Source organism: Chiroxiphia lanceolata, chromosome 13 (assembly GCF_009829145.1).
Source record: "Chiroxiphia lanceolata isolate bChiLan1 chromosome 13, bChiLan1.pri, whole genome shotgun sequence".
Classification (NCBI taxonomy): Eukaryota; Metazoa; Chordata; class Aves; order Passeriformes; family Pipridae; genus Chiroxiphia; species Chiroxiphia lanceolata.
The window spans coordinates 14,087,677-14,220,835 of record NC_045649.1 but is presented as its reverse complement, the minus strand read 5'-3'; the positions used below and the strand labels follow the sequence as shown (position 1 = coordinate 14,220,835).

General features: G+C 42.3%; 6 protein-coding genes across 8 annotated transcripts; 2 read left to right on the top strand and 4 right to left on the bottom strand.

Moving 5' to 3' along the window:
• Positions 1-2,041: 2,041 nt before the first annotated feature.
• LOC116793622 (SHC SH2 domain-binding protein 1-like) lies at positions 2,042-20,312 on the bottom strand. The gene is made up of 15 exons (XM_032701571.1): positions 20,307-20,312; positions 18,710-18,714; positions 13,103-13,215; positions 12,324-12,494; positions 11,633-11,748; positions 10,458-10,666; positions 9,542-9,634; positions 8,740-8,973; positions 8,467-8,635; positions 8,067-8,187; positions 4,961-5,092; positions 3,930-4,048; positions 3,111-3,197; positions 2,631-2,769; positions 2,042-2,389 (listed from the first exon to the last, which is right to left on the bottom strand). The coding sequence occupies exons 2-15, from the start codon at positions 18,712-18,714 to the stop codon at positions 2,067-2,069; spliced, it is 2,031 nt and encodes a 676-aa protein (XP_032557462.1). The 5' UTR covers positions 20,307-20,312; the 3' UTR covers positions 2,042-2,066.
• An 11,320-nt stretch (positions 20,313-31,632) lies between these two features.
• Positions 31,633-36,283, top strand: LOC116793620 (histamine H3 receptor-like). The gene is made up of 3 exons (XM_032701570.1): positions 31,633-31,858; positions 31,927-32,093; positions 34,250-36,283. Exons 1-3 carry the CDS (start codon positions 31,633-31,635, stop codon positions 35,132-35,134), a joined length of 1,278 nt encoding a protein of 425 aa, XP_032557461.1. The 3' UTR covers positions 35,135-36,283.
• A 1,015-nt stretch (positions 36,284-37,298) lies between these two features.
• Positions 37,299-60,843, bottom strand: VPS35 (VPS35 retromer complex component). 2 transcript variants are annotated; one of them, XM_032701569.1, is made up of 17 exons: positions 60,784-60,843; positions 53,749-53,847; positions 52,206-52,302; positions 51,294-51,417; positions 49,652-49,834; positions 49,138-49,351; positions 48,294-48,377; positions 47,759-47,868; positions 44,668-44,764; positions 44,430-44,578; positions 43,715-43,922; positions 43,032-43,187; positions 42,272-42,394; positions 41,162-41,341; positions 39,738-39,977; positions 38,903-39,046; positions 37,299-38,207 (listed from the first exon to the last, which is right to left on the bottom strand). In XM_032701569.1, exons 1-17 carry the CDS (start codon positions 60,784-60,786, stop codon positions 38,028-38,030), a joined length of 2,391 nt encoding a protein of 796 aa, XP_032557460.1. In that variant the 5' UTR covers positions 60,787-60,843; the 3' UTR covers positions 37,299-38,027. The 2 variants fall into 2 exon arrangements, with proteins under 2 accessions (XP_032557460.1, XP_032557459.1); XM_032701568.1 differs by having other exon boundaries at positions 60,778-60,826.
• A 127-nt stretch (positions 60,844-60,970) lies between these two features.
• On the top strand, positions 60,971-67,117 carry ORC6 (origin recognition complex subunit 6). Of its 2 annotated transcripts, XM_032701550.1 has the most exons (8): positions 60,971-61,061; positions 61,524-61,653; positions 62,417-62,580; positions 63,660-63,749; positions 64,570-64,682; positions 65,318-65,437; positions 65,943-66,019; positions 66,413-67,117. In XM_032701550.1, exons 1-8 carry the CDS (start codon positions 60,997-60,999, stop codon positions 66,542-66,544), a joined length of 891 nt encoding a protein of 296 aa, XP_032557441.1. In that variant the 5' UTR covers positions 60,971-60,996; the 3' UTR covers positions 66,545-67,117. The 2 variants fall into 2 exon arrangements, with proteins under 2 accessions (XP_032557441.1, XP_032557442.1); XM_032701551.1 differs by lacking the exon at positions 65,318-65,437 and having other exon boundaries at positions 65,945-66,019; positions 66,413-66,830.
• Positions 67,118-68,326: 1,209 nt separating this feature from the next.
• Positions 68,327-102,715, bottom strand: MYLK3 (myosin light chain kinase 3). Its single transcript, XM_032701033.1, has 13 exons — positions 102,578-102,715; positions 86,341-86,431; positions 85,034-85,469; positions 81,650-82,221; positions 79,869-79,974; positions 78,670-78,763; positions 78,245-78,354; positions 76,843-76,984; positions 75,752-75,822; positions 74,098-74,226; positions 72,924-73,076; positions 71,065-71,197; positions 68,327-70,021 (listed from the first exon to the last, which is right to left on the bottom strand). The coding sequence occupies exons 1-13, from the start codon at positions 102,668-102,670 to the stop codon at positions 69,950-69,952; spliced, it is 2,202 nt and encodes a 733-aa protein (XP_032556924.1). The 5' UTR covers positions 102,671-102,715; the 3' UTR covers positions 68,327-69,949.
• Positions 102,716-115,691: 12,976 nt separating this feature from the next.
• Positions 115,692-127,886, bottom strand: C13H16orf87 (chromosome 13 C16orf87 homolog). The gene is made up of 4 exons (XM_032701034.1): positions 127,745-127,886; positions 124,091-124,187; positions 121,731-121,913; positions 115,692-116,239 (listed from the first exon to the last, which is right to left on the bottom strand). The coding sequence occupies exons 1-4, from the start codon at positions 127,808-127,810 to the stop codon at positions 116,121-116,123; spliced, it is 465 nt and encodes a 154-aa protein (XP_032556925.1). The 5' UTR covers positions 127,811-127,886; the 3' UTR covers positions 115,692-116,120.
• Positions 127,887-133,159: the final 5,273 nt, after the last annotated feature.

The window sequence follows — 133,159 nt, the reverse complement described above, 5'->3', positions numbered from 1 at the left end:
AATCATAAAATATCTATGAAATGTGTGGAATAAGCAGCTGACACAAGCCAGCAGAGCTGTGATAGTGATGGGAAAGAAACAACAAATATGCACAAAAGAAAAAAGAAATTTAGAAAGAGACTGCTACAGAAGACATTTCTGTGTACTTTGCTTGTTCTTTGCACACATTTTCTTTGTTGCCATGGCAATCACTTTAGTCTTTCTAGGTCTCCATTTGAGCACTATAAAATGCAGTTAATATTTTTTACTGCATATGTTTCAGTAATTCATTTGCAAACCACGTTTATGGCAGGGGATGAATGGTGTCACATGACTGTAGATTGCTCTTAATTAGTTGGCTTATAATGTATTGGGTAACATAACTGATGTTCTTTGACAGGTATTTCATCTGTCATTAGATTTCCTTTTGTAGCAGTAGAAGCTCAAACCATTGGAAACCTAAATAAACTGAATCTAATTAGAAAGGCAATTAAATTTTGAAAACCTGTTCAGTTTCATTCCTTCAAAAAGTCACATCCAGTTATTTTCTTATGAACTATTTTGGAGCTTCCCATACGAGTTTGCATCCAAATATTTACATCTATCAAAGATGGAGCCATACCACTGAGATCAAGATATGTCTTCCAGACATCATCTGCTTCTACCACTGCTTCTCTCTGTTACCAGAGGATGCTTTCTCATGTGTGCTTTCTAGTGTGTTTTGAGTAGTTTTCAGCATCCTCTCAATATTGGCATCGTCAGGAAGCTACTGGCTGGGTTTAGAATTGTTCTAGCAGCCACCTTATATTTAAAAAACAACAATAACAGCATTGCTTATTTGGACTTTCATGTCTCTAGACCCCTCTTTTCTTGCAATTCCCATTAACTGCTTCCAAGATTCCTACTGCTGAGCACTGAGTTTTTCTTAACCACAAACATGCCTGGTATTGCTAACTCCTTAATCTGCAGAAATGCGAAATTTCAGCCAACTGACCTTGCACACTGAACCTTGTTCCTTAATAAGGAGGTGGTAAAACAGATGTTAGCCTTTCTGCTCACTGCAGAGGACACTGCAGGTTGTGTTTTCAAGATCCACTGAAGAGCAGACAAAGTAATGTGCTCCAGGACACCCTGCTTTGAGCAGGATCAATGACATCCAGTGGTCCCTTCCAACCTCTCTGTGATTCTGTGAAGTGCTTCACTAGAACTGACAACTGATCTAATTTGGGTGGACTTTTTTTCCTCTCCTTTTTTTTCTTTCTAATTATTTCATATATATTGAGACATATCTGCCTCTCAGCTATGCTTGAGGGGGAACATTCAACCTATATGTTGGTTTATAGAAAGAATCTACATAATGCTGGAGAATTCAAGTTCATGCAGAGAGCTTGACTAAGATTCATCTCCAACAGAAGAGCTATTGATCATGCTCCCTTAGGTTTGAGTAGGTCCCTTTTCCAGATACTCATCTCTGGAGGAAGATCTCAAAAGAGCCAAGAAGTAGCTGCTTTTAGAGGCTCCAAAGTTGTCAAGACCCCCAGAAGAATAAAAGAAGTGTTATGCAAGGTGTCATCAACTGGCTGCAGAGATACAAAAGGAACACAGCCCACAGCAAAATGTTTCCTTTCTCTGGAGACAAACAATAGGCAGGCAGATTGTTGCAATGGACCAACAGTGTGTCCTTGTGGGCAAGAAGGCCAGTGAGATCCTGGGATGCATTAGGAAGAGCACTGCCAGCAGGTTGAGGGAGGGGATCCTGCCCCTCTATTCAGCCCTGGAGAGTGATCACCTGGACTGCTGTGTCCAGTTCTGGGCTCCTCAGGACAGGAGAGACATGGAGCTCCTGGAGCAGGTCCAACAGAGGGCTACAAAGGGCTGCACTGGAGCACCTGTCCTGTGAGAGAGGCTGAGGGAGCTGGGCCTGTTGATGGACCCACTGTGGTCTCTTCCAACTTCACCCATTCTGTGAGTTTGTAGCCCCAGTTCTTTAATAAGGGTTACACTTGGGAAATAAATGCACAACATCAAAACACAACACAGGCATGTGATCTAATCAGTAACTAAAAATTGTCTGCTGCAATGGACACTCAGAAAACAAAGGTACCAAAACTTCCTTTCCCATTCCACTTGAACTGATTGCCCTCAACAGAGACAAACATATCCTGGGACAGGAAGTTTTCATCAGCTTCTGTAATTCCCAGGTCACTCAGTCTTTTCTTGTGCATCTTGCTCTTCTTTGCAGCAGTAGCCCCAAGTTCATTTGCAATTTCACAGTTGCCTTCAGTTTGCCCAGAAGTCCCAGCTTGCTCATAACACTCCAACTCATCAGTCACACACTCAGGTGGTTGTTCTTGCCCGACCTCCTCCACAGAGGCTGTCTCATCACCTGACTGGGTAGGTTGTGTATTCCCTAAGGCAGGAAACAGCAGGAATGTCACCACAGTCATGCAAAACAGCCCCATCACTAAAACCTCAGGGAATTCATTTTCTTCAGTCTTAACATCCTCACCTCATCCCACTCACTCTTTGGTTTGCTACTTTGTGACAGCCACAAATTTCAAATACAAACTATGAATTATTCAATCCAAAAGCCTGGGTGTACTAGATTTACTAGTTTTAGGAGTTTCTTCTAAGAAGAGAAAAATAAATACCTTTTGTTGTCGGTGCTGAAGCACCCTTTACCTCCAAGGGTCCTGGTCTAACCAGGACCACACCATATCCTTCATTATTATGGATCACATTCTTAACCATGGTTATCTTGGGAACATCATAAGGCTCATCTAAGAAGCTCTGCAGAAATAAAAGAAAAATCCCACAAGTCACGTCCAGCTAAAGGGCTGCTAAAGTCTTCCAGTTGTAGGTGGCATCAGTTCCATGTATTGGCTAGGGTTGGATCATTTGCCTATACAAGTGGCATTGCAAAAGGCATTTTCTCTTTCTGGCAGATAAGAAATCAAACCAGTTGACTGCTGTGGTGGCCAACCCAAGGCAAACAAGTACCATTATCATCATAGGTGACATGTAAGAGTTTCAGCATAATGCAGCAAGGCTTTAAGCCAACCTAAACATGAGTTACTAATTCTAGCAGCTGTAAGCTTCTGGAAAACAAGTGCATTGTGCCTGGGACTGACCTTGATGAGTATTCCCTCCTTGCAGTGGTGTATGCCATTGTGGACCAGGGTGCATGTACTCCCTGGATAAATTTCCACACCAGCTCCCTGCAAGACACAATTGGCAGCAGTTCACAAATAGTTCAGGCACATTTACAATAAAACTTGATGACTCCGTTGCAGATCTGTGTGTTCATCTCCCAGTTATCACAATGCAAAATTGTGTTACCACCAATTAAAAAGCAAGACTCAAGGTTGAGGCCACAGGGATTGTATTATTGCCCCCAGGCCAGAAAAGCCAGGTGAAGAGTAGCTGCACAGCCTTGCATTACTTTCTTGTTCTTTAGTCATCCCTCTCAACACCCCAAGCCCCATCATTCTTCACAATGCCCAATCAGAGTTCGTTTCTGTGTTTCTCATCCTTCTGTAAGAATCCATGCCCAAGGTGTCCAAAACAGCATTTCACTGGCAGAACAAACACAGGGTTTCATAAGAAAACTATTTATGGGCAGAGAAAACAGAAAACCACTTTAAAAATATTGCAGGATGTGAATCACTCCAGCAATGCATCAATTATTATTTCATAGATGTCTGCTGCTGCACCATCATTTCCCATCATCCCACTCAAATCAGCATGAGACATTTCAGTGGACACTGTCAGAGGATACAAGACCCCTGGGACCAATCTCTTAAACTCAATAACGTGTAGCTCTCTAAAATTAATTTGTAAAGGTTCTCTCCAGAGCGACACAAGTCACGCTGTGACTGACTGTACCATTTCCAAACAGAAACCTTTGGTTTAAATTAGGAAATAAGGCAGAGTTAAGGATTAGGCTCTACCTTGGCCCCGTAGAGATCAGAGTTCTTCATCACCAGCTCAGCTGACATCCGCACTGTAATGCCTGTGGTTTCACACTGTAACACACAGTTCTCCAGGGTGGTTTTCCCACGATGGATATCTGCATGCACAGAAACCAGTTATTGCTGGATGAAACAGTCATGCAAAGACAAAGCCCTCCCCCAGACAGCCAGCCTTGTAGCATTTTTGCACTGTGATAAAACTCCCATTTTAATTTTATCCACTTTGAGTTAATTTCAGTGATTTGCCCATGCACGGTTTGAACTCGTGCTGTTTTTCTAGAACAAGCAGGAACACTGCTGCAAGGGAGCACCAGCCAAAGGTTTGTCGGCTTTTCTTTTTTAAACAAACAGCAACAATCTTTTCATTACAATCCTAAGAGACTTTTGAATTCAAAAGATACTAAACACATGCATGCAAGTGTTAACAAACATTTTAACATGTGAAAATCAAATGTCTGGTGAGGCAAAGTACTAATCAGTGTTAATCAGCCCCTTCTGCAAAGACAGGAGGCCATGGTCAATAAACTCATTGGATACAATTTAGGATTGGTTGAGTCTCAGTTTGAACCTGCTGTCAGAACCACAGTTTACACCACAGCATATGCCATTCCTCACTGGAGCACTGGCTGGGTCAGCTACAGCTGAGTATTGCCATGGGGGCTTTCTGTGCCAAGAGCAATTCTTTCCTTGTCCAGGTAGCCTGACACAGGCTGTGCAGCAGTCACAGTCAGGTTGCCTTAACAGCAGAACAATGATCAAGTCAAATGATCTTATCCCAGTATAATAAAATATAAGAGCCACAACAGCTTGGAAGTACAGAGTCTAAGTTATTTTGATGTCCACATTATAAGCAAGTTGAGAAGAGGAGGAAGCTTTGATATTTCTACCTGTAAGGCTCCTCTCTACAGTATTTTGTTGAAACTAGTCAACTCCAACACTGGGTCCCAGCTTTAATTCTAACACTAAATTAGGAAAGAGTCACAAAAAGGTCAGGATGCTTTTACACTTACTTATAATCCCCTCCACAGCATCATGTTGCACCAGCTTCAAACCAGAGATCCTCACATCGGCTCCTGTACAGTCAAAAAAGTTGTCCCCTTTGCCCTGCTTTTCTATCACGATATCATCTGGCATCCCATAGCCTGAAAGCAGAGGGGAAGGTGCAGGTGTGAAGCATAACTGGTGACAAAGAGGTGCTCAGTACATAACAGACCTTTAAATTCAAGGTGGAGGCTTAAAACTTGAGGCACTAATACACTGAATAGGATTTTCTACCAAGTGCCCAGGCTACACCCTTACCTGGGCCCCTCTGTGCCAAGGTACAGGCACTCAGAACCAACTTCAAATTTACCTTCCTGGAATGGCACACAACAAAATGCAAAATTAGCTGAGACAGTTGAACAAATGGGTAACTGAGCTCACATTTGCTAAGGCCAAATTCTCACTCCCAAAGTTACAACAGAGCAGGGGGATGCAATGAGGACACACAGGCACCTCCAGTCTGCTTTCAAAGGACACAAATTCACTAGAGCAGGCAGAGGTTTCAAAGAGCACAGAAGGAAAAAGCAGTCATCACCACAACACAAGGAAAAAAGTGCAAAGGACTTGATATTGTTAGTGAGCCTTAGTCAACATGAAACTTGGGTGAAAATTCAGTGTTTGTGTGTTACACAGGCTTGCAGATGAACTCAGATTAAAAAGAAGCTTTCACAAGCATATGCCAACATTGATTTACTGAGCCATCCACAGTTGTCAGCATTCAAACACTCACAGGGAAATTTATGAGCAAGTAAAGCTTTTATTGCTTGTCACTGACAAGAATCATAATAAGGAAAGCAATAATGCAACATGTATTAAAGCAGCACGAGTCCTATCATCTTCTGAAAGCACACACAAACTCAGACAAGAAGTGCCTGAGTGCCAGCTTGTAGCCAAGTACATAAATGAATGCTGCCATGTGCAATTAGAAAGGTTAAAAAAAAAGAAAGAACAAACCGTGAACAATAGGTGGCAGAAAGTTTTAAAGACAGCAAGTAGAATGCAAAGTTAAGTAATTGGTACTTCAATACATGATACTAAGAAATCTTTCCCCACTGCCCCTGGTTTGTGGTCACCCCTGGAGAGGAGGTGCATGGGGCAGTTTACTTCCAGCACATCAAGTGAGAGCAGCACAGCACAGCAAGTGGCAGAGCTGGTTTAACTTCACACCACTACAGAAAGAGGTTAATAGCCAAGGCAAGAGTTTGGGGACTAACTGTCCTACAGACTACCTTGCAGTTTCTCTAGCTATGCTTTCAGCTTGCTTCACACTTCACCTCTGAACTGGCAGCTCTAGTAGAGAGAAGGAAGGCAATGGAAGGCAAGGAACAGAGAAGGAAAGATTCCCCTGGTGCCCAGTGCTGTTCAACACAACACAGTCCTGGCTGTACCCCTGCCTGCATGAGGGGCTCCACAGGAGCTCAAGCCAATTGTCATCCAGTAACACTGATCACAGAGGGGTTGATGCTAAAGGTCCCCAATCCAGCTGGAACAACTACTGCACAAGCAGAAGGGAAGCTCTCAAGTGCCTTTGCATCACATATTTGTCAAGCATGGAAGTTCTCCTTGCCATGACTTCATGCAGCAGCTACTGCTTTAACCTTACTTAGTTCCTGGAAGTTTTTATTTATCCCTGACTTACTACTCTTCGTATTTTCAACCTTGGTACTGACTTGAAAGAGTGGCTGGATTAAAAATAAAAGGTCTACTAAGCAAAGTGACATTTTATCTCTCATGAGTCAGCCCTTCATCCCAAGAAAGCCACCAAAGCAGCAGCTGCTCAGATGAGTGCCAGCAAAGTTTGTCTTGATGCTCCTACTTCAAAGGTTTTTGGCTGCTACTATTGCTCTAATGCCTTATCCAACAAGAGTCCATGTAAGAAGATTAAAAACCCTGACATCTACTCATTCTGAGTGTAGTTGGTACTAGAGATAGGTACTTATATGCCTTGCTCCTTAAAATAGAGCACCTCACCCTTTAATGTGTGCTACTGCAGTGTTGGTATTACTGCTTCCTCAAAACTTGAAAAGCAATAAATACCACCACACACAATTTTAGATCAATGTCAGTCTTGAGATAAATAAAGCATTTTATCTGGGCCCCTTATCCTGCAAGTACACTGGCTATCAGCATGTTTATCTGTATAAATCAAACACACACAAGAGATGGCCAAGAAAGAAAACAACACTCATAAAACAAAAAGGGCAAGAAAAATTCAAGTCCAGAACAGCAGAAAATTAAACTCTCACCCTTCTTCCCATTAAGAAGCTTTGACAAGATAAAAATGCCACTGTATAAGAATCTGAGCTGCACAAGCCCCAGCAATAAACAATTACACTGCAACAGAATGTGCCTGCCTAAAGCAGAGGAATTGCACTGAGTTATCAAGAAGGGTGAGGAGAGAGAGAAACATATCCTAGACAAGGCAAAAGGATTTAAAACACAAATATTTTGCAAGAAAAATCATAGAATGACATATGCTGTGTCTGCTTCTACAGAAAAAAATGTGCTACACCAAAAGGTCCCTCCTTTACCCACATGCTTCACATAATACAGTCATTGCTGATGTGCTCCAAGTGCCATAAACCAAGTTCTAACAGCCCCTGGCTCGTTCCCTCTGCATTCCCCAGGGCTGTACTGACCATGGGGCTCAGTGTACCCCTGAAGCAGTTTAAGACATGCAAACAAGGACATCTCTCAAGTACTCAAGTCAGTGGCTCTACAAACTGAAGCCTCTCAGAATTACTTCTGTGCTTCCTAGATCACAACAATCCAGTCCCTTATGCTTCTGTTGAATCCTCTCTATTACCTATGTAATCCCAATTTATGCAGATAACCAGGAGGAAATAATGAATTCACCATGAATCTGCAATATCTGCAGTTTCTTTGCACCATGGCTAATGAGAGAACTTACTCCAGCCTGCCTTAGACATGGCACTAGAGCAGAAACAGGAATACTTGGAAGAAAAAAGCCAATGTTCCCAGCAAACTCTGCAAAGAGTAAATCCTTATGCAGAGCTAGTTTAATTTCATTCCATTTCCTTGTTTCATGGCCCTTTGTGCTATCAAACCTTCTACCTTCTAGTTCAACTGAGTCAGCAATGCAGAACACGCCATCTACAATGTAATGCCCGGGAAAGATGACAACTGTGTCTCCTTCATAGCAGGCACTTACAGCTGTCAGTAGGTCATTGTGAACCTGCAAAAGACCAAATAAATGACAATCAGCTCCTGAAGAATGCTATAAAAATGGATGCATTTATGCCCTTAGAGCTTGCTTTTCAATTAAATGTTGCTGCTTTTGTAAAGAAACCCTTTGAAATGGCACCAGTAATACACAGTTTCTGCTTTGAATTCAGGAATCGTAGCGCACTCTGGACAAAAACAACTTTAACATATGCCTTTGATGTTTGTGTCATGCCCATTTCCCCATTTCATGAGGGGAAAAACTATCAGCAGACAACTCCTATTACTGCACCTGCACTTGGATATCTTCACCACCAGATTTTGGGTAAAGTTTGTCCATCACCATCCACTGGAACTCATCTGCTTTAATGGTTGAGGGTACAACATGTAAGACCTTGGTACCCATTGTCCTCAGTCCTTTAGCCTGGAGACTTCCATACTTTTGGTAACCAAACACATACCTACAACAGAACAACACAGCCATCAGCTCCTTCTTCAGAAAACACATCCTATACGTTGTGTTATTTTGCTCAGGGCCTCCTCCTTGCACAAACCCACCAAGTACCTCAGCTGAGGATTCTCAATCACTTTTAGCTTTTGTTTTAAGTGCTCTACTTCCTCATACAATTTGAGTCCTTCCACCATGGAGACGTTTTCTACTTCCGAGTCCGAGTCACTGGTTGAGATGCTGTTCCTCACGTTTAGAAACTTCCCATAAAGCTCTTCACACTGAGACAACAACTTCTGGTAATCAGCCACCAGCCCAGAAGGCACACGGTGTTCAAGGATGTCATAATGCCTGCAATTCAGAGCAAGGGGTCAGCATATTTCACATCTACAATTCTCAAAGATCAAACACAAGATTGGAGAGAACCTCAGGAGTTCTGCAGCACTACTTTAGTCAAGATTCTCTGCAGCCTATATTATTACATTACACAATTCATTTGAAAGCAGCAAAACCGGAAAATCTGAACAGACACAAACATTTGACTTTCTAAATAGTTGCCCATCCACCTTGAAAGATGGTACACAATTATCAGAAATTCACCCCAGAAAAAAACAGAGGCATAAGCACAGCTTTTATTAGGATTACAACTTGTACCAGTGTGATGACAGTTATCACTGGGGTGCTTTCTGATGGAAGGTCAAAGATTACAGGGAAAAGCAGGGCTCAGAAATCAAGTGGCAACCTCAGCTGTGCCTTCTCCCCATACAAAGTTTGACCATCGGACAGTGAACGCTGTTAGAACAAACTTGCTTTGGTTTATTGGTGCACAGGGGGTTTTTCCATCTAGTTGTGAGTCACTATTCCCACATGACACTCTCCTGTGGTTCTGCCACAAGAGCATCAAAGGTGTTACACTCACAGTCTCAGTCGAGGCTCAACACAGCGCACAAAGTAATCAAACTCATCCTCCTCCTCCTCGTCCCAGGTCCTCCAGATCCACCGGTAGAAAAACCTTTTGAAGCAAAGGAAGTGTTTAATCATAGAAAGGAGGAGAGCAGAGGCAACAACATTGGAAACACGAATGTAACCAATCTGAGAATTCATCCCAAAGCGTCACCACTTGCCAAATCAATGCTACTGTCAAGTAAGCTGCTTACTATACAGAGAAAGCATCTTTCCTGCCTGCTTTTTAACTGCATCAAGAGTTTTATTTTGTGTGTCTAAGTTCAAAATTCATAATGGCCTGAGTCCCACTTTCATCAAAAGAGAGTAAACAGCTAAAAGCTGGATTTGAAAAACGAGACCGACTCTCTTTGGATCCTCTTTTTTCTTGTGTGGTTTTGGCCAAGCATCCTCCAGCTAAGCTTTCCTTTTGACAATGTAGGTCATTCCTCCGATTTTAGCTTTTTTATCCAGTCCTACAGCCTATTTGTAGAGAGCTTTCCAACAGCATGTAGTGCATGAAAGCAAGGGAGATGGAAAAGAGACAGAGAGATGATAAAGAAAGGAAAGGAAAAAAAACCAGAAGATGTGCACAGACCTCTAAAGAACAAAGAGTAAATTTAGGAGAGGAGGCAAAATGCAGAAAAAAAGAAGAATGTGACAAAAAAGGAAAAATTCACCAAAATTATACAGAAGACAAAGGAACACTATAGCAGAGTCTGCAAGGTGATACAGTCCAAGGAAATCTGGGGTGGAAGAGAGAGGGAAAGCAGTCTCCTCAGAGTCCCAGTCATCAGATTTCCTTTGGAAAGCTTGGCTCAAGGAGCTCCCAGAACGGCCACAAGAATTCAGGACATGACCCCCGGGGTATTAGCAGAGTGTAACTGTCCTACCTGACATGCTCTACAGCCAGTGCTGTCTGGTCAAACTCTCCTGACTCATCATACACAACCCAGAGCTCCTGCAGCAGGATCTGATATTGCTTCAGCTCCAGGAGTTCCTGCATGCACTCCAAGGTAAAGCTGCTGTCCCGTGACTCGCACAGGAAAGGGTCACCGAGCTGCACAACTGCTTTCAGAGACGAGTAATCCACATCAACAACCTGTTGGAACAAAGAGCTGGGAAGAGCTCTCAGAACCTTCGATCCAGCTGAGAAAGGTGGACATGACATGCCTAAGTCAGGAGGGCACACTGGGGTCCAGCTGACCCACACAAACCAACACAAATGGCACAGGACAGCCAAGGCCACCTCTGCAGCTGAAGGGGGAGCCCAGGATTAAGCTGCTCAGAACCACACACCTGGAGAGCCTTTTCCACATTCACAACTTCATTCAAATCCCTCATAATGCTCCTAACAAGGCCACTAAGTTTCTCCCTAGTTAGGTTTCTTGGTTTGCTGCTTTTAAAAAATGGCAAGAGCAATATCCTCAGACTCAAACAAATCAACACTTTACAGTTCTTCAGGACTCCTTGGGGGCTCATTTTTCAAAGTGCCCACAGGATACAAACAATCCAAGGGTTGGTCTGGGCCAGTGAAAGCCATTTTGTCACTAACTGGGCAGAAGACCTGACGGGGTACAAACTTTTTCCCTCTTCAACCATACAATGGAACTGCAAGTTTGAATATCCAAGGCTTGCAACAAAGATGTATGACCTGGACATTGAGAGAACTACAAAAGGAGTATCCCAGCTGAGTCTAAGACAGGCGTATTCAAAGCACAAGAGCTACTGTCAGTACCAAGGTGGGTTAAAAAGAAGAATTTTACTGATAAAAAACCCAACTACATTACAACCAACAGCTCTGGACCGAGTATCCCCTCTGTGCCCTTGCAGTTCTACCTCACAGCTCATTCACACCAACTCGGTGTTCCCTCTTCCCATTTCATGCAATGAACCCTCAGAAAAAAAATTCCTGTTGTCTGGCCATCACTGGCACTTAGATATGACAACATTATTATTATTATTCTTTTCTACCAGCTGGTAAATTTCATAGGTATATGACCAGTCTGTTACAGAGGCAAACGATGCTAATTGGAGAAAAATGCCTGAGCAACAACGTTCCACTTACCCCAACAACAACGTGAAACACATCAGTGCGCCAGACTGCCTGCCAGCCAGATGGCTCAAGGACCTTCTCCAGGTACTCAGCTATGAATCCCTTCACCTCAGAAGCTTTGCAGTCACCTAAAACAAAATTGAAGACAGTACATTGATGCAAGGAATGAAAGAAAAGTCCTTCAGGTAACTGGAAAATGAAAGGCAACACGGTTCAAATGTTCCTCTGCCACCTCCAAAGTTTTCTTTCTTCTTTCTTTCTTCATTCTGTTTTGCTCATGGTCAGAGTCAGCATTTTTGCTGTTTCTCTTAGTATTGAGAGAGTTGGAGAGGCATCTGTTCTGTGCTTCTCTGGAAGAAGAGATCCAGTACTCAACCCTCCAGGTATGGAAGATTTCAGTGCCAACAGTACTAAACACAGAACCTGTGCCTTATCTTAATCAGGCACACAAAAAAATTCAAGTAAGACAAGCTAAAACAGGCACAGAATCCACTGTTAACATCTCTGCCTTCCCATCATTCAGATTTTATTAACTTATATCCAAACCATTGCCTCCTGGTCCACCAGTTAGAGCAGCTGAGGTTACAGCATAAAAAGCATCTCCCAGCTTAACATACAATTGACTCCACTTCAACTGGATCTTTTAAACAGTCACTACAAGAAAACTGACACCACCTTCTTTTTCTCCTTTGAAATTACTTACCCAAGATGTAATCCTGGTAAGCACTAAATCGCTCGTAAAAGAAAAGATGATCGGTGTGAAAAATATCTGGAAGAAGCACATTCCCATCTGGCACAGCCCTTCCCAAAGCAGTCCCCACGTTGCCACGACTGCCAGAATCACTCCAGGAGTCAGCATCTTCCTGATATGCATCTGGGAAGAGGACAGGGAGCAAAGCAAACCCCACAAATTGTCAGTTCAATGCAGTTATCACTCACTCCTCTATTCCCACAGAATTCCTGTTCAGCTTAAGACCTATCATGAACCTGCTGTGTACAACACATCTGAATTATTCTTAGCAAAGAGAGTATCCTACTTGGTTAGTTGCTCTCTTCTCCAGAACATCAGCCCTGTCCCAAAAGAGGGTCTCATTTGTCTCCATCTGCCCTGAGTCACAGTTACTGTATTAATTTACTCTGTTCTCCAGGTTAGATCTAAAACCCTTTAGGTATTACATTGCCATTCACATACATATTAGGCCTTGTTAACCCCTGCCTACATCACCCAGACATGGTATCAGGCAATAACCCAAATTATTTTGGAACATGCACAAAGACAGCTGATCCCGGTTCCCCGGGGCAGACCCGAGCCGAGCCGGCCGGAGCAGCTCGGGCAGCCCGGCCCGCACTGCAGCTGCGGAGCCGCCCCGGGCCCATCGCGCGTCCCTCGGCACCGCCCGAGCGCTGGGCGCGGAGTGCCCGCGTCCCTCCCGGGGAGCCCACGCCCCCCCTCCCTCCCCGCCCGGCACTCGCAGCCCGTACCTCCGTCCGCCTCCTCGGCGCCGTCCTGTGGGCCGGCGGCTCTCCCGGGCGGCAGTGCCCAGCCGTCCCCCTGTGGCCCCGGCAATCCCGGCTCGGCCATGACCGACCGACCGCTCGCCGCCTTCAAACCGCCCGGGCACAACGGCCGCGCCCGCCCTCACGGCCGGCCGCTCCAGCGCCCCGCTCTCATTGGCTGGCGGCAGCCAGCGCGCCGCCGTGATTGGCTGCGGGCAGCAGCGGCCGTTGGGGCGCGGTTCCCTCGGCAGCGCCCGCCGCTCGCCGGTGCCCGCGAGCCCGGCGGGGCTCGCTCCGGAGCGGGGAAGAGCGTTGGAAACCTGCCCCTGTCACCCCAACCCATCAACCGGGGCCGCTCCTGTCAGCGGGGACAGCGCGCCCGAGGAGCGCCCTTCCGCACACAGCGTGGCCGCCGGGGCTGCTCCGTCCCCGCGCAGAGGGATCCGCGGCGCACGGAGGGACGCGCGGCCGCCGAAATGTTCAAACACTCAACCATCTCCCCCCTCAAAAAAAAAAAAAACAACACTCCATACAAAACCAAAAAACCCCACCACACAGCCCTCCAAAACCAGCACCAAACAAACATTAAGGAAAAAAAAAAAAAGAAAAAAGTCTCACCCCCGCAACAGAACGGAATTCTCTGAAGGCCAGGCAGGCCCGCTCCGCTCTGAGCTCTGACCGGTCCGTACACAAACACAAAACACACCTTAAATATGAAGCCCCGGGATCTCCCCTCCGCTCTCTTCCACAACCCCAGCTCTTCTCCTCAGGCAGCTCCGCGCCTTCTGAGCTGTGACCACAGGCGCCGACAGCGATTAAAGCCCAAACAATCGCTCCGGCACAGCAGTGGCCACGAGGGGGCCGCCTCAGATTTCTGACAGCGCGGCCAAACGCCCCCCTCGGCTCCCCGAACATCGCTCGCTTTGGCAGCAGCAGCACAGTGCCCACACATCACCCGCTCAGAGCAAACCAAGAGCCCGAGGCATCCCGACATCGCACGAGTCGGAGCTGCCAAAGGTCCACTGAAATCAACCTTTGTCCATCGCAACCCCAGAAGAAAAGAGAATGTCTTAGTCCCCTGGACTTTTCCTCTGTCAGGATTTAACAATTATACCGGGCACGCATGTTTAACCATACTGATGTAGTTTTCACCTATCATAATTAGTTACAAAATTACAGGCAAACATCTAAATCTCCCCCAAAAGTGCCTTTTTTTTTTTTTTTGGTAAGGTCAGGCTTCAAAATAGGGCTGGGAGGAGAATGGATCAAGAGATTAGATTGGATATTGGGAAGAAATTGTTCCCTGGGAGGGTGGTGAGGCCCTGGCACAGGTTGCCCAGAGAAGCTGTGGCTGCCCCATCCCTGGAAGTGTCCAAGGCCAGGTTGGATGGGGCTTGGAGCAACCTGGGCTAGTGGAAGGTGTCTCTGTCCATGGCAGGGGGTTGGGAGTGGATGATCTTTCAAGTCCTTTCTAACCCAAACCGTTGTATGATTCTGTAAGTAAGTAAGAATTGGGAGATTGTCCCTACGAAACCTGCAGTACCACTGAACATGGTATTATATTAGAAATGAGATCCCCCATATTTAAAGAGTGAAGTGACACAGTTATTCACACAAATTCTTTGCTGTAAATCCACAGCATTGAGATTCTACAGTAAGCAATACACATTTGTTATATGCACATAGAAGAATGTCTCTGATATGAAGGAAACTTCACTGAATGAAGAAAGATTTTTAATCTAACCTCAGCAACACATACTAATAAAATTTTATTCAAGCTGTACACTGAGTTAGGAGGAGTAGAGTAATGGTAAAAAAGAGAAAATAAAAAAGAGTAAGAAATAGTCAAATAGAGAGGAAAGATAACAGAGGAACAGCAACAATAACTTTCACAATAGGAATGGGAAGAAAGAGAATATTTGGAAAGAAAAGGGCTGGAAGGGGGATATTCCACCAAGACAAAGAAGGTCCTCTTTTGGCACTTAGTCCCCTGGTGGGATGTTCCTTGTCTTCTACTTTTTCAACACCTAGAGTGAAAAGAGACTATCAGCATGAAAGGACAGAAATAGCAAACACAACAGGAAGGGAAAAACCAAACAAATAAACAAGAAAGCCCAAATAAAAGGGAGGAAAAGCAGAATGCCAAAGATAGCCTGGAAGATACATGAGAAGCCAGGCTGGTTTTGTGACTACAGGAGCCAAGCTTTGAACAAGCTCTTTTCCTGAGCACAGGAGCTAAATAAAGGATTGAATAAAAGGCATGAGGTGGATACAAAAGGAAAGAAAGGGGTAGCAAGTGAAGAGCAACAAAAAAAACCTCATTCTGTTATACATTTTAGATATCTGCTGTTAAATCTCCACTACCAGAGATTTATGTCCGTAACCTTAGGCCCACTGTCTTACCTGTTCATATAACCTTATGCACAGAGTAACTGTATGCCCGTAGTGCTGTATAACTGTAAAACTATGGGCATGAAGGTCCATATATTATTTAAATGTTTGGATTATTTTTTCTCCAAAGAGATACAATGAATTCAGGCTCAAAATGGGCAGATCAGTTCTTTCCCGCCTGGGTGAAAGACTGGTGATCAGCACAATCCATTTATCCCTGTTTGTTCCGTTTGCAAAATAGCTGGGGGCAGACTGTGTTCCATTATATAAGACTTCCACAGCATTCAGTTAATTATCCACAATCCTTGTAAAAGAGGTGTTTTACTTCAAAGAAACACTGTCATGGCAGCAATTACTGCTGCAAGTGTCCTGGACTGATCAAGCTCCATTTTGCTCAGAAGACTCCACCACGGTTGGTTTCCTTCCCATCACACTGGAAACAGAAACACAGTACTCTTATTGCTGGAAACTTCCCACTTTCCAGCTTGAATGTGCATGCACAGTGCAGACCATCAGTTATTTTCTTGAGTTTAAACAGTTACTTTTCTCCCTACAACGTTTATCCACCCAATTTATCATTGAACATGAATTCATGTTTTCCTGTATCTCTTTTGGTAAGTCACAGTCTGTCTTTCTGTGCACAGCAGGTTTTCCATTCACCTCAGCTTACTAGTTGCCCTTTTTGGCACTTGCCTCCAAGTTTGTTTTTTTTTCTTGAGTAGGAGTGACCATGTCTGTGTGAAGAGCTGAGGACTGGCAATACCTTACATGGAACCTTATCACCCCTGAGCTTGAGAGGAGGAAGAGAAAGTGTTTGTCCTCACACTCTGGGCTCAGCTCTCACACTTTTGAATGGAATCTCATTGCTGCTCCTCCTGGGAATGAGATGTGTGCGCTTAAGTCACCTGGATGCTTGTAAAACACCCAGCCTTATATCTTAAGCCCCAAATATATTTGTTCAGCTGTCCTCCCCTTGAAATATTAAAACAGTGAGGAGTGCTACTATGCAGAACTCTGTCTTTTGAAATCTGAGATAGACTTTCACTCCAAAACATCATATGGCAAATACACTTTGAAAATCACAGAAGATGATTAATATCTTTACAGATATTAGTGCAAGTGCAGCTACAATTGTAAAAGACAATATTCTTTTAGTATTGTACTGGTTTTAACTGAAGAAATGCAAAGGACATATATCCATCTCAGTTGAGAGCACAGGCTATTTATGCCTTAAAACAGTGTCTGCTTAATCATGTTCCAACCTTAAATTACAAATAAAATTAAAAGATCACATAATTTTATGGCATGCAATCAAAAAAAATTATTAGTCAATATAAGGCTTGGAAATCATAAAATATCTATGAAATGTGTGGAATAAGCAGCTGACACAAGCCAGCAGAGCTGTGGTAGTGATGGGAAAGAAACAACAAATATGCACAAAAGAAAAAAGAAATTTAGAAAGAGACTGCTACAGAAGACATTTCTGTGTACTTTGCTTGTTCTTTGCACACATTTTCTTTGTTGCCATGGCAATCACTTTAGTCTTTCTAGGTCTCCATTTGAGCACTATAAAATGCAGTTAATATTTTTTACTGCATATGTTTCAGTAATTCATTTGCAAACCACGTTTATGGCAGGGGATGAATGGTGTCACATGACTGTAGATTGCTCTTAATTAGGTGGCTTATTATATATTGGGTAATGTAACTGATGTTCTTTGACAGGTATTTCATCTGTCATTAGATTTCCTTTTGTAGCAGTAGAAGCTTAAACCATTGGAAACCTAAATAAACTGAATCTAATTAGAAAGGCAATTAAATTTTGAAAACCTGTTCAGTTTCATTCCCTCAAAAAGTCACATCCAGTTATTTTCTTATGAACTATTTTGGAGCTTCCCATATGAGTTTGCATCCAAATATTTACGTTTATCAAAGATGGAGCCATACCACTGAGATCAAGATATCTGTCTTCCAGAAGTTGTAAACGTTAGAGCTGGAAATCATTTGCTTCTACCACTGCTTCTCTCTGTTACCAGAGGATGCTTTCTCATGTGTGCTTTCTAGTGTGTTTTGAGTAGTTTTCAACATCTTCTCAATATTGGCTTCTTCAGGAAGGTACAGCATTGCTTATTTGGACTTTCATGTCTCTAGACCCCTCTTTTCTTGCAATTCCCATTAACTGCTTCCAAGATTCCTACTGCTGAGCACTGAGTTTTTCTTAACCACAAACATGCCTGGTATTGCTAACTCCTTAATCCTCAGAAATGCAAAATTTTGGCCAACTGACCTTGCACACTGAGCCTTGTTCCTTAATAAGGAGGTGGTAAAACAGATGTTAGCCTTTCTGCTCACTGCAGAGGACACTGCAGGTGGTGTTTTCAAGATCCACTGAAGAGCAGACAAAGTAATGTGCTCCAGGACACCCTGCTTTGAGCAGGATCAATGACATCCAGTGGTCCCTTCCCACCTCTCTGTGATTCTGTGAAGTGCTTCACTAGAACGGGGTCCAACTGACAACTGATCTAATTTAGGTGGGCTTTTTTTCCTCTCCTTTTTTTTCTTTTTAATTATTTCATATATATTGAGAGATATCTGCCTCTCAGCTATGCCTGAGGGGGAACATTCAACCTATATGTTGGTTTACAGAAAGAATCTACATAATGCTGGAGAATTCAAGTTCATGCAGAGAGCTTGACTAAGATTCATCTCCAACAGAAGAGCTATTGATCATGCTCCCTTAGGTTTGGGTAGGTCCCTTCTCCAGATACTCATCTCTGGAGGAAGATCTCAAAAGAGCCAAGAAGCAGCCGCTTTTAGAGGCTTCAAAGTTGTCAAGAGCCCCAGAAGAATAAAAGAAGTGTTATGCAAGGTGTCATCAACTGGCTGCAGAGATACAAAAGGAACACAGCCCACAGCAAAATGTTTCCTTTCTCTGGAGACAAACAATAGGCAGGCAGATTGTTCCAACAGATGTTCAAATTGAAATTGAGGGTTGATGGGAATAAATAGGGACCTCGGACTAAAACAGAAATTGTAAACAGGCTTTGGCTTTATGACTAATACTGTGTGATTTATATATTGTATAACAGAGGGAATGATGTATTTTGCCCTATTTCTGTCAAAATTTTCACTGGCATTGGTAAGAAAAGGCGTCATTGCCATCACTGGCCCCTTAACTGCCTGTCCCTCTAGAGCTGCTGACCACATCTTTGAAATGATAGCAAAGATGCTGTGATTAAATAAAAGAATGAAATCATGATAACTGCAGATGCAGAACGCAACAAATAGTTAGGCATAATTATATCAGGAAGAAGGCATGTTTGAAAAGAATGAAAATCACTTGCACTAGTGATTTTGCATGATCATTGCACCTCTCCATTCACTGTAAACAAAACAAAATCAAATTTACCAATGATGCAAAAGAATGCAGCTGTTGGTGATGGGATATGTTGTTTTGATCAGTGCTTCCTTTAGTTTCAGTTGAAATTTGAACATGGGTATTTAAAAACGATTCTTCTATAATTTTGTGATAGTTCAAGTCCTCGAGGTTATTTTTCCAAAGGACAGCTGTGTGGTTATCTTTGAGGACTAATGTGTAGTAGTGATGGATTTGGGGTCTTAAAAATTAGCTACTGAAGCGTGTCAGAAAAGAGACCAATTAGCCTGAAGTGATTTCTGACAAGCACTTGTCAGTGGGCTTATGATTGTCTTAGCAGGTGGTGGTTTGGAAGGTTGGAGCTCTCTGAAATGTGCTACTTCCACTGCTAGTCAGAGCAGTGAGAGACAACCAGTTCATCTGGGGCATTAGAAGCCAGAATAAAGCCTGCAGAGTACACTGGACTTGTCTATTTGCTTTTCTGTGCTCTGCAATCTGTGCATAATCACAGTAATTTTACTACACACTCCATAAATGTGTGTGTATAATAATACTACACCATATAACTACTTACACATTTAAATTGTAAAGCCAATTCCTTTTTCCAATGGAATTCTTAAGGTATTTTGGAGTTTTAAAAATATGTTGAAGGTTTTTCAGGAAAAAATATTTCAGACAAAATACAGGTTTTGTGCTTGGTGCAGTGGGTACTGGGGTACATTCTAAGGTCTGTGGTTTTTAAAACAATAGAATGTGTGACCCAGTGACCCCTAACAACTGCAATCTATTCAATTAACAGAACAGTTTGCATCAAAAAAGGAGCCTTTTTTTTTCTTCCAAAATATCACAACATATTTTGGTTATTTAGGGAAGTGTTTTAATTCAACTATGAAAATAAAGAGATGCATTTCAACCCCAATATGCTATCTTTAAATTGGGCTAGCTAACTAAATAAATATTAAGTAGTGTAAAATAAATTACTATTTTTCTTTTGAATTATCCCTTTAGTTTTATTCAAACCAATTTCCCCTCTGGTGGCCCTTTAAGTAGCTGCAAGTCTCACCTTCAAAAATAAAAATTATAAATTTAGAAGTATTTGAAGCTACTGCATTTCTTTCCTTTGTATACATCTCCACTCTGTAATAGTGTCTATGATGTAGCAGAGATTTCCACTGAGATGGGAAATTTATCTTGTCCAGCTAAAAATAAAATAAAACCCAAGTTACTGATGTTGGTTTTATGCTCTTTTTTTAGATATATCTTTTCTGTTGGGAGCAAAGCAGAACACTGTGTCCTGATGACAATCCAGTGCTATGTCTGTACAGTCAGGCTTCTTCACAAACTAACTAGAGATTTTCCTTAAAACAGGACTGCTGCTAATGAACTATCTCCCTTGCTAACTTCCCTCCTCACTTTCCAGCACAGGAAGAGCACAAAGCAAATATCCAGCACTGCAAGCAGACACGTATACGTAAAAATCCCCAGTGTGAAAAATAGTCTTAATTATATAAAAAATATGCAAAATCAGTAATTTTGCAAGTCCCCCTCAAGCATAAAATTCTGTGGGTAACCCTACTGGATAACTGGATCTCCACAGGCTCAATCCAGCTCACAGCTTTCCCTGCCATGTACAGGCACCATCACTGTGCAACAATGCTCACAGGGAATGAGGAGGCAGCTCAGAACCAGGGTGGATCCATCCTTACCCCTACTTGTGGGTTCTAGAAAATCTTATTTGCACAGAGGACCTGATTTCCCAGATCATCAAACACTCATTCTCCACTGTCCCAACCCTCAGCAGCATTACAAGGAAACCAAATATTTTGAAATAGAGCCTTCAAAGTTTGCTCTTCAAGTGCCGTGTACTATATGTGGCCATTTGAAACTAAAAAGACAGAGACAGCTTCCAAGGCTCTGCATCCCTCACAGCCAGGGGGATGTGTGAATTGAGTACTTTGGATTATACCCAAAGAGAATGGACACCAAAAGGGCAGATTAAATGCCCTGGTGGCAAACAGAGCACCCTGTTGATGGAAAGAAAACTGAAGCACTGAGGTGCACCCGCCCTGTTTGAATGGAGTGTAGCCACTCAGCGCATCAGCCTCAGAATGCAGCATGACACCAAAAAGAATATGCAGGAAAGGAACAGGACAGAAGGCAACAGGCAAGTTTGCATGTTCTTACAGATCCAAAGGAGAGGACACTGAAATATTTGTGGCTTGCTCACCACTTTTTAAAAAAATGAAGGGAGAAACAAGAAGAGGTTTTTTCAGTGTGTGACCAAAGGGAACTAAAATCTGGAAAGACTTTGTACCAAGAGAGACTGAAATTAAGCCTATAATTCAAGCATGAAATTGTTTTTTTACTGTTAAAATGAACAGGGTTTTTTACATTCACATATAATAGGCATGATGTTCTGTGAGAAGCTGGTCCTCTCCTCCTAGAGAAAATAGATAAATGATGAAAACTGTATTATGAAAGAATTTACAGCCAGTTCCTGAGCTACAGATTGTGACACTAATATTCCAATAGGAAGAGTTATCATTGAGATAGTTTGTCTTTGTATTTCTTTTTCTATTGTTATTGCAATTCCATTTAGAAACAGAGAATGCTCACTAAAGAGAACTTGTTCTTCCACCTCTTTCATTAACATAAACTGTACAACATCAGCTGCTTTTGCATATTCCAGCAGAAAATACTGTATTTGGTATTTCTGCGTAGAGGAAAAAGAAATAAAAGACACACAGGGTCACACCAACCTACTTCACATGCTGTGCAGTGTCCTCAGTGTACCAGACAGGATGTGCCAGCTGTGCTGCAGCACCTGTGTCACGGCACAGCAGCTTATCTGTACAAAAGGAACATTAATAAATAACGGCAGCCCAGCAGGTTTGATGGAAGGACAGCACTTAAACAATCCACCTGGTTCAAATGCTTGTTATTCCTTAAAGCAGTGTCCTCTCAGGCAGTGTGACACATGCTCTGTGTCAGTGTACAGCTCAGAGCTCCTGTTTGCACAGACTTCTGTCTGTGGGAACCCACAGCCTGGAGGCTGTTAATAGAGTGAATCAGGCCCACTGATTAAGTGCTTTGGAGGCAGCACATCCTGACTCTTCTGGAAGTAACAGAGCCTGCAGCAGAAGCAGACAAGCCCACACTCACAGCAAGAGTGGTCTAAAGGACACTCCAATGTCTTCTCATCTTTCAGAAAGTGAAAAGCAAAGCAAGAGAGAGTGGGTTTTCTCCAATTCAGTCCCATTTTTGTAGCCAAATCAATATTCTCATATCTGAATAAGGGACCCATTATTCAGCTGTTGTAAACTACCATATCCCTCCCCACACTCCTGAGACAACACTGACATGAATGAGCTGAGCCCCTCTGTATCTGTCTCATCTCTTAGGTCAGGATAAGGCCTTCCCTGCAGGTAAGAAACAAACATTTTATGGTCTTTATTATTTTTGTGCTAAAAGTCCTGAGCCTTTATACAGCTGACACAATGCAAGGACACGTAAGTATTGCTTAGCACTGTTCAGTACCGTGACTTCCCCGAGCTGGGTGATGACTGTGACACTGCTGTGGCCTCTGAGTTATGACTTCTGGAGGTACAGCAGAAAACTAACACCCAACATGAGTGACAGCATCCCTGCTGCTACCTCTCTAACCTGCAGGAGATCTGACAGTACAACTGGACTTTTGCTTTCTAGACAAAGTTTGTCCAAAAGGAATGAAGTGGCAGGACAGAGCTTGAGCTGTCTTTGGCCTGGAAGCATCTACAGAGTTCAGCAGCAAAGAGCAGTTAATAGCACAAAAGTAATTACCACAGAGTAATGGCAAATGCTGTCACTGGTTTTGCATAGTCCTTTGAAATGCACAAAGAACATTTTCCATAGCAGGATTGCTTCTGCTTCTTTTTTCTCCTTATTTCCCTTATGTTATAATCCAGAGGATCAAAATAATGGTTTCAGCCAGCTGTGAAAAAGTGAATAGACAGAGATTTTTATGTTAGACATTAGGAAAAAGGGACTGAGATTATTATGCCAGACATCAGGAAAAAGGATACTTTTGGAAATTGTCTGAGCAGTGGTGAGAAGCTTCCAGCATTAGATGTTTTTAAGAAAGGATAGCCAAACATCTGTCCTTAATGAAGGGGTTATAATGAGTTCATCTTTGGCTGATGAGGCTCAGCCCCACGACCCAGAGTGCTCTTTTGTAAACTGAGTTTTGAAAGGCACTTCCAACATTCCAGTGCTTTTTCATCCTTTAAAAGGAGATGAAGGTACACTTCACCTGGGATCTGCTTTTCTGAAAGGAAAAAAAAAGTCATATCTGCTTGATGTATTGTGTAAGTATCCCTTTGCAAAGATTAATTCCCCCCTATTTTCCCATCTGCTACTATGCAAATAGAGCTGTTTCTCCATCAATGCTGAACTAAAGCAGTTGGAAAGAAAAGCCTCAGCCCTCAACGTGAGCACTCAGCTGGGTGCTGTGGTGATTTATGGCTGTATGGACCTCCAGACAGCACAGCAGCATTGTGGGAGGCCACGACTTCACCTTCAGAAATTCCAGGCCCTTGAAGCCAGTGGGAAAGCCTGGAACAAGGAAGACATACCATCAGTAGGGGAGGAACAAATCAGGGAGCATTTAAATGCAGTGGACATGCACGTGTCCAGGGGAGCTGATGGAAAGTGCTGAGAGAGCTGCTCAGTGTCACTGTGAGGCCACTCCTGATTATCTTTGAAGGGTAGTGATGGTCAAGGAGGGTTTCAAGGAAGGAAGCAAATGTCATTCCTATCTTCAAGAGGATGCAGGACACTGCAAGCCAGTCAGCTTCCCTCAATATCTGGGAAGGTGACAGAGATAATCCTTCTGGAAGCCATTCAAGCACTGTCTTTTATTGCATTCTAGTAGACAAAGTGATGAAGTATGAAGTAGATAAGACTGTGGATCAAAACCTGCTGGAGCTGCCTGGGTAAAGGGTTGCTGACAGCAGTGTAAGTCCAGCTGAGGCAGTCACTAGTGCTGTACCCCAGGGATCAGTAGTGGGCTGGCACTGTTTAACCTCTTCATTAATGAGCTGGATGACAGGACTGTACCCTCACATCGCAGATGTGAACCAGGAAAACCAGGAAAAGTAGCTCATAGATGGAAAGACCCATCCAATTATGTACTTCAAACAAAAATTCTTCTCTTGCTGACACAAAGGCAACTGAGCTCTGAGATGGAGGGTATGTCTGTGCAGCACATGACACTGCACTCAGACACTGCACTGCTGACACCCAGTGCAGGTTGGTAGTTGGCTGCTGGAAGCTGCACAGAAAGGAAAGGATGGAGCTCTACAGCTAAAGAATTCCATCACCACAGCTACACTGCTCCTCACCCAGTGTGCTCGCAGGACAGACGTGCACAGTCACCTTCTTTTTATTCTTCTTTTCCCCAGGTCAGAACCTTTAACATTGGGTGTTCCATGCAGATTAGGAACAAACAGCACAAGAAGAAATACTTATTTTTCAAGTGAGATCCTGAACTCATTAGGTTATCTGGGGATAGAAGTGGATCCTTCAAAACATGACTGGTTTGTTGAACCAAAGCAGATGGAGACACGCAGACTGCTGAAGCAGCAGCTGGAAAAGACAGCTGGTTCATTTAAAGCAGCACTGCTGGTTTTAGGTAGTCTTGTTAGGAAGCTGGAACTGGAATGGAGACTGCTCAGGGTTTGGTGATGAATGTGCTGTTCTGCTGCCTCTGCAGCTGAGAAAAAAGGCTGTTCAGGGAGGATCTCTCCTGACACTACCTTAGGAGCAAAATTTGTATAAGATTTTGCATAAGAAAATGAAGGTGCTATCACCATATAAAATTATGGCCATAGGGAATAAAACAATGCTAATTTTTCTTAGTTCCCTATCACAGATGACTAAGTAGAAGAATATTTTAAGATGACACTTTCTGGTTGGTTTATTACCACTGATCTGCTGATTGCCAAGAATCCCATCCCTTGTGCACTTCTGTTTCTAGGGAAAGTTTCTGTGAAAATGCAGAGCAATGTCACAAGCTGTTTTTTATGAGTAAGACACTGAAAGGTCATTCCTTGAATCTCTTAGTTGAAAGCTCAAAACTTTTGAGAAAGACTTAGGAAAATAAATGTTTTTTTATAAAAAGGATGAGGTCACTTGGAACATGGAAGGCAGTATAAATGAAATCAAGAGTTAAAAAAATGTTAATATTAACAGCTGAAGGAAGATAAAAGGTGATAGGATTCCCATTTCTGAATTGGCACTGAGGACTGGTTCAATAACTATAAAATACAGTGCAAATCTCAGAACAAGCTAATCCCCCCTGTCAATAATTACCAGGTCCTGAGATCAACAAGAAAAGGGCATTTTTGTTATTATAGATGTAAGTAGCGGATACCCATTAAAGTCCCCTATTATTCTGCTGTCAGTAACCATCTGTTAACAAAGCCTTCATGGTCTGACAGCTTGTTCTTTAATTGTCACCCTGTGCTGGTCTTTAGTTCAGAGCCACATTGGGAGCTGAGCCTTTTTATGTGATACATATCATGTAGTGAGTTTTCCAAGCTTTGGAAAAGGTTGGATCACCTTTGACATGATCTGTATCTCTCTAAATGACATTCTCCTACACAGCCAGCACATGGCTTCAGAGAATGCTTTGTGGGCTGATAAATTATGTAGAGTCTGTGCTCTTTTGACAATGGAAGAGTGTCCTTCTGATCAAGAATTTCTTTCATATATAAACCTGAAGTTTGCAAGTCTCCTGTGAGAGACATGTCAACTCCAACACTTGTCATTAAGGTCTTTAATGCTTATCATCCTGCCATTCCTCAACTCTCTCTCAAGAGTAGTTTTTAAGTTTCCATAGATACCAGCTCTGTAGCTCTGTTATTTTTTTTCCCCTTTCAGAAAATTATATTTATTCCCTCAAGAAGAAACTGCTTATACCAAGAAACCTGTACAGCTACATTAATGTGTTGTAATGCCTCTCAGATGCCAGGCTCCCTGTGTGACATTCCCACCCCTTCAGCTGTTGTACTGTGTGTGTGGCAATTTCAGGAAAGGTCTGCAAACCTTCAGCACACTGAGAGGGAAGCCACAAAAACAAGCCAAAAGGAAACCCTCAAAAAACCATATTTTAATTACTTCTTTTCTCAGTTTTAGATGGTAAAATCTTCTTTACAAGAAGTTGTGCATATGCTGGAATTCTACAACTACAGCGTTCTCTTGGAGGGGAAAAAAGAGCCACAGCTTATACATCGAAAACCAAAGCACATGTCCAAATAATCAGGTTGCAGTGCACGTTCCCCTCTTCCCCCACCCCCCTCCCTGCAATAGCTGTCACTGCAGCACTTCTCTAGAGATGTGGGGAACTCAAGTTCAGTTTTCTCTTGTCTTTTAGCTTCCATCCTGAACACATATGCATGAAGAGAGAGCTAAACAGTTCTACCTCTATCACATCACAGACAAGTAAAATGTAAGAAACACAAGCCTAAAATGCTTTGTGATATAATCAAATTTCACCTATGTAAAGATCTTAAGGTAAAAAAGTAATAGGGCCAATAGAATTAATTATCACACTATGGGTTTGGCTGTGGAAGAGATTGAAGTTAGGAGCAAGTTTTAGGATGAGGAAAGAAGAGCTCAAAAAAATCTATTCCTCAATCACAAAAAATAATAGCAGGCTTTTTTTTTTTTTTTTTTTTTTTGGTATCTTAACCCACTATAATTCAAAGTTAGAGACAGGAAAAAAATCATCAAGAGACAAGGATCAAGATTTATCATCTACAGCAGGAACCAAATTCAGGAGAAATCCAAAATCAAAACAAAAGACAGTTCACAGTAGACTTTGATGAAAACCTCAGTGACGGAAGGCTTTAGGCATTTATGTAGAACCAGTTCTGCAAAAGTGCTTTTTCCCAGAGTTCACGATACCAAAACTCACCTCAGCAAGCACCACACCATTCAAAGGGGCTTGTGCTGCACAGGTGTTGGCTTGCAAGGCTCAGCTCTTCCATGGAGTTGAAATCATCTCCAGGAGATCTTCTGAAGCTTATTCCTTGGGCTGCAATGCCAATCAGCCAAACAGCCTCTTCCCCCTGCTGCCGACTCAGGCGGGGTCAAAGCCTCCTCTGAGAACAGCTGGTACCTCTGGGGCAGGGGGCAGCTTTGCTTTGGTCACCCAGCTGTGCTGAGTGAGAGCAGGAAACACCCCCAGGCTGTACCTCCGTGTGCCCCTGGCACCTTCTACAGGGGTAACCCCGGGTGTTCTGCTGGGTGTGCTGGCAGCAGCCACACACACCTGCTCACTGCTCACTCCTACAGAGCTCTCAGCCGCTCTGATAAGCAAAGCTGCTTTTCCTTTTGGCAATAAAGAGTGCCATTGTATTCCAAAGCCAAAAGTATGAACCGAGTGCCTCATTCCATTAACATTGCCCTGCAGTTTGTAGGCGTGGGTTTTGACAGCTCATACACCACACTGATTCTCCCCTTTGAAAGTGCACAGGGAACAACAGGGTGCTTGAATGTCAGGCAACTGCTGCTCTTTTGCAGAAAACCACTTTTATTGGACTTGATAAAAAAACTACAAACAGAGGTAGAAAAATAGTCTCAATCTGTGCTTTGTTTTTCATCAGACAAATGAATTCCCTAGAACTTTCATTTCAAATACTAGATTATCTCCTTTAATAAGTAAAAATCCAATGAGTTCACACTGACAAGATGACATTTATTTTACTGTAGGGAAGCGCATTAGTACCTGCAAATCAGTTTCTTGCAAGGTGCAGGCCCTGAACAAAGAGTTCCTTAGATATTCACAGCAATCGATGACTGTTTTGTAAGCACCAGCCCACAGATCTGAAGCCCAGTTTGTAGCTTCTCCTCTCTTCTTATTAAAACACAGACACACTCAAATGTAAAAGAAGGTGTTGTGCAATTGCACCCAAATGCCAAAAACGCTGCTTTCCTGGGAGTTCAGTATCACTCTGGCTAGAAATATGGTTGCAGATTAGCAAGATTATATATCTGGAAATTATCAGTGCAAAGGAAAGAGGTGACAGGCCAGGAGTAAAAGGAACTTTTCTAAGGATTAAGGAAGAAGGAACTAAGTATGTGAAATAAACCACAGTCTGGGCACCTCTGATTTTTACAATGCTCTGGTCACCAATACATTGTTAAGAGATATTTTTGGAAGCTCTCACTGAGTGCAACCAAAGAACATTTAGTCCTCTGTTATGGACGTGCAGCCAAGAGACAAAATAGTGATGACATCCTTTGATACTGGCAAGAGAAATGAAACTGCCTAAGTGAAATACTGATGCACAAAGTATCCAGGATTGGAAGGATACAAATGCCAAACTGCTGAACTGGTAATACAGGGTACCAGTCCTAACTAAATAACCTTATAAGGAATAATAAGAAGAGGAAGAGACATTATGTACACTATAGTATTTGGCAAAAGACACAACAGTTTAGCTTTGAGTTCAAATTTAGGCAAAGATCCGATGTAAATCTATTTACTACCTTAGTTATCATACTGCAAAGACAACACCAGCTGAGAAGATCTTCTGCATCCTCTGGCCCAACAGGCTCCATAACCAGCTGGGTTGCACCCCCCTCTTTGTGGCTACCCAAGTCTTTTTGGAAGCTGAATTTGGCCTATTCTGGGAAAAGTGTTATCCATCTGCACTGTGGAAAAAAACATTCTGTTTCTCTATCATTTCTCTAGATATACTCACCCCCATATGCTGGAGTCATGGGAAACAGCATGATTCAGACAGGTCTCAAAAATCACTGAAGAAAGTCTTATGGAAATGAAAACAATTATCAGGAAATCACAGGAAACAAAAATCAAAATTTCAGACCACGTCAGTATTGATATATCTTGGAAAACACTATTTTCTTAGGATATTATTATTCCTCTTTACCAACTCTAATAATTCATGTCTCTTGCTCCAAGGATTAGATAAAGATCAAGAAGAAAATATGTTTTCAGAAGACTACGATTCAGCCTTTTACTTCATCCTGCCAGGATCCATTAATCAGTGTTCTCCCTCTGGGACAGGCTGCTTGGACAATGGAGCCCATGAGGTACAGCTCTTTTCACTTTCCTGGGCTCATTTTAAGATTGTTTTTCCCAGTGTGTGCATACATCTACATCACCATAACATATAATTTGAAGTAAAGTGAAGGTCTTCTCCTAAGAATTAATGTTCTTTAAAGAAAATGGACATAGCACAGTAAAAAAGACTAACTCACAGGACATGAAAAAATCCTTTTTTTTCAGGGAAAAAGGAAATGCCTGAAGTCTGGATTTTAAAACCTGCTGTTCTGAGAGTGCTGCCCACGTAGTGCACACATGGCTCTGCTGCCTGCAGGGTCTCTGGACAGCATTAGTACAGTCTTCAACAATAAGTCCCCAAAATGCAGAGTTAGAGACTGCATTGGTTCAGGCTTTTAGGAAGTTTTGTTAAGAGCTGCAGACATCTTGTCAAAGCAGGAATAATAAAGGAGCACCACAAGGCAGTAAAGGTAGTTATTATGGGACTCAGAGAGATCTCGAAATCAGCCAGGAGGTAAAACAACTACTGCAAAAACTACTTCAAATAAAGTACAAAAGTGTACATGCTGCCAACTCACTGAGCTGCTGTAAAATTACTTTAGAGGAGTTAAAGAATATAGCAATCATTCCTGAAGGAATAGATTCTCCCATGTTTTCCTGGTGATGAGATATTTATTTTTTCTCCTTTGTGTCAATTGGCTGCCTCTTTTATCTTTCATATTGCACAGCACAATTAGGTAGCAGTAATTCTCAACAAGCCTGATCCTGCCCAAACTGAAGTGAATGGAAAACTGCCAACTGGGCTCAAAGGGAAGTGAAAATGAGTCCCCAAATTAGGGAATAATAATAATAATCAATGTGGCAACAAGCTAAGGCTTCAGTGTTCCTTTTACTTTTGTGTGGCTTTACTTCTTTGCTTTAGGGAGATAATGATGTAGGGGCATGTAAAAAGAGTCTTTTGCTCATACACATTAGACATGCAGATGCCATTTCTGTCTCTGGACTGACATAAACAGAGAGGCTGTATCATAAGCAGTGTAAATTGCAAAATATCCTCAGTGGAGCTCCTGATTTATAGGGATTAACTGGCCTGGAATTTGTACTTCCATCATTGACAAAGGCTTGATATTTCCCTGTGAGGAAAAGGCCAGTCCACTGTTGCCCTGAGAATACATGCTCAGACAAATAATAGAGAAGTTATTCAGCTGCTCCTGTTGTCCCACCTGATGTCTATTTGAATAGTTCTCTTCAGAAAGCTGCTGTGATTGCTTCTAAACCTGTAATTTCAAACTGCCGATTTATGCAAATCTTTTATAAAAGAGTTCACCCTCTGTGAAACACTGGCTGAATTAAGGGGAGATTATGCATTGGTTTTGAGCAAGTTCTGTTGTCTTTTGATGACAAAGGGCCCATACTGAAGGCAGCAAGTCCCAGAGGCTTACAGTCTCTACAGAACTCTCTTGGAAGGGGAGGCAAAGCGCATCCATCAATGGCCTCATATCTTAAGGCAGAGGAAGATCCAGTGGGCCAAAGCAGGAGAGTAGAGGGAAAGCTGCATTTCCTCTTCTGAATTATCCTTCAGATTCGACAGACTTCAGCAGCCTGTGCAGCTCACTCAGGGGTCACTGTGTCCCCCTCCTCCCCAGGCTGCCTCAGCCTTCTTGCCAGAGGCTGAAGGAGGTCTCACCCCTTCCTGCTGCTCCTCTGTTTGGTTTCTGGAACAGATCTGCCTTCTGAGATAGAACTGGCTCTCTGACATCACTGTTACCATGCACTTTAAAACACTGCCCAAGTCCATTGCCATTTTTGAAAAGAGAGGTCTCAGAAATAGTGTTGCTGCAACTTTTGTGAAAACGAGTAGCCAGGCACAGCAGTGAGCCCTTGTTAGATCTCCTGCAGAGGGAAAGGCTGCAGTGGCCGCTGGCAGAGCTCAGCGGAGACGGATCGTCTAAGGAGGGGCAAACACAAGGGCGAGAAGGAGGAGAGACCCCCGACACGGAGAGAGCAGAGATCATCTGAGGGGCCTCAGGGCCACGGGAAAGAGCTGCAGATACGATGTAGGGCACGAACCACAGGAACAGGGCAGGCAATCGAGACTGCCCCGCCAGGGGCTGCGAACGAGGATGAGACTGGGAGAGGCGCCGGGAGAGCTGGCGGGCGCTGGGACAGTCACTGCATGGGCTGGGCAGGGACCGGCCCGCGGGCAGCGGGATGGGGGCTCTCCCGCTGCACCCCGTGTAGAATCCCAGAGAAGCTGATTTTAGTCGTGGGCTGGATCGTGCTGGTGCATCCCCCGCTCCCAGCGCCGCGGCCGCGGTCCGGGAAGTTCGGGCTCACCGGGACCGTCCCAGCACCGGGCACGGCTGGGCTGGGCTGGCTGGGGAGGGAGGGCAGGGCAGGGGAAGGAGGGCAGGGCAGAACTGGGCAGAGGAGAGAGGGCAGGGCAGAGCTGGGCTGGGCTGTGCTATGCAGGGCAGAGCAGAGTAGGGCAGAGCAGGGCAGAGCAGAGCTGGGCAGAGGAGGGAGGGCAGAGCAGAGTAGGGCAGGGCTGCCCCGCCCTCCCGCCGCCTCCCAGCCCGGCCGGCCCCTCGCTCCGCCCGGCGAGGCTGTGGCTGGGCTGTGGCGGTGCCGACACAGCCGGAGCCGGACCGGGCAGCGCCGCGGGCTCTCCGCGGGCACCATGGACCAGGACGGGCCGTGGCTCAACCTGTCCGGCAGCGCCTGTGCGGCGGGCGGGCCCTTCGCCGCGGGCACGGCCGCGCTGCTGGCCGCGCTCATGGGGCTGCTGGTGCTGGCCACGGTGCTGGGCAATGCCCTGGTCATCCTGGCCTTCGTGGTGGACCGGAGCCTCCGCACGCACGGAAACTTCTTCTTCCTCAACCTGGCCGTGGCCGACCTGCTGGTGGGTGAGTGCCGGGGCGCCGCGGGGCCGGGCTGCGGGTCCGCCCGTGTCACCGCCCTGCTCTGTCCGCAGGCGGCTTCTGCATCCCCCTCTACATCCCCTACGTGCTGACGGGCGAGTGGAGGCTCGGCCGGGGCTTGTGCAAGCTGTGGCTGGTGGTGGACTACCTGGTGTGCACCGCCTCCGTCTTCAACATCGTCCTGATCAGCTTCGACAGGTTCATCTGTGTCACCAGAGCGGTAAGGGCCGGCCAAGGGCTGCGGAGGGGGGGCAGGTTTTGCTTAGGGTGCCTGGCTCTCGACCCCCCGAACCTCTCTCAAACACCACACGCAGCAGGCAGTTCCCCTCGGTCCTGGAAATAGTTCTGGGAGCGATCGGCTTTGGCAGAAAATGCCCTTTCTTCTCACTTTTACAGTGGAAGAGGTGCTCTGCTTTAGAAACGGGCACAGGCTGTGTGTGCAGAGGGAACAGGGTGTACTTACTTCCTCCCCAGCTACACTTTGGATAAGCTTAGAAAGTGTTACTCAGCTGAACTAGTCCGGCTCCCTCAGAACACGGCAGTGCACTTGTTGCCCACTGACAGCCCAAGCCAGCCCAGCTGCAGCACGAGGCAGAGCGAGCTCCCTGCAGTGGGTACCAAACTGTACCCGGGGCAATTAGGTGTGGACAGCTGGGTGAAAAGTGGCAGAATATAAATCAAGGTTAAGGATGCAAATGCTATTTCCATGTACTGGCCACAGGAACAGCTTGAGCAGTGCCTGCAGCCTGTCAGCCAGCAAAAAAAGGAAGACTAGACTTTGCAAAATCAGAAGCCAGCTTCATTATCACCTAGACCATACTGCCTCAAAGTATCCTGGATGGTGCCAAAATAACACATTTTACCTAACAGGTTTCACACTTCCACACACACTTCTCAGTTATGTTTCACCCATTCCACCCCCATTTCCTTAAAATGTTCATTTTGCTTCCTTGCTCATTTTAAATCACAAACAGTAAAAAGACAGGCTGCAGCATCAATTTAACAGTTTATATGCACCTTGGTGTTTTACCAACTTCTTTTTGACGAGGGATAAATGAACAGATTAATTCTCAACAGTCAACACTCAGAATTCCTTTATTTTCTAGGTTCTGAATTAGCCATGAATTTTCTTTCATTAACCAACCTCTCATGACTGTGCACATAGTATAAATATATAAACTAGATGGTTTCAGAAACAGAAAGGGAAACTGGTCAGAATAAATGAAAAAAATCATCCACTTGGAAATACTTCAAATTAACCCCTCATATAAAAATCTCTCCCCAAGCAAGAGTACAGAAAATGCCTGTTGGATTAGGGTAGTGTAAGAACATATGAACATCTGAAGTTTCAAATTATTCTCCCTCTCAGTGCAAATGCTAACTCCTATAAGACTGTTCCTGAAATCATGAGTAGCTTTGTCAAGGATTGCAAAATCAGACCCGATTCAGACAAACTCAGGATTCCTCAGCTGTGTGGCTCTTCTGCCAGAACAGCACTGGCTGTGGAGATGAAGATCCACAGATTGGGGCAGTAAATGTAAATCCTGGACAATCCAAGCTTGAGGACTTCATATTCCAAACACTGTGCAGTCACACTGGAGATGTGAAGATTGTATCAGTATTTGTCCAGTACACCAGGGAATGAGAATACTGAGAAGCAGATGATCTAAAGATTCTGATGAATTCTATTGCTGATATGGATTACTGACATACTCACTATTTTTGCACCTTAGCTTCTCTATTTTCTAACAGAAATTACTCTTCCTGTAAAGCACTTTTCAGACCTCAGCGCTCCATTTATACATCTTAATTGCAGATAGGAACTCTGCAAGTACTTTATGAAAGAATGAAATTAAGTATACCAAACAGGAAATAGATGCTATACATTAATTTTTTTGTGTATGATTTTCACACGAAGAAAAAAATCTCTCTCTACAAAGCAGAAAGAACTTGCACGAGTGTTCTGTGAATACAAATCCTTTTACGTATTTCAAATTAAGTTACTTAAAAATTCAAAATAAGTGAATTTTGAAGGGGTGTGTTTTTAACCATTCTGTAAACAGGTATCACAGCTAATGTGAAGCAACTGCTGACAACCAATTCTAGGAATAGCAGTGGTTATTTGCTGTGAAACAGATTTGTTTTTCTAGCTTTTAAGACCCGATACATGTACTCAGAACTTATCCAGTCACCTTGATAACGTTTCTTGGAATGGATATTTTAGAAATAATTTTTCTGTGGTATTGGAAAGCTTGGTATAACCCTCCTTCCAAAACCACTCTGTCATCAACCCTCCCAAGTGACAGAGAGGGCCACATTCCAAGGCAGCCTGTTTGACACCCCTGTAATGTTTGTGACTTAACTTTTCTCTCTCAGGTCAGTTACAGGGCTCAGAAAGGGATGACCAGAAATGCAGTACTGAAGATGATGGCTGTATGGATTGCTGCTTTTCTTCTCTATGGTCCAGCCATTCTCAGCTGGGAGCACATTGCCCAAAAGAGCATCCTCCCTGAAGGAGAGTGTCATGCAGAATTTTTCTACAACTGGTATTTCCTGATGATTGCCTCTACCTTTGAATTCTTTACACCTTTTATCACTGTTACATACTTTAACTTAAGTATTTACCTCAACATCAGGAAACGTACATCCCTCAGAAACGAAAGCCTCTCACCTGGTCAAGAGAACTGTGAAATGAGCTTCCAGGGGAAGAAAAGGGAACACGCTATATTTTTTGTGAAGCCAGCTAACAGAGACAAACACAAGAAGGCAGCAAGCAGCCTTCCTCCCCCAAGAAAGACTTCAAGGCTTCAAGCCTCAGCTGAGCGTGGCAGTCGCTCATTAAATCTGAAAGTCAGTCCCGACCTTCCACCCCTGCAGGTGGATGTGAAGATGAAGCCTCTTGGGAATGGTTTCTACAAAGCCACAGAAAGCAGCTGCAACGCCCCCAAAGTGGACTTTGCCAACACTGTGGCAAATAGATTGAGACTTTCCCGGGACAAAAGAGTAGCAAAGTCTCTGGCAATTATTGTCTGTGTGTTTGGGTTGTGCTGGGCTCCGTACACACTCCTGATGATCATCAGAGCAGCCTGCCATGGGCACTGTGTGCACTACTCCCTCTATGAGATTTCATTCTGGCTCCTGTGGGTGAATTCAGCCATTAACCCTGTTCTATACCCACTGTGTCACATGAGCTTTAGGAAAGCCTTTATAAAACTCCTGTGTCCAGGAAAGGCCAAAATTCACCCTCATATTTTTATGTGAGAAGTATGAAGGCTGACAATTGGTCCAACTTGCTTTTGGTGGGAGCACCAAAAGGCAAGTATTGCAATATTTGCAAATATGAAGTGCACTGGGTATTTTATGGAACACTGGTAAGTCCGTGCAGGTGTAGATATTTATGAATATACAGAAATACAGTCATCCATGTAGCTGCAGAAATTACAGGAATGCAAAATCATTTCTCAAAGCTCCTTGGAAAATTACACCAACAGTGTATTTTCTGGTAATGGTGCACTAGCATAGAAGTGCTGAAAACGGAATACAACATTCATGGCCAATAATTAGAGTCACTTTTAATAACTGTAAATATTGCTGGTAAGGAATTCCATGAAGTATTAATCTGGGATCAGTGATATCTTACCCCAAAACCCCTCTAAGACACCAAGGGGCTCAGCTGTTAAGTGTTGGAATCTACTCTAGTCAAAACCCTTCTCCATACAGGACTCAGGGGCATTACTCTATGTTTTGCTGTTAAGGATAGAGTAAGCCTAAGTAGTCTGTGAGATCTATGACAGACAGATCTTGTTATAGACAGAGCTTTAGGTAAACTGCCCTTGGAGTAATTTTTAAAACACTTCTAACCGGACTTTTACTAGTTCTGGTTAGTCCTGAAAGAAAAAAAGCCTTGTTTTCCCCTACCCTACCCCTTGGATCTCTCCATCCATCCACCAAGTCATCAGTGGTCAAAAAAGTATTATGTGAGGTGTCTAGACATTTCCCAGGTCATGCATCATGAATGGCATGGCTCAAAGCCTGTTCAGATTTACAGCCTTGCTACTGACCCTAAGTGTGCAAAACAAGAACAAACATAATTACATAGTGTTTCTGCCATTCTGCCTGTGCCCCAGGACAAGCTCACACAGCTGGTTCCTGAGTTCTGACTGGATTTGTCCCATAAAAGGTGTCAATTTGAACATCACTAATGACACAAGTTTGTACCACTGTCACTGGCACTCACTCCATAACCTGACAGATGCTTTCCTTTGCTGACAAGTGAGAGCTATTGAACAACTGTAGTTGTCCATTGCCACAGGCAAAATGTATGTCAGTACAATTGATCTTAAAGTTTACAGGCAGTATTTTGAAATTATTTACTTTGTAAAATTTCAATAAAGGTAATTAAGAGCTGTGGAAGAGTCATGACTTTGTAGCCCTAACAAGTGGGAGATGGGGAGAAAGCACCTGTCTACAACATCTGGGTAACTGCATTTGATACCACAAAACTTATTGCAAAGACAATTCCTAATTTACAGGGACTGACACTGAGGATTAAACAAACATGGTTAGCAAGTCCTATAAACTAGGATGGCATATCCCTACACTATGAATGTATCTACATGAATGTGATCATAATGTCTGCTATGGATGTGACTAAACAAAACAGCTTAACAGTTCCCTTCAGAGGAACAGCATCAACAGATACAGAGCAACATTAAGATTTTTGAAGTAGCATTAATTGTACCCCTGGGCAAGTAAAGTCCTTAGATTATCTCCCCATTCCTCTTCCTCTCCAAACCAGACTTATTCATCAGTATATCAGTTATCCAATTGTTGTCTACTCTGCAATTCTTGTTTCCTAGGATCTTACTTGCCTTTTTCAGAACACAGGTAGCACTAAATTACTGAACAGTCACACCAAAGTCTCATTTACTATCCAGTCAAGCCAGGACACATTTTTAGTGGTCACTCAAGGAGTAAGGCAATTCAATCAGTTATCTTTAGAACACTGTGTTCAGTAAAGGTAAACCAGCCATGTCAAAACTTACATCAACTGGCATTAACTCACAGACAGACCAGTTTCAGAGGAGCTGTCACCGGCACTTGCTCCATGCTTAAGTTTCCTACAGCATTGCAGTTTAATTGCCACTTATCTCTCTAGCACAGAATCCAGGAGGATTCTTTATCCCTCAAGGTATGTCATAAAAGCACTCTGAAACATGAGCACACATCAGCACAGCATCACTTGGAAAAATACTGGTCCGAATGATAAACTTCTAATTGGAAGTGCCAGCAGCCTCCCAGCTTGTCCTGGTTAACTTGCCTTGATTCTTCTGTCCCTACAAAGCAGAAGTTCTTTCACTCTTATCAAAAGGTTCAACATTAGCTTTGGGTTCAACAGTGGGCTCTGAAGAGACATGAAACAACAGGTGTTAATAGCAACTTTATTGTTCCACTGGTGCAAAATCATGATACTGAATAAACTTGTGTAATGCATTTTCCCCTAAATTTACAGTAATGAAGGTTATACATATCTATATAGATTGCAATTTCTCTATTTTTTATACTATTTGGAACAAAATTATCTTGATAAATATGCCCTGTGCACAGTACTGGCCCTCACTGAATGTCACAGAGCCTTAATATGCAAAATATAACTTCTGTTTTTGAACATGGTACTTTAAAACTCTCCAAACATGCATTAATATATTCTAGTTTTTAGGGAAAAATATTACACTTAGTCTTAACTTGCATTAAAAGGAAAGCACAAGCAGAATTTGACATACAATAATCCCAAAAATCTGATGCTCTGTAAGGATCGGACACAGTTTCAGATGACGGTCACTGCCAGTTTAGAGCTCTAGTGCTACAGAAGCAACAGTGAACAGACAGAAGAGAAATCAGAACTGAAGAGCCCTACCATGTCACATGGATTTCAAAGGAAGTTTCAGCCATGCTAACTGATCAAACCTGTAGTTGCTGGTCCAACCTTTCAAATTTGTTAGAGTACTCAACACGAGTGTTTGAAGTGCCAGACTGAACACATGAATGTTAACTTAACTTGACATTTCTGAAAGGCACAACCTAGGAATCTATCTTAAAAAAAAAAAAACAAACATACAGTATGTCAATGAAAACAGGTACAGTGAGTGTCTACCTAAAGAACAAGACCTTCATAAATTGGCCCCTCAGATTCTGGTGATTCCCTCCTCAGACGCAAGTGCTCCAGTGTGTTGTGAAAGTGTTTGTTAATTTGTTCTGTTTCTTCAGTAGACTCAAGGTTTGGGAGATCTTCTCTGATCTTCTGTATAAGCTGATTCAAAACCTGAATTGTCACCTACAGAACACAGAACAGGAGTCATCAACATCACCTGTGTACAAGTGCATAGACAGTAGTTTTAAGAGACTTGTCTCTGAACTATTTGCATGGGACAGTTCTTCAAAATATTGGTAAGACTGTATGCAGACAAACTCTTGGGGGCTGCCTTCTCTTGCTCCTCACAGAACCCTTCCAATTTCAGTTTTGTGGAAGTTCTCCCATCCAAGCAAATGTAAAGAACTTAAATATTTATCCCGATAGCTTTGTAACTGCTACCACAGCATTTCTTTCCAATGTATTCAATGCAAATCTAAAAAGCTGTAAACAAATGATGCACATAATCAGACTGTCTATGCACTCTTAATTGGTTTTGTACAGTCAATATGGTAATGTCATCTAAGCATCTCATCTAAGTCCCAGCAAGTTCTGATATAATAAACATTTTAGGTATCCAAGTCTCACAATATTTAGGTTCATAACTAAATTCCAAACATTTGGTATTTTCCCCCCATGTAAGAAGAATGAAGTTTAATCCACAGTTTTACTTGCATATCAAGAATTGACTACTCTGTTTTTTAACCACCAGAACTTGTGCCTCTCATGAGGGATTACAGGGCAAGCTGAAGAGACATAATTTGGGGCATAAGTGTGAATAAAGAGCTTAAAGAAATGTTGTTTAAAAAAGAGGTAACAGAAAACAGATTTCTACTCACCGCCTCATTTTCCTTTTCATAAAAATAGATATATCTATTCAGAATTTCTATGAAGAGCTGGACTTGGAGAGAAGGGTCCATGCACTGATTTGCTATCTTCAGAGCCTTCTTTAGGCATTCCATCACTCTTTTTCCTCCGTGAAGCTAGAAGGAAGAATCCAAGTTACAAGAAATAAAAGAACTTCAAGGAGCTCCAGTATCTCTTCCCTTGGCAACATATGGCATCTCCTGAGGGTCTGCCACAGAAACAAAACTACACAAACTGTGCAGAGTAAGCTGTCATTGAAAGCTTTCCTTGCCTGACTGCCACCAGTATTAGACTTTTTTAAAAATCAGACAGTAACATGAACAGTTGTTGAGAGCCTTCAATTACGAGATCAATTAACTCAATTTTGTAACATGTACCATAAGGCATACTTTGAGAAACATGTTTCAAACACTGCTCTTTATAATGACAACAGCTTATGTGACAAGCCCTGAAGAACAACAGCATTTTTTTTTTTACCTTTACCTGCAACAACTTGTATCTTTAATTTGGAAGTTTAGTAGTTCACATGCAAGCACAGCTACTGTAATACACACATGCAAAATGGAGCCTGTCTTAAACCAGCTGACACTCAAAAGCTTGCCTGGTACTTCTACCTTTAAATTAGAATTTTCTCCCTTTTGGTATTTACACAGTTCACACCGCACTGAGATTTAAAAACTTCATATATGAGCATATACTCCAACCAAATCTATATCACTGATGTAACTACTTTAGAAGTGTCTTCAGAAGAAAGGCAGAGCTGTTACTGAGGTAGGATGTGCTACACTGTTGTCACTGTGTTCTTACCTCCTCTCCATTCTTGTCAGTATTTCGGCCAGACCAAAACAGATGGGCACAAGTGCTCACAGCCCGGCACTGGTCTGGCTTTTTCAGGAGTTTAGAGGCTGCCAGTGCACACTGAGTCCTCAAAGGCTCATGGTTCTCCTCACTGAAGCACTTCATCCTCTCAAATGTCCCAATTATCAAGGTGATTGCAGCCAGCTGTGCTTTTGAGTCACTGATTTCATCTTCATAGAGAGAGAAGGCCTAGTCAAGGGAGAAAGTAAGACTCAATCAGAACACATCAGGAAAAAAAAAAAAAAAAAATCACACCTGCTAGTGGCACAGCAGGAAACTGTCCAGTTTTACATTTGTTCAAAGCTTCAGGCAGGAAAAAAGATCTTTCATTTAGAATGTTAAAATCAAGTGAAATCCACAGACCGGAAGAAATAGTCTTGCAAGAAATAGTATACAAGTAGTCACAGGAAAAAAATGTGATCCCACATATATTCTAAAGATGGGGTTTTCCTCATTTCAAGCACCTGTTCAGATACAGAACTTCAACAGCAGAAATAATTCTTGAAGAATATTTGGTTCTTTGAAACACACAAACAGCAGAGCAGAGGTTGAGTGGTAGGTCAGTGATGACAGAGTAGGTAAGAAAAGCACTTGCACTGTTGCCACATGGATGAAGAATCTTTAGAGAACAGACAAGACTAAAACCTTGAACCGTATCTCAAATACAAAAGTACATGATTGTCATGCTGCTCTCATCTTCAGAATGGAGCTACAACAGCAACTGATCCAAGGCAGTGAGCAAAGGCTGAGTTTATCAGCAATTCCATTTAAAAACATGCATTAGTAGGAGTATTAGAGAAAAGATTAGGACAAAGCTTACAATGTGGATAACATGAAATACATTGGTTCTTTATCTGATGGGGAGGAGGGAAGGTTTTTGCAACAAGAAAGGCTTAAGACCAAGGAACAAGTTCACATGGATTTTCAGAGTAGTTTATAATAGGTTTCAATACAAGGATTTTAATTAGCAAAGCCCAGCATAGCAGTTGTGAACTCTGCAAATTTTAGAGAACTTCCTAAGAGCGTGGTCAGGGCAAAACCAGTTGGATAACAGGAGCTGGGAGGCAGAAGCAGTGAAGGAGCATTTTATGTTGAGAAAGCTACACTCCTCCAGTGAACCAACTACTCGAGTAGGAGGCAGCATTGCAACATACCACATGTTGTCAGACTGAGTACTCAAACCAGGAGCAATGGAGCTTAATCCCACAGCAGCCTGGGAAGCAAGAAGGAAGATGAGGATTTTCTACCTAGTAGCATTAGCCATCCATCATTTCAAGTGTTTTAATCACACTGGATGGCTCAGTGTTCAGGAAACCTATCCCAGTCAAATTAAAGGCAGTACATGAGACCAACTGCAATGGTTGGACACTCACCTGGGACATGAATTCATAGGCCACAGTTTCATGATTCTCAAAGCCAATCTCTCCTGCAGCCAGTGCTCCCTGCAGGAAGAGACGGAGGGGCAGCTCTGCCAGCTCTGCTTTGATCAGAGCACTGATGGTCTGGTGAGCAAACGAGAAGATCTTCTGGCACTTCTTTTCCCATTTGTCATCCTAGAGAAGAAAAACAAGCAAAAGCTTGAACAAGAGTACTGCTATAGGAAAAGAGAACCTGAATTGTACTAAGATCTGTTAAGTGCTCCAGCCTGCTGCCCTCTGATGCCACTCCAATCACTTATTTACTGAAGCAGTAATGAGTGCCCCAGAAGTACTGTGTTGACCTCAGTGGGTCTTCACAAAACATTTCTTTAATTTACAAGAATTTCACACCCATTTTTCCTACCAGCTCATAGAAACCTTCTTCAGAAGCCAACACTGAATTGCAGCTACAATAGCTATGCTTAGAACATAACTGAGCAAAAGCCTAATTAGTGAAACAGAAAAATTCTGTTCAGTCTGGAGCAATCAGAAGGGGGAGAGAATATTAAAACCTTCATTTTGAAGAGCACTTTAACAAACAGCAATTAAACTTATTTCCCCACAATAAGGGAAATACATATACAAGCTAACTATCTCCATCAGAAAGCATTAAAGGGCCAAATGGATCAGTCATTGTTTCAGTGTGCAGCTTTGCAACTACTGTGTAAGTTAACCTATAAAAAAGCACTTGTTTTTAGAAACATTAAAACAGTGTAGCTACAATTTAGAACTTGATGAATTTCAATATCCACACTGAAATCAGTTTCATGCCATCACTTGTCTGGTCTCCAGCAAAAGCACATAATCAGTCACCCTCATGAATAAACGAAACTAGCCCATTTCTGCATCACCATTTCTCAAGTGCCCAAGTAATTTAGTGATAAAAATCATTCGATTAGAAAGCATTCAAACCTCAAGCAAAAATCTGCCTCGAGCAAAAAAACCCCAAACAACCAACTAGCATTCTGCATCAAGTGTTAGCATACTGAAGTCAGACAAAATGCACTTTTAACAAAGTCCAAAAAAAAAAGCAAGCATAGCAGAGAAGCCAAGAGGTCAACTTACCACTTTGGAGTTCTCTTTGTAGCGAAAAGCAAGCTGGTATGCAGCAAAAACCAACGGGGGCAGTGTAAAACGAATCCGCTGGTTCCCACCTGCACCAAAGTGCTTCCGGGCAGTGTTTAGGATCTAAAGCAGAAGCACTGTAAGCTTAGAGAATTCTTAAGAGAGGTGTGTTATTTGCATCTGTAACTTAATCTCTATGGAAAGACATGGTGTTATCAACAGATAAATTACAGCATTTTGGGCGGACTCGAATTTAAGTTAAAGTTGCTTTTACTGGAATTAAATTTGTGCTGTCTCTGTAGCTTTTTATGCGGTATCAGCCTGAACTTTCCCTAGAGCTGCTCAATAAGTGTTAGGCAACACTTGCTGCACTGTGTTAACTGCAGATCCGCTTTGGATTGTGCAGCCAGGTGGAAGCTGCCTGAGCTTGCATTTAATAACAACATCAATACATTCTGTCCTCAACTCAGTGGAAGCTGCAAAAAGGACCATTCCTTCTTACAGCACCTGTGAGACAAGTAAAAGAAAGAAAACAAATTTCATTAAACTAAAACTACAGTGCCACATTCTGGTGGACACACATGCAACTTTTGCCATTTTCCCTCTTGTTCAGTTTTTCATTGTGCTCATTAATGACAGCTCCTTTCACTGCCATTCTTAGTTTTGGGCACAAGCTGCACAGACTTCACGATAAGCCTTGGGTAGTCAATGCAAGAAGTGACAGTCAGAGCACAGACACTCAGCACCCCCAGTGCCATACCAGGTACTGCTGGTCAGGGTCATCGGAGCGCAGGAGGTGAATAAATCTTCCCACAAGGCTCTGCTCATCAGCAAAGTCCTCAGGGTCAGGATCTTCAGCAGGCTGATCTGGTTGGTCCTGGATCAGTGTGGATACCAAATTCATGATAGCATCAACCTGTTAAAGGCAAGAGAAGCTCTGTTTAAAGTAGAGTAGTCTACAAGCATAAGCTGACAGCAACTGGGAACATGTTTACAGCCATTCATAGTGCTGATGCTTTAGACACAGGTGCCTTACTCCCTGAAGAAGGGTCCCTCTTGGCACAAGTCAGATGGGACAGCACAGCAGTGTGGAGGAAATTCAGATTCCAAAAGTACTATCCAACCCTCCTTAGGTAGTAGGCCTAGTTTTAAAGGGATTCAGGGTATCTGTTCAAACCCAACAGCAGTAGTGTCTAGGCTGAGGTTGGGTAAGACCAGAAATAGTCTCTAGGGTGAGGTTAGGTAAGATGTGTAAAGACATTTAAGAACATGAGGAGGAATTATCAAGAGGGATAAAGCCTGTGCCCAGATGGGGAGACAGGAGCACACGGGGACGAAGGCTGGGAAACAAAGCATGCCCTGCATGAAGTCACTTAGTATGTGTTTTCAGGTGTTCAAATGCTATTTTAAATACCTAGAATTTCAAGTAAACTTATGTCATACCTGTTCTTGGGACACAATTTCTGTGTTATAATCCAATACATTGCTAAGCACGTAACAACTCATGCTCTTCCTGGACTCGTAATCAAAGTACTCAAAGAGTGGGTGAAAATGTTTTAGTTTCAGAACTGTCAGGATATTGTTGTAAGTATCAACAGGAATTTTCAAAAGTCTAGTCAGCTCCTTTGAAACAGCACTGCTTGTTGCAATACTAAAAGAAAATATATGCAAAAAACACAATTAATCCATAGTTCACACATGTAGACAGATTTAAAGCCTGCCTCAGAATACCAATTCTGAGGCAAACCACAACAACTAAGCAACTTGTTGCTAGGGAGAAAGGAAATAAAAGTATCAAAACAAGTCATATCTTGTTCTTTGGGACATACAGTGGAAAAATACATGTTTTAAGTTGCTGACAGCAGAAGCAGACTGGCTGCAAATCCAGCTGTAGACTGCTGTAAGGGATGCCTGGATAATGACTACACACAGCTTAGCATGCACATTGTGTAGCTGTACAGCTGCACAGTGGGATTTATGCACAGGTGAGCAGTTAGTCAGCAGTTTATCATTACTGCTTTTGGGCCAAGCTGTAGACAGTCATCTCACACATCCAAAGCATGTCTCTGCTATCTCACCAAATGTGGTGCAGTGCACAAGTCCAGATTTTAGGTTATTGACTGCCATGCCAAAGAGAACTCAAGAGACATTTACTTACTGTTCCAGATTAAGTTTATTGAATATTTCCACAGTTGTCTCCAACACCTTGTCAACATAGTCAACACGGTCTGGGTAGCATTTCATAGCCAAATTAATGAGAGAAACTTGCAAAGACACCACATCCTCTGAGGGCATGTCCTGCCGAGACTGAAATTTAAGACAGGGCTAAGCTGATACAAAAGCATGTAACTTGGCAAAAAAACACCCCAAACTGCATGCAAGAACACCCAGCATACCTGTATAACAGTAGCAACCTGCTGTGAAAAGATGTCAAAGAGTTTGATATCTGCTGGGATACCAGGTCCATCTTCACGATGTGCAAATAAAGCTAACCTGGTGACACAGCAAGGAAAGCAGCTTGGTCAGCACAGTTTTTCCACACCTCAGAAAGAGGTACTGGCAGAAAAAGCAATTCCTTTAGGTATTTTTGGAAGCTCTATTACAAGCAAAAAGGAAATTAACGGAAGTCAGAAGCCTTACGAGCAACTGAGCCTGGTATCTATCAGTCCTGGAAAAGAGTCTGACAGAAAAGGCAAGGTGAAGAAGGAGCAATAAGGACATTTCATAATCGATGTTCTTCAGCTAGAAGCAAATGTTCTGTTCTTTCCAGCAGAGAAAGAGGTATAGAGCAGGCTGATGGAAGAGCAAATATCCTGCACTCATTCAGTGATATTACTGAAATTAGATACCCAATAGCATTCACCACAAAACAGCCTCCAGAAGGAAAAAAAGCCACAGAAGAAATACACTGATTTAACTGTGCTTTGTCTCTAAAGACAGACTGGCATGTTTGGGACTTCTATTGTTGGCAAAGAACAAAATACAAAGTAAACACCTTTTTTGGGGGGGTGGGGGAGGGGAAAAAGGCAAGCAATTTCTGTCCAGCAAGCATTCAAGAGATGATGAGAGGTATCTCTATCTGTAAGGGAACAAAGTCATGCCAACCACCACTGCTGCAGAAATGAGATACAAGGCAAGAAGAATCACTACAGGAAGGCTAGCACCTTACCAAAGCTGCTGCTTAAGGAGCTCAGCATTCATGTCTTGACTTTCTAACTGTTGAGATTATTCTACTCTGAATAAGAGAAAGAACTATAAAAATATTTAGGAAAAGGCAGCAAATTAAAATTTTTAAGTTACTTCTTACAGCGTTTCTAAACTTTGATTCTGAATGAACTTTGGGTCTGAAACAGAAACAGGTAAGAAAAGGTTGTGGTGCCAAAAAACTTCACTGCCAGGAAACACAGACATTGAATTTATCTTATATTTCATAGGATGGTAAGAAGCAGACTTCCTAACATCAGAAGCAAACATTGCCTTTTCTCAAAGGGACAAGGCAGTTCATCTTGGCAACAGCTCCAAGTGTAAGGCCAGTATGCTACACAATAAGAACAAGCTGCAGGCAGATGGCAGCATAATTAAAAGCCATGAATGGTTTAGTAAGGCAAGAAAGATCCCAAAGCAGCAAGACTATTTGCAGAAAGATTCCTTTAGCAGGAAAGCCCCATAGGAATAAGAACAAAATTGTCACAAGTTTCTTCAGCAGTAAGTGATGTTCAGATTCAATTATCCCACACCAGCTGAAACAAAGATGAGAAATGCCAGCAGGTACTACCTACATGGGGCAGCTTCCCATCTTACCTACACAACACTGAAACACTGAGCAATTGCTCCTAACAGCTCCAATCCCAACACAAGAGCAACATCCTCCCTACATGCATGGATTCCAAGGACAGATCCACTCATTTCCTCCAACACTTGCAGTAACATTACAGTCAAAATCACAAGTTGCCATGCTACAAAGATAACCATCACACTGCCACCTTTCTGCCCTTGCCCTGTAGCCAAGTGAGGCAGCTTCAGTGCCTTCAGTGGCCCAAGAAACCCCAGCAGTGCAAAGTCTGGGAGGACAGCAGGGTCACTGCTGGTCAGTCACTTACTGGTGCTTCTAACACTAAGAAGAGAAAAACTTTGGCATTACCTCCACAGTAAGTTAAGTCCTCAGAGCAGACATGACAGCAGAAGCTACACAACGAAATCCTTCTCACAAAAATGACATTGCCACACTGTCATGTAAGAACCTGGCAGAAGATCCTGTGATCTCTGTTGAAAGTAGGCTCAAGATAGACAGTCTCAAAAATCAGGTTGCTATGGGCAATGCTTCTTGAGATCTGGGTTGTTTCGGGTTTGGGGATCTATTGTTTCCTTTTTTTTCTTTTTTTTTAAAGCTGACAAAATTACAAAAATTCTCAGCCATGGCAACAAATTGTAGGAAACTGTGAACACCTCTGTGCTGCTTCTCTGGCACAAATACTAAAAGATTTTTCCAATAAAACCGAAGTCTTGAACAAATAAATTTGACATAACCAGGAGAAAAACTACAGATCTGGTAAGCAAAAAATTCAAGATCTTAAGTTATACCAGTCATGCTCAGTATACATACTCCATCTCCAGGCATCAGAGGAGTTAAAGTAACCCTGCCCATTGCTGAAGGCCAGTGGGACCCAAGATCCCCATGGTAACTGAGGTCCATACATTAGTACATGGACCAGATATACAAAGGCACATATGTTTGTGTGCAAATGCAAAAAAAAAAAAAAAGAAGCTTTTTTGAGGCTTCAGTAAGCCATGCAAGTGCACTTCCTGTCTGCAGTAAGAAAGTGCAGCTAGTCACTGATAGTCTGTGTTGCTTCCTTTCAAGATACAAATCAAAAACTTCAGTTTGATCTTAAAGGTCTTCTCCAACCCCAATGATTCTACGATTTCTCCCCCATATTTGAATTCATTGAAAGCAGTAGCAGTACCTCTACAGGAAAAAACACATTTCTGGGAGAACAGGCAGGATGCTAGTGGCAAGAATTAAGAAGGTAGTTCCATTTCTTACTAGCTCCTTTCTGAATAGTCATTATGTTCTCTACTCAAACTGCAAGGTAAAGTATCCTTGATACACAATTTAGCCATTGGGATCTTCAAGTTTTCAAGAGGTACCTCTGACCAATATAGCTGTCAAAGCAGAACACTGCTGCCACTTCAGAAACAAAACTGGTCAATAATAAATGGGCTATTTCCTGGCTAAATCTGTTCACAAGTTTTAATCAGTCCATAAAGCAGGTTTCATAGGAAGCTGTAAAAACAGAGTCCAGAGAGCAGAAGCTACAGAAATAATATTCTTCGCAGCTTGAATTACAGCTGATAGAAAGATGTGGAAACAGTGGAGTTAAGTGATATCACAAGTTAAAACACATTCAAATAATAAAAGAATTATCATCTGCTTGTGCACAACACAAACTTAATTTTGAGCCAACTTCCACCCCCTCGGTCACTCACCTGTCAATTAAAGCAATAATTATATTTTTCACATTCACATTTTGGTGCAGCTCAGCACAGGCTCTGAGAAATGGGTTCAGGGTTTGGAGGTGAAATTCATCTGGGAAAACCTGAAGTTTTAGATCAATAGTCATCAAGTTATAAACTGAATTTGCCCATTGTCACACAGCAGTAAAATGCAACAGAATAACTGTAAAGTAGATAGCCACACAGTAAATACAGTCTGGCCTATGAAGCTGACCTTGACTGGGTAAATGCATGAAGCAGGAGATGTAAGACAAGTGGGTAACTTGAGGGCTCAGCTATCTATTACAACTCAGGCACTGCTACTCAGATGCTTACAAGCTTCTGCAACAGAAGGAGCACAAAATGGATTCATGTCCACTCTGCCCATCTGGTAAAAAAATACAGGACAAGCCACTGTGTAAAAGTCCCAGTGATGAAGTTTTCCAGTGCATGAGGAAGCTGCCTGAATCTGACTAAGTACAGAGGTGTCCCTGTGTCCCATCACTGCAACTGAATTTAAGCAGCTCACCTGTATGATGCACTCCATGAGGTACTCCTGAGCTAAAGCATCTCTACAGTTCACAACCTGCTCCAGTATTCCTGGCAGAACAATCTGGAATAGGGAAAAAAAGTGTTGCAGTGATTTTACAATTACTTTCGAAGTTTATATTTACATATGAATTTAATCCAAGCAAAGTAGCATTTCTAACAGTTCTCAGCTTATTCTGTACATAAAGGCTTTCTGATAAAAAGTCTCACTTTTCTGAAGTTCCATCCTTCAGATAAAAAAAAAAATCTACTGGTCTCAGACATCTGTCCCTTTCATACACTATGCAAGCTTTGATTTAGTAAGTCAGTGTTACTAACTTTGCTGGCACATACCACTGCTCAGGGTCTCAGCAGCACCACTCAAAGTCCTCTTCAACAGCTATATGTAGAACTTATATGGGACAGACTTTTAAGTAATATATTTTCTTCACTGTCATTTCCTGCAATAACAGTTCTCTTTAATGCTTTGGGAAGCATAGCCTCATAACTTGTAAAGTCTACCACAGAATGCTGTATATGTACACTACCCTTAAACTAACTCCCTATTCTCCAAATAAAGTGAGAGTCAAGAAGGAAAGTTTTAAAAACTAATTGTCAATGTTACACACAACCTTATACAAAAAATGCATGAATCATGTCCTTAGCCTCACAACACATTGTATACCTTCATTAGTACTCAGAACTTTGCCTCAGGTGAAGAGTTTGAGAAGTACCAGGATTACTGCACTTTTGGCACAGTTATAACACTTCCAGCTGCTCATCTGAGAGTACAAACGAGCTTCATTTGGAAAAAGTTAGTCAGAAAGGATGGACAGACATCCCACCTGCTTATATCGCTCCACATTGACACCTTCCAGTTGGCTGAGGCGAACCAGGTTTGTTCCCACCAGGATTCTCAGTTCCTGCCTTTCGCGCTCCCTCTTCTCCCTGTCCCGACTGTGGCCCTGGTGCTGCATCCGCACCCAAAGTTTGTTCATCTCTGCAAAGTTCAGCAGCACAAAATCCATCGAATCACTGATGTCTCCAGTGGTTTCTTCACTGCAATTGATAACAGGTTAAGAACAGGAAAAGTTGGTCAGAGGTATTCATCCTTCCACCCCCTGGTGAACAGAGATTTTAAGGCTGGAGGGTGGGGAAGTGTGTGGTGGGATATCTGGGTTCATAAGAAAGGTTCATACCCTCACTTGTATGAAACCTTAGTTCTGCTAGGGAATTCTTAATGGACAAAACATCTGTCAAGTTTCTACTTCTTTCAAATCTGAAGAAAGTCATACAGAAAATTTAAATATGCTCTGTTAACAACAATAATTCTACCAAGTTATAGCTCATCCTTCTTACTCTGCTTGTTCGCCTTCATCTGGTAAGATATTCCTGGTACACTGCAGGAGATAGTTCCTAAGGAAGAGGCCTCTAAGAGGATGCTGTACTCCACGGCACATCTCCACCAGGTCTTTCAAAATATCTTTCCTGGACTGTGGAAATGACTTGACATAGACAACACCTACTGTTATCAGGAGATACCTGCAAAAAGCACAGAGTCAAACAATAAATCATAAAGTAACAACATCACACTTAAAGGCAACAGTTCCCTTCTTACATCCTGGTAGGATTACCAAACCACAGAAAAAGTAATAAAATATCATCCAGGTCCCAAGGTTTTGGATCTTTAGTCAGCTTTCAACTCTGTTCTCCTTTGCTACAGAGCACAGCAAGTCAGAACAGCCCCCTGACCTCATTACAGTGCTTGACACCTTGAATGTGTAAATGCTCAGCATGCACAAAGTTATGAATGCTCCCACACCAGCTTGTCTATTCTTCCAGCATCCCACCAAGCTGGAAAACAGCTCTGGCACATACAGGTAAGTAATCTATGATGGGGAAGCAGCTAAGCCTCTTTCACACTGTAGTCCAGCAGGATAAGAATTAAGCTCTTCAGAACCCCCCAGGCCTGCATTCATTCCTTCAGCACCTCTGTTTTAGGCAAGAAGCAGAAGGAATATGGGAGAAACGAAGAACTGGTGCTCCAGTATATTTGGACACTCCTTCAGCTTAAAAGCACACAGTGCTCAGAACCTTCATGTATTTGGTTTAGAGCCCTCAGCTCTCCTCTGCCTCACCATGGATGTGCAGAGAACCTCCAGGAAAGCACTGGAAGTGTTCTCCAGAGAGAACTAGAGCCTGCATCAAGCAAGCAGAAGACAACTCTAATCATGACACTCAGGGGTAAAGACATTGTGGGAGGCATTAGCCAATCTCCAGAAACTGCATGAAGATGCAGCCTGGTTTGTCCTAAGCTTCTTCCTGGTATGAACATAAGGTCAGGAATGAAAAACTTCAGTACCAATCCAAATCCAAGTCCCAGGACAGACTGTCTTGAACATGTTCTGCAGCCCAATGGTCACATATATAAAGATAAGCCTTCCAGGGGCTTCCAGTATAATTTCTGGCATTAAACAAAATATATTCAGAAACACAGATTCGGGAAAAGTTACAGAAATCTTCAGCTTCCTCCTCCCACTTCTTATTCTCGTAAGAGGCAGATGGCTATGAGGCATCTACTGTGTGTGAGAACCTAAGATCTAGATCCCCAGGTACAAGTTCATTAACAGGTAATAGAAGCAGTTAATAAAAACATAGTCAATCTCATTGATCAGTGTGTGGTACTTGGTTAAACCTTCACTGACCAGCTCTTTACTCAAAAGCCAACTTTATTCCAAGATTAAAGTGCTTCCATCTTGGTCATGTGCAAAATTAACACATTGGCCTGCAGAATTGACCTTCTGCAGTTGCATTCTCAGCCTAATCTCAGAAGTCTCACAGTAATCCACTCAAGATAGCAGAAATACTATTTGCCATTGCAAACTGAATTCCTGCTGTCAAGCAAGGCAGAGTCAATCACTGAACCCAGAGCCTGACCACTATGCACCAGTTTAAAACAGAAAAAGCAACCAAAACCAGACAGTAACACACACACACTTACAGTCTTGGAATGATATTTCCTGCATACTGTACTAGCTCATAAAGGTCTGCCACCTTCCTTCCTTTGGCAAATTCATCTGTCAGGTAGACTTCCAAGTAGTGGAGCTCATCAGAAATTGCCATGTCTTTTTCTCATAGTTAAGGATTTTAAGTTAGAATGTCTTGAACAGATTTTCATACTAATTTGCTCATTCACATCATGAAAGAAAGATGTTGTACCAAATACAACCATGCCCAAGCAGGCAGTACTTCTGAACCAGTAATTGCTATTGGGATAACTGTGCAAAATTAACCCCAAACCTTCAATCATAATTCCTAGCATATTAGAAAAGGGAATAAAACCCCAAGCTACTAAATCAAAACTGAGCAAATGAATGTGATTAAACAGAGTATTAAAGTGACAGCATACTATGCATCACAAAAGATTGTCATCCCCACATGGAGCAAGTAGTATTTGAATACATTCACATTCTATTGCCAAGTCTCTTTAAAAGGCTCCCCTTTTTCAGAGACCACAGCATGCAAAGTAAATACATCGAGGCACTGACTCAGTTAGAAGCTAAGATAATGATGAAGGGCAAAAAGTTAGGTGCTTTTATAGATTTTGGAGTAGTATCCTGCAAGCAGAATTGTTTCACAGAGCTGATTTTTTAGACCTAGATTCCTGAAACCTCCCAGAGGAAGATATTGAAAGACACTAAACACCTGCTTTATACCAAGGAGAAAAAAATCAACTTATACAGTGAGCGAATAAGTGTATATTCTCCTACAATATATAGAGATAATTGAATACTGAGGAGAAAAGTGCTAGTAAATACTTGAGACTGACAAGATACCATTGTGTCAACAAAAGCAGATGAACATTTCATTCCCAATTCAACATTTCAACTATTAGTTTCTCTTCAAAGGATACAGAGCTCATAATAGCTCTTTGGAGATAACATGGAAGTCCGCAGCTCCCCAAGCATGTTGGAAGCATGTTTCAGAGCATCCATGAGCTTGTTTTTGTCCTTTGGAGGAAGAAAGAGAGAACAGTCTGTTAGAAATAACACTAGGCAACTGCAGGATTTTACAAATCTACACTTTTATCTTTTTTTAAAAGCAAGCAAAGATTAGGTGAACATCAGGAAAGCACCAGTCCTAATTAAGTCAATTCGTATCTAGTTTGTATTTTACTGCCCATGTTAATTAGGTGGAACATTACATCTGGAAGTGATAAGACATATGTGAAGACAGAGCTCATGGTACAAAAATCGTAATACTCATGGTACAAAAATCTAAAAATCATTTTGCTTATGCAGCAATCCCCACCCACCTCTCAGGTTTTCTCCAGCAAGCAAAACAGAATGGATTCCTCTCCTCCAAATCTGTTCTGCTGCTTTGCTCAGATCTCAGTAAGAAACCTCTAGCAGACAGGCAATGCACACTGCCATCATCTTCTTCCCCTACTTCTCAGCCATGAAAAACACCCTACTGAAAGCCACTGTTTATTAGGTTGCATCTAACTTACACTTCTGATGCATATAAATCACCTAGTATTACACACACAAACACAAACCTCTAATCTCCCACCTATGCATACTTGTTCAACCCATCACAAGCAGCAGCAATAGGTTTTGAGGGAGAACAAAATGAATTGCTAGTGTGATCCACTTAGTGTATTTATATTGTCACTCAATCACTGATAGCAGTGAAAAGCTCAGCTGCAGCTACTTCAAAGATTTCAAAAGCATTCCACAGAGCACAAAACTGGAAGAGGTGTTACTACTGTCATTTGGCTGCAAACAAAGCTAGCTTGGTTAACCACATGAAAATATATGGGAATAGTTAAGTTTTCATTGCAACTTTAAGCAGTTTCTCCAAATATAAATAGGCTTCTCAAACCCAAGAAAGCTATGTGTGATGACATGATCTGCCTGCGTTGGCTACAGTTTCAAGATAAAATCTCAGCATAACACCAGTCAATGGTGTTTTCCAGTCACAGAAGAATTCACACATCAGTCTACAGTTAATGAGTGCAAAATTTATCCTATGCAGCAGGCAATTTATTAGCAGCCTCACAGTCTGTAATTGACACCAAGAAAAGACTGCGTGGAAAAAACCAACAGTATGGTGCACAATAGTCTCACAATACAGTTCCATATAAAACGAATTTGAATAATAACTTTCTGGTTATTGCTTATTCTCAGCTAAGGCTGACTTAAATACAAGCACAAATTATAAAGGTAGATCTTTTAATTTATCTTGTCAAATACTGGAGCAAAATCAGGAAGACACATTCAAAGAATATTCAAGGCTCACTCTCAATGAGCAGCTGCCTCATTTATTTGCAAAGCCTCTGACACAAAGGTGCACAAAGGGTTAATTTTCCTCACAGCACTAGAGATTGGTATTGATTTACTGTTTTATTACTAGCAGACAAGAAGCTTCATTGCATTTTGAAGTCCCATTCTTACCAAGCATCTCTTCATCTGGAAAGACTGCACCTTCACAGCCTGAATGGCTTCATCCAGGAGTTTTTCCTGTTCATCCTGAGGAGATTGCTGTGTTGTTGGCTGGAAAAAAAACAAAGACACCAACAAAACAAACCAGAACTCAATTATTTTTATCAAGCTGTTTACGATGGGGTTCCCCCAGTTTAGAATGCAGTGCAAGTGACAGTGCAGTGTGACCACTCAGAGCTGTCAGAAATAGCTCTGTGGTCTGCAAGGGAGAAAGTTCCAGTACTCTGCAAAAACCCGAGGGCAGGTTACAGGTAGCCTGTGAGCACCACTGCTCCTTGGAGTACAAAGCCATGGAGGCAGAGCAGGGTCAACTTGTCCCTTCTCATTTAGAGGACAAGAACCCAGTGCAAGTATCTGGCAAGGAAAAGCTCCAGGAGAATGCAAAGATGACTATGCCAAGAGGAAGCACTGCTGTAACTTCTTCCCACACAGCTTCAAAGCAATGCCCAGACCACACACACTGCCACTGGACAGATGCTCTCCTGTGCTCACAAGTCACAAGTTCTCCATTAACTGCTGTCTGAGCCACACAATTCTATTCAGGATGAGTTTCAGATAAGCAAAGGACAAAGTACACTCAATGCTTTCCAGAAGGGAGAAGCCACTTGCAGAAGGCAAGAGCATGCTGAAGAGAAGCAACAACTCTTCATGTCTCCTACCTGTCCCAGTGACTCTCTTGCCTCTCCTCAGAGCCACATTCTACACCTTCAACTGAAACTTCCAATATCTTTTGACTTTCCAAGGATCATACTGCATTTTCTTATAGTATTAAATAAATCCATTGCTTACAGCCATAGATTTCCCCTCAATCCAGCTATAATAGACTTCTCCTGCAGCTGCTCCCTTCCCTCTACCACATTAATGAGATTAATTTCTAAAAGCATCTTGAAGTTATCCACTAAGATGTCCAAACTTACTCAGATCACAGCCCCTAACGCTCTCCCCACCTGCTCTTAGCCTTCCTCCTAACACCTTACAAGGAGAAACCACCATCCACCTCTGGTTCAGGCTCACAACAGCTCATTAAAGCATCTCCACCTCTCCCAGTCTTGCAGCTTGTTTTCAGATGGTCTCTCTGAAATACTGTCAGAGATAAAAACACTGATGTTGTGTCTCAACTACATCTTCTCTAGTCTTGACAAATACCAAGTACGCAGTGATTTGCACAGCAGGTTCTCTGAGCCTTCAGCTTCAGTAAATTCTCAGCTATTTATACTTTTTTCCTTCATCCACTGTGTTCAGAAGGTTCCTGGTCCTCTCTTTTTAACTGCATTTCAGAAACAAGCTAGCAGGCCATCAATTACATCACCCTAATGTTTATAAAAACTCTCTCTTCAATACCAACTCCCACACACCCCACGCTTGGAGTCCCCATAAACTATCTTGTGAGGACTGAGATGAAAATTGAGGTCATCTTTAAAATAGACGAGTTTTAGTTTAACACTGGTTTAATGGTTATAGAGTATTGCACACCCCTGTTATTCCCCATGTTCAATTGGGTCCTTGTTCTGCAATTGGAACCTCCTCAATAAGAGTCACAGACCATCTCTCCCCACTATCCTCTCCCACACAGAGTGCCCTGCAATGCTGTTCTTGCCTTCATCACTCCCTAACAGGCAGTGAAACTCCACTCTTAAAATTTCTCAATCACCCAGTTGGACAAAACCAAGGCTGATCTGACCCAACACTGGCAACATACCTGCTTGAAGGTCATACAAGATAAAGATTCCTTCCAACCAACACTCCTGACTTAATGTGCCTCAGTAATATTCAAACTATGCACAATAACTGATTAAGAAGCCCATTTTGTCAACAGAAAAAGCCAGGTCTGCTAATTAGAGTGGCTGCACCTCTTAAAGCTCTTTCTATATATAATTAATCACACAAAGTGCAGGTCTTCCAAAAATGATCTAAGCATAAGGCAAAAGCAGCAGCCATGGCTACATGACCCTATTTCCCAAGCAATTCAACAGCTACAAACCCTTAGAAAAACTCAGACTGTGAAACAAGTATGTTCTGCCAGCAGAAGTTTGCTGTAATTGCTAAGCTTTAATTATTCCATGACATATCAGACTTTCAAGGAACAGCAAATGACAGTGCTGGGACTTGTGTGCAACAATCAATATCGAAACATCACGTAACAGACTTGCTGAATTATGTCTGTGCCAGAACATTGGTCACAGTCTGCAGTCCCCTGAACCCACAGCAGTGCTTTGGAGAAGATAAATCACTCCTGAGGTGATGCCATACACTCTGACTGCTGCACATCTCTATTAAAGCACAGCTAGAAACAATTCAGCAATGCCAACAGCAACCACAGCTTCCAAAGCCCCCTTCCCCTAATGGGCACTAAGCTTACAGAGCTACCAGCCCTGCTCTTCCATCCCCAGTTGTTCATGGGACATGTTCATAATGCTGGGAGAGCAGTTTAGACTGTAAAGCATCAAATAAGCTGGAAAACCAGCCCAGCTGATGGATAGTTTATCATTCACCTATTACTTGCCCCAGCAACATACAACACTACAAATAGGGCCATGAAGAGAAGGCTTTTTAACAGCAACACCAAGTTAAAGCATTTACTGAAACACACAGTGTCTGCTGTGTTGGCTGATTCCATGTGCATTGGTTTCCTTACTTTTGATGTGAAGAACATGCTGGTTACAGCATAATGCTACTACAACTTCGAGACTATGCTTTAGATGATACCAACAATGATCTCAGCAGATGTATCTACTTTCTTATAAAACTTTACCTATTGTCTTTTAGCAGTAGTTGGGGAAAAACTGGAATTTCAGAGCCTTCCCATTTATAATGAACCAGAGTCAGCTTTACATCAGATTCTGTCTGTGTTAACAGAAGACACTGGCAGTACTTCCCTTTCTGCTCTCAATTTGAGCAGCCAGGTCCCACACCCTATTCAGCACTGGGACCATAGTCAGTGCTTGACTGAATTCATCAACAGGAGCATTTTCGTGTTACCACAAGAAGTTAACTTTTTTCTTCTGTATCTCTTGAAGATACAGAGAACTAAGAAAGAGGACGAAAATTAAATTTGTATTTGTTCTGATCTGAAGACTGAGAAGGTGATTGGTCTAAACAAAGATGTCTTTACCACAAGGGTACTGCACTTCACGTCTAAAGAAAAGGCAACTGGAGCATTTTACAGCAGCACAGACAGTGAGATAATCTACTACTACTGTCATAAGCATGTAACAGAAGCAGTAGTGTTGCTTGAGGTGTTGTTTATAGCAGCTTTACTTCTGCATGAACAGAAGACATTTTAACAGCAGCACCACTTAAGTTCTAACTCCTTCTTACCTTTCAAAGTCTGAATATTTATCAGCTTACCCTTTTCTTTCCACTTCAGAAAGCAAGCTACTTTCAGCTTCAGAACTGTAGATATTTTGAAACATAACCTGGTTATTATCAAGTGATACACAAGATCACATTAAGACACACATATCCTGATACACATGCTTGAAGTTTGAGGATCTCTTGGCAAAAGGCAAGTGAAGTGAAAAGAATATATGGCAAAAGCCCACCAGTGACATCCAGCAGGGCACACACTGAATTAGCACACAGTTCTCCTGTCAGATTCAATGCTGAATAAAGCTGTTTATGCTCTGTATCTTCCACTTAAATTAGTAACCTAGTAACACAAGATGGTATTTTCAAATGTTTTTTTATCAAAAAAGCAACTGTGATGTGGAGTTCCGTGCCCATTTACGAGCAACAACCTTGAACAGAGGCCTTTGAAGTGGAAGATACTTTGACACTGGACAAAAGCAGCAGTACTCCATAATCAAGGCACAGAATATCCTGTCTTGTACACGTACAATAAGGTATTATCTCCTGCATGAACACAAGACAAGCAATTTATAGCAATTATGCAGCCATTTAGACTTAAGAAATGCCTGAGCCTTATCCACAGTAGATACACTGCAAATGTTGAAGAAAAAAGGAGAGTTGATGTGAAGGGTTTTCTGCTTTACTCATTCCCTAACCTTTTCTCCTCTGAAGCGACAAGGAAGCAAGTGAGCAGTGGAGAAGGGACAAAGAACAACCTCCCACAGCTGCACCATCGGTTTCTGTACAAGAGACAACAGCTTTTTTCTAGCTTTGAAGATAGCACTATCTTAAGTTACCACAGGCAAGTTATGGAAGTCACAACACACAGCAGATGACTTTGGAGGGGGAGTGAGGAAAGCTCGCTTTTGGTGGGGGATTTTGGTGGGCTTTTTTTTGTTGTTGTTTCTTTCAGGTTTTGTTTCTTTGGGTATTTTTTAATCAAGGCCAGTGAACCTTAAGTTGCTTTGGAAAGCAATTTTTTTTTTTTTTTAAAACCAAAACAGCTTGAAACCATCTGATGAGAGTGGGTAATACAAGTCAACCTGCAGATAACAATTGCTGAAGTGTATTATGGCAGCAGCAAACTTTATTCTGGCCTGTGCCTTTCCTCACGATAGCAACTACTCTTGAAACATGCACAGCAAATATGACACCTATTGTGTACAACTTTCTGATTTTCTAATGCTCAGTTCCATGAGAAGACTTGATAAGAGTCATATTTAGTTCCATGTTTGACACTGAGCTACACTCTAGAGCTGGTTATTATTTTGGGCCAATGTGCTGACTTATTCCACTTAAAAATCTGGTACCTTGCAGTACTGACATTGAGCAGAGTTGGAGTGAGCTTGTCAAGCTACCAAACAGCTCACACTCTGACACGCAGGTGTCTTAAGCAGATGTAGAGTATAAACACAGAATAGAAGGGTTTGCTTCCATTCTAATGTGCATTTCCATCTAATCTCCAGAAGTCCTTTTCTTTAGGTAACTGATGTGCTTACTATTCCACACATGACACCTCAGTTTGCTCCCATGCTTGTGTTTGATATCACAACAAGTGAGATTTACCCAAGGAGGTTTTTCTGCCTCCTCCTCCCAGTTGGATGTTATTAGGACTACTTATGAATAAATCACTGTTGAGCCACTTAAAATTAATGCTGCCCAAGAGAGAAGATGGGTTAGCTGTGGAAGGGGATGGGGACAAGTGCCAGCCTGCAGATGAAGCCTGGGTGCACACAATGCACTGCTGTGGGAGGCACTGAGAGAATTATCACACAAAAAGAAGCACAAGTGTTTGATACCATACAGGAAGCATCACTCTGCAACACCAAAGGCTCCAAAACCTCTATTATATCTCACAGTACATGAGCTCAAAGACAAACCAGAGAGATGAAAACATTTTTCACATGTTGAAACTGCTACTTACTGCCACAGGAAGCCACAAGACATTAATGAGATGGACTTTTTATTCAGGGGATGATCAAAACCAGCCAGAGCCCTCTTAAAATGAGTCTTGTTAAAGGAACTTAAGCATTCAGATTCAAGGTTTAAACCAAGCTTAGCCATAGGAAATCGCAGTGGAGCCTCATTTGATAGAGGGGATTATCCCAAATTTAATACCTGTGATTATCCCAAGTTTAACACCTGTAAGTTTATTTTTTCTGAACTACCTCGTATCAGCTATTCTCAGAAAGAGGCCATGAGACCAGACAAGTCTCAGGCCAATTCTCATGGAAATGACAGGCAGAGAAAACTTGTGTCATTCCTCAGTCAATGACTACCACAAAATATTCATGTGGGGGACAGAGACTGCTGTCTACATAGATTTAGCATTTCTCATCATCCAATTCAGTATTTACCACTCCACTCTCAAGTAGCATTACAGGGTTTGCCCACACCACCACCCCCAGGATACAGGATTCAACTGATACCAACATCCATAAAACTTTAAAAACAAAGCCTGTTCCAAAAGCCTAAGAACTGCACAGTCTCTTCTTCATGAAGTATTCAGTTATTTTTTGACTATCTATACACTGCTAGTACTGTTTACACTCCACACTTAGATTAATTAACACATCATGATGGTTACAGCAAGTGCTGCTTAAAATTTTATTGAATATTAAATAACACTGAAGACACATTAAAGACTTGAGTTTTACAAGGAAACTTGATCATTCCCTTATTCGCATTGAAGACTGAAAAGCATTTCTTAGCAAATGTTATTTCCATGTGGAAATTTCAGGTCTCACAGAATCAACTGGGTTGGAAAAGACTTCGAGATCATCGAGTCCAACCTGTAACCAATAACCACCTGGGCAACCAGACCAATGTGCCACGTCCAGTCCTTCCTTAAACACCTACAGGGACGGCGACTCCACCACCTCCCTGGGCAGCCCCTTCCAATGTTTAATCATCCTTTCTGTGAAGAAATTCCTCCCAATGTCCAACCTAAACCTCCTCGGCACATCTTAAGGCTGTGTCCTCTCGTCCTGTCACTGGCTGTCTGGGAGAGGAGCCCGACCCCCACCTGGCTACACCCTCCCTACCTCCCCAATAAATAAACACCAACATTTGCGCCAAACAGCACTAATGAGCTGGGCCCACCAATGTAAAACCACTCTTCCTGCTGGAGAGGAAAAGAAGTTCACTAGAGGAGCCTACGACAGCAGTTTTAAAGGTATAGGGGGGCAGGAGAGCGGGCTAGAGGGCGGACAGCCCGGGCACACGTGCCCAGCACCGGCAAAGACACAACGCCGGGTGCATCGCAGGGGCAGCGCGATAAAACAGCCCGGAAACTCTGCCCGCCGGTGCGGCAATAAAAACACCCCGATGAAAACACCCACTTCCCCTGAGCCCCCACGAGCCGAACGCGGCGGGGCAGGCACCGGCCCCGGGCCCAGCCCGCACCTCCGCCCCGCCCGGGCCGGACCGTGCGGCCTCCGCAGCCCCGCACCCGCCGGGCCCGCCCCGCCGTCGGCCCAGCAGGGAGGCTCACGGCGCTGCGCGGGGCCCAGGCGGTGCCCCGGGCTGGCGGTACCCCGGGCTGGCGGTACCCCGGGCCGCCCCCGTGCCCCGGGCCGCCCCCGCACCCCGCCCGGCCCCGCGGGCCGCTCCCCGCGCGCGGTGCCCCCTCACCCTCACCATGGTCGCGCCGCCGCCGCCGCCCCCGCCAGCGACGCCCGGTCATGTGACTGCGCCGCGCGCGGCCCCGCCCCCGTCGTCGCGCCGCGCCCTCCCCATTGGCCCACCGCCCGCGAGCGCCGCGCCGCGCTCCGATTGGTCGGAGGGGCCGGTGATTGACGGCCCGGCCGGCCAGTCGCGGGGCGGCGCGCGCGGGGCAGCGCGCGGCGGGCCATGGAGCGCGGGGCCGTGAGGGATATGGCGGCCAGGCTGGGGCTGCGCGGCACCGCCCTGCTCGGGTACCGCGGGGTGCGGGACACCGGGGCACACACCGCGGGGTGCGGGACACCGGGACACACACCGCGGGGTGCGGGACACCGGGCACACACCGCGGGGTGCGGGATACCGGGCACACACCGCGGGGTGCGGGATAGCGGGGCACACACCGCGGGGATCGGGACACCGGGGCACACACCGCGGGGATCGGAGACACTCTCTGCGCCGTCTACCCCCGGCTCCGCACCCCCGCACCGCGCTGTCCGGTTGTGGGTGTGGTGGAGCCGCGGACCTCAAGGCAGGCGGGGTCGGTGAAAGGTGGCTGACCCTGCAGTGCAGTCCCGCTGCAAATCACCAGAGAACACACCGCCTGGTCCCCGAGCGTGTGCTGCAGCCGGGGCCCTGGGCTGAGGAACCTGGGAGCGGGTCCCGTCCGCACATTCTTACTGTCTTGTACCTGTTAACGAGGGCTTTGTGTTTTGCAGGAAAGCCGAGGAGTATCTGCGGCTGTCCCAGGTGAAGTGCACGGGGTTAATGGCTCAAATGACGGCGACGAGCAGCGCTGTGATGTGCCTGGACCTGGCGGCGAGTTTCATGAAACAACCGATTGACAAAGTAAGATGTGGTGGCTGTCAGTGCATTCTGTGTTAGTCCGCTGAAATCATTGTTCTGTGAAGTGTATGCTGGGAGCAGGAAAGGGCAATAATAATTGACTTACTAGTGTGCTGCTAGACACAGCGTTAGAGCTTTCACTGTTCAGAATTTGAAACAGGGCAAATTGAGATCAGTGTCATAGTCATTTCTCAGGTTGAGTTTGCTTTGGTATAATTTCAGCTCTTTCAGTAACAAATAAATTACTAGCAGGGGTGTTAAATTTAAAATCTATATCTATCCCTTTTGCTGTGGGAGGGAAGCAGGGGCTTCAAGGAATCCCTCTCTGTAGAGGTACCATAAACCTCCACCTGCAAACCTGCCAAAATAATGCCTGGCACAAGATGTTCATCGTTGTCCGTTTACAGACAGAGGAGAATTTAATTGGACCTGACCCCATGAGGAATAGCAAGAAGGTGATGCTCATGTCTTCAAGTTGTCCAGATTTGGCTAATCCTTGTTTTTAACCATCTTTTGATAAAAGGGACACGTCACATTATATGGAAATATCAAACCTCGTTTCCAGTGAAATGGTCTAAAGATATCACTGTGTTAAAAGCTGTGGCATTCCTAGGTGGTTAATCTTTCTGTGTGCAGTCAAAATGTGCATTATTCATTGCACAAATTTGTTTAATGTAGCAACTGAACTTTATGGTGTTGTGTTGATTGCCTGATTAAGATGTCAGGAAGGAATCTTGCTAATTCTTGGGGTTTATGTTCTTGAAAGAGCTACTGTGTTAAACTCTCCGGGTTGAACAAGAACACCTACCAGAACTCTATGAAGTCCTTGGAGTGTTTGCTGGAGGTGAACCCCAGGCTGGGAATGCGAGACTTGGCTGTGCAATTTTGCTGCACAGAGGCAGTGAACATGGCTGCAGAAATACTTCAGAGGTGAGGAAGCTCTCATGGTAAACTCTAGTAAGATTCTTTGTTCATTAGATGTGTAAAGAGCTTGATGTTTGGGAGGGGCAGATATTCCTCACTGACTGGAGCAGTGAGGTGAGTTCTTAGCACTAACAATCCAGCCATGATCCAGGCCACTTTTTAGAATACATGAAAGAAAGACTTAGTCTGTGAATCTCAGTAAGTCATTGTCTGACTCCAAATTCTTCCGCTGGGAATAGTGTAAAAAATACAGCACTCTTAGTCCCCATATTTGTCCGTAGCATCAGAGTGTCATCCATTTAACTGCTGATCACAGCACAGTTCAGAAGTAATGCTCAGTAGAGAGAAATCCTCCCTTCTGGAGGCACAGATCTCTTAAAATGCACATTATGTGCAAAACAAATAGGTAGAACACTTCAGTGGATTCAAGAGAGTTAACTAAAATTTTCTATTCTGTAATATCTACTTTAACCAGAGCAGTCCCTGAAGGGCTCTGATCTGCTGTACTGTCACCCTGATAGCACATTTAAATGCTGCTAGGTCAATGAATAAAGGCTGGGCATGCTTGTTGATGCTTCTTACAAACTGGAAAAAAATAGCCTGGGGACAGGTGGACAATAAAAAGTTAAATTTTTCAGTGCTGCACATTGACTATGTCATTTTCCATATTTAAGCCTCCATCTGTGTAACATACACATCTGTGTAATGTCCAAGAAACTATAATGCTGCCCTCTCTTGTAGGATGGATTTATGCAAAGCATCTCATTGTAATTTTTAGGTGTAGTGTAGAGCTGAAAGTACTGTGTGGATGGGGAGCACAAGAAACAGATTTTACTGACATGCCTCCATCTAGATCCCCAATTTAAAATACCTTTAATTCAAAAAGAGGAGATCATCCCAGTCCTCTTCTTTTTCCTGGTCTCTTGCTTTTCTCAGCCAGTAGCAGCTGTTTCTGCTTGACTGGGTTGCAAAGGACCAAGTGGTCCAACAGACCCATTCAGCTGCTGAGTTCCACATGACAGATGTATTTCAGCAGCTTCATTTGAGGCAAATGCAGTGTCCAATTATCCCTTGCTGTTCTCTAGGTATGAATCCAGCCTTTCTGAAGCACAGAGGATGGACCTTGATTTCTCAAAACCCCTTTTTTTAACAGCTTCACTATTCACTGCATGCAGGTGAGTGTAGCTGGGGGATCTTCTGCAGGCTGAAATGCCTGGTGACACACTGAACAATCTAAGCAGCTGCTTCATCTAGGGTCCTGCTTAGCATATGCTGCTACCCTGCTCCTGAAAATAGGGACAGCTGTAGCAAACCAGGTCTTTCTTTGCAGTGAAGTCTCCAACCTACATTACACAAAGCAGAAATGATATGGATTTTGGTGAAATACTGCTCAAGGGGTAAGAATGGTCGCCAGCTCACTTCTGAGCACAGAGAAGCAGCTGTTCTGGAGAAGGAAAAGCCCTGAGCCTACACCATCACATCCTCAGGGTGCTCTGGCCTTTGGAGATGGCTCTGATAGCTGTAGGCCCGGATCAGGAAGAGCTGTGTGACTCAGCCAACACTTGGCAAGAATTTGCTTGTGTGCAAAGATCTTCCTCAGCATTACACCTTGTAACAATCTTAGCAGTGCAGGGACTGTGTAGTTGCACAGCTCCTGAAAAAGGTTTTTTTTGACACAGGGGTCTCATTCAGCTTTTTGCAGTAGCGGGACTTTGTCCTGGTTCCCTGAAAATCTGAAAAATACTTTTTCCTAATACAATTCCCTTATGTAACTTGAACTCACCTTGAGTTTCAGTTCCTGAGCTGTATTGACTGAGTACTGTAGGGGTCTGGTTTTTTAAGCAAATTTCTGAGTGAGACAAGTATAGGTAGGACAAAAACACAGGCCTGCCTTTCTCATTCTCACAGGCAGTGTCGGTACAGCAATTATCACCTCATATAAGTGATAGCTGCTGGAGTGTTGCTTTCTACAGAGGTAACAACTCTCTCTTGCAGGTGTTTGAAGCTAAAAGTGGACAAAACTAAAATGGTGGCTACATCTGGAGTGAAAAGAGCAATATTTGACCGGCTGTGCAATCAGCTGGAGAAGATAAGCCAGCACCTCAGAAGTAAGCCTTTGCCTTTATCCCTGTAAGACAGCACACCCATCCCATGGCCTCACAGTTCCCCATCCTTTTCCACTGATGATTTCATTCTGATCACTTCTAGCTGTCCCCTTTCAGCCACATCTGCCCAATCCATTTCATCATGTTTCCTGCAGCCCAGTTCCCAGTCACAGTCATTGTTTCTGGGGAAGTCACAATAGCTTAGCATGTGGAAAGGCCAAAAATAAGTATTTTCCTCTCTTCTCTGCTCCTTACAGTGTCTGCTGCTGCAGTTTCTTCCCTGCTTCTCCCATACTACCTGACCCGTCTTGGATTCCTCCTTCTTGCTTTCTGCATCCCGTTAACATGGCAACGTGACACATATTAACACAAACATCATGCTCTGACTGACTCACTTCTGTGCTTTCCTTTCCCCACTGCAGCATTAACAAGCATAAGCCTTGCTCTTCTGGTAATAACTCAGCCATTCCATGACACCATCTCTCCACATACAATGAACAGACCTGAGGAACCATTCTTACCTGTGGTTAAGCCTGCAGTTCTCTCCACTCCTTTTTTTGGGAGGAAAAAGACTGAAATATGATCCACACCCTCCTGTCCTTATATCTGCTGCTTCTTACTTTTTTTTCCTTTCCCAGGCTTTCATTCTGACTTTCCCACTGAGAGTAACCCTTCTTCACCCTGTCTTCATGCTTCATATCCTGAAGTTTTGTGGAACATGCTGCCTGAACCTAAACCAAAAGCTGCTGCTCTCTCCCAGACATGGACCTTCCCACAGTACAGTGCCCTATAAAAACCCAAACCTTACCCCACCACTAAAGCAGCTAAAGGCAGCTGGGAGTTTCTGTACCAGTGCAGGGAAGATCATGTATCTGTACACATGGACAGCCCCGTGCATGTTGTGGATATCTATAATACAAACTGTGGAAATGGAATAGAAGGGGAAAAAATAACTGATAATCCCGCCAGAGTAATCTAGAAGGGTAGATTCTGGGCAATGAACATGGTGGATCATTGTGGATACAAATGCAGCAGCAGTTTGCTGCTGATTAGCAACCTGCTAATTAAAGCATTCAGTCAGTCCATGCAACCCTTCAAGTGTACTGGCACCTCTGCATGTAGAGCCTGAGCATCAGTCTGGACCTGCTCTGACTGGGTGACATTATTTTTGGAAGGTGGCACTGCTATCTAGGAATTACATGTAGGCCACCCTTGGGGCCCCAAACACCACTCAGGAGTAAAGCAACTTACTTATTTTTTTTTAGAAGAAGATGTTCCACTGGCTGCAGAGACACCTGAAAGCCTGCAGACCTGCCTGGAGCACTGTGAGCAGGAAGATGGTAAGTTGTGCTCAGCTAGGAATGAAAATTACCTCACCAGAGTATTCCTGAGCTTTATTGCTGGTCAGTATTTTAGCTGTGGGATAGGCCATAATCTCAGGTTCACAGCAGCTCACTCCATCCTGCATCCATTGGCTATGGAAGGATGGAGAGAACCTGGCAGAAGGATAATGGAGTTTATACTGAGTAGTCCTAGTAGAATTAAGGACAACTGTTCTGTTCAGACACAAAGGTGAAGAGGAGACTGTTCCAGCAGGTGAGAGGAGCAGCAAACCATGGGATTAGATAACACAGGGACAGACTCCCTGCCTGTGTCTGTGCTCACTGCCACAGTTATTCCCACCAACACGTGGCCCATGATGGCCTGTCATGGACTTTCTTGTTCCCTCCCAGGATCTGAAGATGATGAGGAGAAGCCACATAAACGGCCAAAGACTGAAACAAAGCAGGACTATGAAGAATGGAAAAAGAAAATCCTGGAAAATGCTGCTAAGGCACGAGAGACAAATAGCACTGCCTCTGTAATGCCACCCAGTAATGCAACTGCTGCTTGCTCTTAATCTTAACTCTCCCTGTGCTCTAACAGTAGTTCCAGTAGCATAAGTGATGGCTGCCTGGTAGCCAGCTACCTTATTTAGCTTTTAAGTATTGAAGAATGTTATTTTTAATAAAATGACACCAGGATTGAGGTGATTTTACGGAAGCCTGTCTTTGACTACTCACCTGGCTGGTACCTGAGCAGCTTTGGCATTAAGGGGGTAAAATAGCTTCATTCTCTTGCTGCAAGAAGCAGGGAACATTCTAATGCTACGTTCTAATGCTACTTTAAGTGTAAATAAGTTATAAGTTACAGACCCTTGAGCCCCTGGCTGGAAGCAGTCAGTGAAATAAGAGGGAGGGGACTAATGGTGCCTTGTTAAACTGCAAAGCCAGCAGAGAAGATTTTTTTTTAAATTGCTTTTATTTTTTTACTGTTAAAGAAATACTGTTTAGTAACTGAATTTGGCTTATTTTCATGTGTATAAGAATGAAATCTCTTGTGCTTTTATAAAGGGGTCCCAAATATTACAAGAAACAATAAAAGTACTGGAAGGAAAAGCTTTGTATTATGACATCATGTTCTTGGCACATGACTTAGAACACAAAGTAAAAGACTCACAGGAGGTGCCTGTGTTTCTAGAGGGAAGATATCCAGGGGACAAGGATCTTGACTGGGTAATGAGTTTTTTTGTGTCTTACAGTCATAAACTTAGAGAAGAGGAGAGAGTAGTTTGTGGAGGCAACATCTGTGGTGCTACACTGTCATCCCAGCTACTCAAACTGTAATTTGCTATAACTACTTTTTGAGCAAAAATCATTACTTTGAGCAGTGCAGGCCTGATGTAACTGTAACAAAACCAAACCAAGTCTTCGTTCCATTTCTGTTGCACGTTTTCTGGCTGGGATGTACAAAGAGAAGTTAACTTCCATAAACACTCAATTCAAAAGAAACCTCAAGTGTCCATATGAAACAAGATAAATTATCTTGAGTCTGAGCATTTAGATTTGAAACACTGCACCCACCTGAGCTTCTTAAAAGTATTTTAATGCCCTGCCAAATGTCTCCCTGCTGTGCACACTCCCTGCTCACATGAGACAGGATCACACCAGAATTACAGAATAGTTGGTATCATTAATTAGATATCAGTGGGGCCAGGGGTTTTTTTGTCATGTACTGTTCCAGTGACTCACAGGTCACCTGTGGTTCATCCCTTAAGCTTTCTGTAGATCCCAAAGCAAAATGCACAGGATGTGGTGAAAACATCCCCTCAGGCTGCAGAGGTGGGTCCCACTGTCCTGCAGAACCAGGGGATGGCTGCCCAATCTAAAGGGATTCTTTTATGTCAGAAACAGAATAGTCATCCTGCTGGCCAGAGGCACCTTCTCTTTGTAGAAAATAGAGAGGAAATACGTACAAGACAGCAGAGAGCATCTCTGTGTTACCTTCTTAGAAGCAGCACATACTAATTGGAAAATTTAAACTTCCTGGCCACTTACACTTCTCCCAGTGCATTAAAAAAAGGAGACTGCTTGAAGCCAACTTTAATTAGCAAGAGCTAACTTCATTCCAGGTGACATTAGGGAATGGACTCAAATTCTTGACGTGCAGAGAAAATAAAGGATAATTACCCACAAAGAGTAAAAGCTATGACAAAATGTCTTGACATGAGGAGAGAATCCCATCCATTAGCATTCCATTTTTAAAACCTACAAAGAGATGCTTTCAGGTTGGTTTGGCAGTGGGGTTTAAACCAAAACTGATGAATGTAGGCTTGTTCCACTTTCATGAAATTTATTAGTATTAATTCAGAAATATACAGACCAATGAATATAATCACATTTAATATGCAGAACTACTGTGGAAGGAAAACATGAACAAAAGTGGACCTTCATAGAAGGTGATAAATTATCAAGATTGTTTGACTTGGGTTTAATAATTCTTCTTTGTCCCAGTTCTGGAAATGCTGCAGAAGTCAAGACTGTACAATGTGAGAAGCAGCTGAGTGGAAAAGATAACTAAACTGGGATAAGCCAGTCTTACAAACCTCTTCATTAGCAACAAACACTACTTCTGCTAATTCAAAGGATGTGAAATTCCATAAAGTTCAAGGAAGCTTTACAGATGCCTTTGCTGGGAAGATAGTTTTAATAGTATTAGTTTCCATTTCTCCTAAGAACCCATCCAGCTCACACTGAGTTTTGCAGAATCTACAACAGGAAACCACTGATTTAATAAATAATGTTATACTTTTATCTGAGAGATTTTAAGTGGCTCCCACTCTATACATCAGAAAAAAAAAGTTTAAAATCCAAAATAAGTTAGTACTGTGAAGAAAACATTTAATGTTCAAGAGCAAAGTGGGGAGAAAAAAAGGGCTTCAACCTCCTAACTGGACTAAAGGCAGAGTCTGACAACACATCCCTGTCACTGAACCTATTAGAAATAAAACCTATTTTGCATGTCACACCATATCAGCTTCTCAGGCTTCATTAAAATTTTCAGAGAGGAGAAAAAATCCTCAAACTAAAACTTAAAAACTTAAGGGCTGCAGTCACAGCCAATAAGAAGCACTTAAAAGTTTTAAAGATATACAAAACTGTATCTGGAAATCTCTTGCACAGACCCAGTGGTCATTACATGATTTGTATTTGTGGCAGTTTCACATATGTCCTTCCAGAAGTCCAATCAGTTCAGCTCAATTCCACTTGCCATAAGAAACAGCAGCAATGGACCAACTTAAATTGCTTCAAACCAGGATTCCTCGAAGTTCCTAACTATGCAGTGATTATTTTTCTAAAGGAGAGAGTAGATTAAAAAAAAAAACAAACAGCAACAAACTAACAAACCAAAACCACTCAAACCTATCATGTTGGGAGGGGAAAACAATCTTTCTGAAAGAAATGCAGAAGAAAAGGGTATCAGTTATCTTTTGTTCTAAGTAACAAACACCTGACAGAGAAGTTGTGCCACTGTTGTAGCAATTCTCTAAAAATAACATACATCACTCAGTAAGAAAGTCTTCAGAGATCTCATGCTTGGTGTGAGAAACCAGAAAACTGACCAGGGGTTTTGTGGTGTAAACACCACTCTGCAGAATCAAAGCCTTCAGCAAGAAGTCAGCCCCAGTGACAGCCACGTTTTTCCACCACTACTTACAACAACTCAAAACTTGAAAAAACAAACGAAGTAGCTTCTGCTTTTAGAAATCATTATTTCAGTGCCTCTTCCTTGAGGCACTTCTGGCACCTTAGCACTAACACACAAAATAATTGAGGAGGACAGTCCCAAAACCTGATGTTATAAAACAGGGTAGAAATTATTGAAGATACCGAGTCCTTCTTTCATGGCTTCGTGTCCATCTCCAAGAGTGGTGGATGCTTCACACAACCTTATGCAAGCTTGACAGACATACTCTGAAGTCTCTTCAGCCTGTTAGCAGCAGCCACCACATAAAAATGTTTCTGTGAACAGAACAGTCCAAGTGTGAGTACAAGGACCTTCTCTGCAGCTGACACGGATTTTTCTCCCTGGTAAATCCATTTCCCTCTACTGACCCACACACACCTTGTGTGTTTTGCAGTGCTGAACCACTGGTTCTGCTGCCACTGTGAAGGTCTGCAGCGTTATTATGAATTGTACAGTGAAAGGTCTTTAGGTTATGTATTTTTTAAAATGCAAGTGCAGAAGTTTGTCACCAAACAGCTGAAGTGTGGGACTGGAAAAAGTGTAATCCTCTGTTTTAACTCCTTGGCAAGGAATTGCAACTCCCCAGTGACAAAAAGAGAAGGAAATGGTCCTCACTGAGCTTGCCTTCCATTTCCACAGGTTTCTTTCTAACAAGATCACTGTGTTCATCTTTCAATTAAATAATAGATGAATCAAATAAATAAGATAATAAAGAAATAAATAATCAAAAACAAACAAACAAATAAATAAAATCATTAGATCAATTATCTACAATCTAACAGAGACTCCAACACAGATTATTACCTATCACTTCTTCATAAAAATGTAGTTCAGAAGGAGCTTGGGGTTATCAGAAAGATTTTGAAGAATTCTCTGGATGGGTTGAAGCCTAATTTTTTTTTCTCTCTCCCACACTTCTACTCTGGAAGGCACAAAGTGCCTTATGTTGTAACTCTACTCAATACTGACAACAGATGAATGCAACTACTGTCAGTGGAAAAAGTATAACGAGAAAGAACATTTAATACAAGCTAAGTAGCACCTGAGGCCTCTGAACCTGCAGGAAAAAAAAAGTAAAACTCCTGAACACCAATCAGAAATAGTGAAAATTGAAACCAAACGTGCTAAAAATAGGAGCAATACCCTTCTGCAGGACGAAATACTTAATTTACAAATGAAAATACACGTCTCAACTCATATTTACAGTAAAGAAGCCTGTGGGCACAAGTGAGCCGACACACAGAAGGAGGGAACGGCTCTGCCCGTGCTGGGCTGATCTTCCCTCTGGAAGTAGATTTGCCAGACTTTGTCTCCTCACCTTCCATTTCCTCTGAGCCATGTAACTCTGCAGCAACAACTGGGACTTGAGGCGCAGCTTGGACTTCTTGGCCTTGGCAGGAAGGTCGTTCAGCCACTCGTGTTTCAGACACTGAGTCGCGCTCATCCGGCAGCTGAGGGGAGGAAACCTGCCATGTCAGTCCAGCCACCCTTGCTGCCATTTCTCAGTGCCCTTGACAAAGAAACTGCCTCAAATGAATGAACACCAGTGAAAATGCTTCCTGAGATGATGTGGACCCCAATGCGTGGGATCCCAACGACATCCTGCCCTCTCCAGCCTGAGGGGTGAGCGGGGTGAAGAGCTGCTGGTGGGTCTGCAGTGGGTTGGCTGAGCTGTGGTTAAGTTCATCAGTGTATTTATCAATTTATTATGCAAATGCGGAACTTTGCTAACAGAAGAATAACATCTGTGGTGTTATCTCTCTGTCCTGATAGGCTTATTCTGTGCCTCATATTTAAAAAGCACAATTGTCTCTTCACCCTAAACTTAGATCAAGCTGAGCACAGGTTGTATCCTGATATCCATGATGGGCCCAAATGCCCTGGCCTATCCTAAAAGCTTTGGGAAATATATGGTAATAGAGGAAACCTGGAGGTAGAGGTGTTGAGAAAAAACTTTAATTTGCCTTTTTCAAAACAAAAGCCTATGCCTAACTCCTGAGCTTTGCCTGAGCTGTCACTGAAAACACGAATTCTGATGACTTCTGCCTGCTCAGCCCTGATTTCAGCAGTCAGGGGAGGGAAGTAAAGGTCTTGCACAAGGCCAGGCCCACTGTCCCAGCATGGCAAAGGTGCCTGGTCTGCAGGAGAGCTGGGCTGCCACACATCTTGTGAACAACTGGGCCAGCTAATTGTTGGTCTTTGCAACTCACTGACGACACTCTTAGTCCTTTCATTCACAGCTTCTAACCAGGCTTTGCAGAGTGTCCCTCTGGAACTCCAATTCCCATTGCACAGAAAATTTGAAGACTCCAAAGCAAAGTTTAAAGTCTCATAGCAAATCATCATCACAGCCTGAGAAAAACTCATCTGTTCTATCCTGATGGCAACATGGAAAACTTCAGTTTCTTCTTTGCTTTTCATAGGACTTATTATTCAAAATGCAATTCGTACTAGAACTGATTTGTCTGATTTAGGTAATGATCTGGAAGTTGTTAATATTCTAAGCACTCCTTTGAATTCCCCTCAAACACACAATCTGTTTTACTGTATGCATAATTTCCTGGTTTGATTAGTTTGATATCACTACTTGGCAAGAGAAAAATTTCTCTACTCAACCAACCCCACAGCCATGATCTGACATCAACATCATCCTCATTTCTCCTGTTGTTTCACATGTGCATTTTATCTCAGTGGAGCCAAGACTAAGAAACCACATGCAGAGTTAAGTGTCAAACGCTCCTTAATAATTCCCAAATGCCTGTAGACCACTTTAGAAGAGAACAATGCACATTTTCACAGCTGCAGCTTCCATTTATCCTCCATGGCATTCAAGAGGCATTTTTGCAATTTGTGTCAGGGCTTGTGAGAATCCAGAGGAACAATAGAAATAGTTTTTGCTCAGAGAAGCAAAAGCTTCAGAGACAGATTCCTACACTGCAAATCCTTCCAGATTTCCTGTGTTCTGTTTCTCTAATGTGAAAAACAATTTTCCTCAGTAGTATACACAGACACTTTCCTTTTAAATAGGGGCTTCTGAATCACTGAGAAACTGCCCAGATACAGCATACAAAAATGTCACATAGTAAGTTCTCATTGTTGGCTACAATCTGAACAACTGGCTGATAGGAACTTAAAGTCATTAGGTGCTGCTATCCGCATGATCAGACACAGAGGTACCTTTTCTCCTTCACGAGTAGTCTGGAAATAAAGTCTTTAGCTTCCTCTGAGAGCTGTTCAAATGCTTCTGCATCAAAATCCCAGCTGCAATTGAGCACATAATTCATTGTCTCTGCATCAGTTTCCCCCAGGAACGGGGACAGGCCACTAAGCCTTAAAAAAAACAAAGAAGGGGAGGAGTTATCATATGCAAGATATGTTTTTCCTTCTATGAATACTCTGCTTCATAATTGTTGTTAGCTCATGGGGAGGAAAGGCTCTCAGCTATGGAGGGTTCCACTTCTCAGACCCTGCCAAGATAAGCCAACATTTTGGGACAATAATGTGTTGTAATTTTAGTGTCACTCTCTAGCAGTTCACTCGGCTCATCAGGGAGCGCTGTTCCTAGATCCCCAAGGAAATGGATTCCATGGGGATCTACGAACATCCTTCAGTGCTTTCCCAGCTAGGAAAGCTAGGGGGACTCAAGAGCTTTCCCAAATCAAGGCCCATATCCATATGTGGCTTGAATTAAACAGAATTCTGAACAATAGATTACTTTATTCCATTAGTCTCTAAGCCCAGATTTATTGCTTCCATCATTTCTTACTTCATTCAGTTGGGTTTTGGCTAACACGCAAACTTACACCAGAAATGTATCCAGTCCACAGAAAAACACTTGTGAAAGATTCTGGGATGAAAAGCAAGCTCATCAGAAGGCAGAGACTTTGGACAGACAGGCTGTCCATGGCTGCCATCCAGGTATCAGAGAAAAGTTTTAGCCCTGTTCATGACAAGACACTTTTCAGACCCATGGCCTAAAACCATTATATTAATTCTCCTGTACAGATGCACACCAAGTCTAAGCTAATAAAATGCTCAGATTGCAAATTTGAAAATTAATTCAAGTCCTAAAAAACACAGTCAAAATGGAAATTCTCACTTGTTTTGGGCAGCTTTTCCAAGTGAAAAAAGACCTGACCCATTTTAAGATGGTGAGGGAGAAGAACATTTACATATCGGTCAAAAGGATTATTTGTTGTTTAGAGACTTTGTACACACAGTGAAGTGCCTTTGTGTTAAAAGCTGGTTTAACAGAATTAATCAGGAGGAATCACAGCCAGAGGGGCTCAGTGGCTGCTCATTCCTGCCCTGCAGAGCCCTCATCACCACGACCCCTCGCAGGGTTACTCACAACATGTACGTGATGACCCCCACACTCCACATGTCCGTTGGGAAGGAAACAAAGTCATAGTTCACCACTTCAGGGGCCAAGAACTCCGGAGTCCCGAAATTAACCTTCAGTTTCTCACAAGGTTTGTACCTTTACCAGAAGAAAAAGACGTCAGTGCCGAGCACGGGCTGGGGACACATCTCACAGAGGGAAAAACAGGGCAGGGCTTTTTGTGTGAACAGGGCTGAGGGAGCAGAGCTGACTCCCAGGCCATCGGGGCAGCACTGAGGTGACCTCAGGTGAATATACCATCACCCATCCCAATGCCAGGGCAAAACCAGGAGGAAGACCGAGGACACTAAAGCCTGCAAAGGCCTCCCCCACAGAGTGGTAGCAGCTTTACTCTCTGCCAGGCACCACAGGATGCTTTCCAGCAGATGTTGTCCAACATAAAACAAATAAAGTAGCTTCGGTTACAAAAGGTTTGGAGACTATTTGCTTAGTGGGATGGACCCAGTTACAGCTCAGGGTAAAGGTCTGTATCACATCTGTATCACAGATATGAACACAATATAACTAAGGTGGGACTCTGAAGAGGATTATTTGGGCTTGTAACAAGTTAAACAGTGATACCACACGGGGTAAATTATTAAATTCTATTGCTTAAAATGGAAAGGTTACTGAACCAGTAACCTTTTTTCAATGAAGGTTAAAAAAAGGTTACTGAACCAATAACATTTTAAACCAGAATTGTTACTGAACCAGTAGCAACTGTCACTGATGGCAGCTGGAGTTACATCTATGTACAGACAGAATGAACCACTAAAGTACTGCTTTTAAATCTGTTTCCTGCAGGATCTTGTTTTCAAAACTGCTTTAGTAGCAGTTTGTATCTTTACTCTCCCATTTTAAAACAAACAAACAAACAAACTCAATGTGTACATTTCTTTTCCTTCAGAAGTATTTTATGGAAACAAAGTCCTCGAACTGATAATACATACACACACATAAGTACATATATGCATGAATGTACCAGCTTTTGGCTTAAGAAAATCCTCAAGGGGTTTAGAAAATAAATAGATGAATGTTATTGTTCTTACTGGTATACTAATGAAAATAATTCCTTTGTACTCCAGGGCAATTGATTCATGCTCTCACAGCTTTCCTTTAACAAACTCATGCATGCAAAGCAAAAGAATGGAGAAAAGTCCATATTTCTCCGAGGGTTTCCTGTTTCACATGGGATGGCTCAAACATAATTTTTTTCCCCCCACTTTTTTCCTTCAATCAACTTACTCAGCTATGTAAAGAGTTTAGCAGATAATTTCTACAACTAGAACCTGCACAACAAAACCCAGCAGTCAAGAAGTCTCCGAGAGCCTTCATGGAGTCCCCAGAGTAAAAGCTTTACATGGGGAATAATTTTGAGATAATTAGAACAGCAGTATAGCTTTATCCAACTGAAATGTAATTTGAAAAAGTAATTAGATAATTAACGCACACAGCAGAAAACTCATGCCTGCAGAGGCATAATGCTTAGCTCATTCACATAGCAGAATTATTTTAGAGCCACCAAAACACAACCCCTCAAAAGAACCACCAAAACCATATCAGATGTTTGTGAATTTGATTTGGGTTTGGTTTTCAAAATAAATTCACAACTGAACTCTCTTACCTCCTTGCTAATCCGAAGTCAATAATTTTAATCTGGTTTCCTGTGTGATTTACACACAGTATGTTTTCAGGCTACAAAAAGAAGAGAGAATATTTTAAGCAAAAAGTTTGAGACAGATTTAGTAAAAGGGCATGTAAAAGGTAATTTCTAGGATAGTACTTTTCCTTCTATTCCTATCACAAGAGAAGGACTTGACAGGCACACACAGTTAGTGAAAGGTTTGGGTTTGGACCTCTGATAAAGAAACTTAACTGTAGAATAACATCCCTGTATTTTGCCAGAGATGACAAACAGATTTTGGAATAGAAAGGCTCTCATTGTAAAATGGTAAAGTCAGTCTGATGCTTGAGGCTCATCCACTGGATTTACTCCTTGACTATAAAAGTACCTCCACAAAAAGCCACAGGAAACAGGTCAAATGCACCCAAAAAGAGTTTTTCTTCCAATGAGAATATTTTTCAAGGTGGGAATGGGGTGGGGGGTGATGGGGTCCAAACTTGTTACAGCTGCAGACCTGTCAGACGGCCAATCAAGTCTAATATCACTTGTGTAAGGCTTGTGTATAAACAAGCAGGGAAAAAAACCCAAACAGTTGCTATTTCTGTTTAAAAATATCATTATTAAGGGACCATTAGGAAAACATTGTCGTTTTGCTGCAGGTTGGTTCCTGGCAGTGAAAAGTGCAAACTATAGGAAGATGATTGAATAGGTGAATAGATGATTGATTTAAACACAGTTGCAAAGGGGTGGGGGAAATGGAGGGAAGACTGTAGGCATTTCCAGCCTAAGAGGGTTTGGGTGGTGTTTTTTTAATTGACGACAAAAGGGCATTGTTTAAATAGTGCACAGAATAAAAAGCTGCTGATTTAAGAGAGGCAAAAGCACAGAATCCTGATCATTTCACTATTCCAAACTACTGAATAGACACTGGAAAAAAGTGATGAATCTCTTGAGCTCCATTCATTGTTTATATTGCATTAAATCTGTTCCTTTCTGACATAAGTCCATGAAATGAGCAGTGACTTTGTAATCAGAGACTCTGTGGTGGCCCAAACAGCATCACCAAAGCACAGAGAGCACAAACAACTGACCTTCAGGTCTAAATGGAGAATATAATGCTGGTGCAAGTAGTGCACTCCTTCACAGATCTGTTTGGTGAACAGGATGGCATCCAACTCAGTCAGGTGGTAGTTTTCATCTGTGATCCGGTCAAATAATTCGCCACCATCGAGACTAAAATTTTGACACAGAAAACTGTTAAAAACCCCTAAAATTCTGCATTAGCTCGATTAATTTCCAAGCTGGGAATCAGGCTCTGTAATTGAGCAAGAGTCCTGACAACAAATTCCATATAAAGTATATCAGTAGCCTCAATGACTTCAAGAGACTTATTTCTCTGTGTGAAATTAAGTGTCAATCTAAATGCAAATATGGAAAAGTTGTCACTAACTTTTGGGGGGGATACATGTCAAACCCAAACCCACATGAGCTGGGGATCTGATGGGGACCTGAAGAACCCATAGGAAACACCAAAGTATCTATTATTCATTCATCTTAGTCTAGAGAAAATAAGTCTTCAACCTATAAAATTCACTAAATGAAACATCTCAGACCAAAAAGTATTTTACATGAGCTGACAATTGAACTTCATCCTGCACAAAAGAGAAAATTAGTCAGACATAGAGCTCTGACAAGGTTCTGCAAGGTAAAAGCTTCAAGTATATATTTCAATACACACATTTTAAATGTCTTATATTTATATTTTTTATTTCATTTTTCCCCCCTTCATTGTTATTAAAAATTCATTCTGTAGTAGAAACTCTGTTTTTAGGTTATAAAACTTCAGGTTTTTTGTAAAGCAATATGCCACTACACAGAAAAAGGCAACAGGAATACATCATGAAATCTTCCTTTTCCTATGTGAATCCGATATTTGATCTATATGAAAATTCTTATTTAGCTTCAAAGGGGGAGACATTTTTACTAACCCTAAAATTATTCAGAGGCAGACCATGTGTATAATTAATCACCTTTCTATCTCCTCCATATCTTGTGTAATTCCACTTAAAACATCTCACTTCTCTTGTCTGGGTTTCTCACCTTCACTCTCTCTCTAATATGAGATCTTATTTATTCATGACGCTTCTATGTAATTTGGTATCTAGGGACAATGTTGGGGCCTGTAAGTTAGATGAAAAATTAACCATGAGGAAGTTCTGTTCATTAATCATCTTGTAATTTGGTTCATACTCTTGAAGACAGCTGCCTTTCTTATCATTTTTTTAAACGGCAATCTTGCCAAATATATGATTTTTAATCTGAAGAAATTCCACTTAAAACATTTCTTTTTCCTTCTGAGAGTGGGATCAAGTCTCTCTCAGACTGGAAAACCACTCCAGTTTTCTTCACACCTCAGAATTATCATCCCCTATTTCCTTTAGTGACCTGAGAAAACCCAAACATCTGACAATTGCTGAGATAATTTAAACTTACTATTCCATGATCAAAGTGACACTATTTTTGGCTTCAAAAGCATCATAAAGCTGGATCAGATTCACGTGATTCAACTGGTTCATGATGTTAATTTCATTTTTTACTTCCTCCTGGAAAAAATTAACAAAGCAACAAAAAAATGAGCAAAATACCCTCCTTAAATTTCAACATATTGAAACAGAATTATTTGTAAAACCCATTAACAGCTACACCACAGGTCTCAGGTGGACAGAAGGTTTAATCACAAACACGGGGGATGATGAACAGTCAGAGAAAAGTCCAGGCTGGTCCTCAGTAAGACAGACTTTCCAGTGTTTGAGAGCACCCAACAACAAGCTGCCCCTCGTGTGCTGATTGAGGGAGGTGGAGCTGAGGTGCTGGCAGTGAGGGCAGGTTCAGAGTCGGGCTCACAGCAGCGTCGTTACCTTCTCTTTGGCTCCTTTCACTTTGATGATTTTGGCTGCCAGGTTGAGACCAGTCGATATTTCCGTGCACTTGTGGACTTGCCCAAAACGCCCCCTGTGGATGCCAAGGAAAAGACGGGAAACCAGCTCAGCACAGCCCAGCACAGAAACCTCTCCTACGGCTATTCTTATCGTGAGGCAAAAATAGCCCAGTACAAAGGGAATGGAATCGGGTGGCCAGCAGCACAGAGCTCCTCTTTCTCTCAGCTTAGGAAGGATTAGTTTTATCTTTCCAGCCAGTTGTTCAGTGCTTACATTAAAATATTATGCCCCCCTCGCATCGCCGCGTTTCGCTGTGGCACGATGACCCGACGATGTTCTTGTTCAGCCCTGTAACTGTACCCGCCTGCTGTCCTTCACTGCTGTGGCTGTGGGTATATTAACAGGGATATTTCTGTCCTGATCTCATAACTTTTTAAATGACCAGAAGACCAGTAACCGTAGCCACTCTGCAGACTGCATTTCTTGCATGTTGTAAATTCTCCCCCATGTCACGCAGATACGTTAATGCCCCCTGGAATGATTTCTAAACACCATCTTCCCTGCTATTGCATCATATTGCGTATACTTATTATAAGTATAAGCCATTATAAGCCATATTTGTAAGTGGATCAATGTGTAAATCAAGCCTTCTTGTCACATAAGTAAGGATACAAGAATACAAAAGCTGAAGCAGCTGCAGACTTCCTATGAGTGAAAACTAAACATAAGGTCAAAATAATAACTTCTTCCTTTGCTTTCTTTAATGTGCAGTTCAGCACAGAAAAAAAAAAAGATTTTTGGAAGCTGCCTGACCTAATTCTAATGGGCTTTGTTGACTTCAAATGCTCTGAATCTGACTGCCTTAAGGGTACAGGTTTTTCCCACGACACCAGCTGAGGCCAGGATCATTACAACAAATGAAAAAACCAGTCATCCAAGACGACAGTCAGGCATCTTAAAATGGAGCTGGGACAGAAACCAAGGGAAACCCCTTGATTTAACAGCGTCTGTGAAAGCCCAAAGGTCTCCAGGATGAACCTGCTCACTCTGGCAGCTGTGAGCTTGTATCTGCCTCACACACCCCCACAATCTGGGGCCATCTGAAGAAGCCAGCTCTAGCTCTCCAGCTCACTGCTTTTCTCCAAGAGCAGTACAGCATCAGGCAGAGGGATACTCACCCCCCCAGCACCTCGTGCCGACACACCGAGTAGCTCGTTGTCACCTCCGTTTGCTTGACACTCACGATGCGATGTTCGAAAGGCGCTGGAGGAGAAGGACTGTCATCTAAAGAGGAGACAAGCTGGTCACTGAGGTGTTTCTGCACACACCACTGCACTGTTTCACCTCCCTCACACCAGTGACTTCAGCCTTCAATGCACATCACCCTGCTGTGCCTGCTAAGCGTAATGTCAAGTCCCAGCTGCCTTCTGTGCTTCCCGGTACCCACAGCTCCACAAAACCATATCCTGATGCTCTCCCACCTTTAGCACTGCTGTCCTGAAGAGATGATCCCAGTTTCTCCCACAGGCACTGCTGATGCAGCCTCCAGTGCTGCTGTGGCTGGGGGGTTCTAAGGGAGAAACACTGGGGGCACACACCCGGACCGGGCAGTGTCTGACTGCTGACAACAGGCTGAGAATGCAAACACTCAACCCAAAACTTTATAGTGAAGTGCACTGCCCTCCCTCCCATCTCTTCCCTTTGTTCATGTTCCCATGCCATCATTTTTTAATCTACTGGAATTCAGACAAGCACTGAAGTATCTGGATAACATTAAGAACTCAATTCTTTCACTCTTTTTAGGGTAGCATGCAAGGAAAAGAATCCCTGCGGTTGCAGCTAGCCCTGAGAAGGGGGGTGCTGAATATATCCAAAATCTCTCTGTTACTTCAAGAAAGGGACTTTCACTGCTAACACTCTTTTACAAATGAGGAATAAAGTCCCAGAACTGAGAACAGGACCTCACCTTTGTTTTTTTAACACAGTAAACCCACTGAACACCTTTAGGAGACTAGTTTATGCATTACCAGAAAAGGTCTCCTGAAAAAACTACCTGGACATTTAAAAAAATTACAATTCATCATTTTTTAATTGTTATGGGCAGCTGGAAAGGTCAACACAAACACACAGCACTGATGAATGATGGCAGTTGTTGGTAAAATCATGAAGTTCCTCCTAGCAGCAAGATTTTTGCAGACAATGTTCAAATTAAAGCTTAAGTTTCCTCAGTTTGTGGTAAGCTAACTCTGTTAACCATGATCACCTAATGTCCAAGTTTTTCTAGGGTAAAGCTTCATTAAAGCCATTTTTGGTGTCTCCCATTCAAGGCAATTTTACAGCTAATCTGCAGGTATCTCGGGCTGCAATTTAACATGTATTCAACTCATCTCCAGCCACTGCTCAGAATGCCAGATCCAGGTCAGGACATCTACCCCTGAAGGTTTTGTGCTGCCAGGAGCAAGCACTCCCTGAAACAATGCAACCAAGCATTGTAACATTCACACAATAACCCAGAGAAGATCTGTGGCCAGTAACACAACACAGGCCATGGTTAAGATACTCTGCCTGCATTATTTTGCTGTGCTCTGAATCTCCAGCCCATAGCTGCTAAAGTATGGCTTGCATACTCTATCTTAAGGAATAAATGCTTTAGCTAAAGAAAATGGATTTTTTCAAAGTTACTCATACTTCTGATCACACATACACTTCACCCTATTTTATTTTAAATGACACTTTTTTTCCCCAAAACACACTTTGAAAGGAAAATTACTATTAACGGAATCTGTACAAACATTAATTGCTATTTACATAGTCAGAGACACCCATGGTAAAACACTCTCAAGTGTAAGACACAGGTGTTCTCCTGAGCACTGCTCCAGCTATTATTGTACATCCAACAGACAGGAATAGCACAAAATCCTCCAGGTACAGGTTCCAAGGACAACTGTGAGCAACTCACCGATGATCACTTCACCCTGCGTGGGAAGAGCTCTGTCACCTTCCAGTGCCTCACTCTTCTCTGGTGCCACTCCTGGGCACTGATGAACATCATTTCCTCTTCCTCCTGAGGATGCAGACTCAGATTCTCTCCTCTCAGACTCGGTATCTTTTGGGGATTCTTCTGCTTTTGCTGTTTCCTGATGGATTTTCACTTCTACCCCCCCATCATTCACAGGCTCCTTTGCAGAGTTATTCCGTGAGGTTTTGGGCTCGCATTTTAATTCTGATTTCTCTTCAGCCTTTTTACCTGGTTTGGGCTTGCTCAGTAATGGCTCTTGCTTTCCTGTTTGAGGTTTAAGTTCATTTTGCTTATTGTCCCCTTTAACTTCTGGATTTGGCTCAGTGCTGATGTTTTGAGGACTCTGTTGAAGCTTTAATTTGTCAGGCAGCTGTTTGACTCCTTTCAAGTCTGCTAGTGTGGAGGATGGGGGTTTTACTTTGGGACTTGTACCTCTGTGATCACTTACATTTCTTTCCTTGGCCATCTCAATCTTTTCTTTCATGTCAGTCATATGCACACTGATGGATATCCTGCAGAGCAAACAGTCAACATTTGATTCAGATGACTAACCCTACTTTTGGAGCTTTGAGGGGGAAGAAAAATCTATAAGTTTCCAAACCCGCAGATTTCTACAGTATTAATAACACCTATCTGTACCAATCCTCTTAGGAAATAGTCACAACACTAAGGGAAGAACACCAAAAAGCACTCTGATACTTTTTCTGTGTCCTCATCAGTGTACCTGCCTGCCTTCTGCTGAACAAAATGTCTCATTCTGCTAAGGGTTAATCCCACATCTGAAAGCTTACCCACTTTTTGCGATTATTACAGTTGGTCTAATAAAATACCACTCATCTGGGCAGAGAGGGGATAGTGATTGCCTTCACAAATTACAGGCTGATTATCTAAATGGCTGACTGCTCATATGGCTCTAGAAATCCAGTGGTTTGCATCCACCCCCAGCCCTCGTCCAGCTGGCTGACTTGCACACTCAGACATCTGTGTTTGTGCCTTCTGATGGGATAGCATTCTTTCCACAGCTTTCTCTTAAAAATCCAACTTTCATGAACTCTTGCACTCCATCAATACTATTTTCCTTGGCATTCTAGCTACTGGAAAAGTTTAAAGATATTTTTTTCCCCTCTTGTGTTGCCTAAAAAGAATACAGGTTAGAACCAATTCTCTATGCTCCTAAAATCCACCAAAGACATTCGTGTGATAATGTTTGAGTCAACTGTTACTGCTCCAACTGTCATGAGCTGCCTGATTTTAGTGAGGCTGAACCGAAACTTGTGAAGCTGTAAAGTAGATTTTATACAATGGCAAGTAAAGAAAATTCCTGTTATCGAGCAGAGAACATACCTCATTTTCACAAAGGTTATTGCCTCTCTCAGTGCAGCAGCCTTATTACAGAAGATGTTATAAAAGAAAATGTTTCTGCTTTTGTATTACAGGAGTCTGAAGTTTCTCATTTTCTGTATCTTTAACACCCTTTTGCTGTGCTATGAATCTCAGCTGCTCTGGTGTGAGCTGTCAGAGCAGATAAACACAGCTCGGAGCAAACACTTCCTCTGCTATCTAGGCAAGCCTGAACCCAGCAGGACTCCTGGCCATTTCTCCAAGCTGGGGAACACAATGTTCTTTTGACACTTCTGTGTGGGCTTTACGAACTTCATTAAAAGCTGCGTCCATTTCAGAGAGGTGTTTACCACCCCCATGTGACCTCACACTCGAAAGCATTATGCGTGTCCTGGGCAGGAAGGCTGCAGCTTCCCCTGGGGTTTACTCTGGCTTCTGCCTTTCAGTTACCTCTTGGCCTCCCTCCTCCCCAAAACAAAGTCTTTGGGGCTCAGGCACCCCCCTGTCCAAACCCACCAGCTGCTGTTGGAGCTGCTGCCCATCTCCAAGTTCACCCCTGGCACATCATCATCAGCCAGCACTGACTTCCAAGGGCTTACAGCAACAGTTCCTCTACAGCTTCACCAACACCCTGAGCCACCCCCAAGCACAGGAACAGCCTCCCAGGCAGCACCCCTGCAGGTAGCTGGGATGGACCCACTGCAGCTGTTGAGGCACAGTGCCTATGGCTCACCAGCCAGAGCCTAAACCCCACTGGGAGAGTACAGGGAGGTCCCTCTGCTGTCAGTGTTGCTGTAGCACCAGTTTGGAGGTAACCATGTCTATAACTGTACACAAATGTTTGAGAAGAGGCCACAGCAGTGAAAGCTTGTACTTTCTCCTGCCAAATCCTCACATTCGCCCTCTAAGGAGAAAAATCTCCCAGTGTGCCAGTCACCACAATGAGCCCTTTCCCTCAGGAAGCCCATGTGCTGACATCAGGACAACTTTCTTTCATTTTGGTAATTTATTCTTCATTCACTTTATTTGTTGACTTGTTTTGGGTTTTGTGGTTTTTTTAGGAGTCCTGTAATCCCATTAGACACTCACTCATTGCACAGGATATAAGTGCCCAGCCTATATTCACAAATACCACTACAGAGTTTTCAAATTATACAGACACAAAAGTAGTGTCGTGTTCTGTCTGGTCTTTGGGCACCAATTTGTACACACAAAACCCTGGGAAATTCCCCATGCAAAGTAACATACATACATACATCTGTGTGTAGGGATGAGTGTGTCTATCACCCCCCCCCACATATAAATTACTTTATAGACACCTGCCCAGACAGAGAAGGCACTGGTAGTCAAAATCTCACACAGAAGTTCCATTTTTTAGGGTTTAGTTGATAGGAGTCTTTGGTTGTGGGTTTTTGTCATTCTCTGTTGTGTGGGTTTTTTAAAATTTAAATAAATGGCATTTAAATCAAGTCCTAAATAAATAATTCAAAGAAAAATGGACTATAAAAGACATATTACAGAACAACTACACAAAGAAAAGATTAGCCTGATAGACATGAACAAACAAACAATCTTTAGGTGACCAAGACATTAAAAAACAAAACACAAAAACACTGAGGGCAACAAACACAAGTTCTTTGGTTTTGTCATGTACTGGTAAATATCTCATATTCCTTTCACCCCCACGGTTAGAGAAACAAAAGAGTTGGGAAGGAGTGAGTGGTTTAAAATGAGCTCTCCTGTGGTGGTCACCTTTCTATGTTTAATACACAGAGGCTGATGATCTAAAACCCCTCCCTCCCATCCACAGCCCTCTGACTCCTCAACTTCACACAACTTTACTCGTGGCCCTTGGAGTTTTTTTCCTTAACCACTTGTCAGGTGTCCCCACTCCCATCCCAGGACGCAGGAGCCGCCTCCTTTAATGACCTGGCTTTCCTTTTTCCCCTTCTAACACATGAAAGCCACCAGCAAGGCCATTACCTGGTATGTGTCACCTCACGCCCCGTGTCAGATATAGCCTGGGATGTGGAGGGCGCAGCTTCCCGGGATGCCACACTCCATGGTCGAGGTTTGTTTTCATTCTTCCCGAGTTTCTGATGCACAAGCTGCCTGTGGCACTCATCTGGGCATGGGGCTCTGTCCACATTCTGTGCTTTAGCAGGAACATTTTGGTTGCCTACGTGATCTTCATGGATGAAGGGAAGACCATTGTGTTGATTCAAAGCCTTGACACCAATGTCCTTCTGTTGAAAGCTTTTACTGCTGGGTGTTTTGACAGCACCTTCTACCACTTGCTGCTGTGCTGTCCTCTCCTTAACTTGGGGTTTGGAGTCACCTTTGTGGGCTACAGCACCAGAAGTGTTCACCTTCTCACATGCTCCCTTGTTTTCATCCAGCTTTTTCCCACTTTTTGTCTCTGAATAAAGTAATGAATTAATGATGTATCCTTGAAAAAATTAATGGCACAACAGAGAGGGGATAAAGCAACCCACCACTCAACATACACAGTTCAGTACAGCTGAAAAGATAGAAAGAAACTCCCCAAAAGGTTTAAAATCCTTACACCATCAAGGTCAGTTCACAACCCTGTGTAGCTTTTGAGTCAGAACTGGGACCATTTGCTTTATTTTTGTCACTTCCAAAATGATGAAGCCAAATAAGGGATTGCCCATAATGCAAAGGATTCACTGACCATTTGTGAAGACAACGGCATGACAGGGCCTGCTCAACATCACATTCACCCCTGTTGCAACTCCACAGGCATCAACAATGGATGCAACAGGGCAATGCCCTGACAGACACATCCTAAATAGGAATCCAGCCCTGACATGCCAATGAAACTGGCTGATCCAAAAAAGATATTCCCAGTGTCAACACATCCCTTTTTCAGAGAGGGGGAGGAGGGAGGGCTGGCTCAGATGTATTAAGGGAGAAGAATTTATCAGGTTTGCTGTGTGATATTGGCACTATCTTCACAGTACCTCCAAACAAACTCTGCTTGCTGAATTCAACCCACTGGAATCCAAATAAAAAAGAATCCCTGTGTACCTAAACGAAGCTGCTGCTTTTAGTTTATTCATCTTCTAGCTTTTTGTGGGATTTGATCCTGGGGACAAATCATCTTTGGAGGAAGTGAGCACAATCCTATTTTCCCAGCACAGGGGGGCAAAGTTACTCAGTTACATTTGAGTAATTCAGGTAGTGGGAAATAGCAGCCTATTAATTTCCAGTTTGTCTGCTGCACATTCTGGAGTCAAAGCCTGTAGCATGCCTGGAGTGATACATACCTTCCAGAGGCTTCTTGCTTTCAGTTTGGGTTCCTCTGTTGCTAAGCACATGCTTAGGTTTTGCACCACTCTCCTCGGGCTTATCTTTGGCCTAAAAATGACAGGGGAACACAAAAACAGTTACAGCCAAGAGTGCCTAATTCTCACCAGGTTCCTCCAACTGTGTAGGCATTCTGACTCTGTAAATTGGACACTAACACCTCTTAACTTCTGAATTTTTAGTTACTGCTGTGTTTATTTCCTTCTTCCAATCTCTCCCTGCTTTTGCAGGCAGGCATACTTCTAAAACAAGATGACACAGATTAATACATTAGCTCATGGTTTTCCAAAATTTTCACTGTCATAGCTTTTGCCCCCTGTCATCTTTACTCATATTGATTAAAAAGCATGACATGTGCAACATGAGAGAGTAGAAAAAGAAATTATACTTTATTTCTCTTGCTTTTTCGCTGGTGACAGAATGAAAAGTCATGTCTCTGAATACATTTGTCAAAACCTATTTGTCTCAAGGCATCTAAAAATTCATGATTTGATCTGATAGAGATGATACCAAAAAAGAGCCTCAAGCTTTATGGCAACTCTTGTGTATGTTCTTGACATTTCACATGTCACCTTTGGAATGATTAAAACCAGACTTATTGTCTTTTAGAAGCAGATTTTAATTTTTAAGGAAAGTTCTTCTCCCAATTAATTTGAAAGGAGGAATCTTTCATAATAACACCACTGAAGACTTCACACAGCAATACATTAGTAGTAAAATTAAAACTAAATAACATTTAGCAAAAAGCATTGCACGAAAATAGGAAAAGGCATAACATACCTTGTGGTTGGTATATAGTTAAAAATCTAGTGATGAGCAGCCTCCTATCCTTATTTCTACAAGCAAATGAGTGACACGTAAAATATTTCTGCAGACAACTGATTACAAGATAGCTGCACATCAGCCCTTCATCTGTTAGTAAAAGCAGTTAAGTATTCCATGCACCAACCCTATAGATTGCACAGAGCCTCCCCACCTCCCCCTTCCCAAAAACCAAAACACCCAAAGAGTAAAAGTAGTAAAAAATCATTACCATTTTTATTACAGCTCTAAGCAAACCTGCAACAATGACCAGGGTGAACATTATTCTTGCAAAATCCTACATGCAAAGAAAGCCTTGGGTAAGTGACAGTTTAATGCTGGTGGGGTTTTCTGTCTGTTTTTAAGTAAGAACTCAGAGGTTTGGATCCTACGAAGCTTCAATTCATAGTCTTTTATTAATTTGACTCCAACCCCACAAAGCTTCTTCCATAAGCATTCCCATGGCATCCCTGGAATGCTGTCATAGCATCACCAAACAGCTTCACCCAGAAATGCAAACACAGCCTCCCCACTCCCCCACCCGAGCCAGCCCCCTGATGGGCAGGACACTGTCACGAACAGCAAAGGCTGGAAAACAGAAACAAGCAAGCAGCCAGTTCCCTTCTGTGCAACCCCCACGCAACTGTGGAGCTCTTTGGACATGTCTGTGCTGCCATCACTCAACAGGCTGCAAAAACCAGAGCAAAGCTGGCACATGGCTCAGCAGGATTTGTTTCCAAGTTCACCTGTGCTTTGCTCCACGTTACCCAGCTGGGTCACGTACACAAGAGACCTCACTAATTCAAGCCCAGTTCAGCCTGGGATCAAAGCACAGACATATCTTAAGGTCTTATAACTGACCTGTTACTCCAATTTCAAAAAGTGTTCATGACCAGAAAAATAAAAGGAGAACAATGATGGGCATATTGCAGAAGTGGAGTTTGCCATAAAACTGCTTGCCCAGCAAACCCTGTCTGTTCTCCAGCCGAGGCAGAGGTCAGAGCCTGGGACACTGACCCCCAGCCCATCCCAGTCCATCAGGTCACCACCAGCAGGCCATTTCCCCTCTCAGTCTCTATCTGCCTGTCTACAAAACTTGGATGGAGCTCTGAGCTCCTTCCATCTCCTTTTGTAAACATGGATGTGTGTGCACGGTGGCTACTCCACAACCAATCCCACCAGTATGCCAGGAGTCCTTGTGAATCCTTCCTCCAGTATCCCTCACATGACCTCCTGTTATTTACATCCCTCCTTACTGCTCTTTTCACTTGGACAATCTGGAAACAGAACTAGTTTATCTTCTTTCTGCTCCTCTTCCCCTGGCCATTGACACACGGCGTGCCAGTTCAGTCTGAGGTGTAAATCAAGCAAAGGACAGTGTCTGTCTCCAGGCATTCTGCAGTGACTGCAGGCAGTGACTTGGAACAGTGCAGCTTTAACCAAAAATATCAAACTTTCCCATTTCTCAAACAACCTGTAGAACTGAAATTGGAACTGCAAGTACAAGCCTTATCCAGATTTAAGGTTGATAACTAATGCATAATTTATTGTTCTGAATACTAATGGAAACACTTTATAAATTCCTCTGTCTCCTAACACTCCAGTTCACTTGTCAGACGCTGGCACATAAAAAAGGGAGACCAGGAGAGCACTCAGAAAGACTGAAAAGGTACTCTGGCATCGAGCACTGCCCTGTTTTTCTAAAAGTTTAGATGTACCTTCCCACCAAAACATTTTACAGCTTTGGTGAAAAATATTTTGATTAAGATACAAGTGGACATTTTCATTTGAGCTAAATTCTCCTTACTGTAATCACACCCCTACATACAAGGAAATTCTTGGAATGAATAAACAATGAAAACAGCTCTTGCAGTTTTCCTCCCTCTCATCCCCATGGTGGGATACAAGCCACTGTGAAAGATGGAAACTCCCAATAGCTAAAACTAATTTCAGATGCCTGTAACTTTTAAAAAACAAGGGTTAATCTATTTCAAAACACCATATCGACTATGTACTGGTCTTGCTTGTTCCTCTCTCACTGATCTCAACTATTAAGAAATCCTTAGGAACTGATAGCTAGGACTTGCATGCACAAGAACTACTTGATTTCAGGAGTGAACAGTGTTGATGGAGTTGATGAAGTCATAGCTGCATTGTAAAGACGCAGCTAAAGACAATTTAGATGTCTAAGGACATATAAACCTGCTCAGAAACACAACCATGAGTCAGCACAGGTTTTAGTAACTGGTGCTTTGTTCAGAATTCATGCACAAGGAAATAGAAGCCTCTTCCAATAAAAAATGCTTCACTTCCACTGGGGCCTCAATTCATTCACTAATTTGAGTGACATTGCTGAGCTTTGAGCACTGGTAGAAGCTGAGTTTTCCTTTAGAGCAGCAATCTACTTCTAACACTTGTTACAGGACTGCCTGGCACACTTCAGGAACCTCAAACATGGGACTACAGGGCATGTTTGGGGCTTTGTCCCTACCTTGAGAGCCTTACAATTCAAAGGTCACAGCAGTAACCTGTAACAGCAACACTGAAAGGAAAACCTGAATTATACATTATGCAAGAAATCAACAGGAGATCCTAAAGCCCTGATATACCATAAAGTAAAATATTAAGAATAGTAAAACTAAACCAACCTCAACAGGAATTTCCAGCAGATTCCCCTTCTTCCAGGGCACAATGCCTTTGAGAATAAAATCCACTACTTTAGAATTTTTTAATACTTCGCCCACAAATGTAATAACTTTATCCAGGGTATCAACCCTTTTCTCTATCTTTGCCAGCCTCTCCTTATGCTTTGAGGCATCTAGCTGGGCAGCTTTCATCAGCTTCAACACTTCTGAGCACATGCTGTGGACGTCAGCCTGGTGAGCACCGTCCGATACCTTTAGGCCTTTCTGCATTGCATCTGTGTCAGCAGGAGCTGCTCGGGACACTGCGAGCTTGTTAATGCCTTTTTCTACACCATCAATGCCTCTGTTAACCTGCTGCAGTTTGCCTGTCAGATCTTCTTGGAAGTGCAACAGTCTGTCCATCTTTTCGTTCAGGAGGTACAGTTTTTTGTCCACCGTGCTCAGATTGATCACTTTTGCAGGCTGTAACTTTGTCAGGGCACTTCCCTCTGCGAGGTCCAAGCTGCCCGCAGACATTGCGTCCAGACAGCAGGATGTCAGACAGATTAGGCTGCCTTTTCATTAATCATAAGTTAGAAAATGAGGCTCTGAAAGTTCATCTTCTTCAGCTATTCCTATACCAGACAACCTCACTTACTGGAGTCGCTCGAGCATATCATGAGATAGCTACTGCACAGAAGATTTATTTCTGTGTTATCTATTTCTTACTGTGGGCTTTCAGTGATGGAAGTAATTTGGCACCAGACTATGTTTTCTTGGGCCTCCTTGACGTCACAAAACCATTTAAAATTCTTTCTCTAGTGGCTGTTGATAGGCAAGCATCTTAACAATTGCCAATGCCTGCGCAGGCCTTCGGGGGAGGAGGATTGTTTTTATGACCAGTTTTAGTTCTGTGATAATGAAAAGGTGCTAGAACATTTCCCTTCATTAAACAGGAAAACTATATAAGTAAATTTGCTGGCCTTGTGCTAAAGCTTGGAAGAATTCTGCTTTGCAGCATGGCTGCAGAGCACCCATCATAGAACAGGGTTGGCTGGCACTTGAATTTAAAAATAGAGCACAATGACAATGATCTGAAATACGTATCTAGCACCAGCATGTCTCTGTCAACTGAAACTTCTAAAATTAAATCTTTCTCCTGGGTTATGAAAATGAACCAAGTTAAAAAAGTATCAGAATGAAGGCACAGCAGAATTAGTCCAACTATTAGCAACAAAACTATTAAATCATAAATCTTGAAGGACTTGTTGCTGACTTGCTTTTCGCTTCTGAATCACAGCATATCTCCTACAACAACTACAGTCACTAGAGAACAGAGTCACTTCATACTGCACAGCCCCCACTGCTGAATGCTTTAGAAACTTTAATGAATGTATCCTTACAATACAGCACAGAAGGCGAGTCAGTTCTCTTCCACAGAGGATGAACTGTGGCAACAAGAGAGCAAGCAGTTTGTCCCATGCCAGATGTGAAACTGTGTCACACGACTCTGCCCACTTCTCCTGGGTCCCTTTTTGCTGCTGTGTGTCCATAGAGCAGGGAGGAGAAACCAGTGGGGAAACGCTGATGGTGCAGGAGTCCTGGTGAGACAGGACAGTGGAACCACATCAAAGCCGTGGGCTTTGGGATACTGAGCATCCCTTCCTCTCTGATCCCCTCCTCATTGTTTGGATGGGGCGTATGGAAGAAAAATGTCATTCTTAAAGTGAATTTCTTGTATAAGATAGAACATTCTAGACATTAAAATCCTTAACACAGAGTAGTAGCAGCTTTAAAATTACCCACTCAAGACAATGTTGAGTCCTTGCCACTCCTTTACGATTTTTACCTTTACAATAAAAAAAACACCCTATTTGGCTACATCTACCAAGGTCATCATATAATTATAACCAACCTAATCATTCTGTGACATTTAGAGGCCAATAACTGCCTTTACAAAACACACTAAAAGCTTTAAGACTTGGACTGTTCATCATCTTCATGGGAGAGTTTGAATACCAAGCAACAACTTTGGAAGAAAACTTGGCTTGGGAGTTGGCATTTCATGCCATGTCACTTCTCCTGACCAAAAAAAAAAAAAGTATTTTAAAGTCACTGGTGTTTTCACACTGGTCTGGGATTGAATGGTATAAGTTTTATGATATGTATATACAGCTCTATCTTGAAAGTTTAGGACATTGGCAATGAAAGACTTCAACTCTACTCTCACTGCATTTAAAGAAACTCTTCTACTGCATTTAAAGCCAAATGCCTCTAAGTAATTAATTCTTTCAAGCCTACAGACATCCTGGATGACAAATAAACAAAACAACCAATATATTAACTAAATCAGGAGTACCTGCTGAATGTTGTCCTCTTAGGAACAAAAAGAAAATGGTAGAGTCATTAGGTTGTTGTAGTTAAAGTCGGACAACTTACACCAAATGCTTCAATAAGGAAACCTGGCCACAAAAGTCAGTCCCAGCTGCACACTCAAAACTCAAGTTGCCACCACCAGGGTGCTATTCCAGGCACAGCACGGCCATGAAACAATGCAAATACAACCAAAGTGCACAACTGGCCTCTGGGTGTGGCTGTGGGCAGACAGGAGCCCTGCAAAATCCTGAATTACCTCCTTAGTTATTTAACAACTGAGAGCAAAAAAGCATTAATGCTGCCCAATTGTTACTAACTCTCATTATTAGTTATGTAACTGATTATTTAACCCTCCTCACATACAATGGGCTAGTGGTAAAGGCTGTGTAAAACAAAAACTAGGACTTCAAAAACAAAAATGAAAAAGGAAATCTCTGGATTATATTAGTTTATACAGACTTGCATGATTGCAACTCGAGGGGCACAAACCACCTGTTTCTCCTGCAGATTCAGCCACATGCCCTGTGTTCTCCAGCTACATGGAACAGATTTCACCACCTAACTCCTGCTCGTACAGTGCACTGGGAGATGTTTAAGACAATGCACCGTGGAGAAATCTTGCTACAAATACAATAATGCAGCAAATATTCCCTGCTAGTGTTGTCTGAGGTGCAGGAAAGGTACAGCCAAAACTGTCTCCTACTCAGATACAGCCCTTCAACTTATTACATTACTCTCATCGTGCTGTGCATCCATAAGCAACTGCAAAATTATAGGTGGGGTGAAGGACAGAGAAGGAAACCTCACTTGGACCATCATGAAAACTGTCAAACATCTATCACAAAGTTAAGGTCAGCTTTTCTTTTTTGATTTTCATTTTCTCCTCCAGTCTCTCCCCTTTCAAACTGTTGTCAAACACACAAAAAGAAAAAACACCTCTGGCACATCTAACTGGTTGTTTTGTCTTCAGGATATGCTCAAATACTGGCAAAAAAAATCTTTTATTCCTTTTGCTTTGAATTACAATAGCAGGCAATTGTTGTTCAGAACAGTGATTTACTGCCCAGTGTTTGCATCTTGCTTGACCAGCCTGGAGAGAGCATTTAGTTCCATTGCCAGTCTCGAGCCTTTCAACACTTAGCAAAAAATAAGGGAAAAATCCTAAACTACCTGACTCCACATTACAGACAAACAAAAAGCACATTGTTGTGACAAGTGCAACAGCCAATTAAAGTCACTTTTTCTTTGTGTGAAGCTATTGCTTATAATGACAATTTGCACTTGGATACTGCAACACACGGTGCTGCACCTTCAGTACCCCCCAAATGACACAAAGTGTTGTATGAGCAACAAATACTGTGAGCAGTGGGTGCTGCAGGACCTCTGTAAAGGGCAGAGTTGTGCTCAGTCACCCCGTGTTGCCATTGCCAAAACAAACCGGGGATCCACGAGACTCCACCACAGTCTGGATGTAATTTGAATACAGTTTATGATAAAACTGGTCTCCTGTGGATTCCTACTCATTTCTTCCAGGTAACAAAAAACGAGCACTGTGATCTGGAGTGTGTAGGCAACTGCCTCTGCTCCATTATCTGCTGAACTGAAATGAACTTCTCAGATATCTTTAAAATACCTCCAAGGCGTCAAGTATCTCAGGAGCACAGAGAAAAGGAACACAAACGCTGGAGAACCAGAACTACAAGTGACCTTGAACTGATGATGTCAAAGATACTTCTATTCTCAAGGGGGGAATGAGAGTTTATTCCTCTTTGGCTCAGACCCCACGCACACTCTCCCGGTTGTAAAAGAGAGATGTCAGAAAACAAGAGAAAAATTCACATTCAACACAAAAAATCCATCACGTGGCACTTCAGTTATGATTCCTCAGTTATGATTCACCCACAAAGATGGGGTGAATAGAAAATAAAAGGTACAAAAGAAATAAATAAATCCACAGCATGTACTAAACTGACAGCAGAGGCTTATACCCCAAACAAGAAATGTCACAGAGGTTAAAACCAGCTGCTCAAACAGATCATCTCATTAGATTGTTGCATTGCTTCCAACAACACTGTAAAACTAGAGATGGCTGAGGGCATGTAGGTAAATGAAAAAATAACTTTTTATATGGCCTATGAAAAGTCAAAGCTTAATAGAAAACTTGAAGGCTTTGGGAGAAGTCTGCAGTGGTTGCAACGTAACAGAGTCCTAAGCAGATGGAGAACTCAATGTGGCAAAACCTCGGGAGCTTACAAAAGGGTAAACCAAAGTAGATAAGCTAAAAACAATCTGGCTACATCTGCTAAACACCACGCAGGCAAAAAAATACTAACAAATATCTTTTACGATTTAGAAAACAGATGTCAAGTTTTTCAAGTTACACTGAAAATCTACTTAATCTGCATCTAATTGATGTAGCTCATTAACATACACTTGCTAAACTTTTCCCCCAGCAAATGAAAAGCTAATTGAACCTTTTAAGGATACCCAAACTTTTGAAAAATTAAGCCTAATTTCTCATGAACAGCACAAAAGGTAATAAATTATGTCCACAGAGTAATGGTGTAGTAACAGAGCAATTCTCACAACAATGACAAGCACAAAACAGGCACTGGCTCTAATTTAGAGGAATAACTTCCAAGGACAAGATATGCCATAAAGTCTGGGTAAGTCCATCTGGTTCAGTCGTTGGGTTTCCTGCTGAGACAAGATCATAGTAGGAACTAGACCACACTTGCCAAGAACCTGACACTTGATGTTATCACTCATGTTGGCTGATGGTTGAAATCCACCTGCACAGTAAAAGGGTCTCTGAAGCACTACTGGCATCCCCAAGTGACCCTGGTGTGATACAGTTCAATATTGCCTATTTCTGTGTATTTATGAGAAAAAAACTGTTAACACAGTAGGTTAGGAAACACTCTTTCAAGTCCTGCCTCCTTCCCCCACCTCCATTTTACTCCTTTTTCAGACAACTGACCCTAAGGACAGTGCTCCCAGGCAGTGGCACAGCTAAGGATAGGTTACTGATCCCAGGTCATGTGCACCATTGTAATGCATCTCTGCCAGGCAGCTGACAGCAGAGAGCTGAACAGATCAATTATGACATTTCATTTACATCAAAGAGATGAGATTTCTAGATAACACTGTTTACCATTTGCACACATGGCTTACCAAGATCCCCAAAGTCCTTCCACCAGGTTACTTTGCCTCTCAGGAGGCCAACAAGAGCATCTGCTGCCCATCCACATTCACTCACTCAACCCCAGAGCTTATTCTTCTCACCAAGTCTGTTGCCCACAGAAACTACATTAAAGAAGCTCATTACTTTTAATTTTCATTCTTTCATATTTTTTTTTTTAACTGAAGTAGATACTAAATTATTTAACTAACTTGGTCCAGAAGAGTGGTAACTGGCAATGCTTCCCTGGTATGGTGATAAGGATTCACCCTCCCACTCCTCCAGACCCACCACCCTTGGAAACTGAACAGAAAAGTCATGTTGGTCACTCTGCTTTCCCTGTATTTCAGTGATTTTATATCTAATGCAGTCAGTTCCTCATAAAACCTGCTGATTTTAAGGGTCAGCCACAAAAGCCACCCTTGGATTCAAGAAGCCTCTCATTTACAAGATGCTCTCTCACGGCTCCAATGAGCTCAGCAGAGAACCCTGAAGCCTATTTTACACCCATCAAAAGCTCTTGTGCCTGTTTTGCTCAGGTACAAGTTATGGTAAGTCAGTAGGGATCTGCCATAACACAGAAGAGTAGCCTGGGCTGTGCAGTAATGCCAACAGGAATAAAATGAGCAAAAGCAAATTCTCATCACTGAAGTGGTGTGATAGGGCCTCTCAGGACACGTAGATAGGGAACAGGCTTGCTGCACAAGAAAGGGTTATTTCTAGACAGTCAACTTTTCTGAAAAACAAACTTGCATAATCCAGAACTTGCTCCAAAACACATTAAAATCAGCACAATTGTTCTTGCTGACTTGAAATTTGACTGGCTTCAAATCAAATCCCTCCGAAAGGGCTCTGCTTTGCCAGCAGCACATTTTTGTTTGGGAAGAAGAAAATCCCCACACTGCACCGTGCTTTGTGCTGTCTTCTGCTCCCTTCCTACTTTGGAAGATCTTTGTAGCTTCAAGTTTGAAAAATTAGCACAAAAATGTATGCTCAGAGCTGTACTAACTTGTGAATTCGTAACCATCGTTTCCATCTTCACCTTTCTCACCACCACGACTGACAATTGCTGTAAGAATACATTTTAGTACTTTCTTTGCTTCTCCACTTTTATTTTCCAAGTTGAAAGGCAAGAATTCTGTCCCCCAGCTACCCTTCTGCCCTTTGCAGTTACTGACTGAGGAAAGATCCCCTTGAGCACAATTTTACGTTGCATTGGTTTAAGTCTTTGACAGGTAAAACACACAAGCACCTCAAATCATGTGGGATTGCACTGGAATTTAAGTGAACTAAGTGTCCATGGCAAGGCAGCCTCCAGCCCCACAAACCCTCTGACTGGACTTCTGTGTCCCTTGGCTACTACCACACATCCTGGGAAACTTTTCCCAAGTCATTGTAAAAGCAGTTAGTGCCTTCATTTCAGGCCTTGTGTAAGCTGCAGTCTCAGTTACTGATTTTTTTCCTCTCACTCACATTCTCACCTGACTGCTCCTGTTGTGGTACAATAAACACCAAATTCTGTGTTCACTGTTCCTTGCTAATAATGGCCTTTACTGGAACCTAACAAGGGGGTATTTTTTTTTTTTTTTAAATAAGAACACTTCTTGAAATTGCTACTCCCCACTAATAACCAAAACACCACGTTAAGGAAATCCTGCCCTATACTTATCTGCCCTATAATGAAGTCTGTTATGTGCTATATTCACCTGCTGATTTAGATCTCTCTGACATTTTGCTTTGACGTCATTCACAAACACAGGAATAACTTCATCACTTCAGGCTTAGTCTCAACACAAACTCTGCTTTGAAAAAGATTCAGAATAAAAGAGTTTGTGTACAGAAACTGATGGTTTTGCAAACTCTTTTCAGTAATCAAATACTTGCACTCCTTTGAGTCAACGTTTAAACATCTGGCAAAACCCAGAGAAATTGCTGCATCCATCTAAGTTGGATACAGCTGAACTTATACTGGCTTTCATCAACTTAGAATATGCAGGAAACAAACAAAAGAATATCATATCCAGAAAAGCTTCTCTAGAAGAACATTATCCCACATGTCAGTGGAATTGCAGAAAGCAGCTAACAACAGGAATCAAGCTTCCCAGAGCAAGGCATGACAAGGCAATTTTTAAAGTTTATCTCTCTAAAGCAGACAGATTAAGAACAGTTGGGTGTGAATTAGAAGCTTTGAATTTAGGCTCCAGTGGTATGGCTCAGCACAGTGATCCATTTTTCTACCTGAAGTTAATTTATCAGTACAAATACCTGGTAAGAACAGAAATTCAGAGCACATTTGGTGCAGCCATTTCCACTCCCAAGACAGTAAGTACCCCCTAGTGCTTCTCTGAAAGACTTCTGTCAGAACTCAGGAAGTTTTGCTTCTGAACCACCTTGCTACCTTAAATCAACAACCAGCAGACTCCAGAGGATTAATTTTAAGCAACCACATAGACATTTCTCTGCCCTCATAAAAGGCTACTCAATTAAAACTAATAAACCATCGATTTTGGAATTCTGCTGTTAGATCAGTTAAATTAATCTCCAGATGCACTGCAGAGACAGCTGCAGTGTAAACCCAGACACACTGATTATCAGTGCTAGACTACAAAAACAGCCCCAAGTCCTGGCACCATAAAGCCAAAATCACTCAGAGGAAAGCAAGGAAATAACACTTCTGATAAAAGATCCAGGATATAAATGGTTTGGATTTCATATTAGTTGATATCAGGAGTATTTGTCACTAAAGGGTAGTAGGGCAGTTCCATTGACAAATATAGTAACAGTACATCAAGATCTTCTCAGTGTGAGAAATTAGGAGAGTAGTTAAAACTCTGGGCTGGATGCTGGAAAAGGCTGCAGAAATATTCTGCAGAGGTAAGCAAGTTACAGCTGGCAAGTCTGTAACACAGTCCCTGAAAATGGTGAAATACAGATGTCCCTCACTCTTGTTCAGCCACAAAAAGGAGGACAGGAAAATTCTGAAGAAGTCTGTCTGAACTGAATCTAGTGAAGACTGGATCCTATGAAATTCTGCATTTCCCATTACCCAGATAAAAGGTCCCCAAATAGGCTCAGTGGCCCACAGCAATGACTGGCAGCTTTCTACCTGCCTTACCGAGACAAGCCACCACTGATGGCCATGGCAACAACTGCCTCCCGGGGAGGGATGGCCCAGTCAGCCACCTGGTAACTTGTGCCAGTGTTTACACAGGGTCAATGAGGTTGGAAAAGACCTCTGAGATCACAGAGCTCAACCTATGACCGAACACCACCACGTCAACTAGACCACGGCACTAAACCTGATAATTTCTAGCCCTAAGACTGATAATTCTGTATGAGGCAAACCTGGAAACAATAAGGTCAATCAGTAATCAAATCTGTAGCAAACTGTTTTCTTTGTATAGCAAGACAGGTCAAGGAAAATGCAATTCAAGCTGTGCTGACTGCCAAAGAGGTGCTGAGAATTAGCCAGGACTCTGAAGGTTCTCACACTGGGCTTCTGGTGACTTCAGCTGAAACCGGGAACAGGAACACACCAGGAGAATACTCAGAACAGAGATATTTATAGAAAAAGGGCATTTCTTTTTAAGTCTACTCAGCCCCATACAATACCAGTGAATGTGCCATGACAGTGCTGGAAGGAATCAGGTCTCTGAAAGGAAGCTTTCGGGACCTGAAGTCAGACACATGCTCAAGTTGGATGAGCCAGAAAGCACATGTACTGCTCAAGCCTGAACAACAAAACAAGGACACAAATGAGAGTGAAAGGTGAGCCACAAATATAGAAGACAACAGCAGGAGGAGCAGCTTGCTCCTGCTATCTCAATTCAGCCATGGATAAGGTGAAAACAAACCTGGTTTGTAATGTCAGAGACTATATATAGTTTACTACTCTAGTTTCTGGGATATGAACTGTCTGAAAGGATACTCAATAGAATATATTTAGACTGCAGACCACTATTCACTGGTGCAAAATTTAAATCAGAGCACATGACATCTTTCTCCTGAGTTCCTGGAAGACAGTGCTAACAAGCAAGATGCTCAGAAACTTTCCGACCACGTATTTTTTCTAAAAATCCCAATCCTTCAAAATGGATTCCATTCATTTTCTTTTCAGTCTGCCTGCCTTCCTGCTAGCTCTCCATAGCAGTGTGCACAGAGCCTGCCAAGACTCTGCACCCTGGGATGGTCATTTAGGCCTCTGCAGTTCACACACTGCCCCAGAGCCTGGGATCCCAAATCTGCTCTGCAGAGGAGAGGAGTGACTCCTCCCCAGGTAAACAGGAGCCTGAACTGCAGGTGTCAAGGCTTATCCCAGCAGCTCTGTACCCCAAGCATCAGCTACACAAAATGGGAGACAAATGTTTAAAGAGATTGAAACAAAGGTGATTGTTGTGCAGTGCAAGTCATTCAAAAACAGTCACATGAAGGTCAAGATGTGAACCAACAGTACCTGAGGAGCTCCAAATAACCCTACACAGGATTCCCAGAAAAAACAGGTCTGAGTAGAAAAAGCAGCAAGATGTTACCCAAAGAAAACCCAAACCAAACCCAGAGAGTGGAATGCATATCCCCAACCACAAACATGAAGTAGGAGAGGAGCATCAAGATTAGCTTATGTGAAAGACTACATGACTTTAGATATCTCATTAAGTGGCTGTGTCCTAAAATAAGAGTCAGGTCCAACAAGTTAACAGAAGAGAGACAGCAGCACCATCAAGGTTAAAAGGAGTGATGCAGCTGATCATCAAAGCTGTTCAGCTCAAGGAAATGAAAATCCTAAAGCAATTATAGGCAATTTGGTCTTCAGGCACATGTGTTCTAACATGGCTATCACTGCCAATTGATAAGTTCAATTAAAATCAGAAACACAAAATGCCTCATCTTATTGCTTGAGCATGAACTACCCCCTCCACTGTACCTCTGAGCAATAACACAGATTCCCAAGCAATCTGTAAACACACACAGGCCACTGTTTACAGAACTGCCTGAGGTTGTGACTCCTTCCACAACAGCCCAGTCAGCTGAGCCAGGCACTCAGCTGAGTACAAGCAGGCAGCTCACCAAGTACTAGCCCAGAAGGAGACTGTAGTCCACAAACATGCAAACAACAGGTTCCACACTGCAACCACTGCAGTCAGAACCACACAGACACATCCTGTTGGAACAGGCTCAAACCCAACCTGTAGGTTGACATTCTGCATGGGAGAAGAGCTTTCACTAGGGTTAATATTAAACTTACAGATCAGAGCAGTTCTCAACAACTTTATTAAGAATGCACACATGGTCCAAAGCACTGTTCATCCTTACATGCTCTCTCATATCCTCCAAAAGCATCCTTCTCTTTATAATGTTCTATGACTTTGAGTAATAGCTTTGTGAACAAAACAGAGAATGATTTTCCAAGAGAATAACATAATGAGTTTGGTCAACTGGCCAGAGTGATGTAATGTAGTGCAAGACATCCAAAACAAAGCTGGTTCTGACTCTTAGCTCACTGAGAACATGGAAAGCCAATAAATCAAACTAAATCTAACATAACATTTACCTGTGGACCTTAATGTCATTTTCACAAGAGAAGCACCATTATCACTAGTTTTACAGAAAAGGAAATTGAAGTAATGAATACGAAAGAATTACTCAGTCACCCAGCAGATCAATTACAGAGAAACAAGATATTCTGAATCTCATTATAGTCTTCATTCTACTGCAAAACATTAACTCTCATCTGCACAGAGCCAAGCACAGAATGCCATACAGACAAATAACTGCAGGACTGACTTTTTTTCCCCAAGACATGACTAGTCCAAAAACCCCTGGCTTGTTTGCTTGGATGGTTCTAAGGCCACTCTCTGTAGTCCCTCTGGATATACCTTTCATTTGCACTTCTTCAGAAATAAGCACGAGAAAATTTCACATATTTCAGGCTGTTTAATATCTTTGACAGAAAGCTGAACACAAACAATTTAAACACATCATTATCTCTTCAACACGAAGAACAGTTGAGTAGTATATTCGAATTAATAGACCAAAACATTTTTCTGCTACGTGGCTGTAAATATACAATAAATCATGTGGCCACAGGAATATGAAACGTGTCTGGTCTTCCCAGCCATTTTGTTTCTTATGTAATATATGATAACAAAAAAAATCAAATTGTACTTTTGGCTATATTAAATCCACTACATGTCATTACATTAGGTGAATTTAAGACCCATTACAGCTATTGTTGAACAAAATACATGAGGAAATCCTTTCTTCAAAATTTTGAAAGAGAACAGCCTTAAAAAACTCACAACAATCTGATCTATTCTAAATTAAAATGCAACTCCTACAGTTGCTTTTTTTTTTTAATGACTTAAACATTATTATATGTACATGGCATTCTTCTTAAAGTTGCTTAAGTCCATTTTCTGCCACTGGTCTTTTCAGCAACTCAAAAAGTAGGTAAATACAAACTAACTGTAGAAAACACTTTCCCTAGACTTCCTACAACTAGTAACCAAAATTTAACTTCACAGATAGCTTGAAATCACAGTGGGTTTTGATGAACAGCTTACAAAAGTAGAAAAGCAGATTCCCATTCTCTCTTCCACCAGTGGCTTCTCTACGTCTCTGCTCTCACAGGGTCGATCGTGGTTAAGCTTTGGGAGACAGACTCTCTTTGGCTTTGTTTTCCTCAGACCTCTGCACAACGGGGTTCTGCTCCCACAGCTTTCCAGGACTATCCCAGAGCACCCTTTGAGGTACTGCTTGCCCACTGACTGCACTGCTTTTACCACAGGTCAAAGGGGCTCGTGCACGATTTGGCTGCTCATGAAATCACCTCAGCGTGAGCCTGCCCGACACGTTCAGTCTTAAAACTCACAGACATACAACAACTCAAGCAAAAAGCTGTACCAACTGACCTCCACATAATTTGAATGTCAGCCTGGAATCCTATATGACAAATATTCCACTCAGGATAAAAGTTTTAATGCGTCAACGTTCTCCCAAAAAGTAAATTTATTTACAAAGGCAAAGCCTGCACTCATCATTTCAGAAACACCTCCTTGACACTGGCAGGTGTTCTGCAAGCCAACAGACTGCACAACCTGGCCAAGAATGTCAAACACACGTAGCACCTCACCAAAGGCACAGAAAGCAAAACTGCGCCATCCAGAAAGTTTTCCCTTTCAAACTTGGCTCACAATAAAGGTCTGAGGAGTCCCTTACCGTGAATCTCTTTATGTAATCAGAAACACAAAATCCTCCCATGCTCAAACGAAGGGATCTGTGCAGGGAAGATTCTTGATATAAAGTTCCCATTCTGCTTGGCTTGTTTGGTGGTCACCCAGGCAGCCCGCAGCCTTTTACTGAATAAAGCTGCACAGCCTCCCTGGGTCTTGCTAGAATTCTGCTTGTGTGATAAACCAGGCATTTCATCTTATCTACCCCTACACCAGGCATTTCAGTCATTTCACTGCCCTATCAGCAGTACTAAGTTCTATCTGTATCCCAGCAGCTCACTTCCTGAATCCCCGATAACAGATGCTCCAGGGCACGGAAACAACACAAGATGACAGTCACATCTCGGCAGTCACTGAACAGTTCCTTCTTTGCATTTCTCTGCTCCCTGACTTATTTTCGTCCAGTTTTACTCTGCTTTGGCTGTGACTTAAGGACAGCAAGTTTCCTTCAGCCAAGCAGCGACAAAACTGTCACTTATCCAACTGCTGTTCTTTTTCCCAGTGACACGGGTAACTGCTGCAGGATATTTACTTCAACATAACAGGATTTTTACACTTGGGTGTTTCTTCTATTTCCAATTTCTTAAGCACAGAACAGAGGGAACTATGAAAGGACACAAAAGGACCATTCAAGAGGATTCATCCTCTGTCAGAACTCTCATATCTATTTAAGCCTTAAGCACTGTTTCCAGTTTGATGCTACGCTCACAGAGCCATTCACTTCAGTCTGTAAAGCCCCTTACAGCCAAACAAAAGTACTTACACAGGTGTATGTTGCTATGAAGTCCATGTAGATGTATTTGTGAACCCCTAGATTTAGAATATTTTGGGTTTTTTTTCTACCTACACAGATTATTATGCAGTCATAATGCACCCAAATGATGTTCCTCGTGCATTTGGTCCTTTACTAATGAATTCCTTTTTATTTTGTTCAGTGTGAGCCACACTTTTTTTTATCAGGTTCTTACCTATAAAACTGTGTCTGTGAAGGACAAATACACAAAGACAACAGACACAAAGGTGCTGGGTGACCTAAGAAGAAAAGTAAGGTCTGGAGAAGAAAAATCTACTTTCAATTTTAATCTGTGCTGTGCCTTCTTTTCCCACTCAGCCAAGAAGTTGTAATAAAATTACCTCTGATTACAAGCTTCAAGTGATCTAACATTAAGCTGAATCACATCAGGCATGGGAATACAAAATGACAGCCACTCTCTATGGACGTGCCTTTGAGCAGGTGGACAAGCCACCTCAGACAGCAGTATCAGGGCTTAGCATGGGCCAAGTCTTCACTGCTTAAATCAGAATAGAAGTGTGTTTTACCACAGGATGAGTGCACATGCACTCTGCCCTGGAACAATCAAGTGAGCAATGGAGACAAGATACTGTACCTTTATCATTATGATCTAAGAGATGTCAGGTCCAGAGGTGTGGGTACAGAGCTGGCTACCCCTCTCACAGCAAAAACAAGTGTTTTGTTTCCACTTGGGTTTGGACAGCAAAATAACAAATATGCTGTTGAAAAACAAAATAAAGCGAACATAAGTACAGACAAAACCAGAAAATTAGGGTGAGTGAGGAACTCTTGCAGGGCAAAAGCCAGGGAGGAGATGGTCGTGCTGCTGCAAGTATTTTTTACTGCCTGGTAGGGAATGTTTTTCAGGCTGTCCAACAAACAAGTGAACAGGCCAGGGGTCACCTGGGGTACAGGACAACCTGAGCTCAGCTCAAAGAGATGAGATAGTTCCCCCAAGAGATAACTACCCCTTATACTGGTAAAGGGACTAGTCTAAGATCCTGGGAAATGGACATAGGCAATCTGAGGCTGCCCGAGATGCTGGAGTTAAACCTCCAGAAATGTGAGGCCAGTCTCGACTGCCAGAGCCCTGCATAATCCCCAACTCCATCTCTGTGCTTTGGCTTTTCCACCTGCAAAACAGTTAGCCCTTCCTAGCTAGAATATTCTCAGAGCTTTAGAATCTGCTGTTACTGTGCCACCCTTTTAAAAAAGGTGAAACCAAACCATAAATTCTAGGTCAAAACTTCCCCAGAAGTTTTAAGCCACATCAGCTGTGCCCATGCAGCAGCACAGGACACCGGTGCCTCCCCAGCAGGGAGCACTGCTGCTGCTCCTGAGCCGTCCTGCCGGGGTAGGGCAGGAGTGCTCGGGCTCTGAGGCAGCACCTCGGGCAGTATTCCTGGCACTTGCACAGGGAACAACACCCAGCCACTCTCAGTGGGACAGGAGACTGTCCACATGGGCATCACACTCTCGAACGTGGCCTCCAGCTTTTTACAAACATGTCACTGACTGTATGAGCTGAAGACCCTTATTCCAGTGCCTAAGAAAACAACAAACACTCCAGCCCTTCAAGAGGTGCAGTGCTGAACAGATGAGTCAGGAGATCCCTAGACCCAAGGGGGGGGGGGGGGGAAAGAAGTAGTTTTATATATTTGTGACTTATTCCAATAGCACAAATAACCATGCAGTTACTCTAGATTTAGTAAAGAGATGTTATTACTTAATGTGGCAGCAGAGGCATGCAAGCCCATGCCATGGGGAAAGCTTGCATGACAAGCTTGAATCCTTCAGAAGATTTGGCAAGCGCTCCAGAATTTGCAATGCTCAGCCTGCGACCTTCCATTAGTAGATCTAAATACAGATCTGTAGTGTAAAACAACACCTTCCTGCAGTATTTCCATTAATTAATATTAAGAATATAATAATTATGATGAGTTTCACTGGTTTTTTTTAATCCATTTGTGCTCTGAAAAAAAAATAATTAATTTGGAGCTTCTCTCTCCCCCATTTTAATTTCAAATCTCACAATGTCAATTCTGGACCTTGTGACTCTCTGTATTAGAAGCAACAAATTAGTAGTAACCACATAATGTTCAATCCACACCAAGGAAATACTTCCCACAGAGTTAAATGTATTGCTGTGGATAGAAATCAGGCACTGGACACAGGACTACGCTTTCTTTAGTACCTGGAAAAGTCTAATGAATTTTACATGTCAGAAAATAGTTTGATGCCTTGTCCTAAACTACAAAGCTCTAGAGACAAGTAAAATGCTCACTTTGGGCACAGGCTTTGTAGATGTCACAAGATACCATTTACTTATAGAATAAACGCAAAACTCTTCCAAAAATCATGCAAGTAACACCCAACAAATGAAATCAAGATCAAGGTTAGTACTTGAGCTTTAAGAGCAACTCTTAAAATCTGCTATATTTAGGCTCCAAAACTCCTCTCTCGAACCAAGAGAAGTGTTTGACAGCATATCAGCTCATCTGGAGCTCAGACCAAGAAAAGGGAAGAGGTAAAGAGGTTATTACAACTGGCTTCCCCAGCCAGCTGCTGACAGATATGCCAACTCCTGCACTAACTACAGAGTAAAATGAAGGGGCTCAGCATTTTTAAGGTGACCTCTCTCCTCTCCCAGCATCAGCCTCTGTGAATTAGGAGGATGTGCATTGGCCCACAAACACATCAGGGAATTTATAATCTAAACATCATTCCTTAGATCAAATGGTTAATACAAAATATCTTCCTTCCTGAAAATGATGAGAAGCTTTATCGCTTGGCACATCTCTTTTACACACACTTAAGAGTTATGAAATCAGTTAAGCATTTTAGAACCTTTTTGTCATTAATAATCAGGGGCAGGGAGCTACTAACACTGATGTCACCCAGTTTCACTCATCATGGCTATGCCCTCAACATCGAACTGAAAGTTCACAGTTCTCTTCCAAAAGGCATTTCCAACCTGTACCAACAACTTACCCTTTCATTACGCTCCCATCCATGCAACAAGCCAGAACTGAATGCCAGCATACAGGAGTGTTCCCAGGGAAAGGCACACAGAACCAGCAGGCAGGGGATTGATACCAGAAATGTTCAGGTCCCCTTCTGTATCTGATCAGGACAAGTATTCAGGAGCCTGTGAAGGCTTTGACTGATGAGGCATGTTCTAAGAGCAGTCAATTCCTGGTTGTCTCTGTGCCAGTATCAGCTCATTTCTAGAGCTGCTCCACTCACAATGGATTAGTATTAAAGGACAGGTCTGAAAGCCTCCCCACCTCATTAATATTCATTTTATATTTTAAATTCCCTTTACACAAGGACTCATCCCCAAGGCTAGAAGCCTCATAAATTATATTCCATTTTTAAACCTGCAGTATTCGCTCTCATTGTTTCAAAAGGAAAACACTAGTGGAGACAGCTTTGGGCAATCTGCTTTTGTTTAAAAGAATAGTATCTAAAGCCCTGCTTTAACTTCATTAGCCCACAAAGATTTGCACTGCAACGAATCCTGCCTGCAAAGCACAAACACAACTGTCAGCAAATTTTCCTTCTTTCATTACTCTGCTTTTGTTCCAGCTGCCAGAGTGGGTGGTGTAACATCTGCTGCTGAATAAACCCACAAAAGGCAATTTACCTAGTGAAAATGTGGAAAATAGCTACAACCACCATAAACCCCCCCCCCAAATTAAGAGATAAAGTGGCTCAGTATCTACTTTGTCTCCTGGTAAACATGGGAAGATGATTTTGCATTCAGATCTATCACATTGCATAGCAAATCTGGATTAGATGGTCATAAAAAAGTTCCAAGGGAGAAGAGATTGAACACCTCTCTGCAAGGATGGGGGCCAGTTTTTGGGTGGCAGTCTTTTCCTTCTGTGCAACACAGAGCCTTGTTACACAGGCCAACCCCACAGGCAGTGCCTGCACCCTTCCACTACTGAAGGAATGAACAGCAAAAGCAAAAAGAAAGATTTCTCTCATTTTACCTTCGTAAAGCATTTGCTGTGACACAGATTTCATGTTTAAAACATGGAGAGGGAACGGGAACCAAAAGCATGTGACACCATTCCTCCACTTGCCCTCCAAAAACCCTGCAGTAGTGAGAAGATCAGACCAAGCACATTTCCCAGAATGGGATGAGTAGGCTGTCACTCACTTCATCAAGCTCCTACTCTGCACACACACGATTCTGTGCTTTTTATAAAGAATTAACCCTCTTGCCCACTCTGAGGTAGCCACACAGCAGAATTGGTAATGACAACCTCTCATTTAATGCTCCATTAACTAGAGGAGACATCATTTCTCTGAGTAAGCCCCATAAAGTACACATGCAGCACCAAATTTATGTGTCTAATGAATATACAAGTGGAAATCAGAAATACAGAATCCTCTCTGTATTTGAGTTTGAAATTCAGAGGTAAATATTTTAAATACATTTTAACTTTGGCAGCCTGGACCTTTTTTCCCCTATTTTTAAATCAGTGTCCACTAAGTATGTTCATTCCAGCCCTCAAAAACCTTCTTCACAAGATGTTTCCCCATTTTGAATTGGCTCTGAAAATCAAGGATTAACACTCTCAATCCCACACCCAGTGATGGAAGGTGAGCAAGATCCCACCACATCACATCTGAATCCGTTTCCCACACAAAAGCCCAGTAAATTCACAAGTAAGGATACAGATGGGGAAGGCCAAACACAGGAAAAAAAACAATACAGCCTCTGGAGAATTCCCTTCTCAACCCACTTAATTCTTAGGTAAAAAGGAACTGCTCAACTCTGAGAACAGCCTGAGCAGCAGTATCCTTACTCCTACAAATGCAGAACCTCCCCAGTCACCCTCCCTTATTCTCCAGTATCTTCTGCTCCTTCTCACAGCTCCAGAAAACCAAAACACATGCATTGCTTTCTCCACCATGATACCCTACAGAAGGTCTCCACTCTCACAAACAGCCTTAACACATTAATCATTATTATTCATCATTAAATCATCATTGATTCTCATTGTTATCCCTTTCTCCATTCTCTAGCCAAGTCCAGCTTTTCTGTTTTCCTCCCCTCACCATTCCTGGCTTGCTCTCTCTGGTCCCTGCCTCCCCCTCATGTCTGAGTGAGCCACAATTACCTTCCTGCCTTTGCTATATAAGGAAAGCCCATTGCAGCTCTAATGCTGGCTAACAAGGAAAACTGCATGCCTGAAATCCCAGAAACTGAGATTACTGTAATCATAACACAAAAACAGTCTGACAGTGGCCTTTTAAGTCATTGTGCTTTTGAGTATTACTGCAGTCATAAAAAGCACAAGCTGCCAAAAACCCATTAAGATATCACAGCTTGATCAGCAAAAAAAGGCACTAGTAAATTGACAAGTAGCAATCAACAATCTCAGAAATAATTAATCTAATGTAATCTCAACCCATCTGTTAGTCTCAGAAAACATAATTTTTATGACTTTCTCAGATTCCCCATGTTCAAATTATGAATCTTCTCCTTTCCAAAGCATTTGTAACACACGCATTCAAAATAGAACAGCTCCCCTGATTTTCCCATTCACTGCATTTTTATTTTTGATCTTTCTATCCTTAGTAGGAGTAGGGTTCTGTTCATTTTGAGTTCTTGCAACACACTAACAGTCGAATATTTTAAAAGAAAATATTTTGAGACTCATTTTCTTATGTTCTACTGCCATCAGTCTCAATCACTGAACAGAACAAATTGTTCAAGTATCGGTTTCCCTTCCAAACTCCTCTAACCTTTTATTTTTTCCAGAACTACATTTAGATGCAGACTCATGAGCTGTAAGCAAACGTGAGCTTCCCTGTTGCTAAGGAACTGTGTGCCAGCAGACAGTGCTGGCACTGTTGGAAGCAACAGCACAGAGCTGCCAAGTTTGGAATTTGGTCAGCGTCAAGAAATGTAAGCTAAATATTTTGGATGGGACTCTCAGTCTTTTTAAAATGGGTGTGAGCAACAATGAAAGAAAAATAGATCTAGAAATGACTAGACTCATGAGTAATCATGCACACTGGATTTTTTTCCCCACCAGGGCACTTCAGCTGTATTGCAGAATGCAGCTATCAGCATTTATCTAAATTAGGCTTCCTGCTCCATTTCCAGTCAGCCAATTATACACTGCTTTGAGGTACTATTTTCAAAACATTTATCTATGTAAGTGTTAGAAAGGCATTACATAATTTCAATCAGTTAAATAAAGTTTGTTTTAAGTGTACCCTTTTGAAAAACTTGCTCTGCATGTCAATAGCTGCCATGATATAAAAATCCTGGGAGTAAATTCTAATGCTCATCTTCTAATCTTAAAATAGATTTGTCCACTCAGTTTGGTAGGGAATTCTACTTTTACAATTTTTTTAATTTTTTTTTTTTAAATTTTTTACTTTAGTTGCTTCTTTTTCAGCAGAATTAAGAGACAGAACTACAGGATCAGGCTCTGAATCATTACTTGGCCAAAACTCAATATATCTCTGCCTTAAGCATTTCATCACTTACTGTATCATTTTCCATTCTTTGGAATTGCTCTGTCTTAAGGAACAGAGAGCTCTGTTAGATTTCCAAGATGAGAGGAAGCAATTTTAATCCTCCACTGTTTCAGAAAGGTACAGCAGAAGGCAATTATACCTTAAGCCTGAGTCTACAGTAACATTGGTTCCCTGGGCAACTTAAACAAATTGAGCCTTACATTTCTAACCTCATTTCTCTGAGGTTGCACACCAGCATTTCATAGTTTTCATGCAGTCCCCAGCTGACAGGCTCATGCAAAATAAACAGCTGTTCTTTGCAAGAGTTTCTTACGCTCGTGCCTTTCCTCTGACTCTGTCTTGTGTTCAAGACAAAACCTGTACTACCTCCAGGACATTCTGTGTGGTCTCACAAGACAGATTTAACACCCAGTGCCCTCTTATGCATGTTATGACAACTCTAGATCTAAAGATTCATGAACTATGCTGTTAATAAACTGTATGTCATTACTTAAAAACGTCCTTTAACACCTCAGAACCTTTTATCTGCCTAAGCAGTCAACCCCATCAATACACATTACTTTCAAATACACTCCAGACTGCTGTGCAGTGCCAGTAAAATTGTATCATTTATTCATTTTACTGCAAACCAGAACTCCTGGTTCACCTCTTGCTCCAGTGAGTTCACTGACCCTGATGAAGCACTTCTGCTGTCGCTGAGAACCAGCCCTGGGACCCAAACCAGCAACACACCTCACACACGGGCACCTCCACACACACACAGACACACCTTCTGCTCCACAACCTCTCCAAATAAAGCAACTCTGACCTCAGTCTGAAGATCTGTCTTTATTAGCAAGATATTTTCCATAAAATATTCAAAAGCTGTTTACTCCAAGACAAAATGGAAACTTGGAAAACTGCCAGACTATTAATATTTGTACTGCAGGTTATCTGGAACATTCACTGTTCTTAACAGCATTTTATGGTCTTCAACACTGTCCAGGATTAAAAACAGTATTTATTTCTGAACTCCTATAACAAAACTAAAGACTGAGTTGAGATGGAGAGAAATAATACACAGTAGGAAACCAAAGGCATAAACTTTTGTAAGACAGACTTCGGGTTTGATGCACAGAGCTAAGAAGTACCAAGAAAAGCACCTTACATGGGTAAAGGGAGGTCAAGGAAGGGGTACCTGATCTTTTCCTGGGGATATGATGCATGATGACACCAAACAATTCATGAGAATCATGTTCCAAGCTTGAAATTAAACAACTTTGATGAAAGCAGGTTTAGGTTTTCTTCTGCAGAAAAAAGGAAATACACAGATTTATCCATTTCCACTGCCTCCTGCCTAACCAATTTCTTACCTTTTACTTAGATTGCACATCCCAATCAACAGCTGCCAGCTATGAGTAACCCTCTTTAGAGTAAGAGCAGGAAAAAACCCCAACCAAAAACTTTAGTACATTGATTCACAGATATTTTCAGTTCGTTATGAACTCACAATGTCTACTGAAATCACAGTGTATTTTTGCCACAATGCAGCAAAATTGAGCACCTTCATCTCAAAAGAAAAATCAGATATAACTTTGGGGCAGCCAGACTTAGAATTCTGTGAGTTTTGAAAGTGACAGCCTAAGAAAAAAAGAAAAAACCCATTTATTCTACTACTTATTAGAGCTGTCCTACCACCACTGCTACCTAAGAAGCAACCTCCAAAAATGATGGGCAACTAACTGGGGAAAGCAACACCCTGAAATGCTTCCCTTGCATTTGCTAGGGGTTATTTGCCAGCACCCAGAGTGAAATAAAAGAGTAAGAAGCCTATTACAAAACAGTGATATTGTCAATACTTTGAAGGATAAGTTGCTTTTAGACTCACCTGAAAGTGTTGGTTTAACTTGTTTCCATTGGGCCTGCTGTATTTCCTTAATAAGCAAGAAGTGAGGCACAAGGGGAAATATGTGGAGTGAACCAGGTAGTCCTGGTCCTGCAGAACAAGCAGCTGAAGACATCTTCCAGGTCAATGTCTTGTGACATGAATCTAAATCCTGCCTCCCATGACCATTCCATGATGCAAACAAAAGCACTGGGAGCACAGACTCTCGTGAGATTTGCTTGAAATGCATCCTGCTAATCCCAACAACACCACTTGCACAGCTGCACCCAGAGATTACAGCACACCTGCACTGGGTCATGGTGCAGAGGGATCCTTCCAGGGATCAGCAGCTCAGAAAGGCCTAAACTGAGCAGTGCTTTTAACACAGCTTTCTGGTTACACTGTTCAATCACAGGTTGTCAATACTTTAAAGGTTATCAGAACAGCAGTTAAGCACCACATCCTGTCAGGCAATAAGATAATGAGCATCCTTGATAGCACAGTCCAGGATACAAGGAACAGACACAGTGCTGTGAGCAGCCTACAGGACCACTGTTTCACTATAAAAAAACTCTAGAAAAACAAAATAAAGTAATTAAAGCACTAAGTAAAATCAACATGAAGACCGTGCCTGGGAACTGACATTCAAAGCCAGTATCTCATTTTTAGTCTCTCTCTCTCCATAAATCCTGCCCAATTACAGGATGATGATGATGATAATCTGCGAAGTATTCCCCAATACTTTGTCCCATTTTCAACTTTTTTGATCAACCATAACAGTATTAGAACAAAAATAACAGGAAAATCAGAGATGTTTATAAATTTGACCAATACATGGGACTTCCAGGTGAGGTGAAGAGTTCCCTTGAATCATTTCGTATTTAATTGCCAACTGAAAGTTCAGAATTCTTTGGTCCTGACTAATTATTCACCTTTACCAATTCTCACAGCTCAAGAGCTGACATCCCACACTGGTGGAGCAACGTTTCAGTGCAGAGAGCCAGTAACACCCATCAGCAGGATTTTAAGTTCTCATGTTAGATATGAGTGATGTTCTAAAGAAAAATGATCTTTCAGGGTACTTTCACTGAAAACTGAATGCTATGCTCTTCCTAGTCTCCACAGTAAGAATGCCTGAATACACAGTGAACTATTTGGAATAAGGCTGCCATCTAGTAGCAGAATAGAGGAAACGCAGAGAAATCTCAAGCCAGAACTGTGAACCCACTGTGACCACTGATGGTCAGACATGCTGCTACACAAAACTATAAACACTGCAAGCATAGCTCTTAAAAAAATAAATGGAAACAGATTTCTTGATGAATGGTGGTTTGCAAATAGGCAGTGCTCCAGTATAGTCCTAAACTATTCAGTTCTTAACAGGAAGTTTACTCAGTCAAGCAAATCAACATGTACAGAGCTGGATTGGTATTTTACTTAATCTTTTGTTGACAAAAAACTGCAGCCTAATTTGCTTTTTCTGAAAGACCATCTTTCTGTGTGAGGTTGCACACTACAAAAAATACAGTGAAACAAATGGAGACAGCCTGAATCACAAAGACAGTCACAGGCAGGACCCAAAATCTGGAACTAGAGTCACAAAAGAAGTTCTGTGCAAGCAACTTCCTGAAGTGTTACCATATTTATTCCTGCTTCTCAGAAACTGTGCAGTTTCCAAGTCAGAGCTGCACACACAGAATTTTTCTCTTTCATCACTTAGCTGTCACTGGCTTTATTTTAGTCTCATAGACAGAGCAAATACAATTTACAATTATAATCTACAATGATTTGCTGCAGTGTTTCATGTGTGGATCATCTCTAACACACAAAGAAAGAGCTCTTGAGATGCCATCATGTTGATGCCTCTTCTGTACAATGCAGACACTTTCCAGTTCAGTCACTGAATATGTTCCAAGAAATCTATGTCTTGGCATACCACAGTTACCAGGGCTTTTGGAAGATGCTGAAATGTCTTGCCTATACAGGAAAGAATGGCTTGCTTTTGGTTACTGGGAAGAGAAAGTCTGGTGTCTTGCTTTGCCATATCCACTGGCAAAGAACTACTCTCTCCCTAGGATATTTTCAAGGCCACCTGCTTCCATCACAGCTTTCTCAAAGAAACTGGAAGCCAGCAAGGGAAGAAAAGCAGCATGACAATATGTGGAGAAAAGCTGAGGGCAGAGACCTGGGGAAGACAAAGGGAAGAAACAAAGAAATAGAACTCAAAACATTGTTTCCAGAGAGCCTCAGTGATGAAGGAGAAAAAACAGCCTTGCACTTTTGAGAGGTATGAACATATTTTTCAGCACTTATTAGAGAAGGCACCAACCTAAATGTAAAACTGTAAGTTAAATTTTGTCACATCTAACAACATTAACTTCAGTCCTCTGACAGTAACTTTAACTCCACGGGGAGGAGCAGAAAGACACAACAGGTAGGAAAGCAGGTCAGAGCACCCAACAGACTGCCTTGGCAGTTCCCTTTGCCCTCTTATCATAGCAAATCTCATTCTGGCAACAGGAATAACACCAGCCTGATCATATCCTTCAGTTTTCAAAGTCAGAACTTCCCTTTTGTTGTTCTGACTTTAACAACTTACCATGCAAACATATCCTCTAGCCTTAGGAGTTACTCATCTGTCCTTACTCCTGGTATCTGTGACAGGCTGAGGCTCTGGAAAGCAGAAGTCTACATGATGTAGGGAAGTAGGTCTTGTATTCACAATTTCTCATTTACTAGAAGACAAATGTGTATTAGTGGTTTAAGTTCATTTCCACACCCACCTCTCTCATGCAGTGCTAAACAGGATCCCAATTATTCCTTAGGAGTTAAGAATTAAAAATCACTTTCCATGTTTCCTGCTTTTGCCTACAAAGTTTGCACCTGATCAGTCCCTTGTGGCTTCACTTGAAACTACCACGGCTCCTTCTTTTAACCAATAACTAATAGACAGTCAGTATTTGATAGTCTGGCTTTTAAAAAAGTCTTGGCATCCACCCAGAGCTCACTTCTGTAGCAGAACCTCATCAGGCAATTCTCACTATTGAAGTAATGTGATACTGAAGAGCATGAGTAATACTTAATTAAAAAACATTTAGCTGCATTCCCCTTCTCAGAAAAGAGTGAATGAAAGGTGACAAAACTCCAGTGTATCAGATTTTATTAATGTAATTACCTCCTACACCTCCTCCCTCAGGATTTTACACAGCTTGAGTTTTCGGGGGTTTTTTCTTGGTAACACAAACCCCCCATATAGTTACTACAGGAAGAGTTTTGGCTCCTGCTGCACAATACCTACCACTTTAACAAAGACCACTCTGTTGAATGTCTTCCCCAAACCTATTTCCACCAAAACAGCTCAGGTAGACTTTTGCTTTGGTGTTTACAGTCAACAGTCCAAAGACAATAGTGAGAAGAATTATGCTTTTAAAAGGCAGGCAAAGAAAGCTATTGAGAATAAAAAGAACTACCATATCCTCGTGTTTTGGCAATACCAGTAGGATGCTAACTGCAGATCCACAAACCTGATACCTGCTGCTCTGCCTCTCCAGGAAATAACGGTCCAAGAAAGAGTTTGGGAGAAGAACTTACTGGCTGGGCAAGGCAGAGACCAGCAAACTGTTGTTATAAAACAAGTGCTTAGCTCTTAAACTTCAGGAGTCTGACCTCAGAGAGTATACATGATTTTTAAAAAACAACTCCCTGTAACAGGGAATTATTTTCTAAAGCTAATTCATACACAATATAAAGTTGTCTAACAAAATAATCCCCACCACAAATTAAACCACTTTAGTTTTCTTCCTATCAGAATTATACCACACCTATTAAAAAATTTAAGTCTCAAGTCATACCTAGGATGAATACCAGACTTCTAAGAAGATTAAAACCAACACACCCTGAGTATCACAAATGTACTTAATCCCCAGTTCAATAAAATATTGGAATATCAATTTATTAAAAAGTTATGTGAACTGTACATACATAAACTGCAATATAGCTGAAAAATCTGAAATATATAATTTTAAAGGAAAATCATTTATTTTTGAAAATATTTAAAATATTGCATTTCTGGCAGCAAATTCAAGAGAAGTGCTCTGGAACAGGTGCAGTCTCTCTGTGCATTTGTCTAGCAATTGTCTTCAAGGAGTAAAACATATCTGCTTCCTGATTTCTCACAGCACAACGTTGTGACACACTTTCTTTCCGACTGGTAGAGACAGAATTCCATTTCCAAGAACAGCAGCAGAATTTTAACAGGAAATACTACGGTCCTTGTTGGTGTAGACAACACACTTGCCGAGAGTCCAAACACCTTGGCCATCTGCCAGCCATCCTGCATAAACTGCACCATGCTGGGCTTAAAAGTCACAGAATGAGTCTTTGATTGATAATTTTTCTGTTTATTTCTGCCAAGGCCACCGAAAACACGAAGGCCTTTTCATCTGAAAGGTTGGCATACATGTCCACTTCTTTTTCTTGTTTCTCTGTAGAAGAAAAAAAAAAGTCACTATTAGGAGCTTTTTTCATTATTCCAAGTTAATGCAAGTTACACAGAAGTTAATAAATTATGTGAAGTAGTGGAATTGAAGTCAGACAATCAACTCCTATGCATGAGGGATTGAGAAAGAGGAGGAAGCAATGGAGGCACACAAAGGTGCTGGAAGAGCCACAGAATTAGCCATCCAAAAGCACAACTGAATTTCTGTTCTTAAACCATGACAAAAGAATGAGTCGTTAATACAACGATAAACAAGTATTCAAGTGTTCCTTCAGTGGTTTTGGTTCTGCTGGCTTTTTTAATTTTACATAAACACCTCATATTGTAGAAAACAAGGTTATTTTACAATATCCTCATTAAACACAACATTTGTGAAAGAAACCCAAGAGTTTAATTACAGCATCAAAGACCAAAGAGCAGATACTTGGCAGAAGTCAGGCTCCTAATTTATCATCATGAACATTTCTGGCCTTTCTACACTGCAGCTCTTCCATCTTATCCCAGCTGCAGAACAATGCTAACACCTCACTGAGCAAGTGAAAGCCTGTCAGCCTCCTCTGCTGATGTTGGCTTGTTTCAATGCTACAGAGACACAACAGGAAGCCATAGAAAAGTTTCCACACTGCAGTGCTCAAGTAAACCAAGTCCCACCACAAAAACTTGTAAAGTAATACCATTTCAGAAATACCACATTCATAAATATCAAGAGTATTTACATCCCAGTTTATCCAGCCACAGGTAGCTGACACAAATCATTAAGAAAATAAAGCCAACAAAGAAACAGTTTTGTCAGCAGAAGACCAGGCTTGTGGACACAAAGAAGAGAGAAATGCATTCAGAGCTTTAAGGCTGGTGCCCAGCTGTGGAACTCCATCTCTAATCCAGGCTCCACAGTGGCCTGGACTAATTTACAATCATGACACAAAGCTCACCTGCCAGAGCCCTCTGTCTCACTAACACAGCCACACACGTGGCAACTGCTCCACCAAGACACCTGAACTAGCATGGGAAAGACAAGGCAGCACTGGAAAATAACGGAATACACCATGTGGAAAAAAGATCCCAGCATCTCCTCTCTCCACCTACTCACCCAGTTACCCCTCAATGGGTTCACATTCATAATGATATTTTTAGATTTGGTTTCACATTTGTGTTACAGCTATGGACAGTATTCCAACAGGCTGCCTTCCCTGTGAAATCAAATGCTTGCATTAAAAAACTAAGTAGGAGAGCTGAAAAATCCTTTACCACTGTGTTCTGATTTAATACTGATACAGAAACAGCAGAAACAAGCTTTCTGTTGGTTCCCTGGCTATGCAAGACAATATTCTCTAGGGTATTGAGTTTGAAATGAGTTAGAAACTGAGTTTCAGTGCAAGTCCTGCCTTGTACTTTAAGACAAATCAGTTCCTGTATGTACACTCTTGTCTGGGTTGCTCCACTTCCTCCCTCTCACCATTTAAAAATTAACAATGCTGGGAGTTGTTCTGAGCACAGACACTGCACACACTGGTTATTCCACATTAATCTTTTGTATTTTCATATCTAAACCCCACCCCTTCTTTCATGCTTCCTGATCCAAATCCAGCCACCACTTAAATATATGGGCACCCAGCAAAACGAAAAATACTCCCCCCACCCTGGGTTACTGTTAACAGATTTTTGACTTTTTAAATTTTAGTTGCCCTTCTCCTCTGTCCTCACAGGACAGGTTTGTTCTGACAGACTTCAGCTTACTGAAATCTTAATATCAAAGAGTATCAGGGATTAAGGTTTGCAAGCTTCACACATTCTCAGGACAATTCCAGCTCTCAACAGTAGCAAGTGAAGAGCCTGCACCTGCATGACATTTTATCACAGGCTGCTCATGGGACACCGTGGCTTCTGCAGACTCTGTTAAAACTTTCCACTTCAGTCTTATCTGAGAGGAGCTTTGACTCATTTCTCTATTATGAACAAAAGACAAAAATGGCATTGTTCTTCTGACAGACAGTAAGACATTAAATAATAAGTCTTTTGCTGTACAACTAAGAGGTTATTTAGGTGAAAACAGTCAGTCTTTCTGGAGCACATCTCTTGCATTCCCACATCTCCTGCAACCTCCCTTATACCTGCAGCCCTTAAAACTGAATAGGTACAAATCAAATATTGACCCTCCCTCTCACAAATTTTGCATGGATTTACTACTCAAGATAGAAAGTTACTTCAAATGTGCACACTGGGCAGCAATTGTGTGAGTAATACAGCTGGAAAACATTCGAAAAAGAAAATTTGGGCCAAAAATTTACTTCAGCTTAAGTTTTATCAGGATACTGAAATATATATACTTTATGGAGATTCATCCCTTGTTAAGTAACAACTATGCTTTAGCAATTCTACAGACCACTCTTACTGAGTCTTATTTGCTGGTAACCTCTTTCAGAATAACCAACACCACTTCCTCCAGCACACAAGGGTTTTGTTTGTTTTAATACAGTCAGGGTTGGTACCCAGATAACAAGGCAGCCTGGGAACAGGTCTGGCTGTGTGTCAGTCCCAAACAGTGAAACAAAGAACACATCAGCACAACAACAAAATCAGAGTCAAATTATTATGAAGTGTTTTTATTTTAAAAATATATTGTACCATTTCTGAAGAAGAAATCAAGTGATAATTTTGACAAGCCAAGCCTGCAGAGAGAAGTTCCTATTTTCCAGGGTCATCCAATGGCTCTGGAACATGTGACAGGACTATTTTCTGGGTCCCAGCACTCTGCTATATCCCTTCAATCTACATCAGCTTCCTCTTTGCTCTCCCTCCATTCCTCCTTGCTAAATATGCAGGAAAAATAGCTCGTTTTAAAAAGCCTTTTTGCTTCTTCTGTTCTTAACTGCTGCTGAATCCTGCAGCTCTTTGCTCTAACGTGAACCAGTCACAAAGGACACAAAAGAATCAGTCAAATGCACAGACATAACTGGGAACAAGCACACTATGTATGGAAAGAGCATTGCAAGCAAGGAAGCAAAGCTACAAATGTCATGGGGGTCTTTAGGAAGACAATTTTCATAGCTGGGTGGCCTTCCAATGGACAGATGACCAGCTTTTCCATGCTATTATAATTGAGGTGTTTTCTGTTCACCTGTTTTTCCATCTACAAAGGCATTGGGCACTGCAGAGGCCCAAGAGGCACCAAATATTTAAGACCTATGCAAGCAGTCTTGGGGTGAAAATATTTGGGGTGAAAGAAGGACAGCACAATCTCTAGTGGCAAGTAATGTGTACCCAAAATATCACAGAAACATGCAACAGGCAAGGAAATAAGATACTTAAAGTCTAACACTAAGCTGACACCTTGCACTCCAGAGCTGACTTTCAACACTACACAGACTGATACCAGGCCTAGCAATCGGTCACACAGAAATCACCTTAACTGTAGTAGAATTACAGTTGCTTAATATACACAAACAACACCATGAAGCACCAGGTTTGGTAAAGGAAGATTATTTCTAAAATTCCCATTAATTACTCCACACACAGTAGTTAGGTCAATTTTCTAAGAGACTTGAAAATGGAGAGGTCAATGTTAATTTGATTTATAGTAATTACTTACAAAATGGTGAGTTCACTGTTGAATTTATTTTTATAGCCATGACAACCATATATATCACTTTTTTTTTAATCAGCCCAAAAATCACCACAGTGACACATTACAGTCTGACATAACCAGAAATAAGTCAGAAGTAAGAAAATATTCTAAGCCTACTTACTGCTGAACAATAAGATGAGCTGTACTGGAGCAAAGATAATGACAAATGGGTGTGAACCCAGGCTCTGCACCAGCTCTGCAGAAGAGGGTGAGCAAGAAATTGTAGCAATATCACAAGATCAACTAAAGGGGATGGCAAGAGCAGGACAAGATGAGGGCAATCTTACCAAGTAAGACTGAAGTCTAAAAAACACACCAAGAAAAAGGCACATCACACACACACACACACACACTCTAATGCAAAGATCTCACTTCATCTCTATCTCCAGTTTTCCACCTCCAAGCACTGGCATACTGTACTTAGCAGGAGGTTAGAAACACTCAGCCTAGTTTTGAACAGGAAAATGTGTTCTCTAAATATCCCTCATGCTGTTAGGTTCTTGCTTTTTGGAGACTACAAAACATGCCTTAAGAGAATGGATCTGTTCCTTTGACTGCTTTCCTCTTTTCCAGGGGACAGAAAAGAAGATTTACTTTTATATGGCAACCCAAGCAGCTTGCTGGAATTTTAAAAACAAAGCTGTTTGTGAACTAGACCAGCAGTTAAAAATGCCTAGAAAGGATCCTAAAGCTGCTAGACAAGGTCTAGCTTGGGTCAATAACAAATACGGAAGCTACACACATCAATAAGCCACATGAAACAGTGAAGAGATTAGATATTACAAGTGTATTCCTATTATAATTGCCACCCAGAAAAAAATACAGAAATCAAATTCCACCTCCTCTTTCCAAATCCAGAGTACTAAAAAACTCCACCAAATCCCAATTTATACTTGTTTACAAGAAAGGAACATTAAGAAAGAACAGATTTAAATCAAACAGCAGAGACATCAAAATTGGTTTTGAAAAGTGAGAAACTAAAGGAATTTGCAGCATGGATTAGCACCCTTTTTTCTGCTAACAAACAAGTTGGAAGGGAAAAAATAACTGCATTTCTGAGTTATATCACAAGATATACTTGAAGGCTTGAGGAGTTTTAAGAACAATATCTTCTAAATATTTGTATGAAGTCTTCTTACCTGCCTTCCAACCTTTTTAAATCCATGCTAAGTTTTGGATTCATAATTCAGGTCTAAAATTACTATCCCCAAAAAAACAGATAGCAAATGAAGTGCCAATGGGCTCTTAAAACAATAGAAATTTTAAGTGACAGTTACATTCTTGAGGGGCTCCAGAATTACTCTAGTCATGTAACAGCCTCTTGGCTGTATAAAGATTAAACTCAGCAGGTTATCAAGGAGGCATTTTTTCCTCTAGTGTTATTCTAGAAACATGGCTCCAAAATTCAGGGGCATCATAGTAGCGAAGCCCTTTTTACTTTGGCCTTCCAAAAGCTTTCAAGAAACTTTTTAAGCAATCCAGTCATTCTAATCCCTCTCTGACAACAGACATCATTATATTGTTTGTCCTTGTGATATAGAGCAGCAGCACCTTAATAAAAAACAAAACAAAACCTCACACTTCAGTCCAATGGCTTTCAACCTACATGCTGAAACTTGACACAGTGGCTAAAAATATAGATTTAGATCTTTGTGGTTTGTTTCATCAGGCACTGAAACATAAAACCAGAGGTCTCTACAGATGTGAAACAGTCCCCACCCTACATTAAGATATCAGATATTGGCTGAACTAGTCTAATTAAATGGTTTGAATGGCATAAATGTTTACTGATTATAAAAAAGTCTTCATACAAATAGAAAACCCAGTGAACGTATTTCTCCCCTTCTCATACCTCTTTCTTCCTCGTGCTTTTTTGCTGAGGCACTCTTAGGTCTTCCTCTTCCTCTTCTGCTGTGATCTGAATGGCTGTTAGACCTGGATCTTTTTCGGTTTTCTAAGTCTTTATTTACTGCAGAATTTATCTTCTCTCGCTTAACTCTCTCTGTCCGCCTCCGCTTGGCCTCGCTCTTGTTTTCTGTGCAAAGGAACAGAAATGGACTCATCCAGAGTTCTTTTCACCTCTGTTCTTAATTTATTCCTAGTGCTTACCCCACCTTTTTTTCCATGAAGTGGTTAGATGTCTATGCCTGTAGAGCATACATGATATCCATGCACAAATTAAGGGCTCAGATCCAGAATGACACTTCGCCTCTTGATTACAAGGATCAAGCCTTCAGTTGCTTCAAATGCATTTTGCAAGTGAGACATTTGCTAGTACACAAAAAGCTCAGTTTCCCAAACAAGATGGAAACACAAACTGTACACACCACAGCCATCAGGACAGCCCACTGCATTTGTTTCCTCTAGCAAAAGAAAAAGGTTTATCATACAGGCAAACACCACTACACTTGAGCTTCTTTTGACAGTAACAATGAAATCATTCCTGCTGCTCAGACAAATCAAAGGCTGAGTCAACTGTTGCCAATGGCACAACACGTGGTGTAGGTGTCCCACCAAATACAGCCTATGACAAGGCTGTGACAGGGGTATTGTTTTTCTACACACCAAAGTAAAAAAAAAATAAAAACTGTATTTACATGAGTTTCACCTAGAGGTTAAGTATAAATTAATGAGATTGGGTACCCAAAATAGTACAGTAACCACAGCACACTACTGAACATGGATTAGCTGCACATTTGCAAGGCTGCAGCACCATTCTGCAGTAGTTATATTGTTGAAAATATTGAAACATTTCCTAAAAGAAGTAGCAGGTACCTTATGAGCATAATATAGACATACACAGTCTCTTACCACATCTTCCTGGGGAACTGATTTTCTCTTGCTGCAGTTGTCCCATTAGTTCTGTACAGGCACAGGGTACAAACTGGACAGCAGGGTAACTTGTCACTAATGTTAACACAAAACCTGTATTCCACAGTGTCACCAACAGGCTGAGGTGGCCAGACACCCTCTGGAGACCAACCTGTCCTCTGCTCAAGCAGGACCACCAAGAATCAGTTGCCCAGGACCATGTCCAGAAGGCTTTTGAGTATCTTCAAGGATGGAGACTCCACAACCCCTTTGGGCAACCTGTGTCAGTGCTTGGTCACCCTCACAGTAAAAAGTGCTTTCCAGAGCTCTTTCCAACAGGATGGCCCCCAGCATATATTCAATTTGTCTCCCCTGGTGCACTTCCTACATACAAAACTGAATTATACAACCAGATTATGGTCTTCAGCTTCATTTGTAACTACTTCATCAACAACTGGGGAAGAGGAAAGAAAACTGACCAACACTTCCAGCCTACTACAGACATTTCTTAACCTCCTCCACCTTGAAAGTTCAGTTATCAGCACAATGTCATCTAATTCCTACGAGATCCTTCAAAACACGGATAAAAAACATCAAATGCTTAACTTCCATTTTGTAGGTCTGGTAGATAATTTTTAAAAGTAGACATTCTAGATCAGATATGCTGTTGGGTTTCTTGTTTTTTTTTTTTTGTTTTTTTGTTTTTTTTTTTTTTTTTTGTTTTTGTTTGGTTTGGGGTTTGTTTGGCATTTTTGTTTGGGTTTTTTTAATATACATCTTCCCTGACAGGTTCTTTTTCTCACTCATTCCTACTAGGACTGGAGGAAGTGATAAAAGTGATCACAAGAAGAATGTTATTCTTGCCAGAATGCATATTCAACTGACTCATTACTGTATCCATCAGCAAAAGACACACAAGTTGGACCCAAAAAATACACTATTTTTCAATTCAACCCATGGAGAGAGAAGCAACACCCACCTGGATTTAGATTAAACATTTTGACCAATTTTTTACTTTCAGAAAACCCAGCTTCAATCAGCACACAGTCTGAAATCAGATCCTTCTGGCACTTCTAGACACTTAGCTTCGAAATAGGATTAACACAAAGCTTCCTGTGATGAGTTTTTTTGCACAGACACCAACGTGCACAGCTAGAACATACACAGAGAAAATGCCAACATCACAAGTGCAAAGGAAGACAGACTGAAAACACCAGCTTTGCCCCCTCTCCTCAAAATTCAAGCAAAATTAACATATTCAAAGTCTACCAGGCACAAATTCAAGGGAAAGTGAACTGACAACAGTTAATTTACACAGAGAGGTAAAATACTCAATCCTTTGCCCGCAAGAAATAAGGGGGAAGAACTGTTGCCCCCTTCTTGCCCCTCAGTCAGTATTACCTGTGATGGGTGGGGATCTCTCAGAACGTTTAGCATGCAAGAGTTTTCGACTAATAAATATGTAGCCACAGGGACATGATTTACATGCAACAGGAACCTGGGAAAACAAAAGACAAATATTTCAGATCATTTCAAATTATGACAGAATTCCTTCCCGATGAAGAAACAAACACACCAGTAATTCTCATTTGGCAGAGATAACTCTTCCAATTCAGTCAGTACTGCAAACTCTGGTCTGCACTATTATACAATTGTATTTAAACATAATAAAACCAGATTCTGCTGTGAATCACCCAGCAAGCCTTTTCTTTATGCAGTTGTTCAAAACCAAGCTGGAAATGCACAGCTGCTGTGATTGCTTTGCACTGCTTTTCCCCAGACTGGCAGGAAGGGGGTGGGGGAAAGTGGAGAGCATTAAAGGAAGGCTGAATTAAAATAGAAATACAATTTCTCTTCAGAGCTCTCAAATATCACCAGTCAAATCAGTCAGACATTTCCAGCTGTGCTTCCTCTATTTACGTTTAAAAAATAATTATCAGTTAAAACCATCAGTGCATTCAGAATACATTCACTTTCAGAAGCATTTGAAAGCAGCTCCTTTAGAGAGCAGGAGCAGCTTTAAACAGGAGGCACAACAGAGCCCGAAGCAAAACAGATGCATTTGTACCACACTCTGTTCCAGAGCTGGAGACAAGGCCGGGTGGCTACAGAAGGAACTTGTTAATTCAAAATGCAAATAACCCACCATAGCCAGTCAAAAACCGACTGCAGGCCCAAGAGTTTGAGAGAATACAGTGCTTTTCCTGATCAGCTAAGCAGACAGGAGCAGTGTGTTCCCCCAGAACACGACAATGTAAAACAAGAAATGCCACATTTAATATGAAAAATGAAAAAAAAAAAAAAATCTTATTTGAAGCGATTTTTTAAAAAGGCCACACTGATAAATTACAAACCTCATTACCTTAACGCCAAGATCTTTCAAGATCTTTTAAAAGTAGTAAGGAATACACCATGTTGCTTTGATTAGGTTTAAGACTCAAAACACAAATCAAAGCAAGTTTAAACAGAGATCTGGAAGAGATTAAAATCACACACGTAAAAGTCGAGTCATGCAGAAGCATGACAGTGGGGGAGAAAAAGCAGGGGGGACTTTCTCCAGTGTAATTCTTTAAGACAGGTCACTACACGTTTGCCAATGTCCACTGAAACAAACAGGAGCACAGAACCACGACTGTCTGCCCAATTTAACCACTGGCTGGGAAAAACCCTGCCAAAATAGTACATGAATCTGTAAAGGGGAACTTAACTGCTACTCAGAATAAACAAATTATTTTGCTTTCTGCAGCACATCCCAACTCCTGTATTTCACCCTGCAAGCAGCTTACAGATAAGACTTTTGATACAGGTTTTACAGAACTAGAGACTTTTTAATTCCCTTTATGGAGACGCTGACATAATAAAAACAATTCCAATAAAGGTTTATTGAACCTTAAAGCTCAGAATTTAGCAGACTTGTGTGCACATTTGTCTCCTTGTTCATATGTCAGTATAACAGTACTAAAGCCCAGTCTAGCAGATAATGTGTGTATTTTTAAGGTGATACAGGAGTTTCATTTAAATCCATTTTTGAACACTTGGGTCTCTCCAATAATTACGTTTCCAGGCTCAGCTTTAAAAAAAATTTTGGCAAAACCACGCAAGGGGATTGGAACAGACCCAGTATTTTTCAACGAACTTAACTGTATTTAACAGAACAATACTGTTCTCGTGTTACAGGTTTGGCATGTAGGTGTGTGCACCATTGGGGGGTGGGGATTATGGGGGAAGGGACTTATTCACTGAAACGTGTCAGTTATCCTTTGAAGACCTACACTGATAACATCCTGCACCATAATTAAGGCAATATAGTCCACAAACACTACTTTACTTTGTTTAACATTTTCCTAACCAAAAAGAAATTAAGTTTCTTATACAAGAAATTTTACCTGATACTAAATCAAGAAGTGATAATTATCTCCTCTGGTTGACTGCAAATCCTTCAGGCTCCCTAGTTTAATGAGGCTGTGCTTTGGTTGCGAAAATATCATTGGCAATGATATATCATCTAAATTACGATAAAAAAAGTTTTAAAGCCTAAGAAGTCTTACTCAATATTATATTACAATAATTGAGGCTGTCTCAATATCTCCATGCACGCCAGTTCTAGTTAAGAACTCAGAAACAAATGCAAAGCCCTTGTTTATGGAAAAATTTAATAAAGACTAGTAGAGGACACAACCACTGAAGAGTCACACGAGAGCTTCCCCAGAGCGACTTGTACTGTAGGCTTTAGTTTCTTGTCCCCTCTGAAATATTTGGCAGTGAAAAACGAGGTCCTATGAGCAACGTGTGCCAGGGCAGGACATATATGGATATTAATTCCATATTAGCCACAGAAGAGTTGCTAAGAGAAAATCTACACTGACATATGCATATCATGTGTTTTAAAGCGCAGAACAAAGTGAAAGATTTCACATCAGTTCAAAAAGCCTACAGTGTTTGCTTATTTACCCTTTCTGTTGTTGGTTTGACATTCACTACATTTATTAAATAAAACAAAAAAAGAGAAACAAACAAACAAACAAAAACCAAACAAAAAATCCCCCACTCTCATATGTAACTTCTCACTCATTTTCATTTCTCCTTTCACCAATTGAATAACCAGAACTCGGCACACAATTCTCAGAAATAGCACTTCAGTGACGTGCTTAACGTGAGCATTTGCAGTGGTTCATCTGCTGGTTAAAACATGAAAGGACGCCCACACACAGCTCAGCACTCCAAACTGTTCCAGCAGGAGTAGAAACACTGGAAAAACTATGCAAGTCAGAACAAATAATACGATTTTTTTAAGCAGAGAAAAATGGCACGAGATTATTTTTTTTTTTTCCAAGTGTAGCTAAAGCAGCGTGTCCCCGTCCACTCGCGGGGTCGAACGGGAGCAGCGCGGTTCCCATGACCGCATGTGACGGGCTCTGCCCCTCCGCCGAGCCCCACGGCCGCTTCTGCAGCGCCGGGCTATTGTTCGGGGCTCTGCTGGAACCGACCGGCCTGTTTTTAGCAGTCACATCGTTCCCGGCGAAGGCAGAGGAGCTCCCGACACGGCAGCAGTGCGAGGCGGCTCTGTGGGTGCCGGAGTGCGAGCAGCTCCATTTTGTGCACACGAGGGACCCGCGGGGGACACGGGCGGCTCCGGGGACCCCCCCGGCTGCGGGGCAGAGAGCGCAGCCAGGGGATCGATTTCGGTGCTCCCAAAGTGCCCCGGGAGAAAACAACACCGCCGAACGCCCAGCCCCGGGCACACCAGGCACCCAAAGGGCGAACCGCATTATATAAATCACCGAGCCCATTGTATTTGTGACAAACCCCACGGTTACCAAGCACCACGAGCACACAAACAACCCCGCAGCCGCACAGAACTACCAAGGGCTTCACCGCGATGTAACCAGCACACCACCCTGCGAGAGGGACGCGGCGCTTAATGCACATTCCACGCAGGAAGCTGCAAAAGGCAGCAATTATTTGTTTCACACAAACGCCGCCTCGCAGCGGCACCGAGACGCTTTTCCGCGTCCTCCCTTCCCAGACCCCCGCGCTCGGCCCGCGGCCGCTCACCTGCTGGTCGCACTCCGGGCAGGACTTGGTGGCCATCTTCACTTTCTTGGCCCTACTGGAGGACATGCTCGCTGCTGCCGCGGCCGTGACTGACACTGCCGGGGCCGGAGCACCGCCCGCCCGGGAGGAGCCGGCGGGAGGAGCGGGAGGGAGGAGAAGGAGGAGCGGGAGGGAGGGACCGGAGGGAGGAGCGGGAGGGACCGGAGGGAGGAGCGGGGAGGACCTTGAGGAGGTCCGCGCGCCCCCTCATGGCCACCGGCAGAGGGGCTGCTCTTGCCCGCGAGGATGAGGGAGCTCGGGGGATGAGGGGAGCCTGGGAATGAGGGAGCCAGAGGGATGAGGGGAGCCTGGGGTAAGGGAGCTCGGGGGATTAGGGCCTCCGGGGGATGAGAGAAGCCCTGGGAGACAGGGGAGTCCGGGGATGAGGGAGCCCGGGGTGGTGTAGTAACCTGGGGGATGAGGGGAGCCAGGGCATTAGGGAGCCCAGAGGGTGAGGGAGATCGGAGGATGAGGGGAGCCCAGGGGCATAGGGCAGCCTGGGGATGAGGGAGCCCGGGGGGGATGAGGAAGGATGAAGGGAGCCTGACTGAAACGTACGAGCCGTCAGGAAGCATCAAAGACAATTTTTCTGATCTTCCTCTAAATTCGGCAAAAGAAAGACTGGAATGGAGGGGAATGGTTATTGCCTGCTGCTCTGGTGCCTTTAGGAGCCTGCTGGTTCCAGGATCGGGATGTTCAGTCATGCATCTAAGCCTGATAATGCTTGCAAACGCGATATTTTTAGAGTAAAATGTTATCAGGACCAGAGCAACATGAACAGCACGAGGCCTCTGCTGCCTCAGTGGGATCTGAATTTCTGAGGGGTGAACTGCATTTATGCAATCCTTCAGATTCTCAGTTTGTCATGCCAGCCCTCTCCATCCTTACTACCAGTATTGTACGATGAATAAAGCATCAAACATCATTTGCAATATCCTCTCCTATGCCAGTACAACCTGTTGATTTTTTTCTATCCTTCCTCCTTGGTCAGTCTCTACCTTGAGCCTTGTTCCTACCCAGGGAATGAGAATACACTGCTCTGTACTTGAAGAGCACCTCAGGCTCCCCATGTGTGTGGTGGTTTCTGTCTGTGTACAGAGTTACTAAACTGGCTCATTTGCCCTTTTCCTTTTCTCCTTAGTATTTAAAGTTATGACTCAGAGGGTGTATTTGTTTCCCTGTTCTCTGTGTGTTGTTTCCAGCCTATACCAATCCATTGGCACAGGTCTTTCTCCAGAGATATACAAAGATAAGACACGTTTATTTTCCATATAAACTGTAATTGCTGCCAAAAGGACAAATGTGTTCTTTGTAGGCAGGACATCCAGATTTCATTCCTGAATCCAGAACAAGTCCATGCACAAAGGACCTTGAGACTACTTTTGGATTTTTTTAAATTATCTTTTTTTTTTTCTTAACTGAGAAGGTCCAGACATAGCAAAACACAGAAAGGTATTTCAGGGGAATTTATAACAGCAGGGGGCGATGCTGGGTATAGTAACAGTATCTAGTAAATAAATTAATGAATATACAGCACAGCTCACAGAGAGATCTATGACAATATCTTGCTTTTCTTTGTGCAGCAAATAAAGTAGTCAGGGACAGCTGTTCAGCTATTCCAATACAAACAAAAATATTTTCCTTATTGAATGCAAACAAGAGAGTATTCCTAGCTAGACAACTGATTATTAAGATTTCCAAAGAGATAAATCTTTTTCTGGTTATTCTAATTTATTAACACATTAGTTTTGAGTTTTGAAAGTCCAAGACTATTTTCTTTTACATAATTTCAGAGGTTTAATCCAGTACTGGGATAAAAACAAGTACATTTTTTAACAGTACAGGTATCTCCTCTCTTAAGAGAGTCCATGAGTGGCACTTTGCAAGACCAGATCTCATTTAAAATGTGTTTTACACCAACTTAAAATAGAAAATAAGAAAGTTATGCCGTTTCTCTATTTTATGAAAAGCTACACATGACTTTGTAAGTGCCTGATGGCTGCTTTTCTTTGCTGTTGTCACCACAAGGTCCAGCTGAGCTGAATGGTCTGAGGTCTTAGGGCTCTTTCCCGGTTCACTGGAAGGCAGGGCACACACCTGCCACATTGCAGTATTTTGGTGTGCAACTCTAATTTTACAAGGAAAAAAAAATCCCAAAATAGGTAAAATTCACACATCTAACCCACCTTAGAGGGGGAGAAGAAGCCCTTCCTAAGTTACATTTCTGGTCAGCACTCCAGGCCATTCAGAAGGATCCTACCCTCCTGCAGCAGTGTCCCCTGGGAGGGCTGAGAGCCTCCCTGCCAAACTGCTGACAACTCACAGCAAATGGAGAAATTAAAGTCCTAATGTGCTGTGCAACCTCGGGTCGGAAGGGTTATAAAACACTTCCCAGTTAAGTAACAACTTTCCCAGTTAGTCAGCTATGTTCAGTGGGGTTTTATTCTTTCCACAGACAAAGCACTATCTGGAGAATTCTTAAGTTATATCTAAAATACAAGAGTAGAATGTATGAGAGGAAAATTACAAATAATAGGAAGAGCTAGATGATAATATTTGCAATGTTACTGTGAAGGAATTGAAGCTGTAATGTGACAGTACTCAACTGGTAAGAAGAAAGTACTATATAAAAATGAGTCACTATATAGACAGGTTTTAATACTATTTCCTATGATTCTGTTTTTGGAAATTTTGGTAATCACAATAGTTTGTAATACTTAGTAATGTTACTGAGCTTCTCATCAGTAGATTTCAGAGTAGCTGTAATCTGAGTACCCTCTGAGTCCTTCCATAGGGAATCAAAGTTGTGCCTAACAAGTCCTTTGAGATCCCATTACTCTAAATTTGGGCAAGAACAACATTGAAGTGGTACAAATGTTGGCTTTGTTCTCCAAGTACAGCTAAATATTGAGTGTTTCCCAATTACAAAGTATTTTTTAATTTAAAATGTTGTTGTGCATTGATGCCTTTTGGTTTCAGGAAGCCACGTTCAGGCTGCCTTCCTGTCCCAGCTGGGTCTGGCACATCAGAGCTTGCCTGAGGAAAAAGGACCATGGCCCCAGTGTAAGGAAGAACTTCAGCTTCCACCAGCACAATGTAACTGCTGGACATCTCACACAGCTAGGACAGGTCACGAGCCAGCTCGGGTCTTACTGTATCACCAGCCCCGTGGGAATCAGGGCCCACTCGTGCAGTGAGTCACTGCAGCACTTCCCCACCGCTGCAACTGGAAGTCAGCACAACCTGGGCACCACAATCCATTGGACAGAGCCTAATCAAAGTCAAGCCCACTTCAGTAAACAACACTTTACAATTTTTAAGAAGTTATATTTTTTCTATACCTTTACTGTGCTTCTTTTTCTAATCAGAAAGAAACATTTTATTTTCTGTCTCCTGAATTTTACTAAGTTGCTGTTTTAGTAATGGAGGAAAAAATTCCTTGAACTTTTCCAATCAACTGCTTGGTTTTACTTGACTCTTAAAGCAAACATGTCCAATACAATGACCTTTTCCATAAACTTTATAGTAATGAGCTGCATGTCTCTGAAACCCTCTAGAGGTAAACCCTTGCTGAGAAGACTCCCCTCTAGTAAAGCTGAAGCACAACCTACACAATGAGTCTTATGGCCTAGGTCAACAGTGGTTTTTAGAAAGTATTTATTTGCTTTGTGGAGTAAGTCAGCTTCAGATGGGTTTTTTTAAAGAAGCTTTTAATAAAATATCTGTAATTTAAATTCTTTAATGCCCGTAGCAGTTAACATTCCATTAAAAAAAAATGAGGCATCCAGCATTTTATTCTCACATATCAGGCCTTTTCCATGCAAAAATTTATTAAGATCCACGTTATTCAGAACAGCTCAGTTTCAACACAATAATGCAATTTCACCAAAATCTCACATTGCCTTCCTAGAGCAGCTTTTCAAGTAATTCTTATGAAGAGGATTCAATAGACTATTTTACACATTCCACTTGAGTTTGGCTTTTGGGTAGGAGGTTGGGCTTTTTTCTTTCCTTGGCTTATCATGAGATAATGAGAGCTGTTAAACATTAAGATATGAAGTTACTGAAATGGCACTTTTTTCACAGACTGCATTGAGCTTTGGACCAGATCTTAAAGATTTATGCTCATTTTGAAGAACAGAAGCAACAGTAATTTCTCTGAAGATGCTCCTTATACTCTGAACTGCTACCACGGGCACTATGCCACAGCACACAACCATCCTCCATACTTGCACAACACAGAATTCAGAAAGCTTTGCTCTTTTTGGCTAACTGAACCTACTTTTTGTCATGTGGTTTCCATCTGCTTAGAGTCTTCATGGATTGCTAAATATCATTAACAAAGCTTTGGCATTTTAAGAGCAGTTTTCTATCCAGTGTCTTTACTGAAATGAAACGGCAGGAAAAAAATGAATGCTTAGTTACCATGTGCCATTTTTGTAATTATGGGGTTTAAACCACACAGCTATTGATGGAAAGCAGCATATTGAAGATTTGTCAAAATGGAAACGTGACAGTAGTTGTTATTCTGTTTATCATGGTTTTTTCTCCAACACTCTACCTTTGTATGTATTTATGCATTTGCTGCTGCTAAGTACCCCTAGCTTGCCACCATCAACATGAAACTCATTATTTTAGTTTCCTATAACTGAAAGGAAACCATCCCATGTCTTTATGACTAAAGATAGAAAGCAACATGGAGATCAAGGAACTGCCCTTGGGAAGCAGTACTGTACACCTTCCATATCTGACTTGTCTGAAACTTGTGCTCATGTGGTTTGCATAGAATACATAAACTGCTGATCAGTCAAACTGAGCACCACAGGCCAACTTGCAGAAGCAAACAGCCTCTCTGAAGGGCACATCTGACCCTGTGTTTGTGTATGTTATCTGCAGTTCAACTCAGGGGCAGAGGGAGAGAGAAAGGAAGATTTCCGTAAGGAAATACAAAAAGATACTTCATCCTTAATAGGTCATTGCACAAGATTTTTACAAAAGTTCACTGACTAATTTCACAGATCACAAGGGTAGTTTTCTTTTCCTCATATGACATATAGACATGCCAAGCCCCAGTAAGTCGGAGTGGCATTCACAAAACCAGTGACACTGACACTGGAGCAGAAGCCCAAGCCTCCTGAAGTCACCAGAAGCTTTGCTGCTAACTTCAAAAAGCAGTGATTTAAGAACAACTTTGCCTCAACATTGCAAGTTCATCATAAACCATTTACTTGCAGGAAAGCATCTGTATTAAAATAACAAGTGGAGATACATTTATCATGAGTAAAGAGAGAGAGACTTTTCTACAACACCAACACCACTTCATATTGCATTTGGCATGGAAAGGCTTTGTTTCATCCTGTGTGTTTCCTGCGTGCG

Excerpts from the sequence above, each read along its gene's own strand:
- LOC116793620 (XM_032701570.1), top strand. The coding sequence starts at position 31,633 with ATGGACCAGGACGGGCCGTGGCTCAACCTGTCCGGCAGCGCCTGTGCG. Across the intron at positions 31,859-31,926 it reads CGTGGCCGACCTGCTGGTGG|GCGGCTTCTGCATCCCCCTC; the intron begins GTGAGTGCCGGG and ends CTCTGTCCGCAG. Across the intron at positions 32,094-34,249 it reads TCATCTGTGTCACCAGAGCG|GTCAGTTACAGGGCTCAGAA; the intron begins GTAAGGGCCGGC and ends TTTCTCTCTCAG.
- LOC116793622 (XM_032701571.1), bottom strand. Across the intron at positions 8,636-8,739 it reads ATTGAGAATCCTCAGCTGAG|GTATGTGTTTGGTTACCAAA; the intron begins GTACTTGGTGGG and ends GTTCTGTTGTAG. Across the intron at positions 8,188-8,466 it reads GTGAAGATATCCAAGTGCAG|GTTCACAATGACCTACTGAC; the intron begins GTGCAGTAATAG and ends GGTCTTTTGCAG.
- C13H16orf87 (XM_032701034.1), bottom strand. The coding sequence starts at position 127,810 with ATGTCCTCCAGTAGGGCCAAGAAAGTGAAGATGGCCACCAAGTCCTGC. Across the intron at positions 124,188-127,744 it reads GCCCGGAGTGCGACCAGCAG|GTTCCTGTTGCATGTAAATC; the intron begins GTGAGCGGCCGC and ends TTGTTTTCCCAG. Across the intron at positions 116,240-121,730 it reads AAAGCACGAGGAAGAAAGAG|AGAAACAAGAAAAAGAAGTG; the intron begins GTATGAGAAGGG and ends TTTCTTCTACAG.
- ORC6 (XM_032701550.1), top strand. The coding sequence starts at position 60,997 with ATGGAGCGCGGGGCCGTGAGGGATATGGCGGCCAGGCTGGGGCTGCGC. Across the intron at positions 61,654-62,416 it reads TGAAACAACCGATTGACAAA|AGCTACTGTGTTAAACTCTC; the intron begins GTAAGATGTGGT and ends TGTTCTTGAAAG. Across the intron at positions 62,581-63,659 it reads GCTGCAGAAATACTTCAGAG|GTATGAATCCAGCCTTTCTG; the intron begins GTGAGGAAGCTC and ends GCTGTTCTCTAG.
- MYLK3 (XM_032701033.1), bottom strand. The coding sequence starts at position 102,670 with ATGGGAACTTTATATCAAGAATCTTCCCTGCACAGATCCCTTCGTTTG. Across the intron at positions 79,975-81,649 it reads GCAGGGTGAAGTGATCATCG|ATGACAGTCCTTCTCCTCCA; the intron begins GTGAGTTGCTCA and ends TCTCCTCTTTAG. Across the intron at positions 73,077-74,097 it reads GGGGTCATCACGTACATGTT|GCTTAGTGGCCTGTCCCCGT; the intron begins GTGAGTAACCCT and ends GTTTTTTTTAAG.
- VPS35 (XM_032701568.1), bottom strand. Across the intron at positions 47,869-48,293 it reads TCATGGAGTGCATCATACAG|GTTTTCCCAGATGAATTTCA; the intron begins GTGAGCTGCTTA and ends CTAAAACTTCAG. Across the intron at positions 39,047-39,737 it reads CTGACAAGAATGGAGAGGAG|CTTCACGGAGGAAAAAGAGT; the intron begins GTAAGAACACAG and ends TCTTCCTTCTAG.